This window comes from Prionailurus bengalensis, chromosome C1, assembly GCF_016509475.1.
Source record: "Prionailurus bengalensis isolate Pbe53 chromosome C1, Fcat_Pben_1.1_paternal_pri, whole genome shotgun sequence".
NCBI lineage: Eukaryota > Metazoa > Chordata > Mammalia > Carnivora > Felidae > Prionailurus > Prionailurus bengalensis.
This window is the reverse complement of record NC_057345.1, coordinates 98,527,230-98,671,408: the sequence shown is the minus strand read 5'-3', so window position 1 is coordinate 98,671,408 and position 144,179 is coordinate 98,527,230. Positions and strand designations below refer to the sequence as shown.

At 35.4% G+C, this 144,179-nt stretch overlaps 1 protein-coding gene and 1 pseudogene across 1 annotated transcript; one reads left to right on the top strand and one right to left on the bottom strand.

Annotated features, from left to right (window-relative positions):
* Positions 1-26,320: 26,320 nt before the first annotated feature.
* Positions 26,321-143,967, bottom strand: SYCP1 (synaptonemal complex protein 1). The gene is given in 32 exon segments (XM_043575924.1): positions 26,321-26,763; positions 26,861-26,926; positions 26,928-26,951; positions 34,539-34,682; positions 40,689-40,868; positions 46,936-46,995; positions 68,070-68,144; positions 68,670-68,762; positions 70,254-70,364; positions 71,039-71,155; positions 79,348-79,410; positions 79,573-79,635; positions 85,150-85,231; positions 88,067-88,137; positions 88,936-89,053; positions 90,316-90,419; positions 91,466-91,570; positions 98,067-98,128; positions 104,798-104,865; positions 106,331-106,515; positions 106,986-107,080; positions 114,270-114,378; positions 116,968-117,041; positions 118,003-118,072; positions 119,514-119,572; positions 128,800-128,873; positions 137,859-137,926; positions 138,611-138,775; positions 140,115-140,171; positions 140,357-140,400; positions 140,579-140,663; positions 143,626-143,967. Coding segments are annotated over 32 exon segments (3,015 nt in total). The 5' UTR covers positions 143,812-143,967; the 3' UTR covers positions 26,321-26,625.
* LOC122480984 lies at positions 76,215-76,670 on the top strand (annotated as a pseudogene).
* Positions 143,968-144,179: the final 212 nt, after the last annotated feature.

Genomic DNA, 144,179 nt, shown 5'->3' with positions numbered 1-144,179 from the left:
TGTATGCTGAAAACTATAGAAAGCTAGTGAAAGAAAAGGAAAAACATTCCATGCTCATGGATCAGAAGAACAAATATTGTTAAAATGTCGATACTACCCAAAGGAATCTACACATTCAATGCAATCCCAATCAAAATCGCACCAGCATTCTTCTCAGAGCTGGAAGAAGCAATCCTAAAATTTGTATGGAACCACAAAAGACCCTGAATAGCCAAAGTTTTGTTGAAAAAGGAAACCAAAGCAGGAGGCATCACAATCCAGACTTTAACCTGTACTACAAAGCTGTAATTATCAAGACAGTATGGTAATCGCACAAAAACAGACACATAGACCAATGGAATAGAGAACCAGAAATGGGCCCACAAATGTATGGCCAACTAATCTTTGACAAAGCAGGAAAGAATATCCAATGGAAAAAAGACAGTCTTTTTAGCAAATGGTGCTGGGAGAACTGGACAGCAACACAAAGAATGAAACTGGACCACTTTCTTACACCACACACAAAAATAAATTCAAAATGGATGAAAGACCTAAATGTGAGACAGGGAACCATCAAAATCCTAGAGGAGAAAACAAGCAACAACCTCTTTGACCTCAACTTCTTACTTGACATGTCTCTGAAGGCAAAAGAAATAAAAGCAAAAATGAACTATTGGGGCCTCATCAAGATAAAAAGCTTCTTTCTGCACAAAAGGAAGTAATCTACAAAACTAAAAGGCAACCAATGGAATGGGAGAAGATATTTGTAAATGACATATTGGATAAAGGGTTAATATCCAAAATCTATAAAGAGCTTACCAACTCAACACCTGAAAAACAAATAATTCAGTGAAGAAATGGGCAGAAGACATAAACAGACACTTTTCCAAGGAAGACATCCAGATGGCTAACAGACACATGAAAAGATGCTCAACATGGCTCATCATCAGGGAAATACAAATCAAACCACATCGAGATACCACCTCACACTGGTCAGAGTGGCTAAAGTTAACAACTCAGGAAACAACAGATGTAGGTGAGGATGTGGAGAAAGGGGAACCCTCTTGCACTGTTGGTGGAAATGCAAACTGGTGCAGCTGCCCTGGAAAACAGTATGGAAGTTACTCAAAAAATTAAAAATAGAATTACCCTATGACCCAGCAATTGCACTACTAGGAATTTATCGAAAGGTTACAGGAGTGCTGATTCATAGGGGCACATGTACCCCAATGTTTATAGCAGCACTATCAACAATAGCCAAATTAAGGAAATAGCCCAAATGTCCATCTACTGATGAATAGATAAAGAAGATGTGGTATACATATATATATATACACACATACACACACACACACACACACTCACACACACACACACACACAATGGACTACTACTTGGTGATGAAAGAGAATGAAATCTTGCCATTTGTAACAATGTGGATAAAATTGGAGGGTATTATGCTAAGTGAAATAAGTCAGTCAGAGAAAGACAGATATCATATGTTTTCACTCTTATGTGAAATTTGAGACCATAGGGGAAGGGAAGGAAAGGTAAGTTACAAACAGAGAGTGGGGCAAACAATAAGAGGCTCTTAAATACAGAGAACAAACTGAAGGCTGTTGGGGGTGGAGGCTTGGGGGTGTGTGGGGGGGAAATGAGAGATGGGCATTGAGGAGGGCATTTGTTGGGATGAGCACTGGGTGTTGTATATAAGTGATGAATCATGGGAATCTACTCCCAAAGCCAAGACTACACTATATACACTGTATGTTAGCTAACATGATAATAAATTATTTTTTTAAAGCAATAAAAACTATGGTGAAATCACTGTGGAAAACAACATGGAGGTTCCTCAAAAAATTAAAAACAGATGTACCACGTGATTCAATAATTCCACTACTGGGTTTTTACCCAAAGAAACCAAAAACACTAATTCAAAAAGATATATGCACCCCTATCTTCACTGCAGCATTGTTCACAATAGCCAAGATATGGAAGCAACCCAAGTTTCCATCAATAGATAAATAGATAAAAAGATGTGATATACCAAAAGTCTCTTAACATTAGAATGAGTAATACACTGTGACATGTTTATACAATGGAATGTTATGCAATAGTGAAAAAAGAATGAACTACTGAATCATGCAATTGCATTAATGAATCTCATAGACATAATGTTGAATGAAAAAAGTAAAAAAAAACAAAAAGTATACATGCTATGCCATTCCATTTACATGATGTTCAAGAACTTGTCTGAAAGAAGGCATGAGTGAACCTTGTGGGAGGGGGATATGATAAGGTTCTATATTTTGTCTGAATAGTCATTGATTATTACTCAGACTTTAAAAAGAAAGAGATCTTGGTGTGCCGGGGTGGCTCAGTTGGTTGCGTGCCTGACTTCAGCTCAGGTCATGATCTCACAAGTCGTGGATTCGAGCCCCATGTCGGGCTCTGTGCTGACATCTCAGAGCCTGGAGCTTGCTTCAGATTCTGTGTCTCCCTCTCTCTGCCCCTCCCCTACGCATGTTCTGTCTCTCTCTCTCAAAAATAAACGTCAAAAAAATTATTTAAAAAAAAAGAGATCTTGCCATGTGCAACAACATGGATGGACCTAGAGGGTATTATACTAAGTGAAATAAGTCAGACAGAAAAAGACCATATAGTTTCCATAAATACCATATAATTTCACTTATATGTAGAGTATAAAAGACAAATGAACAACAAACAAAAATCAGAAAAAAGACCCATAAATACAGGGAACAAACTAAACTGATGGTTGCCAGAGGGGAAGGGGTGTGAGGATGGGGAAAATGGGTGAAGAGGAGTAGAAGACACAGATTTCCAATTATGGAATGAATAAGTCACAGGGATAAAAGGTACAACAAAGGGAACATAATCCATGATATCAAAATAGCATTGTATGGTGACAGATCGTAGCTATACTTGTGGTAAGGATTGCACACCTTTAGGCTTGTCAAATCACTATGTTGTACACCTGAAACTAATGTGACATTGTATGTTAATAAATAAATAAGGAAAAAATGTTCATCCTTGGTCTTAGGAATGTGCACATTGAATGCATATTCAATGATGTGCTACTGCATACTTCTTTGAATGTCTAAAATTTTTAAGTTGACCATATCAAGTGTCAGCAAGGATGTGGAGTAACTAAAATTCTCCTACACTGCTGGTAGGAATATAAAATGGTATAGTTTGTCAAACAGGCAATTTCTTAAAAATTTAAATACATACCTATACTATGATCAACCATTCCATTCTTACACAAGAGATATTAAAGGACATGTTCCTACACAAAGACTTGTACATAAACATTCATAATGTCTTTATTTATAAAAGCCAAAACCTAGACACTAATGTCCATCCACAGCTGATAAACAAATTACACACACACACACACACACACACACACACACACACACACACAGGAATATTTTCCAACAGTAAACAGGAATAAACTATTGATACAGTAATAACATGGGATGAACCTCAAAAAGTAATTATGCTTTGTGAAAGAGCCAGATCATATGATTCTGTTTATAAAAAATTCTAGAAAGTACAAACTAATCATAAGAAAGAAAGAACGCATATTACTGAGTGCCTAATATGGGGAAAGGGAAGGAACAGCAGAAGAGAGGGATTACAAAGGGGCAGAAGAAATTTTAGGGGTGATGAAAATGTTTATCTTGATTGTGATGATTTCACGGCATATACATATGTCAAAATGTATCATATTGTGTTCTTTAAATATATGCAATGTTATGGTTTGAATTGTGCACCGTCAAATTCATATGTTGAAGTTCTAACCCCTAGTATCTCTGAACGTGGCCACATTTGGGAAACTGAGGCATTGTAGATGTAATTAGTTAAGATTAGGTCATTCTGGAGTAGGGTAGTCTCCTAGCCCAACGTGATTGGTATCCTTATAAAAAGAGGAAATTTGGACACAGACATGTAGACAGGGAGAATGCCATATGAAGACTGGAGTTATGCTGCCACAAAGCAAAGAACTATCAGAAGCTAGGACACAGGCCTGGAACAGATCTTTCCCGGCACCTTCAGAGGGAGCCTGGCCCTACTAACTTCTTATCTCAGACTTCTAGCCTCTAGAACTGTGACACAAAAATTTCTGTTGTTTAAGCCCCTCGGTTTTGTAGTACTTTATTACAGCAGCCCTAGGAAACTAACGCATACAGTTTATTGTATGTCACCTATACCTCAACAAAGCTGTTTTTAAAATCCAGTAGGTACAAATGATCTGTGGCCACTTCTCTGGCTTCATGTCATACCACTCTCTCACTCTACCTTTCACTTACAATGTTCCTTTGAACATGCTAAACTTGTTCTTGCATCAGGACTTTTCATTTGCTATTGTTCATTATGAAGGGCTCTTTCACTAGATCTCCAAATGGTTTACTCATCATCTCCGTTTAAACTACTTAAAACTATTTTCCTCAGAAAAGACTTCCTTCACCACCAAATCTAATATAGCACTCCGGCTCTGTCATTTGTTAATCCACTATCTCATACTTTTTTCAAAACACTTATAACTTTGATATCATATCATTTGTTTACATGTTTATTCTGTTTCTCCCCTTCTAACTAGGATGTAAGCACTCTAAATAGAGGGAATTATTTGTCTTGGTCATCACTGTATCCTTAGAATTCAAACCAGCCTATTACATACATTAGATGTTCAATAAATATTTACTGAATGCATAAATAAATGGAAATAGATATGCTTTTCCCAGAGTTTATAATTAGATACTCAGGGGGGCGCCTGGGTGCCTCAGTCGGTTAGGTGTCCAGCTTCGGCTCAGGTCATGATCTTGTGGTTTGTGAGTTTGAGCCCTGCATCAGGCTCTGTGCTGACAGCTCAGAACCTGGAGCCTGCTTGGGATTCTGTGTCTCCTTCTCTCTCTGCCCCTCCCCCACTTGTGCTCTGCCTCTGTCTCTCAAAAATAAATAAATGTAAATTTTAAAAAAAACCAAAAATATAATTTGATACTCAGAGAGGCTATTAACTGCTCTGATGTTCTGAAAAAATTTTTTGCCCTGTTTTTTTCCTTTTTAGGTAGGCTTCATGCCCAACATAGGACTTTAATTCACGGCCCTGAGATCAAGAGTCACATGTTCTACCAACTGAGCCAGCCAGGCACCCCAACTGCTCTGATGTTCTGTAGATAGTTATAGGCAATGCCAGGCTAAAATCCAAGTTTCCTGATGTCCTTTTATTGCATTAAAATTTTAACTCATTTTCAAAGAAAAAAAAAGTACCCACAACCTTCAATTAGCTAAACAGAGAAACAGAGGAGTGGCACAGGAATATGAATCAGACATATAGTATTTTCCCCTCCTCAAAGAGAGGGTAATTTTGTAGTTTGCTCTGCTTCCATAAAATTCTAAAATCTTGTACAACAATTATTTTTTAATCAGTTTATCTATCTGAATTCTGAGTTATCTGTAAGCATCACATTAGAACTGTCTGCCATTTGAAACAAAATCTGTTTTTTAACTCCTTTTAATGTTTTTTTTTTCTTAAACAATACAAATAAATGATAGCAAGTAGAGTTGGGCCTAATGTGCATATTGATCATTTTATTATCCTAAAGTTCCCAAGTAGAGGGATAAAATTGATTTAATATGTATAAAAATTATGTCAGTTTGCTTCTCCCATCTGGTAACAGGTTAAAGCCCCTGATATGCCAGATTTATATGAATTTATATAAGCTTTTTCCATCCTTTTCAAAACATTTCTGAAATTAAGGTCATATATTAATGTTAATAGGAATTGCTAGCATCTTCCGTATCAAGTTTTCTTTCCTGTATATCAAAACATATTTCTTGATCCCTTAGTGTACTATCATTCACTCTATTTTTGTTGCTTTGCATAAACTCTTGGTAATTAGATATTATTTCTCTGGCTGAATAATATGAGTAGTATTAACTGTACTCATAATAACATGTGTAGCTACTTCCTAACAGCTAATCAACAATATTAATCAACAGTGTTAATTAATATTAATTTTTGGTTATTAATCTCATCAAAACTTATTTTAACTTTTCTCATCTTTGTTTAGTACACCATTTATCTTAAAAGAAGTTCATAGTATTTTTATATGCAAAAGTCAATAAAAGATTCTGTTAGTGGGACACCTGGGTAGCTCAATCAGGGAGGCATCTGACTCTTGGTTTCGGCTCAGGTCATGATCTCACAGTTCGTTGGTTTGAGCCCACATCGGGTTCTGCACTTGAAGGTGCGGAGCCTGCCTGAAATTCTCTCCCTCTCTCTCTGTCCCTCCCTGCTCATGCTCTCTCCACCCCCCACTCTCTCAACAAAACAAAACAAAAAAAGATTCTGTTAGCAAATTAATCTGTGGTAGCCAAGAAATAATAAACGAACAATGCAGTTAAATTCCTTAACCACATGTATGTATAAAACAAAGTGAAAAGAAGCTACACACAAAAGATCACACATGGTGCAATTCCATTTATTTGAAATGTACAGAATAGGTAAACCCATAAAGTCAGAAAGCACACTGGTGGTTACCAGGAGCTGCAGGGAGTGGGAATGGGGAAATAACAGCAAATGGGTGCGGGCACATCCTTTTGGGGTTATAAAAATGATTTGGAGGGTCACTTGGGGGCTCAGCCTGTTAAGTGTCTGACTCTTGATTTTGGCTCAGGTCATGATCTCTTGGTTTGTGAGTCTGAGACCCATGTTGGGCTCCTCGCTGATAGTGTAGAGCCTGCTTGGCATTCTGTCTCTCCCTCTCCCTCTGACCCTCCCCTGCTCACTTGCACACATGTTCTCCCTCTCTCTCTCATTAAAAATTAAAAGATAAAAAGAAAATGATTTGGAACTAGATAAGGAACTACATTATGGAACATTTGGGACATTGTGAATGTATTAAATACCACAGAACTGTTCACTTTAAAGCATTTAATTTTATTATGTAATTTTCACCTAACTTAAAAAAAAAAAAGTGGGGGCACCTGAGTGGCCTAGTCAGTTAAGCGTCTGACTCTTGGTTTTGGCTCAGGTCATGATCTCACAGTTTGTGAGTTTGAGCCCCACATCGTGCTCTGTGCCATCAGTGTGAGTCTGCTTGAGATTCTCTCTCTCCCTCTCTCTCTCTGCCCCTCCCCTGCTCACTCTCTCTCTCTCTCAAAACTAAATAAAATTCTAAAAATTAAAAAAAAAGACAATTGACAGCTTAAAGAAAAAGTGACAATGTTTTGTGGGATTTATAACATATAAAGAAGTAAACTATACGTCAAGAATAAAACAAAGAACAGGAATGGGAAATAGAAATATATTTCTGTAAGTTTCTTTAACTATATGTGAAGTGCTATAATATTATTTGAAGGTAAACTATAAATTAAAGATGTATATTGCAAATCTTAAAGCAATCACTCAAAATAAAAGTATAGCTAAAAGCCAATTGTGTCGAAAGAATGAGAAGACAGACTGGGAGGAAAATATTGGCAAAAGATATATCAGGTAAAAGATTGCTATCTGAAATATACAAAGAACTCTTAAAAATCAACAGTAGGAAAACTAAGTTTGATTTAAAAGATAACTGAGCAGACGCTGCAACCAAAAAGACACAGCAGATGGCACATAAGCATATGAAAAGGTGCCTCACATCATAGGTCATCAGGGAAATACAGATTAAAATAACAACACAATACCACTACTCATCTAAGAGAATGGTCAAGATCCAGAACAATGACATCACCAAATGCTGGCAAGGATGAGGAGCAAGAGGAACTCTCACTCACTGCTGGTGGGAAGGCAAAATGCTGCAGCCACTTTGGAAGACAGTTTGGCAGTTTCTCACAAAAATTAAACATACTCTTACCTAGCAACCTCACTCTTTGGTATTTACCCAAAAAAGCTGAAAACCCTAGCCACACAAAAACCTATACACAGATGTTAATAGCAGCTTTATTCATAATCATCAAAACTTGAAAGCAACCAAGATATCCTGCAGAAGGTGAAAAATAAACAAATTGTGGCATATCCAGACAACGGAATATTATTTAGTAGTAGAAAAAAACAAACGAACAAACAAACAAACTACCAAGCCATGAAAAAATATGGAGGAACCCTAAATGCATATTACTAAGTGAAAGAAGACAATCTGAAAAGGCAACTTACTGCATTATCCCAACCGTATGACATTCTAGAAAAGGCAAAACTACAGAGACATTAAAAAGATCATTAGTTATTCAACACAGTGTTGGAAGTCATAGCAGTCAGACAGCAAAAACAATAAAAGGCATCCAAATTGGAAAAGAAATAAAACTGTCACTATTTGCAGATGACATGATATTATATATAGAAAACCCTGACGACACCACCAAAATATATTAGAACTAATTTAAAAAGTTAACATGCAGTCATGCAGTATCCTGCAATAAAGTTGTAAGATACAAAATTAATATACATAAGTTATTGCATTTCTATACAGTTATAATGAACTTTTAGAGAAATTAAGAAAGCAATCCAATTTACAATTGCATCAAAAAGAATAAAATACCTAGGAATAAATTTAACCACGGAGGTGAAAGACTCATACACTGAAAACTCTAAGACATTGATAAAAGAAATTAAAGACGAACACAAATAAAAGGAAAAATATTCTGTGCTCATGGATTGGAAAAATTAATGTTGTTAAAGTATCCATACACTACCCAAGGCAATCTACAGATCAAAACATCGAAATAACAATGGCATTTATCACAGAACTAGGATAATCCTAAAATTTTTATAGAACCACCAAAGACCCTAAATAACCAAATCAATCTTGAGAAAGAACAAAGCTACAGGTATCATGCTTCCTGATTTCAAACTATACTATAAAGCTATAGTAAATAAAAACATTATGGTACTGGCACAAGAACAGATAATAAATCAATGGAACAGAATAGAGTCCAGAAATAAATCCATGGTTTTATGGTCAGTTAATATAAAACAGAGGAGGCAAGAGCATACAACGGGCAGAAGACAGTTTCCAGTAAATGATGTTGGGGAAACTGGACTACATGCAAAATAATGAAACTGGACCACTTTTTTATATGATATACAAAAATAAACTCAAAATAGTTTAAAGACTTAAATGTAAGACAGGAAATCATAAAACTCCTAGAAGAAAACATCAGCAGTAAGCTCTTGGACATCAGTCTGAGCAACAATTTTTTTGCATCTTTCTCTTCAGGCAAGAGCAACAAAAGCAAAAATAAACAAATGGGACTATATCAAACTAGATGGCTTTTGCATAGTGAAGGAAACCATCAACCAAATGAAAAGGCAATCTACTGAATGGGAGAAAATATTTGCAAATGATATAACTGAAACAAAATGTGGAAAAACACACAACTCAATATGAAAAAACAAACAATCCAATTGAAAAATGGGCAGAGCATCTGAAAAGACCTTTCACCAAAGAAGATATACAGATGGCCAACAGATACATGAAACGATGTTCAACATCACTAATCATCAGAGAAATGCAAATCAAAACCACAATGAGATATTATCTCATACCTATCATATTGGCTATTATCAAAAAGACAAGAAATAACAACTGTTGGCAAAGATGTAGAGAAAAGAGAACCCTCGTGTGCTGTTGGTGGCAATGCGACATGATGCAGCCACCATAGGAAACAGTATACAGTTTCCTCAAAAAAATTAAAATAGAGGTGGTGAGGGAGCTAAGATGATGGCATAGTAGGAGGACCCTAGGCTCATCTCATAGCTCAAACACAACTAGATAACTATCAAATGATAACTACCATTCTAAATACTCCAGAAATCAACCTGAAGACTGACAGAACAAACTTCACAACTTGAGGGAGAGAAGAGGCCACATTGAGGAAGGTATGAGGTGCAGAGGTGTGGTATGAGGGAGAAACTGACCACAGGTGCTACAGAGGGGAGGGAGCTGTGGTTGTGGTGAAGTGTGAGGGAGACAGGAGAACACAGGGAAATGCACAAGGAGAACACTTTCCCCAAGCCAATGGCTGGGAAAATGAGAGGGGCTGATTTTTGGGAGTTCTTGCAACCAGCCAGGTTTAAAGACCGGTGTTTTAAAGGTGAAGGGGCTTGGCTGGAATAAAGCCCTGAGGGTACTTCCCTACTCCTAGAGAGAGGGCAGGCAAAAAACCTAGGGGCAGACAGGTTTTAGAAACAGGGATCTAAAGAACACCTGGGGCACACAGCTGGGAGATAATTCACTCTTCTTGGAGCAAGTCCCTGAGAGGTAGCATTCACAGAGATGTCTCTCCCCGGGGACAAAGGAGCTGGCTGGCACCATTTCCCTCCCCTTCCCTTCAGCATAAATGCAGAGCCACCTGTGGGAAGTGGTTCAGCCCTGACAGTGGCTGCCTAACCTCCTTACACCAAGACCACATCTGGCACAACTGACCTTCTCAGTGAAGCCCACCTCATTCCCAGCATGGTGAGACCCTCCCCCCAGAAAACCAGGGCAGGCCTCTGTCCATACCACATCCCTAAAGCCTGGAATTTTCAAAGTCCGAAGGGTTAGCTGGGAACTGTTAAGAAGGCACTGCACTGTTCCTGGAGAGAAGGCTGGCAAACAACTCAGGCATAAAGTGTGGAAATAGCCATTTAGGATTGTTTGTTCTAGCTCTGTGAAAAATGATGTTAGTATTTTGATAGGGATTGCAGTAAATGTGTAGATTGCTTTGGGTAGTATAGACATTTTAACAATATTTGTTCTTCCAATCCACGAGCATGGAATGTTTTTCCATTTCTTTGTGTCACTTTCAATTTCTTTCATAAATGTATTACAATCGACAAGATAAAAATCTTCTGCACAGCGAAGGAAACAATCAACAAAACTAAAAGGCAACCTTTGGAATGGGAGAAAATATTTGCAAGTGACATACCTTATAAATGGTTAGTATACAAAATATAGTAAGAATTTATGAAACTCAACACCCCAAAAAACAAATAATCCAGTTAAAAAATGATCAGAAGACATGAATATACATTTTTCCCAAGAAGACATATAAATGGCTACCAGATGCATGAAATGATGCTCAATATTAATAATCATCAGGGAAATACAATGAGCTATCACCTCACATCTGTCAAAATGGCTACCATTAACAACACAGGAAAAAACAAGTTTGGCAAAGATGTTAAGAAAGGAGAACCCTCTTACACTTTTGGTGGGAATGAAAACTGGTGCAGCCACTGTGGAAAACAGTATGGAGTTTCCTTAAAAAGTGAAAAATAGAACTATCCTATGATCCAGTAATTGCACTAATAGGTATTTACCCAAAGGATACAAAAATACTAATTTGAAGGGATACATGCACCCTTATGCTTATAGCTGCATTATCAACAATAGCCAAATTATGGAAAGAGCCCAAATGTCCATCAACTGATGAATGGCTAAAGAAGATGTGGTTTATATATACAATGAATATTACTCAGCCATATAAAAGAATGAAATCTTGTCATTTGTGATGACTTGGATAGACCTACTCTTGGATAGAGTATTATGCTAAGCGAAATAAGTCAGAGAAAGACAAATACCATTTAATTTCATTCATATGTGGAATATGAGCAACAAATAAACAAAGGGGAAAAACCAAGAAAGGAAAACCAAGAAACAGGCTCTTATCTATAGAGAACAAAATGATGGTTATCAGAGGAGAGGCGGGTAAGCGATGAGTTAAATAGGTGATGTGGGTTAAGGAGTGCACTTGTTGTGATGAGCATCTGGTGTAGTATGTAAGTGTTGAATCACTAAATTCTAGACGGAAAACTAATATTACACTGTATTTTAACTAACTGGAATTTAAATAAAAACTTAAAAAAAATAGGGGCGCCTGGGTGGCGCAGTCGGTTAAGCGTCCAACTTCAGCCAGGTCACGATCTCGCGGTCCGGGAGTTCGAGCCCTGCGTCAGGCTCTGGGCTGATGGCTCAGAGCCTGGAGCCTGTTTCCGATTCTGTGTCTCCCTCTCTCTCTGCCCCTCCCCCGTTCATGCTCTGTCTCTCTCTGTCCCAAAAATAAATTTAAAAAAACGTTGAAAAAAAAATATTAAAAAAAAAAAAACTTAAAAAATTAAAACTGTATACCAAAAAAATAAAGTAGAACTACAACTATATTATCCAACAATTCCAGTTCTGAATATTTACCTGAAGAAAATAAAAATACCAATTTGAAGAGATATATGTACCCTTGTGTTCATTGCAGCTGTGTTTACAACAGCGAAGATATAGAAGCAACCTAAGCATCTATCAATAGATGAATGGATAAAAATGTGGTGTGTGTATGTGTGTGTGTACAGATACACACACATGAAGGCTGGAAAATGGCAGCAGAGTAGCAAGACCCTAGGCTCAACTTGTCCCACAAATACAACTAGGTAACTATCAAATCATCTTAAATACTCCAAAAATTGACCTGAAGACAAGCAGAACAAACTCCACAACTGAAGAAGAGGCCATATGAAAGAAGGTAGGAAGTGTAGAGACATGGTTTGGGAGAGAAATGGATTGTGGCCATTGTGGTAGGCCGAGAGCTGTGGTCAGAGAGAAGGGCAAGAGACAAACTGTGTGTACAGGGGAACTCACAGGGAAAATGTATCCCCATAGCAAGTGGCTTGGAAAGTGAGAGGGAACAAATTTCCTGACTTCTGGCAACCAGTGGGGCTTAAAGCCTGGCATGTTTTGTTTTGTTTTAATTATTTGTTCATGTTTATTTATTTTTGAGAGAGAGGGAAAGACAGCATGAGCGAAGGAGAGGCAGAGAGAGACAGAGAGAGAGTGAGACATAGAATCTAAAGCAGGCTCCAGGCTCTGGGCCATCAGCACAAAGCACAATGTGGGGCTTGAACCCACAAACTGCAAGATCATGACCTGAGCCACCAAAGTCAGAAGCTTAACCACTGAGCCACCCAGGCACCTCCAAAGCCTGGGGTTTTGAAGATCAGCAGACTTGGCTGGGATAGAGCCCCGTGCTCTCGGCAAGACAGCAGGAAACAATCTGTAGGTAGGTAGTGTGAAAACAGTGATCTGAAGAGCACCAGGGACATACACTGGGAAGGTTATTTGCTCATTTCAGAGCATATCCCAGAGAGGCAGCGTTCGTGAAGAAACCCTGCTGGGAACAAAGGAACTGCCCCACAGCACTCTGGCAGAACCACCCTTTCCAGTCTCACTTGCCTCAGTCCCAGCTTTGTTGGACCCCTTCCCCAGAAGACCTGCCCAAACCCATGGTCACACTGCATGTCTCCACGTGGGAGTTTTCTGGAGCCTCATTTCCACTGGGGACATGCCTCATTTCACACGCAGACCGGAACATATCTAGTTAAAATGCACCCCATTCAGGCCTGGGATCAAATACTGCCCACAAGATGCAAAGACAGCCTCTGCAGATGACTGGCCTGAAAGTTAAAGTGGCCAAGACAAAACATCAGAGAACACGTAGCACACATTGGGAGCACTCGAAACTGCCAGGACAGTACACCATAGGGCACTATAGGACTGCTTCTTCATAAGGATAGGAGACATAGCTAACTTTCTTAACACGGAGAAACAGACACAGAGAGGCAGACAAAATGAGGAGACAGAGAAATTTATCTCAGATGAAAGAACTGGACAAGGCTATAGCCAGTGATCTAAGTGAAACAGAGATAATAACATGCCTGATGGAGTATTTAAAGTAATTTATTGGGGCACCTGGGTGGCTCAGTCTGTTATGCATCTGACTCTTGATCTCAGTTCAAGTCATGATCTCACAGTTCATGAGTTTGAGCCCTGCGTCAGGCTCTGCACCAGCAGCGCAGAGCCTGCCTGGGATTCTGTCTCTCCCTCTCTCTGCCCCTCCCGCACCCATTCTCTCCCTCCCTCTCTCTCTCTCTCCCTCCTTCTCAAAATAAATAAACTTTAAAAAAATAAAAAATAAAGTGATCATATGAATACTCCCTGGATTTGAGAAAAGAATGGAAGACATGAGGGAGATGCTTAACACAGAGATAAAAAATAACATAGCAGAGATAAAGGGCTCAATAAACAAAATGAGAAACATGTTCCTCCTCCTCCTCCTCCTCCTCCTCCTTCTCCTCCTCCTCCTCCTCCACTCATGTGCTCTTTCTCTCAAAATAAACATTAAAAAAAATAAGTTAGCTTTTTTGAAGGAAAAATATATACACACGTACATACACACAATGAAGTATTACTCAACTAAAAAAGAATGAGATCTTGCCATTTGTGACAACATGGATGAACCTAGAGGATATTATGCTAAGTGAAATAAGCCGAAGAGAGAGGGACAAATATCATGATTTCACTTAAATCTAAAAAGAAAAACAAACAGAAAAAAACAGAAATAGGTTCATAGATACAGAGACAAATCTAGTGGTTGCCAGAAGGGTGAGAGGTATGGAAAATGGGTGAAATAGAATAGGGGATTAAAAGGTACAAACTTCCAGTTATAAAATACATAAGACATGGGGATAAGATATAGAGCATACAGAATATAGTTAATAATATGTAACAACTTTGTGTGGTGACAGATGGTTGCTAGATTTATCATAGTAATCACTTCATAATGTATATAAATATCAAATCTCCATTTTGTACACCTCAAACTAATATAATATTGTATGTCAACTACACTTTAATTTAAAAATATATATCAGTGGTTATCAGGGATTGAGGGAAAGAAGCGATGAATGGGCAGAGAACAGAGAATTTTTAGGACAGTGAAAATATTTTGTATGATACTATAATGGTGGGTATCTGTCATTATACATTTGTGAAAACCCAGAAAATGTACATCAAGAATTAACCTTAATGTAAACTATGGACTTCAGGTAATAATGATGTACTGATAAAGATTCATCAGTTGTAACAAATGTACTACTCTGGTACTGGATATTTATAGAAAGAGTATGCATGTGTGGGGAATGTGTATATGGGAAATCTCCATACTTTCCACTCAGTTTTGCTGTGCACTTAAAATTACTCTAAAAAATAAAATCTAGGGGCTCCTGGGTGGCTCAGTTGGTTAAGCGGCCGACTTCGGCTCAGGTCATGATCTCACGGTCCGTGAGTTAGAGCCCCACGTTGGGCTCTGTGCTGACAGCTCAGAGCCTGGAGCCTGTTTTAGATTCTGTGTCTCCCTCTCTCTGACCCTCTCCCATTCATGCTGTCTCTCTCTGTCTCAAAAATAAATAAACATTAAAAAAAAATTTTTTAAATAAAGTCTATTAATTTTTAAAAAGTCAATGATGAAGATAAAATGAAATCATGACAATACCATAATAAAACAGAGCAGGCGGAAAAAATAAGAACAGAGGGAAAATTGGGGCACCTGGGTGGCTTAGTCGGTTGAGTGTCTTGACTTCGGCTCAGGTCATGATCTCACAGCTTGTAGGTTCAACCCCATCAGGCTCTGTGCTGACAGCTCAGAGCCTGGAGCCTGCTTCAGTTTCTGTGCCTCCCTCTCTCTCTCTGCCCCTCCCCCACGCATGCTCTTTCTCTCTCTCAAAAATAAATATTTAAAAATTTAAATAAAAAAAAAGAATAGAGGGAAAATATAAAGAATAGAAAACAAATGGCAATATGATAAACTTAAACCTAACCACATCGACAATTACATTAAGTGTAAAGGGTTTAAACATTCAAAATTACAAAGCAAAGATGATAAGACTGCATGAAAAAATCAAGACTGATATACTCCATCTCCAAGTAATGCACTTTACATACAGGGACACACATGGGGTGACAATAAAAGGACTGAAAAAGATACATTATGCAAACATTAATTAAAAGAAAGCTGTAGTGGCTATATGCAAGTCAAAGTAAACCTCAGAGCAAGGAATATACTATGAATAAAGAGGGATATTCTACAATGATAAAGTGTCAAATTAGTCAAGACCAGAAAAGCAATCCTAAATGTGTATGCACCTAAAAACAAACTCCAAAATATATGAAATAAAAATTGATAGAATTTAAAAGGAGAAATAATCTGCAATTATAGTTGAAATTTTCAACACGTTTTTCTCAGTAATTGAAATAAATACACAAAATATAAGAAAAAATATAGAAAATTTGAACCCTATAAACAACTTTTCCTAATCGATATATGTAGAATATTCCATCCACCAAGAGCAGAACACACATTCTTTATGCACATGAATACATATGGGATATTCACCAAGATAAGACTATATTCTGGGCCATAATACAAGTATCAAAAAATTTTAAAAGATCATAATGATACTGAGTATAGATTCTGACGAAAGTGAAATTAAATATCAACAGAGGATATTTGGAAAATTCCCAAATAGTTGGAAGTTAAACAACACAATTTCAACATTCAATGGTGCAAAGCAAAAAAGCAAAAAGTTAAAAAGTAAATTAGAAAATATTTAAAACTGAATAGAAATAAAAATGTGTCAAAATTTGTGAGATGTAACTAATGTATAGAGAAAAATGTATAGCCTTAAATGTACATATTAAAATAAGAAAGGTCTAAAATCAAGTTTTTAAGCTTCTATTTGGAAGAAAAGTAAATCCAATGTAAGCAAAATAAAGGAAAAAATTAAAATGAGAATACAATCAAAGAAATAGGAAACAGACAAAAAATCAACAGGAAAAGCACTAAAACCATTTTTTTCTGGAAAAGATCAATAAAATCCATAAACATTTAAGTAGACTGGTCAAGAGAAAAAGACACAAATCACCAAAATCAGGGATTAAAAAAGAGCCCTCACTACAGATCCTAAAGACATTAATATGATACTAAGGGAATATTATGAACAACTTCATTTCAAATACACTCAACCATTTAGGAAAAAAAATATGCATTTTGTGAAAGATAGAAATTATCAAAATTGACTCAAGAAGAAATAGTAAGTAATTAGCCACATATTTATCAAATAAATTTATTCATAATTAAATATATTATTAAAGAAACTCTATTCCCAAATGATTTCCCTGGTGAATTCTATCATGCACTAAAAAAAGAATAATACCAATTTGACATAAACTCCAAAAGTTAGATTGCGGGAATGCTTCTCAACTCATGTTATAAGGCCAGCATTACCTTGATAGCAAACCAAACAAAAATATTACAAAAAAACAAAACTAGATGCCATTCCTCAGAAAAGCTTTAGCAAATTGAATCCAATAATATATAAATAGAATAAAATATAATGACCTTCACATTCCAGGAATGCAAAGTTAGTTTAACATTCAAAACTCAATCTGTACAATTCACCATATTAACAGACTAAAAGTAAAATACCATGTGATCATCTCAAAATATTCAGAAAAAGCCTGAGAAAATTCAACGTTCATTCATGATACAATTTTCAACAAATTAGCAATAGAAAGAACTTCTTTAATCTGATAAAAAGATATCTAACAACGTACTTAAGGTTAAATAAGGTTAAAAAAAAGGCAAGGATGTCAACTCTCATCATATATATACAACATTGTACTGAAGGCACTAGCCTGTGCAATAAGGCAATAAAAAGTTATAGATTGAAGAGGAAGAAGTAAAAATGTCTTTAGCCATAGATGACATAATCATCCACATAGAAAATCCCAAGGAATCTATAAAAGTGTGACTGGAACTAGTGAGTTTATCAAGGTTGTGGGATACAAGTTGATTAGACAAAAATCTCCACCTCCCCAGGCATCATTATCTTCCCCCTGCCACACTGTATCTGGAGGGCCTGGCCATGCCATACTCACACCTCCTTTTGGATCCTAGGCTCTATAGATGGGTACTGCTAGGGGACCATCCTTGGGCCCATCTACCTGCTGTCCCGCTAGCTATCCTGCTTTAGTTCCCATACACCAAACACCATCTTCTGATTCCTCCAAACACATGCAGACCTCAGCAAGGCAGACTTCCTCAGTCAGTGAAGCTAGCAATAGTAGACCAATGCTCCATGCCAATTTGGCTTTTCATAGACTGTGGCCACCTATTACTGGCCAGAGCTGCCCTGAGGTAGCCCCTAATGTGTCCATTCATAGGAACAGTAGCCTCCAAGTTAACTCCAAATTTTTCAAAGAACCTGGGAGAAACAGGTGTGTGGTAACAATAGCTATTGCAGGCACCAGTCTGGCAATATGGATTCTGTTGACATTTCAGGTATTCCTAGGACAGAAAGGAGGCTTCTGAGGCGGGAGAGAGTCCACTTGGCCAATTTGAGCTAGGGAACTTCTAGAACACAGGTCCTTCTTTTTCACTGTCCCTGTTAAATTTTTACCTTCATATGGTGAGTCAAATTCATTAAAATCCACTGAAAGCCTACATGTCATGGGCATGCATAAGATTGATTTTATTAATAAAAATGAGAGGTAATCATGATTAGCACTTGCTTTGTGCTAGATACCTTTCAAAATGCCTATTATTTTTTTCTAGTTATAAGTATCATCATTTTTTTAGACCTAAAACTCAGCCACACAGAGGTTGTTATTCAAAACATGAACAACAGTTGCTAAGATTCCAAATTCAGTAGGCCAAAACAAAAAATAAAAAAACAAAACCCAAAACAAACCAAAACAAAACAAAACAACAAAAAAAACCACAATACTTTTAACTGACACGTGTAACATGCAGACTGGCCCAAAGAATTAGTTTTGACTTAAATAAACATGATAACCCCAACAAACTATATTTGTGATTTAGCTGATAAACAGAATATATAAAAATCTCAGTTATTATTATAAGGACTAGAAAACTTTTAATGTAATATCATATAACATAGCAATAATTTTTAAAAATTAAAAAATAATTTAGAATAATCAATTTGTATTACAGTTTACAACTCTTGATTAGCACTTAATTTAATGTTTATTTTTTGGAGAGAAAAAGCATGAGAGGGGGAGGAACAGAAAGAGAGAGAGACAGAGGATCTGAAGGCAACTCCAGCTGACAGCAGAGAGCCCAATGAGGGGCTTGAACTCACAAACCACAAGATCATGACCTGAGCTGAAGCTGGATACTTAACTGACTGAGCCACCCAGGCTTTTATAAGAGAATAAGCTGTACTCTGTAGAATATATTGTCATAGAATATAGTTTCAACTATTAATTACAAAATGATTTGTACACATGATATATATTTCCATACCAATGATTACATATTTTTACTATCGCTCCTAGACAACACCTATTAAAAATTTTAATATGCATATCTGTAGGCCCATAAATTCCAAAATTAATAATTTACAGAAATAAAAGCACAAACATTAGCATTGTTCATAGTGCAAAAAACTGGAAACAAAGAGAATTCTCCTTATATCAGTTAAGATAGAGTAGGTTATGCCAACAATCATAGACAACCCCAAACTCTCAGTTGCTTAACGCTACAAAGTCTTATATCTTATTCATACTACATGACCATGATGGGCTAATGGGGAAACTTTAATTTATGTAATTTTTACTCACATAGAATGACAGGAGTTTTGTCATCTGTAACATCACAAATTGCTGCAGCAGGAGGAAGAATGTTCTAGAAGGTCTCACACTATTAATCAAATACTCTGGCACAGAAGTAATTAGTGCGTATCAGTTCTATCTAAACTCCCTTGGCCAGAACTTACAATATAGGCTCACCAAGATGCGAAGGGAAATGTAATCTTTATCTTGTGTGCCTAGAAGGAGAGAAGAAGTAGGTATAGGTGATCATAAAAGTCTCTACCATACTCTAATATATAGCTAAATTATGGTACATCCATGAAATATTACTACAGCCATTTAAAAGAATGAATTGCAGGGGCACCTGGGTGGCTCAGTCAGTTAAGTGACTCTTGATTTCAGCTCAGGTCATGCATGATCTCATAGTTGGTGGGATTGAGCCCTGTGTCAGGCTCTATGCTGACAGTATGGAGGCTGCTTGGGATTCTCTCTCTCCCCTACCCCCTTCTCTGCCCTTCCCCAACTTGTGCTCACTCTGTCTCAAAAATAAATAAACTTAAAAAAAATAATAATAAAAGAATGAATTGGAACTACACCATGCTTTAAAGAGATTGTCATGAGATACTGAGTAAAGAAAGACTCTGAAAAGCATATATATAATATTATCCCATTTTTGTAAATTAACCATGACAAGAGAATCCTGTGTGTATGCCTATGTAAAAGTATGTAACTAAATATACTACATTTATTATCTACATCTATCAGTGATTGAAAAAAACAGGAAAGGATTTTTTCCCCCAGGAGAGGGAGATTTGGCAGAGGGCGACCCTGATGTGTGTGGAGAGGTGAAGAAAGGGGGAAGACAAAAGCAAAAGGAAAAAAGAAGGCAGTAAGATTTTATGATTATATTTATGTATTGATGTCAAGTATGTATATGCACAGAAATTCAGTTTTCAAAACTATCTTTTCCTTTTAATTAATGATTACTTTTATAGGCCTCAAATTATTGATCTATTGAAATTAAATTATCTTTTCAGTTCCCTCCAGCTCTAAACTCTATGATTTCATAACTTAATAATGGTAAGTCCTACCTGTCTCCTGTTTGTCATTTCCTATTTCTAACCCAGAGATGACCTACCACTGATTAAAGTAGATGTACTTCTACAGCCTGTGGACTACTAATTATACTGAATTCAGGTTGCCTAAATTATAAATAATTTATTTCTAACCTTTATATCAACCAAAGCAAGTTGTTCTTTGACATCATTAACTTACATTTACATGAAGGAGGGTTTAAAGAGATAAAATTATGGATATTTTTCTTATGCTAGGTATTAGATATAATCTAAAAGTCTGTAACTTAAAATTTTTAGTCTAAGAAATTTTCCCATCTCTCATCTGGACTATTTCCATAGCTGCAATAACGTCACCCTGTTCCAACTGACCTTTAATGAGCTTTCTAAACACAAAAGTCTTTTTCAATTATGGGGATGAATAATAGAGTTGGGAGACCTTATAAACACTTGTTACACTTTTGTAAAACTTAAATTTTAAAATACCGTATTTTAAATAATAAAGTCTTATTTTCCTTGCTTAAACTCTATTCAATTTTCCATATCAAAAAGTCCAAGCTTTGGAATATAACATACTACATGAAGACACCATGGTCTGGTTCTCCTACCTACTTTTCAGCTCATCCTTTATATTGCTGTTTCTCCTGCCTTAGTTTTCCCTTGTCCTTCTTATACACCGGTAGCATTCTTTTTTATGTCCAAAATTCATCTCTTCTAGAAGGTCTTCTCTGAAGCCAAGACATGAAATTATCTTTCACATCTCTGTATCTCTTACGTACTGTTGAATTACTTACATTATAAGTGACTCATTTGTTTACACATTTATATTTGCCACTGGACATCAAGTCATTGATGGCAGAGATTGTATGTCATATAGATAAATCCAATTATTTGCTTTCAAGTATTGCCACTCAGAAGGATTGGACATGGGAGAATACTCCCTTCTTAAATCACTTTGGTCTTTAAGCTTCATGACCCCTTACACTTCACCTGTCTGTCCTTCTTAGTCTTTGCAGCAACTCCTCTATTGCTTGACTTTTAAATGTTCCAGTATCCCAAGGGTATTAACTCTTCTCTGTAACTACACATTGTCCACAGAAAGAGTGCACACAGTCTTATGTTTTAAATGACATGTATATGCCAATGATTACCAAATAATGATCCTTCTGGAGAACTCCAGATTCATTTGTTCAATGATCTATTCGACATCTCCACTTAGATATCAAAGATAGCTCAAATATTACGTAGCCCCCACCCCCAAATATTACATCAAAACAAAACTTCAAGACCCAACTTTGTACCTTCTTTTTCTCTCACTTCATCCTTATTTCAAGCCAATCTGTCAGCAAATCTTTTTGGTGTTTCCCCTTTTGCAGCAACCTTGGAAGCCCGTTGTTAAACATGGCAGAACTAAAAGTTTGAAGTAGCCAGGTTTCCTGAATCACTGCTTGGAGGAATGCTTCTCACTAAATAGGAACATTTATGTTGGAGTTTAGATAAGTGACAAGTTGATGAATGATTAGCCAGAGAAGCTTGTTACCTTAATACACTAGCCTGGTGGCTCAGTTGAGCATCTGACTCTTGATTTTAGCTCAGGTCATGATCTCACAGTTTGTGGGGTTGAGCCCCAGATAGGGCTCTGCACTGACAGCTTGGAGCCTGCTTAGGATTCTCTCTTTGCCCCTCCCCAACTCATGTGCATGCACTCTTCCAAAACAAACATTTTTTTAAAATAAAATGTTTGAAAATATATAGCTTCAAATACAAAATATCACATTATCAAGACCAATAATCCTCTAAAAAACACTTGCTCAGGAGAATAATTATAAAATTTCAATTAAGATATCAGAAAGCTGAGGAGCATCTGAATGGCTCATTGGGTTAAGCGTCCGACTTCCGCTCAGGTCATGATCTCACAGTTGGTTGAGCCCGCATCCAGCTCTGTGCTGACAGCTCAGAGCCTGAAGCCTGTTTCAGATTCTGTGTCTCCCTCTCTCTTTCTGTCCCTTCCCCATTAATACTCTCTCTCTCTCTCAAAAATAAACATTAAAAATTTTTTAAAAAAATACCACAAAGCTGGAAATCCCCAAACCATTTCCAGTTATCAGAGTATAGTCAAAGGCTTACAAATTGAAGGAGGAACACAATTTCTGTAATGTCATAGCATTTTCATTTTTTCTTGGCACACAGAATTCCACACTATGAGGGAATTAGAGTTCTACTACACCAAAATTGTTAGAGACAACTGGAACTATTTTTTATCTACTTGTCAGTTGTTTTGACAGTTTATTTTCACTTCCCTAGTTTATATGAAACTTTTACCTGCTCATCTTTCTCCTCCATACTCATTCTCCATTCTTACTCCACTAGGAAAATTGAAGCTATGAAACCACAACTTCTACAAACTCCTATCCACTTACCAACATCTTGTGTGATACACTCTTCTGTTTCTCTGGTTACTATGGTAGAACTCTCTATTTTCCTACCTAAGGCCCAGCACTTTCATTTTCCACTAGATTCTATTCATCTTGCCTATCATAGAACATTCTACCAAAAAAAAAAAAAAAAACCAGTAAAAAAAGCACTTCCCTCTCTCCTGCATAATCATTTCCCCCCATCCTGAATCCTTCCCTAATTATTAAACATGCTATTAATTCTTAGATCTTTAAAAAAAATCCCTTGATCCACTTCCATTTCTAGTAGCTGCTTCATTTATCTTCTTCCCTTTAAAGTGTAACTTCTTCTGTTTCTTACACTTTTTAAAAAAATGTTATTTTTGAGAGAGAGCACAAGGAGAGGAGGGGCATAGAGAGAGACCAAGGATCCGAAGTGGGCTCTGCGCTGACAGCAGAGAACCTGATGTGCGGTTTGAACTCATAAATCATGAGATCATGACCTGAGCCAAAGTCAGCCGCTTAAACAACTGAGCCACCCAGGCATACTGCTTCTCTTTTTTTTCTTTTTTTTCAATATATGAAGTTTATTGTCAAATTGGTTTCCATACAACACCCAGTGCTCATCCCAAAAGGTGCCCTCCTCAATACCCATCACCCACCCTCCCCTCCCTCCCACCCCCCATCAACCCTCAGTTTGTTCTCAGTTTTTAAGAGTCTCTTATGCTTTGGTTCTCTTCCACTCTAACCTTTTTTTTTTCCCTCCCCGTCCCCCATGGGTTTCTGTTAAGTTTCTCAGGATCCACATATGAGTGAAATCATATGGTATCTGTCTTTCTCTGTATGGCTTATTTCACTTAGCATCACACTTTCCAGTTCCATCCATGTTGCTACAAAGGACCATATTTCATTCTTTCTCATTGCCACGTAGTACTCCATTGTGTATATAAACCACAATTTCTTTATCCATTCATCAGTTGATGGACATTTAGGCTCTTTCCATAATTTGGCTATTGTTGAGAGTGCTGCTATAAACATTGGGGTACAAGTGCCCCTATGCATCAGTACTCCTGTATCCCTTGGGTAAATTCCTAGAAGTGCTATTGCTGGGTCATAGGGTAGGTCTATTTTTAATTTTTTGAGGAACCTCCACACTATTTTCCAGAGTGGCTGCACCAATTTGCATTCCCACCAACAGTGCAAGAGGGTTCCTGTTTCTCCACATCCTCGACAGCATCTATAGTCTCCTGATTTGTTCATTTTGGCCACTCTGACTGGTGTGAGGTGGTATCTGAGTGTGGTTTTGATTTGTATTTCCCTGATGAGGAGCGATGTTGAGCATCTTTTCATGTGCCTGTTGGCCATCTGGATGTCATCTTTAGAGAAGTGTCTATTCATGTTTTCTGCCCATTTCTTCACTGGATTGTTTTTCGGGTGTGGAGTTTGGCAAGCTTTTTATAGATTTTGGATACTAGCCCTTTGTCCGATATGTCATCTGCAAATATCTTCTCCCATTCCATTGGTTGCCTTTTAGTTTTGTTGGTTGTTTCCTTTGCTGTGCAAACGCTTTTTATCTTCATAAGGTCCCAGTAGTTCATTTTTGCTTTTAATTCCCTTGCCTTTGGGGATGTGTCAAGTAAGAAATTGCTACTTCTTACTCTTTATAGAGATGTTATCTCCACTTCCTCTACTCCCATTCTCTTAACTGTCCCTTTCAATCAAATTCCAGTCACCAAAACTGCCATTCTTAAGATCATCCAGGCTCCACATTAACAACACTTAACCAATTTTACTTTACCTCTGAGCAGTATTTAACACAATTTATCACTCCCTCTTTGTTGAAATACTTTCTTGCTTGACTTCACTATCACTCTTGGCTAATCTTTTGATGGTTTCTTATCATCTCTCTAATCTCCTCTTTTCTAGGTACAGTCACACCCATGATTATACATGTTCTCATCCAGTTTGATAGCTTTAAATATGCTGTTAACTCCCACCAAATTTATATCACTACCCTAAACTTGTCTCTAAGCCTATTTACCATCCCCTATTTGGATGTCTAACAGGCATTTCAAACCTGACATGTCCAAAACTACATTGCTCAGGCCGAAAATATTAAATTATCCTTGGTTCTTTTTCTTATCACGTCCCAAATCTAATCTTCACAGCAGATCCAAAAGTTGACCATGTTATTCCTCTACTGCTTTCACCCTTGTTCAAGCCAAATACCATCTCTCATATGCATTATTAAAATAACTTCCTGGGGCACCTGGGTGGCTCAATCAGTTGAGTGTCCAACTCTTGATTTCAGCTCAGGTCATGATCCCAGGGTCATGGGATTGAGCCCCATCTTGGGCTCCATGCTGGGCGTGGAGCCTGCTTAAGATTCTCTCTCTCTCTTGCTCTGGCCTTCTCCCTCACTTGCTCTAAAATAAAAAAAAAAAAAAAGTTCCTGTTTTGTTTTAGCCTTTTGTCTTCTTTTCAAAATCTGTTCTCAATATAGTAGTCAGAAAGGTCCTTATGTTAAAACTTGAGTCACATCATAGCTCTTCTTTGCTAAAAAATACTATTAATTTCACATCTTATTCAGAGCAAAAGCCACAGTTCTTACAGTAGTTACAGCACTACATAAACTGCCCACCCAAACTCCCCATCCTGATAAAGATAGACCTTTTCTCCTTCTACTCTTCCTTTTGCTCATGATTCTCCAGGTACAGTGACCTCTTTGCTGCTTCTCAAATACAGTAGGCACACTTCCACCTCTGGGTCTTTGAACTTCTGTTCCTTGCACCAGGAATGTACTCCCCAGAGAGCCACAGGCTCACTTGTTAGTCATCAGATCTTCAAATGTTATCTCAGTGAGGCCCACTCTACCTAAAAGTCCAACCTTCTTCATACTCCCTAGTACTCTTCTGTTTTATTTCTCCTAGCAATTACCATTAACAATACACTATCTGTTTTGGTCTTTAAATTTTCTGTCTTGTCTATTTCCCTCACTAACATGTAAGCTCTAGAAAAACAGAGGGTTTCTTTTTCTGTTCTGTTCACTGTCATATCTCCAGTATCTAGAACTGTGTTTTGCTCTTAGTGGGCATTCAATAAATATTTGCTTAAAGTAGTAAGTGTTGAATAAATAATGTTATGAAGGCATACTGGTATAGCCTTATTTCCCCCTACAACTAAATAGATACAGCTATTAGTATAGCTCTAAAGTTTAGTATAGCTAAAAGGTATATATAGCCTTTTCCCCCCTACAACTAAATAGATAAAGCTTCTTCAGAATTATGAAACTTCACTAAAATGACCTTAAGATTTTAAAAACAAATATTATCAAAATTATGATAAGCTGTTCAGATGACCTCACAGAATCAATGAAAAGCATTTATTTGCATTTAAAATATTTTAATAGTAAAGAATAAAGAGTAAATCTCAATGTGTTCCTAGCATTTAATGGATAACTTTACAAATTTGAAAACTTAGCTAAAACAGTTTTCATAAATACAAGAAAAGGTAAAAACAAAATACAATCATCTTATTATTTGAATACAATTACAAGATTTCAGGTAACATGTGGTTATTTCAATTTAGGCCAAAATATACAAATTTTAAAAACCAAATTATTTATGCAAAAATAAAGTCTCAATTTCAGAAACTGTTTGGCTCTTCAGAAAATAAACATTTTTAATTAACTATAAATAAGATGTTATTAGGCTCCTTAATCACACTTATTTTCTGAAATTAAGCAAATAGCTTTTCTGCATCCTTTAGTTTTTTTTTCCTATCCATTTTGGCAATTACAGCCCAACGATCTTCCCTCATTTTCCTCATAGCTCCAAACTTCAGTGTAGATCCAGGGGTTGTTAGAGATGAAGGGGTCTGAATATAAAATAAAATAAAATCATAATATATTTAATTTAAAAAGATAAAGTCCAGCTTTTGAAATTTGCTTTCTGAAGTAAAAATGAAAAGATACCTGTTTTGGTGTTCTGACACAAAGATGAGGAGTTGGTGGATTATTAGTCTTGTACAGTTTTTTTCGATGTCTCTTCTTCTGCTACCATGCCCTTAAAGGAAAATACAAAAATATTAATTTGGAGTCTGTCATCACTGATATTTGTTATTAAGATTTTTCCTACATATCACAGAGAGGAGGAGAAAAACGAGGAAGGGAAAAGAGGAAGAAAGGAGGTAAGAGAAGGGAAGAAAGAGGAGAAAGAGGAGAGAAAAAAGAAGAAAAACTGAAGACAATGACAAAATAAACCCTCCATCTGTCAAACAAGGACATAGATTTGGATTCTATTAACTATGTTCCTGAAAGGTTATGTGAAATACAAGATGTGTATGAATAGTACTTATTTTGTTATTTCTATTTCAGTTTCAGAGTCTTTATACTACTACCTTTCCTTCCCCTTCCCCCCAGCCCACTTATTCAAACTCACACTTCGGCTTTAGAATAAGCATTTATAATCCTATAAAGCTATAATGTTATCAATTATCAGTTTATGAGTATTGTAATGTCCCTACACAATAGCTAACACGTATTTAGTACTTTATGTTAGAAACTGTTTTAATCACTTTGTGTATTTTAGCTTTAATCCTCACAACAATTTTATGAAGTAGGTATACTATTATTATCCCCATTTTGAGGGTAAAGAATGAAGACACAGAAATATTAAGTAACTTGCCTAAGATTATACAGCTAGTAAGAGGTGGAGCCAGGATTCAAATCCAGATAGGCTGGTTCCAGAATCCATTCTCTTAATAAATATACTACACAGATTTAGTCAGGCAAGCAATCGGTTTACGTTATCTTTTCCTGCTCCTAATGTCACATTTACAGAAGCTTCATGAATAAAAATATTCAAAGAGATTTTCATGAATTCTAAGATTTCAGCAGAATTCAGTAACTCATAAAAAGCTGCCTTTCATATACACTCAGAACCAGTATGTACCAACTGACCAGCTTAGAAAAGAAAAATTTTTTAAATCATCCTGGAAACTGTTAAAATTTTACTCAGTACATAGCAAACTGATAATTCATTAATGACTGCCCAAATAAAAATAAATTAACCCAATTAAAACAAAACCTTATCTGTCCTTCTAACTCTGTAACGTTCACCTTTTCATGTGCTTGTTGGCCATTTGTATATCCTCTTTGGAGAAATGTCTATTCAAGTCTTTTGTCCATTTTTAAATTGGGCTGTATGGTTTTTGGTGTTGAATTATGGGGGTTCCTTATGTATTCTAGATATTAATCTTTTCAAATATATGATTTGAAATATTTTCTGCCACCCTCTAGCTTGTCCTTTCACTTTAATAGTGTCCTTGGATGCACAAATATTCTTAATTTTGAATTCAAATTGATCTATTTTCTCTTTTCTTGGCTGTTTTTGGTGTCATACCCATTAGGTCCTTGCCAAATTCAATGTCATGAAAATTTTCCCAATATTTTCTTCTAAGAGCTTCATGGTTTTAGCATTAAGTTTAGATCTTTGATACATTTTTACTTAATTTTTATATGTGGTATAAAGTAAGAGTCCAACTTCATTCTTTTGCATCTGGGTATATCCAGTTCTAGCACCATTTGTTGAAAAAAATGTCTTCTCTACCCACTGAATGGTCTTGGCACTCTTGTCAAAAATCAATTGACTATATATGTGAGGATTTATTTCTGGGCTATTTTATTCCACATATATCTTTCCTTATCCTAGTATTAATCTGCTTAAATTACTAGCTTTGTAGAAAATTTGAAAGTTGAGAACTATGAATCCCCCAACATTATCCTTCTTTTTCAAAATTGTTTTAGCTATTTGGGGACCCATGTAGCTCTATATGAATTTTAGTATCAGAGGTAGTTTTGACCTTTTAACAATGTTGTCTTCCTATCCATAAGCAGAATTTTCTCCTATTTCTTTAAGTCTTAATTTCTTCCCACAATGTTTATAGTTTTCATTGTATTTCAGCGTTTTACCTTCTTGGTTAGATTTGTACCTAAATAATAGTAGTAGTAGTAGTAGTAGTGGTGGTGGTGGTAGTAGTAATTTCCTTTTGGATTTTAATCATTGCTGGTGTATACACACATAACTGATGTCATGTGTTCTTCTACCCTTCCATGTTGCTGACTTCATTTATTAGCTCTAGTAGCCTTCTTGTGGAGTCTTTGTGATTTTCAATGGATAGGATCATGACATCTGCACATAGCTGTACCCCATACTCCATCCGTATGCCGGCTTTTTAGCTCCCTCCCTCTCCCTTTGTCTTTTTTGTCTTGGCTATAACTTCCAGAACAATGTTGACTAGCAGTGGTGAAAATGGATATCCTTGTCTCATTCTTAATCTTAGGGGGAAGTTTTCAATCTGTTACCACTGACTATGATGTTAGCTGTGGGTTTTCGTAAGTACTTTTTATCATGCTGAGGAATTTTCCCTTTATTACTAGCTTTGTAAGAGTTTTTAATCATGAAAAAATGTTGGATTTTGTTGAGCGCCTTTTCTATACCGATTGAGATGAATTGTTTTCCCTTTGTTCTATTAATGTGATATATTACATTAATTTTCTTATACTGAACCATCCTTGTATTTCTCAGAAAAACCCTACTTGGTCATGGTGAATAGCCCTTGTAATATGATGTGGAATTTGACTAATATTTTGTTGAGGATTTCTACATATACAATCATAAAAGATAATGGTCTTTAATTTTTTTCTAATAATATCTGTATTTTGCTTTGGTATCAAGGTAATGCTGGCCTCAGGGAATGAGTTAGCCTGAGTTCTCTAATTTTTTTGAACTTGAGAAGGTTATATCCTCAAATGTTTGATACAATCCATCAATGAAACCATCTGGTCCAAGGCTTTTCTTTGTTGAGAGTTTTTTTTATTACTAATTCAAATTCTTTACTTACTGTAGGTAAGTCTGTTGAGATTTTCTATTTCTTCTTGAATCAGTTTAGGTAATTTGTGTTTTGAGGATTTTACCCATTTGTCCATTTCTTCTAGGTTATAAAATTTGTTACCATACAGTCACAGTATTTATCTCTGAATAATTAGTAATAATGTACCCACTTTCATTTGATTCAAGTTATTTACATCTTCTTGTTAGTCTAGCCAAAGATTTGTCAATTTTGTTCAAATAAACAAATTTTGGTTTCATTGATTTTCTCTATTGTTTTCTATTCTCTAATTTATCTCCCCTTGAATATTTATTATATCCTTCTTTCTGCTAGCTTTGGGTTTAGTTTGTTCTTTTTCTAGTTACATAAAGTATAAAGTTAAGTTACTGAACTGAGATCTTTCTTTTTTAGTAGGAATTTGGGAACTATGCCTTTCCTCTGAGTGTGGTTTTTGCTGTATCACATAAGTTTTGATATATTGTGCTTTCATTTTTATTCATATCTAAGTCTTAATTTCCCTCGTGACGACTTTTCTGATTAGAAGTGTGTTAATTTTCACAAATTTGTGAATTTTCTAATTTTCCTACTCTTACTGATTTCTAATTTCATCCCATTGTAGTCAGAGAAGATACTTTGTATGATGGCTATCTTTTAAAATGTATTGAGACTTGTTTTGTAATCTATACGGCTTATCCTGAAGAATATTCCATGTGCACTTGAAAATGATGTGTATTCTGTTGTTGTTGAGTGTTCTGTATAGATCTGTTAAGCCTATTTGCTTTATTGTGTTTTTCCAGTCCTCCATTTCCTTATTTATCTTCTGATTGTTTTATCCTTTATTGAAGGTGGGGTATTGAAGTATCCAACTATTGATGTAGAACTATTAGTCCCTTCAATTTTGTAAAGACTTTCTTCATGTATCTTGAGGATCTGTTATTAGGTATAAATGTTTAAAACTCTCATATCTTCTTGCTGTACTGAAACTCTTATTAATATAAAATGTCATTCTTTGCCTCTTGCACTTTTTTGCTTTAAAACCTATTTTGTTGGATAGAAGTATAGCCAGCCCAGATCTTTTATGGTTACTATTTGCATGGAATATCTTTTTCCACCTTTTGACTTTCAATTTGTGTCTTTGGTTCTAAGATGAGTTTCTTTTAGACAAAACACTAGTTGGATCATTCTTTAAAATTTATTCTGTAAATCTATGTTGATTGGAAAGTGTAATCCATTTAAAGTAATTACAATAAAGAGAGACTAACTTCTGCCTATTTGCTGTTTGTTTTCTATATGCCTTAGAGATTTGTTGTTTCTCTCTCATTTGCTCCATCACTGTCTTCTTTTATGGTTAGGTGATATTTTTTTTGTAGTGAAATGTTTCGATTCCCTTTTCATTTCCTTTTGTGTATATTCTACAGATTTTTTTTGTGTGGTTACCATGGGGATTACATTTAATATCCTATAATGTTATAACAATCTAATTTGAATTTATACCAACTTCACTTCAATAGCCTGCAAAAATCCTGCTCTTATACAGCTCCATGCTCCTTTTCTGTTATTGATGTCATAAATTACATCTTTATACCTTGGGCACCCAGTAATGTAGATTAACAATTTTGATGCAATTTCTTTCAAATCCTGTAGAAAATAAAAGGTGGAGTTACAAACCAAATTACAATGCTAGTTTTTATAAGTTCCTGTGTAAATTATTTGGTAACTCCCTCAGCTTTTGTTTATCTGGGAATGTCTTAATTTCTCCCTCATTTTTGAAGAACAGTTTTTGCAGGTATCAAATTCTCAGTTGATGATTTTGTTCTTTCAGCACTTTGAATATGGAAAACTATTGTCTTCTGGCCTCCAAGTCTTCTCAGTGAGAAATCAGCTGATAATTGTATTGAGAGTACCTTGTTTGTGATGAGTTGATTCTCACTACTTTCAAGATTCTCTTTGTCTTTAGACAGTTTGATTATAATGTGTTTTGACGTGAGTCTGTTTGATTTTATACTACTTAGAATTCAATGAGCTTCTTGGATTTGTAGATTCATTTTCTTTCATCAAAGTTTGAGAAGTTTTCAGCTATTACTTTTTCAAATATTTTTTCCCTTTTTTCTCTCTCTTCTTCTGGGACTCGTACAAAACATATTGATGTTTGATGATGTCCCACAAGTCTCAGGCTGCCTACTCCCTTTTCCTTTTTTCTTTCCTTTCCTCAAACTCAGTAATTTCAATGATCCTATTTCCAAATTAATCAATTCTTCTGCTTACTCAAATCTTTTGAATCTCTCTAATGAACTTTTCATTTTAAGTTATTGTACTTTCAACTCCAGGATTCCTTCTTGGTTCTTTTTATAATTTCTATCTCTTTATTGGTATTCTCATTTTAGTCATACATCATTTTTCTGTCTTTGTCTATGTCTTCGTTTAGCTCTTTCAGCTCTTGTCAATCTTGGCTTCCTCAGGGACATTTTCCGCTGACTTGTTCTGTTCCTTTGTATAGCCCTACTTTCCTTTTCTTTGTATACCTTGTGATTTTTGTTGAAAACTAGACATTGGAATCTTATAATTAGATAGGTCTGCAAATCAGATTCTTCACTTTCCCCAGGGTTTGCTGTAGTGGGTTAGTTTTGTTTTTGTTTTATGTTGTATAAGTTTCTATGCCAGGGATCAGGATGAGATGAAAATTTGAGATCTCAGGTTTTTTCTGAGCCTGTCTTTCCCTTGGCACATGTAGTGGTTTTAAATACCCCATAAATGTGAGTGCTTTTGAGTGTACTAATTCTTAAATGCCTGGTCCTCCAAAGAAGAAAAATGAAAAGAAGAGGAAGGCAAAACAAACAAACAAACAAACAAAACAAAACCCACAGATACAGTTCACTTAAATCCTCTAAGAAGACACAAGCCAGCGAGGGTTGAAAGAACGACAGGAAGTTTCTGTGCCTGCACCTCAGTGGTGAGAAGCAACAATCATGATATGGAACACTGAACCTTGATACTCAGAGAAAAAGTCCTTGTTGCTTACCCTGGCTATGGCCAAGACCTGAGCATAGCTGTCTGCCACAGGCCTATGGATTGGATTATAGGTAGTTACTACCATTCTTAAGGTTGCAAACTTAACTATAATTTACCAAGTTGCAACCCTGGAAATTGCAAGCATTCAAACAGTCTCCAGAGCTCCAAAATAGTTACTTCTGGCAATTTCTGCAAGTACAATTGCTATCTAGGTGGAGAAATAAATTTGTGGTTATGTCCTACTCCACTATCCAAGATCACTTAGACAATCCATTTTTACATCTAACTTTTTATAATAATTTGAATCTTCATCAAAATTTAAACACAACAGTTAAGAAATTTACAAAAATAGTAACTTCAAATGATAATTATAACCAAATAAATAGACATGAAATGTCTTTTTAGACAAGTGGAAATAATTGTGTATACATATAATAGTGTAGTATGTTTATGGTGTTGCAAAGTTGTGATGCTTTTAAAAATGAGATGAGTCATTTTGAATCTCAGATCAGCTAAATTCACATTGCTAGAAAAATAGTAGGGATTCCAACCCTGGAGTGTCTAATCCCAGAGCTCATAGTCTTTCTACTAATTCTCCTTACATTTTTATATATCTGGACTTCAGTTTAAGCTGGAAGTTACTATGTACATGGTCTTACATAGGCTTTGGAGCTAGATGGTCTGTGTTCAAATTTTGGCTCCCTGCCTTACTAGCTATGTGATCTTGGGCAAGTATCTGTGTGACTCAGTTTCCTCTTCTGTAAAATGAGAACAGCAACATTGTCTATACTTCTTAAACAGGAGATTGTTCTAAGAAATAATCTATGTAGTCTTTGAAACATTGCTTGGTTCAGTTTTAATCATTAAAATGCTAATCAACATCTATAAAACAAAGAGGTACTTGAGTAAGGATTCTGTATGTTAACTTCAATAATTAAAGTTTTAAGACTTCAGCTACTCATTTTTCCAGAACAAAGCAGTCCCAAAAAAGCTTGAAGAATCTCAAAAGTTGTAAGTGGCAACAACGAAACAAGTGCTTTTAACTGGAATTTTGTAATTAGGAATCTTTGGTATATTGCTTCATTTTGTCTGATGAGATTTATTTCGTTTTAAATTAAATGAATCTAAGTTTAACTATTCTCACTAAATCAATATTATAACTTCAGAAAACACTGGTATGTGTGGATACACTCATGGTAGGGAGTAATTACTAATACAAACTGCTAGGGGAAATATCTTCCTTAAACAACTCATCTTTAATACATTAACTCTTTAAGAATAATAGTAATGTTAGACCTTGATACAGATTTCAACCAAAAAGTGGTATAAAATGAAGTAACATGTATATTAGCAAAATCAAAAGGGGCCCTAAATAACAAACTTGGCTATAGCAAGATTCATCTAACCTTTCTGAAAGAAAGAAAGAGGAAAAAGAAAAGAAACAAAAAAAGAGAAAATGTGGTTAAAAATTCCTTGTAACACTCTGCTGGAAAACAAGATTGTTAATCATGTGTCAACTATGTTACATCAAGTAATTTAAAATGCCATGTTTACTGAAGTTAGATTATTTGAACCCTCTCTGAAATGCTGCAAAAGCATATAGGGCTCTGTGTTGTAGTAGAGTTCTACTATATTTTAGTATTGCAATGGTAGATGCTATGTGTATATATTATACATATACATCAAAAAGTAATGTATAAAAATAATGAATAATGTAAACAAGTAATAAATACTGATTTGTAGTATTTTACCAAAAGATCAGTAGTTTCTGAACTATCCGAGTTAATATCAAACTCAAAGACCATTTTTCTTTTTTTATTACTTTCTTCGGTAGGTATATTCTTGCTTTCTCTCTGCTGAATTTTTAGTTTCGTTGGTGTCTTCACAGTATATGCCTATCCAAAAAGAAAAACAATACATTTTCCCATCAAAAACCCCGTATTATTAATAAAGGCAAGTTAAGTCTTTAGCAATCAATAACTCTCAATTATTAGTGGAATGTATATAGAGATTTTTGATAAGAATTTAATTCAGGTATTTTTGATGCTAAAACTTACAACTTCCTTCCAAAAATTTTTAATAGAAAACTTTTTCTTTGTCCTTCCCTTCAACTTACTGAAGAAAATAATGGCAGGAGAGAGTGCGGAGAGACACTCTTCAACTTCAGGAGTCAACGATCTTAAGAAGAGGGATTTTTAACTTTTTTAACAATGATTCAGACCAAAAAACAGAATGAGTTTAGCTCTCTCTACAAAAATCCTTACTGATTTATGAGAAAATAGGTATGCTTATATTTTGTTGATTAAGTAAGTCACATTAATCAACGTTTACTATTCCATATTTCCCTGTAAGTTTTACAATTTTTTTTTCAAGTACCTTAAAAAGTTAGGTCAGTGACATCAGCAAAAATGGCACAGTAAGGTACTCCGAAGATTTTCTCTTCCATAAAGCAATAAAATACTAGTAAAATGGTCAAAGTCCACTTTTTCAGAACTCTGGAAATTAATCAAAAGCTTGTCACAAACTGTAGTGTTTATTTAAAAAAAAAATAATTGGCAGAGGGGTGCCTGGGTGGCTCAGTCAGTTAAGCTTCCGACTTCAGCTCAGGTCATAATCTCACAGTTTGTGGGTTCAAGCCCTATATCAGGCTCTGTGCTGGCAGCTTAGAGCCTGGAGCCTGCTTAGGATTCTGTGTCTCCCTCTCTCTCTCTGCCCCTCCCCCACTCATGTTCGCTCGCTCTCTCTCTCAAAACTAAACATTAATTTTTTTAAATTATAAAATAAAATAAAATAAAATAAAATAAAATAATTGGCAGAACCTCCATAAGAACAGCAAGCTTTGCGGTGTCTTAACTTTTCTTCATCCTAGCTCCTATTCTCTATGTTACCCTTAAAAAATAACATCCCACACTCCTGGTCCAGACTGGCAGCCATTAGTCGGAGCAAAACAAAATTGAGAGCTCTTTCAAAGCTTTTATTCCCAAAGAGTTGTCATTATTTGACCTGTCTAGGGGTTCTGTGAAAGACCTCACAAGCTAGTCTGTATTTAACCTGATTCAGAACTCATTCAGTACAAAAGCTTTCTCTTTGGTGTTGAGTAGGACACAGCATTTATCAAGACAATTATAGACAAGTGTTTTCACTTTGCAGTTCCATGAGGCAATGATTTTAACAGGTCAAATGATAAACTAGACAAAAACTTCAAAAATTCTGGCATTCCTGGAAATGTAGAAAGCCACACATGCATAGGACTGTGAATAAGCACAGGAAAGACCTAAGAAGGCCCTAGTTGAGCTTGAAGATTCAGTTATCAATGGTCTGGCTGAGTGCTGAAGGTATACCCTAATAAGTACCTACAGTCCATTGGTAAAAATTGGGAGATTTATTGGTACAGGCTCAGTTGGTTCAAACATTAGCTGAACATTAAGCTAACCAAGTAGAAACTTCAGTGGCACTCAAAGAATACAAACTTTACAGAATTAGTTTAGAAAAGTCACTAAACAAACAACAACTGTAACAAGCAGAAACAACAAACCCTAAGGACAGGGGTGAATCTGATCTCCACAGCTGTCACATTATGTTATTTTTAGTGTTCAGATTTCAAAAAAACATTATGAGACATGCAAAGAAACAAAAAACTATGGCCCATCACAGGGGTTGGGATGGTACAATCAAAAGAAACTATCCCTAAGGAAGACCTGTCATGGATTTCCTAGACAAAGGCTTTAAGTCAGTTATTTTAAATATGTTCAAGGAGCTGAAGAAACCCATATCTAAAGAAATAAAGTATGATGACAATCTCTAACCAAATGGAATTATCAATAAAGATAAAACTTATTTTTTTAAAAAGAACCAAATTGAAAATTGCAGTTGAAAAGTATAAGTGAAATGAAAAGTTCAGTAGAGGGGCTCAATATCATATTAAAGCAGAAAGAATCCATGAACCTGAAGATAGTTCAATTGAAATTATCTGGTCTAAGAAATAGAAAGAAGAAAAATGAACAGGGCCTCAGAGACTTGTGGGACACCATCAAGTATACATAATGGGAGTTCCAAGATAAGAGCAGAGAAAGGGAAGAAGAAACATTTGAAAAAATAATGGCTGAAAACCTCCCAAATTTGGTGAAAACATTAATCTATACACCCAAGAAGCTCAACAAACTCCAAGGAGGATAAACTCAATTAGAACTACACTTAGACATACAATCAAACTGTCAAAAGTCAAAGACAAACTAGAAAAGCAGTAAGAGACAAGTGACTCATTACATACAGTTGATTTCTACCATAAACCATGGAGTTAAAACAGCTGTAGGTTGACTCCAAAGCACTTAAAAAAAAACCTGTTTCCAAATAATTCTATATACACCAAAACCATCCAGTAAAGAAAACTATATAATTATAAAAGATAGTATGCATGTATTTGTTTATAATTCTTTTTTCCTATCTAATCTAAAATATAGACACATAAGCAATAATTATTATACTGTATCAATGGGCTTAAAATGTATAAATATATGATTTGCATGACAATGATATCAAAAGAGAGAGAGAATGAAACTAAGTTTGGGCAAAGTTTTTGTATACCGTTGAAATTACATTGGTATTAATTCAAACTAAATCATTTTAAGATGTTAATACTCAGGTAATCACTAAGAAAATAATTCAAAAAGTATAGTAAAAAACAAGAGGATTAAAATGGTATACTAGAAAATACTTAGGGGCACCTAGGGCTCACTTGGTTAAGTGCCCAACTCTTGGTTTCAGCTCAGGTCACGATCTCACGGTTCGTGAGTTCAAGCTCCACATTGGGGTCCATGCTGACAGCTCAGAGTCTGCTTGGGATTCTCTCTCTCCCTCTTTCTTTGCTCCTCCCCCACTCATGCTCTCTCTCCCTCAAAATAAATTAATTAAATAAATAAATAAATAAATAAACAAACAAACAAACTTTAAAAATTTAAGATCAAGACTAGGGAAGTATGCCAACTAAATGCAAAGTGGTACCCTGGATTGAATCCTGGAAGAGTAAGAAAACATTAATGGAAAAATAAAGTTTAGTTAACAGTAATGTACCAATGTACGTTTCTTAGTTTTGACAAATGTACATGGTAATGTAAAATGTTAACAATGTAGAAAACTGAGTGACTGATATAAAGGAATTCTCTGTACTACCTTTGCAATTTTCCTGTAAATCTAAAATTATGGTAAAAATGTTCTTTTTAAAAAAGTAAAGTCACCACAGCCATGAGAATGGCTAAAATCAAAAAGATAAAAAATACCATGTGGTAGCAAGGATGTGGGGCAACTAGAATTCTCACTCACTGCTAGCTTAGATATAAATTGATGTAATGATTTTTTTTTTAAATGATTGGCAGTGTGGTACAATAAGAAACATACCTTTAGTTTTTGTCCCTGGTTCCTGACAGAGAACTTCTAAAACCCATGTAATTTTCTGAGTGAAAGGAGCATCTTTTGGTACAACATTTGGTCTTTGTTGACAGTAATGTGATAGGAGTCTTTTCCTATTCAGAATGAACTCCTTTCAACTGGACAAGAGTTAATGTTAATGAAATAATTGGCAGTAAAGGGCACCTACATAACTTCAGGATGGTGGCTTATTGCCGGAAAAAAACAAGGTTTGATTAGAAGTTTGTAACCTTTCAGTTCCACCCCCTGACCTCCTGGGAGGGGAGAGAGGTTGGAGATTGAGTTACCAATGGCCCTAATTTAACCAATCATGCTAGGTAGTGAAATCTCCATTAAAAAGAAACCCTAAACGATAGGGTTCTGAGAATGTCCATGTTGGCAAACACACAGAGGTGCTGCTGGAAGGATGGAACTCCTGAAGAGAGCATGGAAGCTCTATACCCCTTCCCCTATACCCTGCCCTACTCATCTTTTCCATTTGGCTGTTCCTGGGTTGTATCCTTTATAATAAACTGGTAATAGTAAGTAAAGGAATTTCCTGAGTTCTGTGAGTCATTCCAGCAAATTAGCAAACCTGAGGAGGGGGTTGTGGGAACCCCCAATTTAGAGCCAACTGGACAGTAGTACAAGTGGCAAACCAGGATTGTGACTGGTGTCTGAAGCGGAAGCAGTCTTATGAGACTGAGCCCTAACCTACTGGGATTTACATTAGCTCCACGTAGTGTGAGAATTTAATCAAGTTGTAGGACACCTAGTTGGTGTCTGCAATCAGAGAACTGGCATGAGGGGGAAAAAACAAAAAACAAAAAACACATGTTTTGTATCACAGTAAAAAACAGCCCAGGCAATATCTATTAAAATGTAACATATTATGCATAATGTTATTACCCAGCAATTTCATTCCTAAAGACATACCCAACCAAAATGCATACATGTCAAATACTAGAATTTTTATAGCAACACTGTTCATAAAAGTCCCATCTGGAAACTACCCAAAAGTCCACTAACAATAAATAAAATATGGTACATCATACAATGGATTACTATACAGGAATAAAAACAGAGAATCTACAACTTAAAGCAACAATATAGATGAGTCCCACAAACATAATGTTAAATGAATAAAGCCAAAACAAAAATAATGATTCTGTTTATAGAAAATGCAAAAACAGATACATCAAATATTAGAGTTGGGACAGTAGTTAGCCTTGGAGGAGAAGCTAGTAAGGGGGGCAAGATCTTCAGAGATGATAGTAATGTTCTGTATTTTATTGTGAATGCTGATTACTAAAAAAGTCATCTTTAGTTTGTAAAGATTCATCCAATTGTTTAATTAAGACCTGGGCATTTTTTTTGCATATATTTCAATAAAAAGTTTTTTTTTAAGTAAGGTTCATTTTATACAAAGATCATTTCATGTGAATAATATAGTTCTAAATACAACAAAATAATTTTATATAAAAGCCTCTCTAAGCCATGTAGTTTACTAATTTTCATAATTTGCATGGTGTGGATAATATGTATAAACAGGATGTGAGAGACTCTTCTTTTTGCTCTGGAACTGTTAACTGGGGCACAAAGCTGTTGAAAAAAGTGCTAGTAACCCATATTCTAAAGAAAGTAACCTATGATTAAAGCCCGGATCCTTCGATCCTTCTTTCGGGCTTATTAAAAAGTGGTTAAACTGGCCATACAAGCACCAAACACCTCCTTTCTTCCCAGTTATCTTAAGGAAACTGAGAAGGAAAGGTACGAAATTTCAACTTAGAAGGATACAAAGAGGTAGAGATATTTTTCCCTTCAAGTTCCAAGCCAAGTGAGGAACTAATATAAAACTAGGGGCACCTTTAAGAAGATACACACTTAATGTATACCTCACTAGATACACACTTAGGGAGAAATTTCATTTGTCTCTGCATCTGGCTGAACAGTTTAGAGTATAAAGAAATTAGAGAGAAATGGATGGTGCGGGGGGAGGGGGACGGGGCCAGAGTAGACATTCTGTACTACCATTTAGCATGGAAAGGCTGAATGAATTCCCCGTGGATTAAGTGGGCATATGGAAGATAGCTAGTAACTCAGCCACCTCCTGGTGGTACCTGATCCACCAAGGATCTTAGCTGACTGCTAAGTAAAGGACTCTTGCAGCAAGATGATGAAGGGTAAATAGCAAAGGAAGCAACTGGGGTGAAAAATGCCAAGTCAGAACCAGATTTCCCACATCAGGGAATGCCATCTGGTGAATGCCAAAAATTTATGGAATCTGCCCAAGGTGTCATTAAGTTGTAGACAGTAATTTAAAAAAAAAAAATTTTTTTTTTAACTTAAAAAAAAAAAAAGGAAACCATTTCATGCTGGTATCACAAAAACTGAATTGGTTTTATATATGTATGTGCAATACCAGATATATGGCATATGATACTAAAACCTTTTTTAACCAAAACATTATGAACTTCTTAGAAATTTTAGCAACCAACCTTTGGCAATGGTGTGGATAAAGTACTTTTGGCAGATGTCCACAAATAGTCTCTTTTGTCTCTGGATTTGCCATTGTCCGCTGATGTGATGTTTCTGGACATATTTTGTGAAGGAGCTACTTTAGAATCAAACTTCCAATAATGAGTTTCAGGTGTTTCCAACAGAGATGTCTGTGTTTTCTATATTGAACAACAAATAGGAATAAAATCATCACTATATGTCATTTAAAGTGCAGCAACTACTAGAGATAACACTGGAATAAACTAGAATTTACCCCCAAACTTATTATTAAATAACTTTCAATAAATTATATTTATCACTTTATTTTCCCATTTAAGATGAAAATGGTATCTGCCCCTCTCTGTCTTCACAGAGCTGCTATAAAAAGAAATAAAACATCTCAACTCTCTAACTGACCAAAAGTTGAGGATTTGCTAAAGAAAAACCTCTATTCCTGGTGGCAAAAAAGCCTTTCTTTGTTGTTCATTACAATAGTCTAAAAGCCAGAGGGCAGTTTATTCTCATTTCTATCCATTCTCTTTTATGCTTTCGTATTTCCTCTCTCTCATCTATAAAAATATCGCGTTTCCTATCCACCAGCCTTACTCCCCACCAAAAAAAAAAAAAAAAAAAAAGAAAAGAAAAGAAAAGAAAGAAAAATAGGTAAGAAAACCTATAAAAGTAAAGAACCAGAAATTTTTTCCAGGAGGAAAAAAAATGGTTTGTTTTTTTTTTTAAGAAAAAAAATTTTTTGAAGAAAAAAATTTTCTTCAATTCTGAAACAAATTGCAAATTTACTTTAAATACTTAGGTTTTATTTCAATTCAATGTCTTCCATTTTTTTTCTACCTTCATATGTATCTTCTCTTTAGCATCTGACCTTTCTAGTAAAAGTTCGCAGTAGCTACTTTATTGGAATTGTGTTAGTTGCTTTGTATTTTATCACTTCTCTTGGTTGCCACTGTCTCCATGCATGGCAATTACTCACAAGAAAAAACGGAGCACATACAAACCACACACAAAGGGCTATTCTCAAAAGTTCAGTGGTTAAGTCTGCCATAATTTAAATTAGGAGGGTATAAGATGCAGGATTAAGAGGTGACCACATGTGCTATAAAAATATTGGGAGTAGGGGAGCCCGGGGGGCTCAGTCAGTTGAGCATCAGACTCTTGATTTCAGCTCAAGTCATGATCCCAGGGTCATGGGATTCAGCCCCGTGTCGAGCTCCCTACTGAGCATGGAGCCTGGTTAAGGTTTGTTCTCTCTCTCTCCGCCCCTGCAAGTTCCTCCTCTCCCCCTTTACAACTTTCACACTCTCACTCTCTAAATTAATTAATTTTAATTTAAAAATTAAAAAATTTGGGGCACCTGGGTGGCTCAGTCGGTTAGGTGTCCAACTTCGGCTCAGGTCATGATCTTGTGGTTTGTGAGTTCAAGCCCTGCATCAGTCTCTGTGCTGACAGCTCAGAGACTGGAGCCTGCTTCAGATTCTGTGTCTTCCTCTCTCTCTCTGCCCCTCCCCCACTCGCACTTTCTCTCTCTCAAAAGTAAATAAAACATTTAAAATTTTTTAATAAAAAATCCCACACTGGGGCGCCTGGGTGGCTCAGTCAGTTGAGCAACTGACTTCGGCTCAGGTCATGATCTCATAGCTCATGAGTTCAAGCCCCGTGTCGGGCTCTGTGCTGACAGCTCAGAGCCTGGAGCTTGCTTCGGATTCTATGTCTCCCTCTCTCTCTGCCCCTAACACACTCGCATTCTGTCTCTGTCTCTCTCAAAAATAAACATTAAAAAAAAATTTTTTTTTTAAATCCCACACTGGACAAATGGATAAGGAGGATGTGGTATACATACACACACACACACACACACACACACACACACACACAGAGGAATGTTATATAACTGTATAAAAAAGGATGAGATTGTGCCATCTGAGACACCATGGATGGACCTAGAAGCTACTATGCCAAATGAAATAAGTCAGACTAAGGAAAACCAAATACCATATTATTTCACTCATATGTGAAATCCAAAAACAACAACAACAGCAACAAAAGAATAAACAAAAAGCAGAATCAGACCTATAAATACACAGAACAAACTGATGGTAGTCAGATGGGAAGAGGATGGGAGAATGGGCAAAATTGGTGACAGGAAGTGAGAGATACAGGCTTCCAGTTAGGAAATGAATAAGTCACAGGAATAAAAAGCTCAGCATAAAGACTACAGTCAATGATATTATCATGGTGATGTAATAGGACAGATGGTAGCTACACTTGTGGTGAACACAGCATAATGTATAAACTTGTTGAATCACTATGTTGTACCTGAACTTATATAACACTGTATGTTGACTATATTTTAAAAAACAGAACAAAACATTAGACTAGGAGTCAAGGAATATACTCTTTTCTCCTCAATCTTTCTCCTCAATTCTCCTAGAATATCTTGCTGGGTATTCTAAGTAAATCTCCAAGTACCTCTTGGCTTAAATCTGTCCATCTATATAAATCAAGGAGCTAAATGAGGTGACGTGTAGGCTTCTGCCCAGTTCTAGTGATCTCACTTCATAATCTTTTTTCCAGCAGGTATAAATTTTGGTAGCTTTTTTTCACACACTTTCATTTTTGTATCCTCCTTCCTAAATATTTATGCATCATAGTTGATAACACAATTTTGATGGAAGTAAATCTTTTTGTCTCTGGACTTATCAGGAGTCATCCTCAGAATTTCCAAAATGTAGCTGTTTTCATAGACAAATTTTTCTCTCTTGAAAGGACTGATAATGACAACTACACCACCTTGTGGCAAGTCTTGGAATTTAACACTTCCTGGGGTAGAAGGGTAGTTTGAAAGAAAATTCACCCCCATTCTAGAATACTGAAATATTCCCCTTCATAATAAGTCATAGAAATGTATATATTCTCCTACCAGTTCATTCTTTTCTGAAGGTTACATTTCTAGTGATGCATATACAGGCATATCTCCTTTCATTACACTTCACTTTACTGTGTTTCAGAGATGCTGTGTGGTTTTTTTGGTGTTTTTTGTTTGTGTGTCAAGCAAGCCTATTGGCAACATTTTTCCTTAACCATTTTGCTCACTTACTGGAACTTTTGTCTCTTTGTGTCACATCCTGGTGATTCTTACAATATGTCAAACTTCTACATTATCGTTATATTTGTTATGGTAATCTGTGATTGGTGATCTTTGATGTTACTGTTGTAATTGTCTGGGGGCACCATGAGTCACACCCTCATAAGATGGCTAACTTAACTGTTAAATGCTGTGCGTGTTCTGATTGCTCCACTGACCACCCATTCCCCATCCTTCTCCCTCTCCTGGAGCCTCCCTATTCGCTGAGACCCAACAAAACTGAAATTAGGCCAATCAGTAATGCTCCAATGGCCTCTATGTGTTCAAGTGAAAAAAAGAGCATGAGCTATAAATGATTGAGCTTAGAGAGAGGAAGGCATGTTGAAAGTTGAGATAGGCCAAAAGCTAGGCCTCTTGCACCAAACAGCTAGGCAGGTTGTAAATGTAAAGAAAAAGTTCTTGAAGGAAATTAAAAGTGCTACTTCCAGTGAGCACACACAAATGAGAAGTAAAACAGCTTTATTACTGATATGGAGAAAGTTTTAGTGGTCTGGATAGAAGATCAAACCAACCACAACATTCCCTTAAATCAAAACCTAATCCAGAGTAAGGCCCTAAATCTCTTCAATTCTATGAAGGCTGAGAGAAGTGAGGAAGCTGCAGAAGAAAAGTTTGAAGCTCGCAGAGGTTGGTTCATGAGGTTTAAGAAGCCATGTCCATAACATAAAAGTGCAAGGTGAAGCAGCAAGTGCTGATACAGAAGCTGCAGGAAATTATCCATGAGACCTAGCTAATTAATTACTGAAGGGGGCTATGCTAAACAAGAGAGTTTCAATGTACGTGAAACAGCCTTATATTGGAAGCAGATACCATCTAGGACTTTCATAGCTAGAGAGGAGAAGTCAATACTTGGCTTCAAAGCTTCAAAGAACTGGCTGACTCCCTTGTTAGGGGCTAATGCAGCTGGTGAATTTAAATTGAAGCCAGTGCTCATTAACCATTCTGAAAATCCTAAGGCCCTTTAAGAATTACACTAATCTACTTGCCTATGTTCTATAAATAGAACAAAGCCTGGATGACAGCACATATGATTACAACCTGGTTTACTGAATATTTTAAGCCTGCTGTTAACACCTACTACTGCTCAGACAAAAAGATTCCTTTCAAAATATTACTGCTCCATGACAATGCACCTGGTTACACAAGAGCTCTGATGGAGATGTACAAGGTTACTGCTCTGATGCCTGCAGCCCATGGATCACGGAGTCATTCTGACTTTCAAGTCTCGTTATTTAAGAAATGCATCTTGCGTTTTTTTTAATGTTTGCTTATTTTTGAGACAGAGAGAGAGAGAGAAAGAGAAAGAGAGAGAGAGAAACAGAATATGAGTAGGGGAGAGCAGGGAGAAAGGGAGACACAGAATCCGAAGCAGGATCCAGGCTCTGAGCTGTGTGCACAAAGCCTGACACAGGGCTCGAACTTATGAACTGTGAGATCATGACATGAGCCAAAGTCAGACACTTAACTGATGGAGCCACCCAAGCACCGCTTAATAAGTGCATTTTGTAAGACTACAGCTGCTATAGATAGTGATTCTACTAATGGATCTAGGAAAAGTAAATTGAAAACCTTCTGGAAAGGATTCACCATTCTAGATTCCGTTAAGAATATCTGTGATTCATAGAAGAGGTCAAATATCAGTATTAACAGGAGTTTGGAAGAATGTATCCCAACCCTCATGGATGACTTTAGGGGTTCAAGACTTCTGTGGCAGAAATAACTTTAGATGTGGTGGAAACAGCAAAAACACTGGAATTAAAAGTGAAGCCTGAAGATGTGATTTAAAGGCTGCAATCTCATGATAAAACTTTAACGAGTGAGGAGTCACTTCATGTGGATCAGCAAAAAAAAAAAAAAAAAAAAAGTGGTTTCTCAAGATGAAATCTACTCTTGATGAACATGTTGTGAAGATTGTTGAAATGAAACAAAGGATTTAAACTATGATGTGAACTTAGTTGATAAATCAGCAGCAGAATTTGAGAAGACTGACTCTGATCTTAAAAGAAGTTCTACTATGGGCAAAATGCTATCAAACAGTATCCCGTGCTACAGAGAAATCATTCGTGAAAAGAAGAGTCAGTGAAGAAAACTTCATCGTTGTCTTATTTTAAGAAATTGTCACATATCCCAACCTTCAGCAACCATCATCCTTGATCAATCAGCAGCCATTAATATCAAGGCAAGACCCCCCACCAGCAAAAAGGATTACTACTCATTAAAGGCTCACATGATGGTTAGCATTTTTAAGTAATATTTTTAAATTAAGGTATGTACACTGTTTTTTAGACATAATGCACACTCAACAGACCACAATATAGTATACATGTAACTTTTATATGCAGTGGGAAACCAAAAAATTCATTTACTGTGGTATTTGCTGCGTTGATCTGGAACTGAACCTGCACTATCTTCAAGGTGTGCCTACATACAGAACATTCACGATTTTCTGCTTTACTTTTTCAATGGAAATATAATTAACATACAGTATTATATTTGTTACATGTATACAATGTAATGATTCAACAATTCTATACATTACTCAGTGCTCATCACTGTATTTTTTAAACACTTATATGGCATTTTCTATGTGCCACGCTCTATTATAAATGCCTTACAAATATTATCTCATTTAATCCTTATAACATTAAAAAATAGATACTATTAATTATCCCTATATCGATGAAGAAACTGAGGCATAAAGTAATTTTCCCAAACTCAGAAATGTTTCATAAACCTAATAGTCATTACATATAAAGATTGTGCTATTTCAATATTGTTGGAATAAGGCATAGCAAATAAAAGCTTATTAAAATTTTTTATTTCTTGTATTATTTCCTCATTTGTAATTTATATATCCAGAACCCCAAATGAAATATATGGCATTTACTAATCTAAATAATGGGCCTATATTACTGGAATTATACATGAATCAAAATAACTCCATAAGAATACATGATATACACTGGTATACTCTAAACACATTCTATATTTAGAAATGAATATTAGATGTTCCTTACATATTTATGATCAAAAAAATTTTTCAGGTAGATGTTAGAAAAACCAGGAGAATTATATAAAACTCTTACCTTGTCTTTTTTTTCTTTGAGAAGAACTGTGTTTTCTTTGGTCTCTTTTTTGAGTTTTTCCTATTAAAAATGAGTACACACAATGCAGTCATTACTGTTATCAAAAATTAATGCTATTATCAAAATCTTTGCTGAGAAGTATCAACAAAGAATGCTAAACTCTAAACATTAGAAAATAATGAAAAAAAGCAAATTAGTTTCTTTCTATAGAGCCCATTATTTAGTTTTGATTATCTTTTTTAAAAATTCTGATCTGTCTAGTATGTATCTGTGGAATCCTGAGTCTTTTAAAACTCTGAATCAACTTTCTCATTGGTAAAATGAAGTAGACGAATTGGATTATAAACTAAGGAATACACACAAGTAATAACTGTGAAGAGCTATAAAGAGATCCAAGTATCATGGGCCTTTAGATGCAGAATTCAATTTTTCTATGTTGAGAGAGGATACATCTCAGTTGGACCTTGGATAATGAACTTTCAACATGAGATAATCAAGGATGAGGGAAAAAAGAGTACAATATACTTAGGAAATAATATATCACTTTTGCTGGAGATTAGGGTATGTGTACTCAGTATAGAAAAAAAGTTACCCCTGGCCTACAGAAAAGAATATGTATTATGCCTTTAATATGACAGCCAACTGGAGAACAGAATTGTTACAGCCCCAGGGGAACTTAAAGGACTAAGAGAAGGGAAAGTTCCAACACACAGAACTTTAAGCAAACTTGCCGTGCCTGCCCATGATGCCTATGCCAATATCAATCCTCACTGAATGCCTCTTGTACATTGTGCTCTCTATCCCAGAGTGTTGCTCCTAACCAAAAAACTCACTTCACCACAAAGAAGCTGGCAGTAAACTAATTTAACAATAGTCACTATTCTTATTATGTATCCTATCAACCACCAATGGTTGATTTTTAGTTATAGTGACAACTGGGGTCTCTACTAAGGGACTAGAATGCTATCTTCTAAAGTACATCCTCTAAACCAGCAAAATTGCACTACCTCTCTGAATATGTATCTTGGCTTCTAGAAGACAGAAGGGCAAAAGCACCTCTTATGACTGCAATGACTCTATTAAAGTCTGGAGACTTTTACTGGTCTGGAGATCTTAGTACAGTCTATTCTAATACAACATGTTTCCAAGGTGGGAATTATTAGCTCATACACAAACATGTATCTTTGGGAGTGTTTAATTGATCTTGAGTTCCTTAAGACCATACCAATGGGCAGTCCACTATGGTCCCTATTCAATCTAAATAACTAAAATATGCCTGTAATACACACTGGCAAACAAAGGACTGACTTCAGCCACAGGAATAGAGAATGACAGGCCTATACCCAGATTTCAGACTTGAACAAATTAAATTTATAAACCTAGAACCCTCTAAATTAAAAGAAAGCCTGGTAACTCTTGTGGAACGATTTTGTAATAGTATCACAAATAAATACTGTATTTTCTAGTATCTTGTGCGCTGAAACACTAAGACTTATGGGTAAGTGGACACTGACTATAAATTAACCCCATTTATTACACCCATAATGTTTACTATTATTTCATTAGATCAAGTGCAGGCGTTTGGGGATCAGGTGAAAATGACATTTAATCCAAGTCTACTTTCACAATGAGCGCATGGAACTATAAACCTAATCTATGGTCGTTTCTTTGGATCCTAAGAATAAAGTTTGATAGATAGTTTAAATTCAGTAAGTGCCATAATCCCCATACTGGTTCTAACCACAGAATGAGGGTTTTAAATTTGGAAGGATCAACTGGAAGACTTTGTTATTTTCCTCCATATCAAGAATGTAAACAAATACAAATCAAATGTCACATCTCACATAGGCAGAGACTAAGGTCCCATTAAACCATGGAAGATATAGAGAAGGTGATTTATCACAGTCCCACAGAGACAAATTTTGGAAAATTAAATTTGACTGTCATCTAATAACAATTTGGTCATACCAATGGGCAAGTAACAGAAGTTAAAATACGGACTGCCATAATGACTGGGATCAAAATTGAGAACTAAGAAAATAGTTTCATATAAAAGATGAACTGAAAAATAAATAAAATGTTAAAAAAATTTTTTTAAAAAAAAGGGGCGCCTGGGTGGCTCAGTCGGTTAAGCAGCCGACTTCGGCTCAGGTCATGATCTTGCAGTCCGTGAGTTCGAGCCCTGCGTCGGGCTCTGTGCTGACAGCTCAGAGCCTGGAGCCTGTTTCAGATTCTGTGTCTCCCTCTCTCTGACCCTCCCCTGTTCATGCTCTGTCTCTGTCTCAAAAATAAATAAAATGTTAAAAAAAAAATTTTAAAGATGAACTGAATTGGCGGGGGTGGGGGGAGCGCCTGGGTGGCCCAGTCAGTTAAGCATCCAACTTGGGCTCAGGTCATGATCTTGCAGTCCGTGAGTTCGAGCCCCACATCAGGCTCTGTGTTGACAGCTCAGAGTCTGGAGCCTGCTTCAGATTCTGTGTCTCCCTCTCTCTCTGCCACTCCCCTGGCTCGTGCTCTGTCTTCCTCTCTCTCTCAAAAATAAATAACCATTAAAAAAATTAAAAAGAAAAGATGAACTGAATCTATGTAAATATAAAGCTCAAATTAAATACCAGAATCATGGTTACAGAACAAATACATGTGTTTATTAATCTTGACAATGTAAATTAATACCAAAATTGTATAAGCAAAGGAAGAAGCAGTAGGAGGAAGTGTTAGATACACTGTTTACAAATACAAAGGTAACCAGTAAAATAACTGAAAATACTACACACACCTGTCAAATTAACAAGATACCCACACACACATTTAGAGAAAAAGAAAAAATAGATATTAATACGTAATGTAAAATAAGAGGACAAAAACATGATATAAAGCATATCAATAAGGGGTTAATATCCAGAAAATATAAGTCAACAACAAAAAACAATTTAAAAATGGGCAAAGGATTTGAACAGACAATTCTCCAAAGAAGATGTGTAAATGGTCAACAGGGGAAGGAAACAATTAAGAACTTCCAAAATAAATTCAATAACATAAACATACAATCACATGCCATAATTTCTGATTCCAGTGAGGCTCAGCATGAGAGCCATTGTAGACCTGTGCTTATTTGATTCTAGTCAATACGGCTCTTAACCTAATCACCACTTGTATATAGTACTGGTGAAAGTGGACACATATAATAATGAGAATAACTGTCACTAGTATACCTGTATTGATAAGAAGTAATCTGAGGGGATAAGTAGGCAGTCCGGGAAAAAAAAAAAGAGGCCTATAAAATGCACAGAGAGTGAAAGTTTCAGGAAAAATGACTAAATTTTTTTCATTTTGGTGTATCTAGTCTGGATAAAGAAAGTACAACAAACATACCCATACAGAATTAATTATCCATGCCAATAAATAGAACATACTAGCAGTAAAGTCAAAAGACAAGTTAAAAAAAAAAAAGAAAGAAAGAAAAGATTCACCTGAAGGAGCAGAAAACACAAAAAGAAGAGATTCACTGAAAAAATAAATGAATTTTGTCCTTTTCCCAGCCTCCCTCTTACCACGCTGTAAGTAGAATATACCAAATCATGATATTCTTATCTTTCTTGCATAAACTGAATGAGGAAATACAGCTTGAAGAGAGACTGGTAAATGGCAAAAGTGAATACACACACTGGAATATTAGCCATGCAAGAGATCTTGCCATTTACAACAACATGAATAGATCTATAGAGTATTAAGTTAAGTGAAATAACTCAGACAAAGACACACATACCATCTGATTTCACTTATGTGGAATCTAAAAAACAAATAAACAAAGCAGAAACAGACCCATAAATACAGAGAACAAATTGATGACTGCCAGAGGGGAAAAGGGTGAAGGGATGGCAAAATGGGTGATTGAGAATAGGAGATACAGGCTTCCAGTTATGGAATGAATAAGTCAAGGGATGAAAGGTACAGCATAGGAAATATAGTCAGTGATATTATAACAGCACTGTATGGTGGCAGATGGTAACTACACTTAGGGTGAGCATAGCATACAATACTAAATGCTTTCAATAGGAAAAGAGAAGATTGATGTCAGCAAAATGGCAAGAGTTTTCTACCATCTACCCCACCAAGACAACAGATTTTAACAAAGATCACTCCATCCATGATACTGAGGTTAACTATAAGACTAAGGGGTGAGGAGGCTTGGGACTATAGCAGCAAAAGTTTAGAATGTATTTAAGGGACACAGATCCTACTAACTACATCATGGACTCTATTGGAAAGCCTGCCCAAGAGCTGCTGAGGATACCTTGCTTGAAGATCTCCTCAACTGGCCAATGGGCATTCTCCCAACGCTCCACACATCTCACCCATACATGTCCTACCCCGCTGCCAACCTATGCATGCACCTATAAGTGTGGCAAGTGTGGGTCTTTATAGATGGCAAGTGATCATGTGCAGAAACCTGGGTCAATGCTGCATCATGCAGACATGATGAAAGTAGTCCTTCAAGCTGAAATGAGAGGATGGTAACTAGTAATATGAAAACATATGAAAATATGAAACACACTGGTAAAGGTCAAATTCAAAATACTCTAATATGTATGAAGGTGGTATGTTAATCACTTAACTATCTCTCATATAAAGGTTAAATAAGCATTAGAAATAGCTAGAGCTATAAAATTAACAAGTCAGGAAACAACAGATGTTGGCAAGGATGCAGAGAAAGGGGAACCTTTTTGCACTGCTGGTGGGAATGCAAACTGGTGCAGCCACTCTGGAAAATAGTAGGGAGGTTCCTCAAAAAATTAAAAATAGAACTACCCTATGACCCAGCAATTGCACTACTAGGTATTTATCCAAAGGATACAGAAGTGCTATTTTGAAGGGGCACATGCACTCCAATGTTTATAGCAGCACTATCAACAACAGCCAAATTATAGAAAGAGCCCAAATGTCCATTGATTGATGAATGGATAAAGAAGATGTGGTACACACACACACACACACACACACACACACAATGGAATATTATTCGGCGATCAAAAAGAATTAAATTTTGCCATTTCCAACACATGGATGGAACTAGAGTATATTCTGCTAAGTGAAATAAGTCAGAGAAAGATAAATATCATGATTTCACTCATAGGTGGAATTTAAGAAACAAAACAGATGAACATAGGGGAAGGGAAGGAAAAATAAAATAAGATAAAAACAGAGAGGGAGGAAAACCATAAGAGACTCTTAAATACAGAGAATAAACTGAGGGTTGCTGGAGGAGTGTTGGGTGGGGGATGGGATAAAGGGGTGATGGGCATTAGGAGGGCACTTGTTAGGATGAGCATTGGGTGTTATATGTAAGTGATGAATCACTAAATTCTACTTCTGAAAACATTACACTATATATTAACTAACTTAAATAAAACTTAAAAATTAAATAAATAAATTTTAAAAATGAGAAAAAAGAAATACAGCTACAATAATTTGTTAATGGACACACATTATTAAAAGATGCAAACTGTAACACTGACTGAAAACACAAAATGTAGAAGGGACTTGTTTGCACTACAAGTTATTATCACCTTAAAATAGACTATTAGAACTATATGAGTGTCTAGGGAGGCCTCATGGTAACCACCAAGGAAAAACTTACAGTAGGAACACAAAAGATAAACAGAAGGGAATCAGAAGGGAATCAAAATATACCAGTAGGTAAGATTATCATTTCACAAAGGAAGATGCAAAAGAAGAAACAAAGGAACTATAAAACAGCCAGACAACAATTGGATGGCATTAGTAAGTCCTTACCTAACATTAATTACTCTAAATATAAATGGACTCAATTCTCCAAGCAAAAGATGGAGAGTGGCTGAATGGAAAAATATGGGTAATGGATGAAAAATGGATAAATAAAGATCCAACAATGTGCTGCCAACTAGACTCAGTTATGCTTTAAGGACACTGGTGAGAGTGAAGGGATAGAGAAATATTCCATGCAAAAAAAAACAAAACAAAACAAAACAGTCTACTTGACAAAATAGACTTTCAGTCAAAAGCTGTAACAAAAGACAATGAAGGTCATTACATAATGATAAAGGGGTCAACTTATCAAGATCATATAACAATTGTCAATACATATGCACACAACAGCAGAGCACCTAAATATATTAAGCAAATACTAACAAACCTGAAGGGAGAAACAGAAAACAATATAATAGTAAGGGACTTCAGTACCTCAATTTTTTTATTGAAATATAATTAACAATGTTAAATTAGTTTCAGATATACAACATATTGATTCAACAATTCTATATATTACTCAGTGATTATCACAATAAGTGTAGTCACTATCTGTCACACTGTTATAATATCATTAGAACACTGTTATAATATCATTGACTATATTCCCTATACTGTAGTTTTCATCTCTATGACTTATTTTATTTTTATTTATTTTTAATGTTTATTTATTTTTGACAGAGAGATAGAGCATGAGTGGGGGAGTGGCAGAGAGAGAGGGAGACACAGAATCCAAAGCAGGCGCCAGGCTCTGAGTTGTCAACACAGAGCCTGATGCGGGGCTTGAACCCACGAGCTGCGAGATCACGACCTGAACCAAAGTCGGACGCTCAACCGACTGAGCCACCCAGGCGCCCCTGACTTATTTATTTTAAATTGAAGTTTGTCCCTCTTAATCTCCTTTACCTATTTTACCCCTCCCCACCACTTTCCCTCTGGCAACCACCAGTTTGTTCTCTGTATTTAAGAACCTGTTCAGGGCCGTCTGGGTGGCTCAGTCAGTTAAGCGTCCGACTCTTGGTTTCAGCTCATGTCATGATCTCACGGTTTCATGAGTTCGAGCCCTGCATCAGGCTCTGTACTGTCAGACTGTCAGTCCCTCTCTCTCTCTGTCCCTCCCCTGCTCACACTGTCTCTGTCTCTCTCAAAATAAATAAACTTAAAAAAAAAGAGAAAGAGAGTCTGTTTATTCAGGGGTGCCTGGGTGGCTCAGCTGGTTAAGCGTCCAACTTCAGCTCAAGTCATGATCTCATGATTCATGAGACTGAGCCCTGCCTGCATTGGGCTCTCTGCTGTCAATGCAAAGTCCACTTTGGATCCTCTGTAACCCCCTCTCTGCCCCTCCCCTGCTTGTCCTTTTCTTTCTCTCTCAACAAATAAAAAATTTTAAAAATAAGTAAAATATGAGTCCATTTATTAATTTGTTTTCTCTTTTAGATCCACATACAAGTGAAATCATATGGTATTTGTCTTTCTGTGTCTGAGTATAATACCCTCTAGATACAGCCATATTGTCACATATGGCAAGATCTCTTTCTTTTTTATTGCCAAACAATATTCCAGTGTGTGTGTGTGTGTCTGTGTGTGTCTGTGTGCGTCTGTGTGTGTGTGTGTCTGTGTGTGTGTATCTCATGTCTTCTTTATCCATTCATCTATCAATAAACACTTGGATCACTCCCACATCTTGGCTAGTGTAAATAATGCTGCAGTAAACATTAGAGTGCATATATCTTTTTGAATTAGTGTTTTTTGAGAAACAAAAAAACCTCCTGATTTTAAGATTTACTACAAAGCTAGAGTAATTGGCAGAATTACTGGATCATATGTTTATTTCTATTTTTAATTTTTTGAGGAATCTCCATACTGCTTCTCGCAGTGGCTACGTCAATTTACATTCTCACCAACAGTGCCTGAGTCTTCCTTATTCTCCATTCTTCCTTATTCTCCTTGTCAACACTTGTAATTTCTTATCTTTTTTTATTCTAGCTATGCTGACAGGTGTGAGGTTGTATCTAATAGTGGTTTTGAACAGTACTCCATTTTCAACAATGGATAGATCATTAAGGAAACATTGGAATATGAACTATGCTTTAGACCAAACAGACCTAACAGACATACACACAACTTTTCATCCAATAAAACATACTGAGACGAATATTCATTCTTCTCAAAACACATGGAACATGTCCATGGTAACTCATATGTTAGGCCATAAAACAAGTCTTAACAAATTTAGGATGACTGAAATCATACCAAGTATGTTTTAGAACCACAAGAGTATGAAATTAGAAATCAGTAACAGGAGAAAAACTGGAAAATTCACAAATAATGTGGAAATCAAACAATATACTCCTGGATAACCAATTAGTCAAAGAAGAAATCCAAAAGGGAATTTAAAAAATATATAAATCAAATGAAAATGGAAACATAACACACTAAAACTTACAGGATGCAAGTAGTTCTAAGAGGAAAAAGTTTATAGCAGTAAACACCTTCAACTAAGAAAAAAGAAAGATCTCAAGTAAACAACCTAAATTTACATCTCTAGAAAATAGAAAAAGAGGAACAAACTGAGTTCAAAGTTTGTAGAAGAATGCAAATAACAAATATCAGAGTATAAAAACATGAAAGAGACAGATGAGGAAGGGGAGAGGATGGGAGGGGGGGAGGAGGACAGAAGGAAAAGGACAATGGCTAAGTCTGATCATTTGAAAAGATAAACCCGACACACCTTTGGCTAGATCATTAAGAAAAAAGAGAGAACTAAGAGTCAAATGAATAAAATCAGAATTAAAAGAGGAGATATTACAACAAACACCACAGAAATACAAAGAATCCTAAGAGACTACGAAAACAATTATATGCCAACAAATTGGATAACCTAGAAGAAATGGGTAAATCCCTAGAAATATAACCTACCAAGACTGAATCATCAAAAAATAGAAAATCTGAATAGACCAATAAGAATCAGTTGTCAAAAGTCTCCCAATAAGAAAAGTCCAAGACAACACCTGATTGCTTTTCTGGGGAATTCATCCAAACATTTAAAGAATAACTGACACCACTCTTTCTCAAAATATTCCTCCCAAAGTGAGGAAGGAACACTTCCAAACTCATTTTACCAGGCCAGCGTTACCCTGTTAACAAAGCTGGGGAAGAGAATTATAAGAAAATTACAGGCCAATATCCCTGATGAACACAAATGCAAAAATCCTCAACAAAATACTAGTGAAGAGAATTCAACAGTACTGAAAGAATCATACATCATGATCAAGTGGGATTTTTCCCTGGGATACAAAGATGGTTCAAATACACAAATCAATAAATGTGATAAACCACATTAACAGAATTGAAGGGTAAAAATAATATGATGATCTCAACAGATGCATAAAAAGCACCTGACAAAACTGAACACTCTTTCATGTAAAAACTCTTAACACATTAGGTAAAGTAGGAATACACCTCAACATAATAAAGGTCATATATGAAAAGCCCACAGCTTACATCATAGTCAATGGAGAAAAGCTGAAAGCCTTTCCTCTAAAATCAAGAAGAAGACAAAGATGCCCACTGTCACCACTCCTATTCACTTATTTCTCTGCCAAAGAAAGCAGACAAGAAAAAAAAAAGGCATCAAATATGGAAAAGAAGAAGTAAAATTATCTCTATTTGCAGATGACATGATTTTATATGGAGAGAATCCTAAAGACTCCACCAAAGAGCTGCTAGAATAAACAAAGTTGCAGGACACAAAATTAATGTACAAAAATCAACAGCATTTCTATACACTAGCAACAAGTTATCTGAAAAAGAAATAAAAAAAATAAATAAAGAAAATGATCCCATCGATAATAGTGTCAAAACTATAGGGTATTTAGGAATAAATTTAATCAAGGAGGTGAAATATTTGTGCATGAAAACTTTTCTTTAAATATAATTTATTGCCAAATTGGTTAACATACAGTGTGTAAAGTGTGCTCTTGATTTTTGGCGTAGAGTCCCGTGGTTCATCACTTACATACAACACCCAGTGCAATGTACATGAAAACTTTAAGGCACTGATGAAAGAAATCAAAGAAGACACAAATAAGTGGAAAGATGTCCCATGTTCATGGGTTGAAAGAGTTAACACTGTTAAAGTGTCCATACTACCCAACACCATTTATAAATTCAATGCATTCTCTATTGTTTCCAATGGCATTTTTTACAGAAGTAGAAAAAACAATTCTAAAATTTACATGGAATCACAAAAGACCCCAAGTAACCAAAACAATCCTGAGAAAAAAGAACAAAGCAGGAGGCATCACACCTCCTGATTTTAAGATCTATTAGAAAGCTAGAGTAATCAAAAAATAAATAAAAATAAAGCTACAATAATGAAAACAGTATGGTAATGGCATAAAAACAGACACATAAACAAATGGAACAGAATCAGGAGTCCAGGAATAAACTCATGCATATATAGTCAACTATTATTTTACAAGGGAGCCAAGAATACTCAATGGAGAAAAGACAATCTCCTCAATAAATGGTGCTGAGAAAACTAAATATTCATAGTAAAAGAATAAAAGACCACTATCCTATATTTACACCACACACAAAAATTAACTAAAAATGGATTAAAGACTTAAATGTAAGACTGGAAACCATGAAACTCCTTGAAGAAAGCAGGGGAAAAGCTCCTTGACAGGATCTTAGCAATGATTTTTTTGGATAGAACACTAAAGCACAAACAACACAATCAAAATAAATAAGTGGGACTATGTCAATCTGCACAGCAAAAGAAATGATGGATCACATGAAAAGATAACCTACAAAATGGGGAAAAAATATATGCAAACTATGTGTCTTATAAGGGGTCAATATCAAAAATATATAAAGAATTCACACAATTCAAGAGCAAAAAAATCCAATAAAAAAATGGGCAAAGGACCAGAATAGACATTTTTCCAAAGAACATATATGAATAGCCAATAGGTACATGAAAAGGTTCTCAACATCAGTAATCATCAGAAAAATGCAAATCAAAACCATATTGAGATACCACCTCATGCTTGTCAGAATAACTATCATCAAAAAGACAAAAGAGGATGTATAGAAAAGAAAACCCTTGAAGGGAGCTAAGACAGGGGAACAGTAGGAGGACCCTAGGCTTGCCTTGTCCCTCAAATACAGGTAGATAAATATCAAATCATTCTGAACACCCAAGAAATCGATCTGAGGACAGAACAAACTGCACAACTAGGAGAGAAGAGTACACATGACATTGGAAGGAAGGAGGTGCGATATGTGATTGGGGGAGAAAAGGATCTCAGGCGCTGCAGGGGAGAGGGTGCCCTGATCACAGAGAGAGGGAGGGAGAGGGAGGGGAAGGGAAAGAGGAAGAGGGAGGGAGGAAGGAGCACAAGGAAAACACTTTCCCAAAGCCACTGATTGAGAAAATGAAAGGGGCTGATTATTATGAGTTCTTACAACAATCAGAGTTCAAAGACTGGAGTTTTAGAGGTCTGTACCATGGCTGGCGTTGAGCCTGGTGGGCATTGCAGTGTTCCTGTGGAGAAGGAGGGCAGAAGGCTGGGAGCAGACAGCGAGATCTGAGGATCTCCTGGGATGCACTGGGAGAGACGGATCCTCCTTCTTGGAGCACAACTGGAAGAGGTGGCATTGCTTCTTGGCAGACAAAAGAGCCAGCAGGCACCATTACACCCTCCCGCTCCTTAGCATAGGTGCAGAGACAACTGCTGAAGACAGCTAACCTGGACATTGGCTTTTTGCTGAGCTTTACTCCAAATTCAAAGTTCCTGCATATTGGTGTGACTGCCCTTCTGGGATAAACCTGCACCAGCCCCATCATGGCAAGACCCTCCCCCAGAGGATCAGCATGGATCTGCTCCATGCCAGGTCTCTAAAGTTTGGAGTTTAAATTTTTTTTTAAGTTCATTTATTTATTTGGAGAGGGGGGGTGGGCAGAGAGAAGGGGAGAGAAAGAAGCCCAAGCAGGATCTGTGCTCTCAGCTCAGAGCCTGACACAGGGCTCAATCCCACAAACTACAAGATCATGATGTGAGCTGAAATCAAGAGTCAGATACTCAACTGACTGAGCCACCCAGGTGCCCCTAATGTTTGGAGGGTTTCTTTTCCTTAACGTGTATTTATTTTTGAGAGAGAGACAGAGCACAAGCAGGGGAGAAACAGAGAGAGAGAGGGACACAGAACCTGAAGCAGATTCCAGGCTCTGAGCTGCTAGCACAGAACCTGATGTGGGGCTTGAACCTACAAACCTCAAGATCATAACCCGAGCTAAAGAGGAATGCTTAACCGACTGAGCCACCCAGGCGCCCCTGGAATTTTTTAATCTTAGCCATCCTGCATTAGATAAAACTCAGGTGTACTGCACTGCCAGAGTGAGCAGATCACCCAAACACAGGCAGGGTGAAGGCAGGGATCTGAGGGACACCTGGGACACATGAGTGGAGATGGTTCGCTCTTCCGTGAGGGCTTCCCAGACAGCAGTGGGAGCAAACTCCACTCTCCAGGGACAAGAGAGAGGGCCGACATCATTTTCCTCCCCTATCCCTTAGTGTAAACTAATTTCAGTTAGCAGGACAGCACCAAAATTGAAGGCCTAAACCACTTATGCCAAGCCCCACCCCCCAGTGTTCTGCAGGTGCTTCTTTACTAGGGTAAGTGTGCCTGAGAACCAGAGCAGCAGGCCCCTCCCCAAGAAGACCAGCACAAACCCCCCCACATGCACCAAGTCTGCTGACCTAATAGAATGCTGCAAAGCTTCAGGTCTAGTGCAAATAACTGATCAAGTCTATTTTAACAAGCAGACAAGAACACACCTAGTTAAAACTCACTACACACTCTGGCCAAGGTCCAAATACTCCCCACTGCAGGCAAGGAGAAACTGCAGAGGACTGACCTAAGGGAAAGAGCAGCCAAAACACAGTGTACACCAGAAACACTTCCTAAAGCACCAGGCCCAGAATATATGACCTCTTCTTAAAGCTATTACTCTCAGAAGCAAGAAACATAACAGGCTTTCCTAACACACACAAAAAATACAAAGACCTAGACAAAATGCCAAGACAGATGAATTCATCCCAATAGAGCAAGAGAAGATCATGGCTAGGGATCTACTGGAAACAGATAAAAGTAATATGACTAATCCAGACTTTAAAACAACAATAATATGGATACTAGCTGGACTTGAGAAAAGCACAGAAGGCACCAGGGAGTCCCTTACTGCAGAGATAAAAGACCTAAAAACTATTTAGGCCAAAATAAATATTATAACCGCAATGCAAAACCAATTGAATGTAACAATCATGACAATGGGAGAAACAGAAGAAAAAATGACTGATATAGAAGATAAAATTATGGAAAATAATGAAGCTGAAAAGAAGAGGGAAAGAAAAATACTGGATCACAAATGTAGACTTGGGGAACTCAGTGACTCCATAAAACATAATAACATTCATACCACAGGAGTCCCAGAAGAAGAGAGGGAAAAAGGGACAAAAGGTTTATTTAAGAAAATGATAGCTGACGACTTCCCTAATCTGGGGATGGAAACAAACATCAAAATCCAGGAGGCACAGAGAATTCCCATCAAAATCAAGGAAAACAGGCCAGCACCAAGACATATCATAGTAATATTTGCAAAATATATACATAAGGAAAAAATACTAAAAGCAGCAATGGAAAAGAGGTCCCTGATTTGCCAGGGAAGACAAATAAGGTTATCAGCAGACCTCCACACAGAAACTTGGTAGGCCAGAAAGGAGTGGCATGATATAGTCAATGTGCTGATGGGAAAAATATACAGCCAAGAACACTCTATCCAACAAAGCTGTCATTCAGAATAGGAGAGACAAAGAGTTTCCCAAACAAAACCTAAAGGAGTTCATGACCACTAAACCAGCCCTGCAAGAAATAGTAAAGGGGACTCTTTCGGAAAGAAAGACCAAAAGCAATAAAGACCAAAAGCAAAATAAAAGAAAAGAATAGAGAAAATCTCCAGACACAATGACTTAACAAATAATACAATGGTACTAAATTCATATCTATCATTAACCACTCTGAGGTAAACAGGCTAAATCCTCCAATCAAAAGACATATAGTATGTCAGAATGGATTAAAAAAAAAAAAGACCCATCTATATGTTGTTCACAAGAGACTTATTTTCTCCTATTTTATTTGAGAGAGAACAAGCAGGTGAGGGGCAGAGGGAAAAAGAATCTTTAAGCAGGCTCCATGCTCAGTGCAGGGCCCAACATGGGATTTGATCTTACAACCCTGGGATCATGACTTGAGCCAAAATCAAGAGTCAGATGCTCAACCGAGCCACCCAAGCACCCTAAGACTCATTTTAGACCTAAAGGCACCTGTATACTAAAAGTGAGAGAATGGAGAACCATTTATCATGCTAATGGATTTCAAAAGAAAGCCAGTGTAGTAATACTTAATTCAGACAAACTAGACTTTAAACCAAAGACTAACAAGAGATGACTAAAGGCATTATATCATAATAAATGGGTCTATCCAACAAGAAGATCTAACAATTGTAAAAATTTATGCCCCTAACTTGAGCACACACAAATATATAAAACTAGTAAATAACATAGAGGAACTCATTGATAATAATACAGTAATATAACACCCACTTACAGCAATGGACAGACCACCTAAACAGAAAATCAGCAAAGAAACAATGGCTTTGAATGACACACTGGATTAGATGGGCTTAAGAGAAATATTCAGAACTTTTCATCCTAGGGTAGCATACATTCTTTTCGAGTGCACATGGGACATTCTCCAAAATAGATCACATACTGGGTTACATATCAGGCTTCAACAAACACAAAAAGACTGAGATCATACCATGCATATTTTCCAACCACAACACTATGAAACTTAAAGTCAACCACAAGAAAAATCTGGAAAGACCACAAGTACATGGAGGTTAAGAATACCCTAGTAAATAATGAATGGGTTAAACAGGAAATTAAAGAAATAAAACAATACACAGAAACAAATGAAAATGAAGATATGACAGCCCAAAATGTTTGGGATGCAGCAAAAGCAGCCATAAGAAGAAAATATATAGCAATACAGGCCTACCTCAAGAAGAAAGAAAAATCTCAAATATACAATCGAACCTTACACCTAAAGGAGCTAGAAAAAGAACAAATGAAACCTAAAGTCAGCAAAAGAAGGGAAGTAATAAAGATTAGAGAAAAATAAATGATATAGAAACAAAAAAATAAAACAGATCAATGAAACTAGGAGCTGGTTCCTAGAAAGAATTAACAAAATTGATAAACCCCTAGCCAGACTTATAAGAGAAAGGACCCAAATAAATAAAATCACAAATGAGAGGAGATCAAAACCAATACCACAGAAATACAAACAACTGTAAGAGAATATTATGAAAAATCACATGCCAACAAATGGGGCAATCTGGAAGAAATGGATAAATTCCTAGAAACATATAAGCTACCAAAACTGAAAAAGGAAGAAATCGAAAACGTGAACAGAGAAAACTAGCGAAGAAATTGAATCAGTAATCAAAACACTCCCAACTAAAGGAAATCCAGGGCCAGATGGCTTTTCAGGCAAAACCTTTAAAGAAGAGTTAATACCTATTCTTTTGAAACGGTTCCAAAAAAATAGAAATGGAAGGGAAACTTTCAAACTCACTCTACAAGGCCATCATTACCTTGATTCTGAAACCAAAGACCCAGCTAAACACAAGAATTACAGACCAATATCCCTGATGAACATGAACACAAAAATTCTCAACAAAATACTAGAGAAAGTCAAATCCAACAATACATTAAAAGAATCATTCACCACAATCAAATGGGATTTATTCCTGGGCTGCAAGGTTGGTTCAATATTCACAAATCAATCAATGTGATACATCATACATAAAAGAAAGGCTAAGAACCATAATGATCTTGTCAATATATGCAGAAAAAAAGGATCTGATAAAGTATCTCATCCATTCTTGATAAAACCCCTCAACAACGTAGGAATAGAGGGGACATATATCAACATCATAAAGGCCATATATTAAAGATTCACAGCTAATATAATCCCCAATGGGGGAAAAACTGAGAACTTTTCCTCTACTGTCAGGAACAAGACAGAGATATCCACTCTTGCCATTATTATTTAACATAGTACTGGAAGTCCTAGCCACAGCGATCATCAACAAAAAGAAATAAAAGGCATCCAAATCAGCAAGGAAGAAGTCAAACTTTCACTATTCGCAGACATGATACTCTATGTAGAAAACCCAAAAGACTCCACCAAAAATTGCTACAACTGATAAATGAAATTAGTAAAGTCAAAGGATACAAAATCAACTTACAGAAACCTGTTGCATTTCTAAACACCAATAATGAGGCAGCAGAAAGAAAAATCAAGGAATCTATGCCATTTACAACTGCACTAAAAACCATACAATACCTAGGAATAAACCTAAGTAAATAAGTAAAAGATCTGTACTCTGAAAACTATAGAACACTGATGAAAGAAACTGAAGATGACACAAAGAAATGGAAAACCATTCCATGCTCACAAATTGGAAGAAAAAATATTGTTAAAATGTCAATACTACCCAAAGCAATCTACATATTTTATGCAATCCCTATCAAAGCATTTTCACAGAGGTAGAACAAACAGTCCTAAAATTTATATGGTAGCACAAATGACCCCAAATAGTCAAAGCAATCTTGAAAAAGAAAAGCAAAGCTAGAGGCATCACAATTCTGGGCTTCAAGCTATATTACAAAGCTGTAATATGCTACTGGCACAAAAACAGACACATAGATCAATGGAACAGAACAGAAAACCCAGAAATAGACCCACAACCATAGGGTCAACTAATCTTCTACAAAGCAGGAAAGACTATCTAATGGAAAAAAAGACAGTCTTTTCAACAAATGGTGTTGAGAAAACTGGACAGTGACATGCAGAAGAATGAAACTGAACCACTTTAATTTTTTTTATGTTTGAGAGAGAGAGCATGTGAGCAGGGAGGGACAGAGAGAGAGGGAGACACAGAATCTAAAGCAGGCTCCAGACTCCAAGCTGTCAGCAAAGAGCCCAACATGGGGCTCGAACCCACGAACTGCAAGATCATGACCTGAACCGAAGTCGGACGCTCAACCAACTGAGCCACCCACACACTCCAAAACTGAACCACTGTTAACACCATACACAAAAATAAACTCAAAATGGATGAAAGACCTAAATGTGAGACAGGAACCATCAAAATCCTATTAGAGAAAACAGTCAACAACCTCTTTGACCTCAGCTGCAGCAATTTCTTACTTGACACATCTCTGAAGCCAAGGGAAATAAAAGCAAAAATCAACTATTGGGACCTCATCAAGATAAAAATCTTCTGCACAGCAAAGGAAACAATCAACAAAACTAAAAGGTAACTGACAGAATGGGACAAGGTATTTGCAAACAGCACAGCTGATAAAGGGTTAGTATCCAAAATCTATAAAGAACTTATCAAACTCAACAGCCAAAAAACCGATAATCCAGTGAAGAAATAGGCAGAAGACATGAACAGACATTTTTCCAAAGATGACATTCAGATGGATAACAGACACAAAAAATATGCTCCGCATCACTCATCATCAGTCAAATACAAATCAAAACCATGATGAGATACCACCCCCATACCTGTCAGAATGGCTAAAATTAACAACACAGGAAATAAAAGACGTTGGTAAGGATGCGGAGAAAGGGGAGCCCTCTTACACTGTTGATGAGAATGAAAACTGGTACAGCCACTATGGAAAACAATATGGAGGTTCTTCAAAAAGTTAAAAATGGAACTACCCTATGACCCAGCAATTGCACTAGGTATTTACCCAAAGAATATAAAAATACGGACTCAAAGGGATATATGCTCCCCAATTTGTTTATAGCAGCATTACCAACAACAGCCAAACTATGGAAAGACCCCAAATATCCACTGACTAATGAATGAATAAAGAAGATGTGGTATAAATACACACACACAAGGAATACTACTCAGCCAGCAAAAAGAATAAAATCTTGCCATCTGCAATGACATGGAGGAAGCTAGAGTGTATCATGCTAAGAAAAATAAGTCAGAGACAAATACTGTCTTATTTCACTCATACATGCAATTTAAGAAATAAAATGGATGCACATATGGGAAGGGGGAAAAGAAAGGAGGGAAACAAACCATAAGAGACTCTTAAGAACAGAGAACAAACTGGGGGTTGATGGAGGGAGATAAATAGGTGATGAGTATTAAGGAGGGCACCCGTTCTGATGAACAGTGGATATTATATGTAAGTAATGAATCACTAAATTCTACTCCTGAAACTAAGATTACACTATATGTTAACTAACTAGAATTTAAATAAAAGCTTGAAACAACAACAAAAACAAGAAGAAAAGAAAACCCTTGTGCCCTGTCGGTGGGACTGTAAATTGGTACAGCCACTATGGAAAACAGTATGGAGCTTCTTCAAAAAAATCAATAATAAAACTACCATATGATCTAGCCATCCCATTTCTGGGAATACATCCAAAGGAAACGAAAACACTATGCTAAAGAGATATCTGTCCCCACATGTTCATTGCAGCAGCATTACTTCCAATAGCTAAGACAAAGAAACAACTTAAGTGTTACCAACAGATGAATGCATAAAGTGTGATACACATACATACACATATATACACACACACTGATATATTATTCAGCCATGAAGAAGAAGGAAATCCTGCCATTTGCAATAACATGAATGGACCTTGGGAGCATTATGCTATATGAATTAAGTCAAAGAAAAACAAATACTTACATGTTTTCATGAGAGTCTAAAATTTTAAAAACTCCGGGCACCTGGGTGGCTCAGTTGGTTAAGCATCTGACTTCTGCTCAGGTCATGATCTCACAGTTTGTGGGTTCAAGTCCCGTGTTGGGCTCTGTACTGACATCTCAGAGCCTGGAGCCTGTTTCAGATTCTGTGTTTCCCTCCCTCTGCCCTCCCCCATCCCGTTGCCCTGCTTGTGCTCTGTCTCTCTCTCAAAAATAAATAAACATTAAAAAAAAATTTTTTTTTTAAACTCATAGAAAAACATCAGATTTGTGGTTACCAGATGCAAGGGGCTTGGGGCTGGGGAATTAGATGAAAATGGTCAAAGGTACAAACTTCAAGTTATAAGATAAATAAGTACTAGGGATGTAATTTACCACACAATGACTATAGTTAACACTGCTATATGGTATACGTGAAAGTTAAGAGAGTAAATCCTAAGAGTTCTCATGAAAAGGGAAAGAACTGGGGCGCCTGGGTGGCACAGTCGGTTAAGTGTCCGACTTCAGCCAGGTCACGATCTCGCGGTCCGTGAGTTCGAGCCCCACGTCAGGCTCTGGGCTGATGGCTCAGAGCCTGGAGCCTGTTTCCGATTCTGTGTCAGGCTCTGGGCTGATGGCTCGGAGCCTGGAGCCTGTTTCCGATTCTGTGTCTCCCTCTCTCTCTGCCCCTCCCCCGTTCATGCTCTGTCTCTCTCTGTCCCAAAAATAAATAAAAAATGTTGAAAAAAAATTTAAAGAAAAGGGAAAGAACATTTTTTTCTTTTTTTTTTTTTGGCATCTATATGAAATGATGGATGTTAAATGTATTACAGTAATCATTTCACAATATATGTAGGTCAAATCATGCTGTGTACCTTAAACTTGGACAGGGCTGCATGCCAAATATATCTCAATAAAACTGGAAAACATTTGGAAAGAAAAGAACCTTAAGAGTAGTTAAAAACAATGAAGAAGACCTCTTCTACTAAAACAGCAGGATAAAGGTAAGTATATGTTACTAATACAGGTGAAGAGAAAACCATTTAGTCATTCCTCTGACAACATTCATTAAAAGCAGAAACTTTTCAGAGCCTCGTGGGTGGCTCAGTGGGTTAAGCGTCTGAGACCTTTGGCTCAGGTCATGATCTTGCGGTTTGTGGGTTTGAGCCCCATGTTGGGCTCTGTGCTGACAGGCCTGCTTCAGAATCTGTGTTTCCCTCTCTCTGTGCCCCTTCCCCTCTTGCACTCTGTCTTTCTGTCAAAATAAACATTAAAAAAATAATAAAAATAATAAAAAAATACATTAAAAATTTTTTCAAAGCACTGTGCTCAAAGAGAAAACAAAAATAAATAAGATATAATCCTTGCCTCTGAAGAGCCTGAAATATAATAGAAGCATAGAGTGACATAACTATTTTTAATATAAGTACAAACTGCTATGAAAATACTTATATACAGTAAGCTCACCTTTGGTAGTTGAAAGATGTGTCAGATTTGCCATAGTGAAGAAAGGAATTAAGTACAAGAAACAAAGTGAACAAATGCACAGGGTCTTGAAACTGAAAGTGCAAGTTACCTAGGCTGCTATTGAGTCATTAAGAGAACAGGTTTTGGAATCATGTAAAATAGACCTAGATTTGAATTCTAAGTCATTTTACTTTTTTATTACGTGATCTTGAATAAATAACCTAAACTCTGTAAAAATGAGGATAATATGTATTGCTTATACCATTGTTGTAAGGATTAGGTAGGATAGTCCTATAGAAAGCAAGAATAAATAAATAGTATCTGCCATTTTAAAATAAGCCCATTATTTTGTCAGGGTGCCTGGGTAGCTCAGTTGAGCGTCCCACTTCGGCTCAGGTCATGATCTCGCACTTCGTGGGTTCAAGCCCCATGTCAGGCTCTGTGCTGACAGCTCAGAGCCTGGAGCCTGCTTCAGATTCTGTGTCTCCCTCTCTCTCCGCCCCTCTCCCACTAACTCATGCATACGCACTCTCTCTCAAAAATAAACATTACAAAAAATTTTTAAGTAAGTCAATTCATTTTGTAAACTGCAAAACACTATACAAATATAAGGCATTATTCTTTCCTAAAACCTGATGAATAGTTTAAAAAACACATCTAAATACATAAGCATTTTATAATATACGAGATAATATTTTCCAAGTACTTCTATCTAAAAGCACTCCTAAAGTATGGCTATATTTATATGTTTAATATTTCAATAAAGGAATATACTAAATATGTCTGAAAAAGAAGCTAATGGGGAAAAACTATATTTTAAAAATATATGTTTATTATATATATATTTAATATAAATATAATTAATATTAATATTTAATTAATATTAAATATATATAATAAATATATATTTTCTAGTATGACATGTTTATAAGAACAATGTTGCAATTATACTTCAGTAAAAAATTAAGAAAACAAAGTCACACCTAAATGGTACAATTAGTTACTTTAATGCCACAAAACCTACCTTTTCTTCTCTTTCTATTTCAAGTTGTTTCTTAACAGACAAAAGCTCATTTTTGAAATTAGATAGTTCAGCTTCCTAAAGAAAAAAATATATGAAATTTTCAAGTACATCCATGTATTTCTCAAAACAATGCTAACAAATGCTTCAGATATATTCGGTTTTTCAGAGAAATAAATTCACTAATAAAATATATACACTTTAAAAGTCTACTGATAGACAGCCTGCTAGCTGAACATGACTAAAGATTTCATTTAGACAAATTTCTTATAGTTTTCTCTGAAGAAATATTAACACCATGTATATTCTCCTCCTCAGCATCTCCTAATATATCCCATTCCTCCTCTCCCCATCTCTATCAGAGCTCCAAATTTATTTGTAACTGGAGTTTATATTTATTCATTTGAAAAAATAGTTCACTCCACCATACCAGAATATAAATTGGAAAACCACTTAACTATCAAACCCATAAGATCTTTTTCAAAATGTAAGATTCTTTGATTCTATAGCTCTAAAATTATGGCTTTACTTAATATATTACTCTTTACCACCAGCCATGCTGATATGAAAATTGGCATTAGTACTATTTGCTCTGTAACTCACCAAAGATGCCTTCATTGATGACTGTTCTTGTTCTTTGCTTTTATAAAGTCCTAATTCTGCGTCTCTTTCTTCAACTATTTTATCATATTGGTGCTATATTAAACAGAGAAAATATTTTAGGTGTATCAGAACACAAATAGGTCATGTTTTATTAATGGTGGTATTCTTAAGCATTTAATATTTGTTAGACAATGTCTAGGAATTCAGTGATATATATCTGAGTTTTTTCCTAACTTTTCAAGTCTTTTTTATTCATATAATGTAATCAATGAAACATAAAAAAACAGTCTTGAAAATAATCTAACACAAGAGCAGCAAAAAATTCTTTTTAATTAGAAATGTTGAATGTCATAATTTAAAAACTAAGGTAGGAATGCCAGGACCTCTTAGAAAAGTAACTGATTCCAGATCTGGGAATACAGGATGAGTCTTGAGCATTTGTCACAATAGAAAGCAAAAAAGCTGTCAGAAATTATTAAGGTCAAAAGGACTGGCCAGTGGGTTTGAAGAGCCTCCCGCTGGCCAAAAGATAAACAATTTGAGCATCAAGGATTATACTGGATTGAGATATATAAAATATACTTAAATCTATGAGTTCACAATATTTTAAAGTTAAGCTCCACGCCCAGCGTGGAACCCAATATGAGACCTGAACTCACGAACCTAAGCTGAGATCGTGAGTAGGATGCCTAACTGACTGAACCACCCAGGCACCCCGAGTTCCCAATATTTTTATGAATTTTGTTAATATTTATTACTTAAATACTTTTAATTCTTGTTGGTTACCTCATAACAATGTTATATTTCACCAACAATTTAAAAAAATTTTTTTTCAACGTTTATTTATTTTTGACAGAGCATGAACGGGGGAGGGGCAGAGAGAGAGGGAGACATAGAATCGGAAACAGGCTCCAGGCTCCGAGCCATCAGCCCAGAGCCTGACGCGGGGCTCGAACTCACGGACAGTGAGATCGTGACCTGGCTGAAGTTGGACGCTTAACCGACTGCGCCACCCAGGCGCCCCTCACCAACAATTTTTAACATGGATAGATAGATAGGTATAGCCTACCTCCTCTCCAAATCTTGAAGGGAATAAAGGTAAATTCCCCTAAAAGAATGACTACTTTTAGAACGTTACTTTTAGAACAAAAAATACAGCATACTCACAAACACAATAAACATGAAGTCTTTCATCTATTTATACCACTGATAAAAATTTGTTTATCCTAATATGTGCTAGCCATATAGATGATATAAATATTTACCAGATACATATCCTGGGGATGTACTTAAATAAATAGAAGGTGGCTATAAGAGACTACTAGGAAAATTCAGAAGAAAAGTGATTACTTCCATACATCACAGATGACAAAGAGAGATTCTACCAAGGAAGTGACACCCGAACTCAGCTTTGTGTAGTTAAGACCCAAACTGTGAGAAATGAGAGATCAAGAATATTCTAGCTGTAATAAGACATTCTTGCATAGCTTTCTGACATATCAGAATGTTATCCTGATTTCATCATTTTATTCATAAATATGGCTCCAATTAATAGTTTTCAATACACAAAAAGGGAAGAGTTACCTTATGTTTTTCCATAAGTGCTACCATTTCAGCTATTTTATGTTGACATCGTTTATCAATTTCTTTCTGTAATTTTACTGCTTCATCAGCTATTACTTTTGCTTTCTCAACCTATCAAATAAAGTGATTCTTAAAATTAATGCACAAAAAACAAATTTAACTTAAATCCAAAGACCATACACACTACTTACATAAAATGCAGAAATCAAACACAAGGATATTAGGAAAGCCAAGCAGAAAATGCATTACTGTTTTGGTTTATTTTAGGGTGTTCTATCAAGTAAGATGACAACATAACACTGTAATGTTATAACCTTTTAATGTTATAATCTTAGTCTTGGCAAAATATACTACTCGGTACTCAAATACTTACAATAACAAAGATATTTTTAAGCTTCATAGAAACTGTCTCATATAAATTTATTAAATATTTTAAAAATCATAATTTAAAAATAAGAATTGCTTTTCTCTTAAAGTGCTAATAAAAATATAGGGTTTTGGGGGGGGTTTTGTTTTTTTTTTTTATTTTTTTTTAACATTCATTTATTTTTGAGACAGAGAGAGACAGAGAATGTACAGGGGAGGGGCAGAGAGAGAGGGAGACACAGAATCTGAAACAGGCTCCAGGCTCTGAGCTGTCAGCACAGAGCCCGACGCGGAGCTTGAACTCACAGACCGTGAGATCATGACCTGAGCCGAAGTCGGACGCTTAACCGACCAAGCCACCCAGGCGCCCCATAAAAATATAGTTTTAAGATAACAAATTTTCAAACAGTTTTTCCTACCTCTTCCAAAAGATTTTCTTCTGATATCGTTTTGTCTTTAATTTCTTTTTGATAGATGTCAGTCATTTCTTTAAATTTTTGTTTGGCAACTTCTAGTTCTAACTCTAATTTATTGACCTTTGAGCAAAGAAAATAACATGAACATTAGTAAATGCTGTGCATTACTTAAAAATATTCTCTATTCATTTTGGGGTTTTGTGAATCTTAAAAGATTACTTATTCATTGCAATTGTGGTTAGATCATTTTCTTACATTTTTTATACGGTGAGATGTGCTTTATTTTTCACAAAATCTATCTTCTACCCCGAAGTATGTATGTAGTCTTAGCAAGTAATGTTTTAAAAGCAACCATATATATTTTTTAATCCATTCCTCAGCAATATTTATTTAGTCTCAGGTTTAGGTTTATTATAGTAAGTACTCCATTTGGATAGAACATCCATGTGACTCAAAGAAAAGTCTGCTCTTTTACCAAAACAAACAGATTTACTGAGGTACAACTGATACACATAAAATAAACTACACATAATGTATACAATTTGATAAATTTAGACATATGCATATACCGTAAAACCACCACGATTCAGATGATAAGACATAATGCATCACCTCCAAAAGTTTCCTGCTATCCCTTTGTTTTTTGCTATTAAGAACATTTTAACGTGAGATCCTCTTAAATGAATAAGTTCACAATACAGTATTGTTGACTGTAGGTACCATGCTGTACCATCTGCTGCTGTACAGCTGATCTTAGAACTAACTTATCCTACATAATGGAAACTTTATACAAATTGAGGAACTCTCCATTTCCCCGTACCCCTTGCCCATTCTAATCTCTGCTTCTGTGAATCTGACTCATGCCTCAAAAAAGTGGAATCATGCAGCATCTGTCCTTTTGTGACTGGCTTTTGTTGCTGAATTGGAAGTGTTCTTTATATTCTGAATACTAGATCATTACCAAGTATATGACTGGCTAATATTCTCTCTATCCTGTGGGTTGCCTTTCACTCTTTTGACACTGCCCTTTGATACATTCAATAAAATTTCTACCAACATCCCAACTATCTTTTTGTCAGAAAATATAGAAGCTGATCCTAAAGTTTATATGGAATTATTAGGGACCCTGAATAGCCAAAACAATCTTGAAAAAGAATGATGTTGGAGGACACATACTCATTAATAATTTATAATAAAACTTACTACAAAGCTACAATAATTAAAACAGTGTGATATTGACATAAGATAACATACAGATCAAGGCAATAGAATTGGGAGTCCAGAAATAAGGCCATACAGCTATGGTCAATTTGTAATTTATTTTCAACAAGAGTAACATGACAATTCAATGGGGAAAGAATACTCTAACAAATGTTGCTGAGACAACTGCTATTCACATGGAAAGAAATAAATCTGGACACTTAACCACATATCATAAAAAAAGAAACCTCAAAACAGATTAAAGATTTAACTGTAATAGCTAAAACTATAAAACTCTTAGAAGAAAACAGGAGCTAACATTCATGGATCTGGCAGTGGATTCCTAGATAGGATACTAAAAGCATAAGCAAATGAGAAAAATAGATTTCATGAAAGACATAGTCTTAAAGAGATTTTCTATAAAGAATTAATATCTCTGATTTCTATTTTTTTCATATATTTTGTACAAAAATGTACTGAGTTGTGTAGACATGATTCAAACACAGAAATTATCAAAAGAAAGAGAAACCTGAATTAGCATATCCACCCTCCAGAGTCACTTATTACTTTAGAGCTGAATTAGAAATGAAGAGTAGGTATATGGCAGGGACAAGAATTGGGGAAGGGAGGTATAAGTAATTTAACAATGAATCAGACCGTATACTGTACTCAAGAATCAACCAACTTTAAGATGGAATAGTATCAATATTGATAAATACTTCTGAGTGCCTCTCTTCATTGGTTTGCCCCTTCTGCCCCTCAAATGTAACAAATATCCTTAATATTCATTTTTCCTTGCTCTTCTTTATAGTTCTGCTGTATATTTATCTACCAATATTTCAGAGTTGTTTTTGAACTTTATGTAAATGTATGTTTATTTTTCTTTCTTGCATTTTTTTATTCATCAGTATATTTCAGATACTTATGTGTGTAAATACACTTCCTTCATTTTCACTGCTAAACGCTGTTCCATTGTATGAGTGTACTGTAGTGCTTGGTGATGAGAAAGAATGAAATCCAGTCATTTGCAACAACATGGACGGAACTGGAAGCCATTGTGCTAAGAAATATGTCAGAGAAAGACAAATACCATGTTTTCACTCATATGTGGAACTTGAGAAGCTTAACAGAAGACCATGGGGAAAGGGAAGGGGAAAAATAGTTTCAAACAGAGAGGGAGGCAAACCCATAAGAGACTCTTAAATACAGAGAACAAACTAAAGATTGATAAGGGGGATGGGAGAGAAGGGAAAATGGGAGATGGGCATTGAGGAGGGCACTTGTTGGATGAGCACTGGGTGTTGTATGTAAGTGATAAATCACAGGAATCTATCCCCAAAACCAAGAACACACTGTATACGTTGTATGTTAGCTACTTGACAATAAATTATATTTTTAAAAAAATGAGTGCAGGGGCGCCTGGGTGGCTCAGTTGGTTGAGTGTCCGACTTCGGCTCAGGTCATGATCTCACGGTCCATGAGTTCAAGACCCGCGTCGGGCTCTGTGCTGACAGCTTGGAACCTAGAGCCTGCTTCGGATTCTGTGTCTCCCTCTCTCTCTGCCCCTCCCCCGCTCACACTCTGTCTCTCTCTCATAAATAAACATTAAAAAAAATTTTTTTTAATAAAAAATAAAAAAAATGAGTGCAGAATTTTGTCAGATGCTTTTTCTGCAATCACTGAAATGATTATATTGTTCTCTTTTATTACTTGATACAGGAAATTACACTGATAGTTTCAAATTTTAAACTACCTTCTCAAGATAAACCTTCACTCGTTCGATGTAAGATAGTTTTCATTACAAGGTTAAATTTACTATTATATTAAGGATTTTATACATATATATTTTTTAATGTTATTTTTGAGGGAGAGAGACAGAGAACAAATGAGAAAGGCAGAGAGAGAGAGAGGGAGACACAGAATCCGAAGCAGGCTCCACGATCCAAACTGTCAACACAGAGCCTGACACGGGGCTCAAACTCATGAGCAGTGAGATCATGACCTGAGTCGAAGTCGGACGCTTAACTAACTGGGCCTCCCAGGCGCCCTTATACCTATATTTTTAAGGGATAGCGAAAAAATAAAAGATATTCTTGTAATGTCTTTGCCAGGATTTGGTATCAAAAAAACTAGTTGGGAATTGTTCCCCTTCTATTTTTAGGAAGAGTTCATAGAAGGCTGATATTATTTTTAAAAATTTTTTGAATATACAGTTTTACATTACTTTCAGGTGTACAACAAAGTCATTCAGCGTCTCTATACATTATGCTATACACTCACCACAACTGTAGCTACCATTTGTCATCACACAATACTATTAACAATAGTATTACTATGTTCCTATGCTGTACCTTTAATTCCCATGACTTACTCATTCCATAACTAGGAAGCTGTATCTCCTACTCCCTAACACCCATTTTGCCCATCCCCCAAGACGGGTATTATTTCTTCCTGAAGCATTTGTTAGAATTCACCAGTGAGATCTTCCAGATCTGGATATTTCTCTAGGAAATTTTTCATGACAAATTCAGTATCGCTGATATATGGTTCTTTAGATTTTCTGTTTCATCTTGTGTCCATTCTATTAAATTAGGTTTTCCAAATTTTCCCATGTCATCTAAGTTTCAAATTTATTGGCATATAATTGTCCATGACATTCCCTTATTATCTTTCCAATATTTATAATATTTATATTAATGTCCTATTTCATTCTTACCTTTAGTGAGTTTTATTATTTTTGTGATCAATCCTGCTAAGGGATTATCAATTTTAGTAATATTTTCAAAGAATCAACTTTTGACTTCATTGATTTTTTTCATTTTTTTTTCTCTTTGTCTCTCTTCTGTTTCTTTGATCTCTCTTTACTATTTCCTTTTGTCTACTTTCTTTCGGTTTAATTTGCTCACCTTTTCTCAGTTTCTGAATAAAAACGTGAGTCATTTCTTTTCTAAAACAAACATTGTTTATAAATTTCCTTCCAAAACCTGCCAAATGCATGCCACAAATTTTGACATGCTGTATTTCTATCATTATTCAGTTTAAAATCATTTCTAACTTTTCTTGTAATTTCTTCTTTGGCCTATGACTTATTAGTGTGATATTTAATTTCTAAATATTCAGACTTCTCTAGGTATCTTAAGGTTACTTATTTCTAACTTAATTCTATTGTAGTTAGAGAATATACTTTGTAAAACTTCAATCTTTTTAAACATATGGAGACTTGTTTTATAGCCCAGCATATGGTCTTTCTTGGTAAACATTCTATGTGTCTACAAAATAATTCACAGCTTAACTACAGTGTTCTATAAATGCAAATTAAGTCAAGGTAGTAAATGGTGTTGTTCAGAATTTCTACATTCTTACCAATTTTTTACTAGTTGTATCAATTGCTAAAAGAGGTGTATTATAATTCATTTTAGTTTAAGTTTTTGCTTCATGTATTTTGAAGCTCTGTTATAAAATACAAACATACTCATGATTGTTACATCTTCCTGATACATTAATGCCTTTATCACTGTGAAATGCCCCTCTGGATCTCTGATAATACTTTTATCTTAATCTATTTTGTGTGTTATTAAAACAATCACTCCAGTTTTCCTATTCTTACTGTTTTGCATGGTATACAATGTATCTTTTTCAACTTTATTTTCAACTTCCTTGTATCTTTACATTAAATAAAGTATGTCTCTTATAGGTAGCATATAGTTTGGTCTCAATTTTTTATCCAGACTAACAATCTCTTCCTTTCTTTTTATTATTTAGTTCATTGATATTTAAGGTAATTATTGATATGCTTGATTCAGATGTATCATTTTGCTCTTTGCCTTCATGTCATCTCTTTTTTTGTTCTGCTCCTCTTTTGGATTTATCAAAATTTTTTAGTATTCCACTTTTTTGGCTTTTGGCTGGGAGGAGATGAAGGTGCAACTGTCTTTGGTGGTCCCAAATCCAGATTCATCCAACATCAACTGCTGTCACCATGCCAATAAAGTTTGATCCCAATGAGATGAAAGTTGTATACCTGATGGGCAATGGTAGAGAAGTTGGTGCCACATCTGTCCTAGCCCCGAAGATCAGCCCCCTACGTCTGTCTCCAAAAAAGGTTTGTGATGATATCACCAAGGCAACTGGTGATTGGAAGGGTCTGAGGATTACAGTGAAACTGACCATTCAGAACAGACAGGCCCAGATTGAAGTAGTACCTTCTGCCTCTGACCTGATTATCAAAGCCATCAAGAAACCGCCAAGAGACAGAAAGCAGCAGAAAAATATTAAGCACAGTGGAAATACCACTTTTGATGAGATTGGCAACAAAGTCAGACAGATGTGGCACCGATCTTTGCTAGAGAACTCTCTGGAACCATTAAAGAGATCTTGGGGGCTGACTGCCCAATCTGCGGGCTGCAATGTTGATGGCTGACACTCTCATGACATCAATAGTGAGCAGTGGGGCTAAGCTGGTGAAGAACTGTAAATGAAAATATTTCAATAAAGGATCATTTGACAACCAATGGAAAAATTTTTTTCTTCATTCCATTTTTCTATTGGCTTTTCACTGTTTCTTTCCATTATTTTACAGTGACTGCTCTAGAGAGAATATGTATCACTAACTTATAGTCTACACAAGGACTTAATAGTGTACTACTTCATGTATCATGTAAAAATCCTACAACAAAATAGTTGTATTTACCTTCCTGCCCTTTGAGCCATGGTTGTCATATATCTTATGCACTGTACATAGAATTTTTTTATAGAAGCCGAATACACATCTTAAAAATTAAAAAAGAGAAAAATATATAGCCTTTTGTATTCATTTAGATATTTACTGTTTCTAGTACTTTTCATTCCTTCCATTGATTCAAGTTTTCATCTGATGTCATTTTCCTTCAGACAGAAAAAAATTCCTTCAGCAGGTCTTTAACGATTAGTGTAACTCTCAATGTCCTTATTTTTGCTGCATACAGAATTCTGGCTTGATGGTTTATTTCTGGCACCACTTTACAGATGTCATTCCTTTGTCATCCAGCCTTCACTGTCCTAATGCAAGGTCAGCCCTTATTTGTGTCATTGTTCCCCATATGCAATATGATGTTCTTCTCTGGCTGCTTTTAAGTTTCTATTTTGGGTTTTAGCACTTTGACTAAGATACACCTGCCTAGGTATCATTTTCTGTTTATCTTCCTCTGGATTTGATAAAAGCCACAGATCTACAAGTTTCTGTTTTTTATTAAATGTGGGAAATTTTTCAGAAATCCTTCAAATAACCTTCTTTTGACCTATTCTCTCTCTACCCTCTTCTTAGGGTCTCCAACTACACACTTAAAACCACTTGATATTGTCCCGCAGGCCACTGAAGTACCATTCCTTTTTTTATTTTCTTCTCCATCTTTCTTCTGTGCTTCTCTGATCATTTCTATTGATCCAGCTTCAAGTTCACTGACACTCTCTTCATCCATTTTCAATCTACTACTAGGACACTTGAAGTTTAAGATATTTTACTTTTCAGTTTTAGAATCTCCATGTGATTCTTTTTTAAAGTTTCCATTTATTCATGGAGATTCCCCATTTGTTATTTCATTATAATCATACTCTCCATCTTTGAACACAATTAAAATAGCTACATAAATGATCTTATCTGCTAATTCCATCATCTGGGTCATCTTAGAGTGATTTCCTATTGACTTATTTTTATACTGCTAATGGTTATCTGTGTCATCTTCAGTTTAGGGCTACTATAAGTAATGCTGCTATGAAGATTTTGTACATTTGTCTTGATTCTACCTACAGAAGGCTGATTTATAGGATATATGTATCAGTTACTTTTCTACATAATTCCAGCAGTTTGAGACTTCTTTTCATTTTTAACACAATGTTTATATATTTTTAATCTCAAATAGTATTACAGGAAGGTGTAATATTTTTGCTTTCCTAGAAAAGGGCCATGTCTCAAACACCGGGAACCATTGTTTTCCATTCAAGACTCGAAAACTATTTGAGTACTGTCAGTTGTTGTTCAAAGACTTGGGCATATGATAACAAATTAGAGCTCTGACATCATGAGCTGACATTCCCTAAGTTTAATTTGTTTCTGCAAAATCAATGGTTCGCAAACTTCTTGGGCAGCCAGATAATATGTAGAGCTTCTATAAAATGTAGATTCCATGCAAATTGGTGCAGCCACTCTGGAAAACAGTGTGGAAGTTCCTCAGAAAATTAAAAATAGACCTACCCTATGACCCAGAAATAGCACTTCTAGGAATTTACCAAAGGGATACAGGAGTACTTATGCATAGGGGCACTTGTACCCCAATGTTTATAGCAGCACTCTCAACAATAGTCAAATTATGGAAAGAGCCTAAATGTCCATCAACTGATGAATGGATAAAGAAATTGTGGTTTATATACACAATGGAGTACTACGTGGCAATGAGAAAGAACGAAATATGGCCCTTTGTAGCAACATGGATGGAACTGGAGAGTATGATGCTAAGTGAAATAAGCCATACAGAGAAAGACAGATACCATATGTTTTCACTCTTATGTGGATCCTGAGAAACTTAACAGAAACCCATGGAGGAGGGGAAGGAGAAAAAAAAAAAAAAAAGAGGTTAGAGTGGGAGAGAGCCAAAGCATAAGAGACTGTTAAAAACTGAGAACAAACTGAGGGTTGATGGGGGGTGGGAGGGAGGGGGGGGTGAGTGATGGGTATTGAGGAGGGCACCTTTTGGGATGAGCACTGGGTGTTGTATGGAAACCAATTTGACAATAAATTTCATATACTAAAAAAAAATAAAAAAATAAAGTTAAATTAAAAAAATAAAATAAAATAAAATGTAGATTCCAAGGCTCCACCCCAAAATCTACTCAATCTCAATTGTGGAGGTATGGGTAAGGAATATGAATACACACATATACCACACACGTTCATGTATTTTAAACTGCTTATATTATTTTAATTCAGCTAAATCACAGACAAGTACTCTATTACAACTAAAAGGATTCCTGTAATCTCAAAAGATAATTTCTGAAAATAACTGCTACAATATGAAAAGTTTAAAATTCCTAAGTTCTCATCTACTTACTAGTATTTTAAAAACAAAGAGTCCAAATACCTTTATCTCATAAATATTCAGTTGCTTGCTTTCTGCTGTACCCTTTTTTTTTAAGGCCTTATTCTGTAAAAAATTAAAAATACAGAATTACATTCAGTGATTCAATTTTGCACTGCCACTGACTTAGACTGAAATTACCAAAGGAAAGAAAAGCATTATTCTCTAAAAGTATAGTGAAAAAAATAGTTTTCCTTTAATAGTTTGATTTTGAGAATCAGTACATACCTCTTGTTGGAGTTCTTCAATACACTTGCTTTTATTTTCAACTTGTTTCCTTAAATTGTTACACTACAAATTATGAGAAATTATAATTATTTTATTCAATATTCCAGTCAAAATAAGTAATTTTAAACAAAAATATTGCATAAGGTAAAAAAGAGGTCATTTCAAAAATCATGTGGTTAAGTAATTCCATTAATGTCAAAAATTATGTGATCAAGTATAAATTGTAATGAAGAAAATGTGCCTCTTGGTAAATTCTATACAGAAGGCTGTATTATATTAATTGGATTTTCAAAAGCTACAGCCAGAGATAAGATTAACTGTAATTTGTTCCCCATTATTACTCATTATTCCCCATTTCATTATTCCCCATTTCTCATTTCTGAGTCTCTTTTACTTGTTATATTTGGGGAAGGGAAATAATGTGATACTCTATGTTCTAGCTACATTCTAATTCCTCTTATCTAAACCACTTTTTTTTTTTTTTATCTCACTTTAAGAGACTATTTCACTTGAGTACACAGGCATGATTGGACCAGGAGGCATTAGGGTAAGAAATATTTGGAGCACCATAAAAGTAGCACAGATTTCTAACCAGTCCTAAGACATTACAACTTTGTAAATTGTCCTAATTTCCATCAAAATAGAAACTCCAAAGGGGCGGGGGGAACTAACCTCTCTTAGCACAAACTATTCTGTTAAATATTTTTACTGCAAAACCCACGTGCAGTCATAGTTAGCTATTATTCTAAAGCTGAGTAATACACTGCACTGTTGTTTAAAGTAACTTATTTATCTCATTTTTAATATCCCCCACCCCCAAACCGTCTACTTCACGGAAGAAAAGTTAAAGAAAAGTGATTTTCACAGCAATTTTACTGGTATAAACATATTAGCGGGTACAACTATTTGTGTATATAATTTTTCCTTACTTCCAATTTTGACAGAAAAGCCAGCTAGATACTCTGAACAACCTTCCTGATAATTTAAAAGTAAATGGCTACAAAACAGGTAATCTGCTTACTTGAAATTATAATTTAAAGTGATAATAGTAGGTTTGGGGGTAGCACCAAAACCAGCTAAGGATGTATGTTGAAACTACCTAGGGTAGGGGAGATAGATAAAACTTAGAGCTCACTAAAGGTAAAGAATTCAATAACACAACCCCGCATAAAGCCATAAACTCAAAAGACTACCTACCCTATGAAAATGTAAACAAGAAATAAATCTGCCACACAGAAGGGTACTGTAAGAAAACTTGTCTGTCTTGATGCTAACACTTAAGTGAAAGGTATCAAAATCTTCCCTGAAATTTGTAGACATGAGGTGGCCTTATATGAGTTTATAGGCTGAATTCATGCTATCTCTATTATTTGGAAAAACTTAAAAATGGAGAATTTAATTTAAAATGGTTCCTGGTGAATAATGCTCCCAAGAAAATATTTTGGGGAAGATCCCAACTTCAATACAAACCTCAAAGAAATCCCATAGATGAAATTCCAAAGAATCATTAAAAAACACAAAAGAATCAGCAGAAAGAACAAAAAGCAGAATCAGACCTGAAAAGACTTCAAATACTGGTATTCCTAAAAAAAACCCTTCTTTATTATTGGCATTACTACCATCCAAAAATTATATACCTTACTAAAATGATAGTGGCATCAAAACTATCAACTTTGAAGTCATTTTGACTGCCCCATCTCACTCTCCCTTCTTTCTGAATAAGCTAATGAAAATTAAAATAACAAGTTTTCATTCCTTTTAAGTTTAAATAATCTCCAAATTTAGGGCTAATGAAGATAAATATATTTGGTAGGATGTCCAAAAATTCTTGAAAAGTATTTAAACTATCACAGTTTTTGAAATCACAGTTCAATTTTAAATAAAATAATTCATGTGCATAGAAACAAAGAATTTTATTCACCAGAATTCTGGGTAGAAGAAAACAGTGTTGCTTATTAGAGGTCAGAACTTCAGAGAGTGAACTATACTTTTCCAGAGGACTACTCAACTATAAGGAAGGTCAAGTTTAGGACAAGTGTGTGGTGAGGGATAGAGAAAGGAAGAGTGAATTGGGATGGACAGCCAGGCAGTAAAAACACTTCATAACTTCACATAAAAAGATGAGAAAATTTTCTGTAGCTCCCTTGATTATAAGAATGAGAGCAAAGTCTAACAATAATGTTTAAAAGCATCTTGCTGCTCTAAAGATATCTGCAACAAATACAGCTGCTGAGAGTGTGAAATCTGGGGAAAGGGAAGAGATAACTAAAGAGGAGTTTAATGAAACTTTGCTGTTTGAAGCACTGTACAAAACTCCTGAACTAATGGCCTCTTCAAAGAAACCTGCAGTAAAAATCCAAACTTATTCCTTAAAGCCTTCAGTGGAGAATTGAGATCTCTTTCTACAAGACAGTGTAAAGATTCCTAAAGAATCTAGTCATACATATATTGTTACAAAGTCTCTTTTCTCAAAAACATTTTTTGCGATTTGGTAATACCTTGTTCTCTAATATCTTCATTTGTTTATCTTTTTTTAAAACTTCACATTCAATGCTGCGAGCCTAAAAAACATTATATGACATCAGATTAAAAATGCTAACAGAATTTTCTTCTATGAGAATCTTATCGAAATGGAATTATAAAACTTAGTCTTATATTTCTACAAAAATATCCATTCTCCCAGTTTATTTCAGTATTCTTTTTTTTTTTAAAAAAAGAAACTGTCTTTAATGTTCATCATTCTTATCTTGGCCCAATAATCACTTCATATTTTATTAACTTCCCAGTTTACCCTGAAATTTAAAAAAAAAGTTTATTTATTTATTTTGAGGGAGAGAGAGTGCATGTGTGTGCGTATGCACACATACAAGTGGGAAAGGGGCAGACAGAGAGGGAGAAAGAATCCCAAGCAGGCTCTGCTCCATCAGCACCAACGCAAGCCTCAATCTCACAAACAATGAATGAGATCATGACCCGAGCGGAAATCGAGAGTCAGACACTTAACCAACTGAGCCACCCAGGTACCCGCTACCCTGGATTTTTAACAGTTGTCTTGTATACAAATGTTTATAATTTTTTAAATATGTCTTTCACAAACATTTGTTAGATCTGAACCTTGTAACAACCCAATGATAAAGACAGGTCAGGTATTATCATCTCCATTTTAGAGATGAGAAAATAGGCTCAGATAAAGCATGCATGAAACAATATAAATGTCTAAATTAAGGTAGCAGATTGGGGGGAAAAGTGTAATGAATATCAATGCCAGGCAAATATCTGAGAACTACTTACAAACTGGATTCTTTCTGAGAAGCTGTTTCAATAGGTAAATAGAAATCCAACCATGGAAAACGCTTAAATATGCTAACAACTTGTTTTGCATTTGGGTTTTTTCCCTTAACTCATCACTAATATCTTGTACATTGATAACATAAATTTAAATTCTTGGTAGAGAATTTTTATTTTAAACACTAAATTCATGTTTTACCACATCACAAACAAAAGGACTGAGGTCTTGAGCAGCCTCCGATGCAAATTTTAAAGCAGTAAATTACATAGCAAGTCTTTAGGATAAGATTAAATTGTTTTTTTCTGGTTGAACATAGTAAATATGAAACTGAAAGTAAAAAATATGTTTTTGGAAGAAAAAAATATGGGAGAGTCTAAAGAATGGTAGAAGTCCAGCACTACCACTACTACTTCTTATTCATGACATTCAGAGTCTCAATTTCTTTTTTTTTTTTTTTTAAGTTTATTTATTGGGGGGAGGGGGCAGGGAGAGATGAACAGACAAAGAGGCAGACAATCCCAAGCAGGCTCTGTGCTGCCAGCCAGAGCCTGATGCAGGGCTCAGTCTCACAAACTGTGAGATCATGACCTGAGCCGAAGTCAAGAATCAGACGCATAACCAGACTGAGCCACCCAGGTGCTCCCAGAGGCTTGATTTCTTAATTCATAAAAAGAGGACAAAAGTAAGTTCCAGTTAACTAAGATCACATATATAGAGAACTAGAATGTTCCTGGTACACTGTAAGCCCTTCAAAATATTAGCTCATCTCATCCTTAGTTGAGATGGTCTGACAACTTTCTAAAAGTAAACATGACATTCCTCAGGTCAAAACTCTTCAATAACCTCAAATTCCTAAATATAGTTTATGAGACTTTACATAATCTGCCCTCATCTCTCCCAACTTTCATTTCCCTATCCTCATCTCTCCACTCTCATCTTTCCCTACTCTCTACACTATTACCACAATCTTGAACTCTACCTTTCAACCAAGATGAACTTTTCATAATTGCTTAAATACAAAAGACTCTCTCATGGTCTGTATACAGTGTGTGTATACTTGTAAATTATAACACTCTTTTCCCTGATATATTTATGTCCACCTCTCTGACTTCCACTAATTCCTATTAATCTAAGGTTTCAAATTGAATGTCACTTCTTCCAGGAAACGTATCCTGATTAGATGCCCCGTACAGGCTCCAACAGCATCTATATAGAGGACCTATGTTTTGGTCTGGCCACCATTCTTTCCTGAGAAAACTCTGTTAGTGTAAATTCCATGATAATCCTGCTAAATCCATGTTGTTTGATCGAAGCTAATCTGTCTCCAGGAGTAGGTGGGTAAGTACCTCAGGCTTTGCCAAATTACTCTACCCCTTACCCACAATAATTAATTCAGGAATAAGTAAGTAAACTAAACTAGGCCAAAGTCCTTTCCAAGATTTTTTTCCCAGAGCTTTCAGGACACTTTTTTAAAGCCTTCCAACTGACTCCAGCACCTTTCATATCTCCTCATTCCATTCTTAAAGATTAAAAATATCACTTCCCTAATAACAAATCTTAATAGGGGGCACCTGGGTGACTCAGTCAGCTAAGCATCTGACTCCGGCTCAGGTCACGATCTAGTGATTCATGAGTTTGAGCCCCACCTTGGGCTCTGTGCTGACAGCTCAGAGCCTGGAGCCTGCTTCAGATTCTGTGCCCCCCACCCCCCACTCTCACTCTCTGCCCCCTCCCCCCATGCTCTCACTTGCTCTCTCTCTCAAAAATATATAAGCATTAAAAAACAAAACAAAACACTTTAATTGGATCACACATTATCCACCAGAACAAATGAAGTCCAAGCTTGATACCCAGAACAGTGCCTAGAACATGGTGGAATCACATACTTCGTACTATTCCACTTTTGTGATATTCTTCCCGGAAAACCTTCTTCCTATGTCTATATATTGACATCATACCCACCAAAGCACAACACAAACTTACCAATTTTATCGGTATGTTATTTACTGACAAATTTTTTCTTGAGCCTCTTTAGCCTAAAAATGTATATCAACATTAAATGTTGAGGATTTATGAAAGAAATTTAGAATTATAGCACTATTTCTTTTACTCATAAATCCTATAAGCAAAATAACTCAGCTTTGCCTGTATTTTTAAGGTCAGCAGCCTACAATAGTCCCTATATCACTATTTATACACTAGAATATTTCACTTTATTTTTTTTTACACACGTGGTGATTTTATGATTTGAAATTCCATTCTACAATTTATTATTAAATATAACATACATTTTCTTCGCTCTTGTCCAATTTACATTTAACTTCATCTCCTTTCTGCTTTAGTTCTTCTCGCACAGATTCCAGTTCATTCCTTAAAGGAAATGGAAGAGTGATATAGTAATAAACTTTATATTTTTTGTTCTATTCATTTTCTGGGATTTCTAAAATGCTTGACTATATTTTTTTGTTGGTTTAGATTTTCATTTTGTTTGGTAATTATTCATGCATTAATGTCAACATATATACCTCCTCTCCTACATTTAAATGAATTTATACATTTAACTTGAAACTATCTAGATCCTTTTTCCACTAAAAAAACCTCTAGAAAGAAGTACTTCTGATTTAAATCAAGATTGCACTTTACTCTGCCTTAGTCTTAAATTAGTCATCATAGTCAAGACATAGTTATTATTTTATACAAATAAATTAGGGACATAAATACAAGCGATTTTTAATGAACTACTACATGACAGATATTTACATAGACAAATATCCTTACATAGAGACAGAGAGAGACTATCTCTGGAAACACACATAAGAAACAGTGATACCTCTGGGGAGGGACACTAGACAGCAGAAAGACAAAGGAAAGACAGTTTTCTTTCCTTATGTGCCCCCCCTTTGTCGCTTTGAATTTTGTACCATATGCATTTATTATCCTTTCAAAATTTTGTAAATTAAAAATTTGTTGCACATGAAAGCAATGGTCTTTTGGATCCTTGAAGCTATTTCTTTTTTTTCTTTTTTTTTAATTTTATTTTAGAGAGAGCACATGAGCAGGAGAGAGGGACAGAGGGAGAGGGACAGGGAGAGGGAGAGAGAGAATGCCAAGCAGGCTCCATGCTCAGTGTGGAGCCTGATGCGGGGTTTGATCCCACGACCTTGGGATCATGACCTGAGCTGAAATCAAGAGTCCGATGCTCAACCAACTGGCCACCCGGGCACCCCTTCTTGAAGCTATTTCTATTTATAGAAATATATAAATATTATTCAATCATATGAAATAATTGGCCTTGTAAAAACTGAATTCAGGCTATTTACTCTTTAACTGAGTATAAAATTTTTAATTGGCATATTCTTACTTCTATAGGAGTGTATATATATATGTGTATATATATATATGTATATATATATATAGTATATAGAGTTGTGATATATGTTATATTGTATATATAATTATATAATATATATAATACAATATATAATTATATAACATATATAATTATTATATATAACTCTTCAAAGTGTATATATACATATATATTCAGAGTTATTTATGTCCGTAGAGTAGGTAGATGTACAAAAAGATATTTTCTAAGTAATTTTAATTCTCCTAAATAAAAGATAGCCTTTCCTAAAATATGTCTTCATTTTTTTATCTCCAAAATGTACAGTGCTTTAATCACAGAGATTCAATCTAGAAATAACAGCTACTTTCTCTGAAGGAGAAAATTGAGCAACAACAAAAGCAATCATTAGAAGTGTAATAAAAGATGACTTTCCAAACCTAGAAAATAGTGACAGTCTTGTGGCCAGACACTATATGTAGTACTTTATTCACATTACCTCATATAATCCTCAATCCTATATATTAACCAAAATGAGAAGCCAAAGCTTAATACTTCAGGATATAAGTACAGACAAGGATCTCCAAGTATTTAGAAACCATCTAAATTAACTAATGGATTAAAAGGAAACTTAAAATACAGGAACAGGTTGTTTAGAAAATAAACATAAAAACACTATATATCAAAACCTAAGTCATAGATCCATAGCTGTGTTAAGAAGTAAACTGCTATCTTCAAATGTTTTTATTATTTGAAAAAGAGAAAGAAAACTAAGTATCAATATATCAATTTGAAAAAGAACTAAAGAAAAGATTAATATGTGATTTGAAGCAGGCAAAACATTTCTAAGTAGAAAAGCAATGGAAAAATTACCAAAAAAAGACAACTAGATTTAATTCAAATTAAAAAAATTTACGCACAACAAAAAATTACCCAAAATGCAAGGAAAACCACAAGTTGGGGGAAATATGTACTGTAATATATTGTAAATATATGTAAATATATTATTTAAAGCTTAAGTAAATCAGTAAGTAAACAAGACCTCAAAAGTATTAACAGGCAACAGATATAAGCAATTTTAGAAATAAGAAATTCTAGCAAGCAAACACAAAAAATTCCAAAACTTACCCCCCAAAAAAGAAAATTACAAGTCCTAATAGCAATGAGTTGTTTTTATCTATTATATGATCAAATAAATTAATAATAATACCCAAAACAAATTAAAAGATTGTTGGAGCCAGCATTTTCATACAATAGTGACTGTACTGAATGGTTTACAACTAGTATAACCTATTAGAAACCATTTGACTATCAACAGTTATTGAAATCGTTATTCCTATGACTCAGTAAATTCTCCTTGAAATGTATCCTATCAAATTCAAAATAAGGGAAAAAATCTGTATGCTCCAAGATGTTTACTACAATACTATTTATGATAGTGGAAAACTGGAAAATGTCATCTCTAAAACCAACAAGGATTAAAATAAATTGTTATATCCACTTGACTGGTTTACAGGCATTAAAAATAGACGATTGTGAAAACACCTAGAAACATGGACGTTTTAAAATAACATTAATTTTTTTTAATTTCGCTTCTAAATTTTCTTGCATATAATTACTTTCTTCAATATTAAATATAAGAAAGTTCGTGATGCTTTAAAATTCCTGTCTAACCTATTTCAACACTAGAACAAAAGACATTGTTATGATTTTGTTTTTAAGCAGAACTCCAAAGCAATCATTCTAATTTTTTACTTTATACCATATCCAACATTAAGTGTAATATAAATTAAGCATAACAAATAGAAAAATACTAAAATCTTTTGCCAGACAAAAAAAAGCCAACTCATTAGTCTTGCCTTAATTGTGTTTCAGTTTTTTCCATATTTTCTATTTGTTTCAACATCCGTTCTTCTTTCTTTTTGCTATTCTAAAGAAATAATAAATGTTGTTTATGTTAATAATTCTGTTTCAACAAAAATAAAATTGAAACTAATATTTAAAACCTTTATCTGTCACCATGAAATTCAGTAAGTTATATATAAAACAAGACAGTGAGCTATTTAACTTGCATAGTTACATACTATTTTTCCAGCCTTATTTTAATTATTCCCCTAGTAATCTCTATACAGCAGCTAAAAAGCAAGTCTTACTTATTGTCTCCCAGTGATACTTTAAGGCCTTCTATCCTTGTTCATATTATTGTGACTTCAAGGAATGCTTTTCCATTCACTATTACCTACTGACCTTATAATCAGTCATCTTTTAAGACCAAAATCAATGCTATGTTCTCTCTGAAGCCTTCTCTTCCTCCAAGGAAGAAGATAACACTTTGTCCCCAAAACAACACATATAACATAGTATTTTAAGTTATTTGAGCATTTAGTTCTTCTCTTGAGTCATAAGATCTTAATGAGGAAAGAAGGTATTTTACATCGTTGTATCCTCCACATTGTCATATGATTTACCTGATAAATACTTGTTGAATAAATATTCATAAAAATCCTAACGCTTAAAATTACATTAACTTTATCAATGGGTAGTTCTACAGTCTGTTGCCCATTATCACCATCTAAATCAATATGCATATTTTTCTTCTGAAACAGAGGATCAGCTCTAAGATAATCAGATTTGTAAAGGGTAAAGAATCTTGGAAAGTCATCTATTCGAGCCCCCTATATTTACAGGTTAGAAAACTAAGTCACTGGTACTTTCTTTTACAACTCACATCAGTATCTTCTTGCTGTTTCTTGAGTTCTAGGGCCATTTCACTTGTTTCTTGTGCTAATTTTTTGTTCTCCAGTGAAAGCCTGTTGCAGCTTGCATTTAGTTCAGTAGTCTTAAGCCTGTTTTTTAAAAACATATCAGACCTAAATATTTACCTATTAAATTATATGATGTAGAATTTAATTCAAGATAATCTTAGGGGAAAGGGAGAAAGGGCTGGGAATATAAATAAAATTGGCCATTAATTAATAATTTCTGAAGTGCAGTGATAGCTATGTGCTGCTTCATTACATTATTCCCTCTACTTTACACGTTTGAAATTTTCAACACTAAGTTAAGATGCCACAGATTTCCTTGCATATTCCCTACACCTCATCTCCCCATACTTTTCCACAAATTTTGAAGGGTGTCTTACTTTCTCATATAATTTTTTTTCTCTAGTAGACGGTCTCAAAACGATTCCAAACTTCTGGTGATTTGATTATAGTAGTACATGAGGCAAGAGCTATTTTTAACAAAATATTTTCATTAAAATAAGTAAAATGAGGTTTAATTTTTGTGCACAACACTTAAACTGCTCTTATAAGATCTCAAATACTCCACACTGGAAGAGAGATTACCACTGCTATTAGTGCAGTCAGGATCAATTTTAAATCAAAGAAGGGGGAACTGTGTGGTTCTATGGAATGATTTCAGTAGCAAGCACCTATTATCTTCTCCTACTTAACCAATACTGGAAATTCATCAAAGAGTAGATTAGAAAATGAAAGGTTGAAAAAGCAAACATAGCTTTGAAAGGTTGAAATAGGAAACATTAAACTAACGTATAAATAACCAGTCCATTTACTAAAAGGAATTTTGGTTAATAAGTTTTACCCAGAATTCAATGACGTGTATGTATTTTGTCACTTCACCAAAACAAATCTATGAAATAATTTAACAAGCAACCAAAATAAATGGGTAGAATTGCAAATAATTATTTTTATGAGGAACTAAGTATCGCCAAGAAAAGTAATATATTGATATTCTAAAGAAGTTCTCAACTTTGTGATATACTCTTTTTATGTCAATTATATATATATGTGTATGTATATATGTATATGTATTTATCTGTATATATATATTAACAATGGTGTGTGTATATATATATGTGTGTGTATATATGTATATGTGTATATGTATATACATACATATATATATACACACACACACCATTGTTAATTTCATCAGCAGTAAAATTAATAAATATTTTGATCTCTAATTAGGAATAAATACAACTTTAACCCCATTCAAATAAACATTGAATATAATTTACTAATTTATTAACTACCAGAAAGCTTAAAAATGAAATATGTAAGTTATTTATAGATAGAAAACTTACTTCTCATTTTCAAGTTCAGTTTTCAGCTCTTTAACCTGTCTGGAATAATGTTGCTCACTTGTCACAATGGCAGTTAACTGTACTTCCAAATCATGCACCTTTCTCTGGAAAATAAATGTGTATAATCACAGCAAACATTTTTACAATATTCTTATTTTAAAAGTATGGCCAATCTGTAATCAACTCATATATTAGGCAAAAATTTGGTAAGAAAATGTCACATTTTAAAATTTAATAGACTTAATGCCAAAAGCATTATAATTTTAGAATAATGAATAATGACAAATGTAATACAAGTAAATTCCATCTTGATATTCTAAAGCTCAACCAGTAAAATTATATTTACAAATTATAAAATATTTTCATCAGTTTTACTCAACCAGGTAATTAATCTCCATTAAAATGTTATATTATCAAGAAAAAATATAATAATTAATGAAGTCAGGTAGTATCTTAAAAACTAAGCTGTTCTTACTATTTTAAACTATTGTATAGTTACAACGTAATACTGTTATGGATTGAAAAAATACCTTTATAAAATAAAAAACATATTCCAAAATTGTAACATAAGCACTATAAAAATTATTGTAAACTAAGAACTTAACAAAAGTTAAATTTTAAATGTTTAAATTAAGAATATTGAAGACATCGGGGCGCCTGGGTGGCGCAGTCAGTTAAGCGTCAGACTTCAGCCAGGTCACCATCTCGCGGTCCGTGAGTTCGAGCCCCGTGTCAGGCTCTGGGCTGATGGCTCGGAGCCTGGAGCCTGTTTCCGATTCTGTGTCTCCCTCTCTCTCTGCCCCTCCCCTGTTCATGCTCTGTCTCTCTCTGTCCCAAAAATAAATAAACGTTGAAAAAAAAAAAAAGAATACTGAAGATATCAAAAATGTGATTGTTATAAACCATAGCATGATGCATACTCCTGATATCTTAAATGCTGACCTCGCTCTCCCACATTAGAATATGAAGATTTTCTAGATGTGTTTCACATTAATCATTAGTACATTAAATGTAGCAGGAACACTTCCTTTGAAAGGAATTTTATGAAGAAATCTTTCACAAAGCTAATAGCTATACCATTATCTATTCTGTAAATCTGTACTCTACTAACAAAATGTTGCAGGACAAAATGTATCTTTTCTAAACAAACCTCTCTGGTGTGAAGAAGACCAGTCAGTTCTTGCTGTGTTCCTTTTAATTCTTCAGCAATCTTCTCAAATTGTTTCTTTTCATCTAAAAGCTTTTGGTTTTCTACCTATTTAAGAACACCATAAATCATGACAACCAAAGCACAAACGTATGCAAAATGATCAAACTACCTAACTAGAGTGAAGAGACTTACGAGTTTCTCTTTGGCTAAAATTTTTTAAAAAGAGAAAACAAGTAATTAATAAGTTAATTCCAAAACTAAATATGGTAACAAAGGATTGAATAAACAGAGCCCTAAAATTTTTTATTTAAAAAAAATCAGACAGGTCATTGAATTCAAACTTTATCTTATGCATAATTCACTCCAATTTATTAGCATTTATTAGTCACTCACTATCCTACCAATCCTGTTTGTCTTTATATTGCACTAAAACGTGCTTCCCTATAATTTCCATGCAATTGTCATTGTTCTGCCTTTCTTAGTCGCATAGAAGTCTAATTCCTTTTTTACATGATAGCTGACAAATATTTGAAGAGAATTATCAACACTCCCTAACTTTTCTTTTTCTCTTAACCATTCTAAAATCTCTAATTCTTATTATCATTCTTCCTATGAAATGGTTTTAAATTACTTCATTCCCCGAGGATTCCTTTGTCAATATACAATTTTAAATAAGGTATCAAGAATTAAATTCAATGTTGAAATATGGCCCTTTGTAGCAACGTGGATGGAACTGGAGAGTGTTATGCTAAGTGAAGTAAGCCATACAGAGAAAGACAGATACCATATAGTTTCACTCGTATGTGGATCCTGAGAAACTTAACAGAAACCCATGGGGGAGGGGAAGAAAAAAAAAAAAAAGAGGCTAGAGTGGGAGAGAGCCAAAGCATAAGAGACTCTTAAAAACTGAGAACAAACTGAGGGTTGATGGGGGGGTGGGAGGGAGGGGGGGTGGGTGATGGGTATTGAAGAGGGCATCTTTTGGGATGAGCACTGGGTGTTGTATGGAAACCAATTTGACAATAAATTTCATATATTGAAAAAAAAAAAGAATTAAATTCAATGTTCTAGACAATCAAGGATCAACAAACTACAGCCCACAGGCCAAATCCAGTCCCTACTTGTTTTTAATAAAGCTTTACTGTAATAATACAGCCAACATATTTATGTATTGTATATTCCCATTTTGCCTTGTAACAACGAAGCTGTATAGATGCAAGAGAGACCAACCACATGGCCCACAAAGCCTAAAAATTTGCTACTGGCCCTTTAAAGAAGAATTCTGTCAATCTTTGCTTTAGATGGGTCCCATACAATAGAACTTTCTGCAATAACAGGAACATGCGGTAGCTACTGATCACTTCAAATGTGGCTACTGGAGCTGAGGAACTGACTTGTTTTTTTTAATTTGGTCTATTTTAATTAATTTAAATTTAAGTGCCACATTTGGCCTCTAGTTACCATACTGGATGGCACAGCTCTAGAAAGTGAGCAAGACTAAGTATAAAACAAACATTAACTCTTTACTCACAGGTGCTTAATTACTATCAACTCCTCCTGTTATCCAACATAGATTTAAGTCAATTTTCATGTTGTTTACTTAAGCATGAGATCACAACGGTGGATCTATTTAAAATTTTGATACAGCTATAACATGATCGCATCTGTGATTTAAAAAGCTAACTCTAGCAATAGTGCATAGGAAGACCCAATTATATACAGACTACATATATACATATACACAAGTGTTTACAAATAAAAGACTAATCCAGTTTGAAAGATATACCTTGCAAACCATAAACATTCTTCAAGACAAAAAGATACTGTCAGAGATAAAGAAAGATATTAATAATGATCAAAGGTCTATTTGTCAGGAAGACAGAATAGTTCTATATGAATGTGAGACTTATAACAGAAATTCAAAGTACGTGAAGCAAACATTGACATAATTATAGAGAAATAGACAATTACTAAATCAAAATAGGAGATGTTAACACCCCTCAGTAATAATAGAACAGGACAAAAAAAAATCGACAACACTGAAGATTTTCACAACACCATCAATCAAATGAATCTAACTAACATTTAAAGAACACATATAGAACCTAACAACAGCAGAATACACATTCTTTTCAAGTACACATGGAACATTTACTAAGACAGATTATATCCTTTATAAATTTAAATAATAAAGTATATTCTTGAACCATAATGGAGTTAGACTAGAAATAAGTAAAAGAGGAAAATCTCCAAATACATGGAAATTAAATAACAGACTTCTAAATAACCCCAGGGTCAAAGAGGAAATCGAGAAATTAGAAAATATTTTAACCTAAATAAAAATGAAAATACAAGATATCAAAATTTGTGGGATGCAGTTAAGGAAGTGATTAAAGTAAATTTATAGCATTAAATGTTTAAATGGAAAAGAAAGGTCTCAAAACAACAATCTAGGTTTTCATCTTAAGAACCTAGAAAAAAAACAAAATAAACCCAAGCAAGTAGAAGAAAGGAAACAGTAAAGATAAGAGCCAAAACTGATGAAACTGAAAATGGAAAAACAGTAGAGAAAAATCAACAAAACACAAAGCTGGTTATTTTGAAAAGGTCAGTAAAATCAATAAACTTCTATCAAGACTGACAAGACAGAAGACACCAATCACCAATATTAGTAATCAAAGAGTATAGACTATAGACTCCATAGATATTAAAAAAAAATAACAGAATGCTACAAACAACTCTATGCACAGAAAGTTGACAACTTCAATGAAATGGACTAATTCCTTAGAAACCACAAACTACCAAATCACCTAAGATAAAACAGGTCACCTTAACAGTTCTGTAATAATGAAAAACATTAGATTCATAGTTTAAAATCTTGCCAAAAAAGAATCTCTAAATCCAGATGATTTCACCAGAGAATTCTACCAAATGTTTAAAGAAGAAATAACACTAGTTGTATACAATCTCTTCCAGAAAACAGAAATGAAAGAAATGCTTCCCAACTCATTTTATGAGGCCAGTATTAGCCTGATTCCAAAACCAGATAAAGACCACTGAAGAAAACTATAGACTTCCCAAGAACACAAAACCAAAAATCCTCAACAAAATATTCATAAATTCAACAATTTAGAAAAAGGATAATATACCACACCAACTGGGATTTATCCCAGAAATGCAAGCCTGGTTCAATATTTGAAAATCAATGTATGACATTGATTAGAATATTAATATTCTGAATAAGAAAAACATGATCATATCAGTAAACACAGAAAAAGCACTTGACAAAATTCAACACAGATTCATAAGAAAAAAGCTTAAACTAGGAACAGAAGGGCACTTCCACCAAAAAAAAAAAAACCAAAAAACTAGAATTAAACATCGTATTTAATGGTGAAACACTGAATATTTTCCCTTAAGATCACATCAAAGATGTACATGGTCACCACTCCTTTTCAACATCATACTGGGAAGTCTGAGCCAGTGCAGTTAGACAAGAAAAAAAGAAATATAACTGTCCTTATTTGCAGACAAAATAACTGTCTACATAGAAAATTATAAGGAATGTGCAAAAAACTCCAAGAACTAGTCAGTCATTTTGAAAAGGGGTACCTGGGTGGCTCAGTGGATTGAAACATCTGACTCAGGGTTTCCGCTCAGGTCATGACCTCACCAGCCATGAGATTGAGCCCCACATCGGGCTCAGCACTGACAGCATCTCTCCCTCTCTATCTGCTCCCTCCCTCTCTCTCAAAATAAACAAACATTAAAAAAATAAAAAATAAAAAAAATAAATGATTTTGGCAAGACTTTAGGATACAAGGCCAATGCATAAAGCAACTGTATCCCCACCTGCTGGTAATGTACAACTGGAAAAATACAGGTTTTTTGAGAAAAGTACTTTTAAATACTACTTAAAACACTTTCCAGAAAGGAAATATTTAGGTATAAATACAACATGTACAGATCTGTATGTTGAAAACTAAAAAATGCTAAAGAATGAAGGAAGATCTATACAAATGGACAGATACCATATTCATATATTAGAAGACCCAACATAAGTAATAACAGCAATTCAACCTAACTTGATTTCACACAATCACAATCATAATCACAATTACAATTACAATCACAATTACAATCATAATTCTGGTAGGATTTCCTTAGATAATAGACAAGCTGAAAATCTAGATGATAAAGGAACTAGGATAGCTAAAACAATTTTGAAAAAGAATATTAAAGCCAGAGGAACCATACTACCCAAACCTAAGACTAACTACTAAGCTACAGTAATCAAAACACTAATATGTCAGTGAATTGATAACAAATAGATCAAGAAAACAGAAATAATCCAGAAACAGATCCACACAAATATGGCCAATTGATTTTTTATAAAAGTGCAAAAGCAATTCAAGGGGAAAAAAGAATCTTTTCAACAAATGCTAGTATCATCCTGGATCAACCTAAGTATTTAAATCTTAAATATCTCTCAAAACCATCCACTTTTTCTCACCACTACTTCCCAGCCTAAGCTACAATCATCTCTCCTCTAGCTACTATGATTGTCTAATTAACTGTTCTATCTTAATCTGTTCTCAATTCTGCAAGCCAAATGAGCTTTTCAAAATGCAAACCAAGTCACTCCCTACTGAAATTCTTTAGAGTTTCCCATACCTCTTGGGATAATACAAAATTATCCTGATAAGATTTAAAAGGCCATGAACTGCCAAGCTCCTACTACCTAACTTTCTGGACTCATTTTGTACCATTCTCTTCTTTTCACTCAAGGTTGTGCTCACCATACTCCTTCCTATTAAAGAAACTTTGCACATAAATATTTCCTCTACCTGATAAGCTCTTCCTTCTCTGAATTTCAGTTCAATATTTATTTTTTTAAAAAAAGACTTTCCTGACCTAACTAGTTCAAATTCCTTAATTATAGGCCTCATAGAACTGAAAAGTAATCCTTTATTGCCTTTGTCACCATTGTAATATTACCTTTGAATGTATTTAAATGCTTATATTTAAATGTGATTATTTCATGACTGTAGATCCATGAAAGCTGCATATGCATCCATTTGCTCCCAACTGTACCCCCAGAGTATAGCATAATAGAAACTCAACAAATGTTTGTTAAAAGGGCAAATGTATTATTTTATTTATCCCTTACAACTACCCCATTAGCTATGTGCATTTCAGAGATGGAGATCTGAGGCATCAAGAGTTTAGTTAAATTGCTCTTAGTCCCCTCAGTTAAGAAGCAAAGAGCTAGATTACCAATCAAAACATAATTTTAAGGACCAAGATATTGTGTTCTATTGCTGTCCAAATATAACAAAACCCTAAACCAGTTCTTGTCTGCATAGGAGTGAATCTTCACAGTAAAAATAATGCTTTAGTATTCATTCATTCAACAAATATTCATAAAGTGTCGGTCACTGTACTAAGCACTAGGTTTACAAGAAAAACAGGGCATGGATTCTTAGCCCTTAGCCCTTATGGGAGCATACATTCATTCCACTATTTATTAACTGAAGACCTACTGTATACCACCTACTGTGCTAAGTAAGGGGGAATCAAAAGGGTGAATAAAGCTTTAAATAATTTTACCAAAAATAAAATAATTCTATTTGTGATAAGTGCTATACAGGAAAAGTACAGGGTGGCTATGGGAACAGGCCATACAGAGACCTAAACTAGATAAGAGAGGTTTCCTAAACAACTGATATTCAAGCTGAAACTTAAAGTATAAGTCTGCATTATCAAATCTGAAAGCAATGTAAACACACTATTCACAAGAGTTTGAGTTAAAGCAATTCAGTGGAGAAAAGATAAGCATTTGGAAATAATGCTTCCCAAGAGATGGAAGAATCAGGAGTTGCAAAGTCAGGTAGAGACACAATAGGTTAAACCCACCATCAAATATCTATAATCATAAACAATACTCTATAGCAAGGGTTGGCAAACTACAGCCTGCTAGACAAAATCAGCCCACAATCTCTTTCTGTAGGCCCTTGACCTAAGAATAATTTTTACATTTTATTTAAAAATAAAAGAGAGGAGGAGGAGAAGGGGGTGTGAAAATAGGAGGAGAGGAGAATTAACATTCTGTATATAGCTTATAAAGCCTAAAATATTTACTATCCAGTTCTTTAAATAAAAGTTTGCCACCCATGCTCCACACATTATAATCAATTAAAACATAATGAAGCCTACCCTAACAAATTCATTAAACGTGATTCTATCTGAACACTTAACATAGCTACTGAATATATAACATACATATCTTCCTTAAAAGTATAGCTTTATGGTTCAAAGGTATCAAAGGCATACCAAATTTACAACCAGCTATATCGTATGCATTGCTCTTACTTAAATGTACTGTCAACACATGTTCAAATAACATAAACACTTTAGCCAAGACAGATGTATAAAACTTGGTACAGGTAAGAATGTGGTTTACTAAAACACAAGTGTATTTTTTTATATTTAGCTGAAAACACTAATATAAAATATCTGTAGTGTATGAGACTAGGTCAACAGATTCATATTATTTTGAAAAATAACTGCTCTATATTAATAAGAGAAACTATATACTTACCAAGATTTTCTTCAATTCTTCAAGTTCTACTTCTTTGTTATTTTTAAGCTTAGTCATCTCTTCTAAAATAAGCAAAAGAATAAAAGGTGTGAAAAGCCAGATTAGAAGAACAGGAAAGGAGAGATGAGAAATAAGAATACCACAGTTTGAAAGGGAAGAAAACCGAGATGGTTTAGTGCAACTAAAGAAAGCACCATAAAAGGACAGGTTTCATTCTTTCTCATTGCCAAGTAGTATTCCATTGTATATATAAACCACAACTTCTTTATCCATTCATCAGTTGATGGACATTTAGGTTCTTCCCATAGTTTGGCTATTATGGCCTTTTGTAGTAACATGGATGAAACTGGAGAGTGTTATGCTAAGTGAAATATGTTACACAGAGAAAGACAGATCCCATATGTTTTCACTCTTATGTGGATCCTGAGAAACTTAACAGAAGACCATGGGGGAGGGGGAGGGGGAAAAAAGTTATAGAGGTAGGGAGGCAAACCATAAGAGACTCTTAAAAACTGAGAATAAACTGAGTGAGGGTTGATGACGGGTAGGAGGGAGCGGAAAGTGGGTGATGGGCGTTGAGGAGGGAATCTGTTGGGATGAGCACTGGGTGCTGTATGGAAACCAATTTGATAATAAATTTCATATTAAAAAATAAATAAGTAAATGCCTTAGGTAAAAAAATAAAATAAAAAAGAAAGAAAGCACCATAAAGCATAGAGGAAGTCCAAATGGAACTACGCAAAAATAATGGATATGTATTAATAGCAATGTTTGTATCAAGTTAATTCCACAACCAAATGAGCCCGGAGTTCATTAGTCAAAATAAGCAATACACACACACACACACACACACACACACACACACACACACACACACACACACATTCCAAATATATTTGGAATGAGGTCACTCAGCATGTACCTTTACCTTTAATTCATCACTGTCTAAATACCTGGCCTCTTAATCTTCACTCTCAACTAAAAAGGACAAGTGATCCACTTTTCTCAAGCTAATTCTGACCATTGTACTCTGGACTTCAACATTCCTACCTCCTCTGAGACTTTAGTTGCTTATATAACCAATATATATACTGACTCTCTGTAAAGGAATCTTTCATTTCCCCCATCCCATCGAAACATCTATTTGAATACAAAACAATATCTGACTGACCTTTCTGCCTCTTCTTACTACTGTCCAATTTCTTTGGTTTGCAAACAAATTCCTGTTTGTTATCTACACATTTCTTTCTTAGTCCTATGCAAAACTAATGCCTATCTCATGACATTACATTAATTACATCTCTTACATTATTTTAAATTATTTATAAGTATTTATAAATATAAATACTTTAATAAATATTTATAAATAATTCATAATTTATATTATTTATAATTACGTTATCTATAATTACATTATTAAAACTATGATCCTCAATAACCATTCTGTGGTACAATTCTCAGTCCTCTTTATTGTGGAGCTTTCTGGCATTTAATGCTATCAACTACTCTCTATTTTTCTTTGATTTTCAAGACCTTGTGTTATTTGCATTTCCTGTTTTCTCTGCTGACACGCTTCTTTTTTTTTTTTCCTACCCTAAATAATAACACTCTACACAAGGCTTTTATGTCTATCTGCTATTAATTCAGTATTAGACTAATAAATTTATAAAACTTTTCCAGGCCAAACCACCTTTATCCTTCTTTCTTAAATTCTTCAACTGCCTACAAAGTTCCCAAATGATGCCTAGCTGTCAGCTACAATTTTATTGTATTTGAAACGTTGTCTTTCTTCACTGTTAATTAAGGGTTTTTAATAAATGGAGATATAAGAGATTTACTGGAAATTTCCAAGACTCTGTACATTAAAAATAAACAGGGATACCTGGGTGGCTCAGTTGGGTAAGTGTCTGACCTCTGCTTGGGTCATGATCACATGGTTCGTGAGTTTGAGCCCTGCGTCAAGCTCTGAGTGGACAGCTCAGAGCCTGGAACCTGCTTTGGATTCTGTGTCTCCTTCTCTCTCTGCTCCTCCCCCGCCTGCACACACACTCTCTCTCAAAAATAAATATTTTTAAAAAATAATAAAAAACAAAAGTGAAAAATAAAAAATATTGTAATAATTGCCCACAATTTTTAAGGAAAAATCAAACAAATAGGAAATGCCAGCATGGAGTCAAAAGAAACACCTGTCACAAGCAAAGCTTATTTAACCACAATTTTCATTTTAGGTAAAAAGAGTTTTTCAAACTCAAGGATTAATTAAAAATAGTTGACTAAGCATATCTTCACATTCTCTCATCCCCACTCCCATAAAATTTTTTAAAGATATATATATATATATAAAAAATATAAATCATATATAAAAATATATGATGAGGGAGTGCAGGACAAGCTGAGGGCAAAACACAGGCTAATGGCACCACCCACCCGCAGGTGGGATATGTGTGATATTCCTCAGACAGTCCTGGCTACCCAAGAAAAGGAAAGGGATTTAAGTGTTTGCCATGATGATGTGGAAAACGAAGACAAATGAAAAATTAAATTGCCTAACTGTCTACAGCCCACTGACAAGTCCTTGGAACAGGCAGAGTGACCTCTGCTAGGGACAAAAGGAAATCTTGGCTTATCCTGACCCCCCAGGAATCTGTAAGTCTACTTCAACATATAAAAATTCCTTTGGAAACTTCCTTTATCTCAACTCCCCTAAGATATATGCTGGCAATTATACTCCAAGCTTATGGCCCCCTGATATACATATGAAGGGTCTCATGATAGGTTTTACTGAACGGTAATAAATGGTGTTTTCCTAACACAGCTAGCCCCTCAAAGTCCTGGAAACCTTGCTTCCAAAATACCTTAGAGAGTTACTCTATCCCTAATCCCCTCCCAACCTGAGGGTATATAATCAGTTACCTGTCACAACCCCAGCACAGCTCTTCCTGCCCACGGGTCCTGTCCCTGTGCTTTAATAAAATCACTTTTTACACCAAAGATGTCTTCAAGAATTCTTCCTTGGCCGTCTGCTCTGGACCCCACCATCACCCCAAAACCTCATCCTATATATATATTTACAACAATAACAAAACCAGACAGACTACCATAAGCAAACCAAAATACTGAAGAATCCTAGAAGGAGGAGGGGTCACCTACATTAATTCATTGAAGACTATGTGCAACAACTAGACCAGGTGACTGTACCTCCTACCACAGAGTCCACCTCAGGTTAAATCAAAGATCCTAGGAATTGGAGCCCATGGGGTAAGGCAGTGCCCCCAAACAGCTCATGATCTCTACAAACAATCCCCTAAATCCAAAAGATTAGCTACCGAGCCCACCCTTCTTCCCTACAGTACCTCCCATCTCCCCCCAACATAATCAGAAAAATCACATCATAACATATATGGGAGAAAAAAGATTCTCAAATATTTAGATGAGTAAATAATCAAAAATCACCAATTAGTGAAGAAAAGCAAAACCATAAATGTTAGGCACCAAATTCAGAGAAGAACTAAAATAAAACTCAAGAAGGAATTAATAGAGCAAACAGAAGCAGAAATCTTGCTAAGTATAGTATGTTCCAACAGGATACAATATCCATGAAATTAATCACCTAGAGCTCTCAGAAACTTAAAATTTGGTAACTAAGACTTTAAAAACAGCAAAGTAGGGGTGCCTGGTGATTCAGTCATTTGAGTATCCAACTCTTTATTTCAACTCTAGTCATGATCCCAGGGTCGTGGGATCTAGCCCCATGTCGGGCTCTGCACTAAGCATGGAGCCTGCTTAAAGATTCTCTCTCTGGGGCACCGGAATGGCTCATTTGGTTGGACATCCGACTTTGGCTCAGGTCATGATCTCATGGTTCATGGGTTCAAGTCCTGCATGGGGCTCTGTGCTGATAGCTTGGAGCCTGGTTTGGATTCTGTGTCTCTTTCTCTCTCTCTGCCACTCACCTGCTTGTGCGTGCACTCTCTCTCTCTGTCTCTGTCTCTCAACAAATGAATAAACATTTTTTTAAAAAATTAAAAAAAAAAAAAGATTCTCTCTCTCTCCCTCTGCCTCTCCCCACCCAGCTCATGCATGTGCTCTCTACCAAAAACAAAAAAAGGCAAATTAAACATATCTAAAGACTGAATTATTAGGGGGAAGCCAAAAAACTTTTTTCCCAAAATCCCCCTCAAAATAAACTAAAAAGTAAAGAGTTTAAGAGAGAAATTTTAAAATACAAAGATTGGGGCGCCTGGGTGGCTCAGTTGGTAAAGCGTCTGACTTCGGCTCAGGCCATGATCTCATGGCTTGTTAAGTTCAAGCCCCGTTTGGGGCTCTGTGCTGACAGCTCAGAGCCTGGAACCTGCTTCTGATTCTATGTCTCTCTCTCTCTGCCCCTTCCCTACTCGTGCTCTCCCTCTCTCTCTCTCTCTCTCTCTCTAAGAATAAAAAACATTAAAAAAAATTTTTTAAATACAAATATAAAAGATTCAGAATTTCTAAAATCCACCTATCAAAATTTAGAGAGAGAGAACAATGACACTAGAAAAGAAGAATTAAGAGAACTTTTCAGAGCTGAAGACAGTGTCCTCAGACTCAAGAGCTCACCAAATGCTAGCAAAAGTGGGATATGATTCCACTTTTAAAAGATAGTCTCTCATGCCTGTACCACTCAAACGGCTTCTAATATGATTTCTCCTCTTTGTCCTTTTCCTATCATCATTCCCCACCCACCACCAAATTTATCTGCCATACAAAAGTCGCAGTGATCCTCTAAAAATGTAAACCACAGGCACCTGGGTGGCTTAGTCGGTTAAGCGTCTGACTTTGGCTCAGGTCATGATCTCATGATTCATGAGTTTGAGCCCTGGTAGGGCTCTGCACTGACAGCATGGAGCCTGCTTGGGATTCTCTCTCTCTCTCTCTCTCTCTCTCTCTCTCTCTCTCTCTGGCCCCTTCCCCACTTGTGCACCCTCTAAATAAATATTTTTTAAAAAGACAAAGATTTGCAAGACAGAGTTAAATTAGTTAGATCTTACAAGCTAGATAGATATTAAAAGTTAGAAACAACAGCACTGGATAACCAATTAGAAGTGAAAAGTAAGGGAGAAAGAACAGTACAGAATATCATCCAAGATTTTGATTCTGAGAACTATACTATTAACCAAAGAAGGAAATAAGCTAATGCTCAGTACTTATGTCATTGTTAATGCTGCTCTCCTACAAGTAATGCTTTACACATTCCATCATTCTCTACAACTACCCAAAGCCTCTTTATACCTTAAAGTCTACTTTTAAAATCTACCTCTTCTAGAGAATCATTTCCAATTCTGCAGTCCACATTGATACCTTTGGTTTCCTCTTGTCATCAGCATTAACACATCTCCATCAGCAACAAGTCTGTGAGCATTCACCCCAAATATATAAATACGTATAAAACACAAATACATACTTATGTATCGTGTAAAATTTTAAAGTATAAATATGTGTACTATACTAGTCATTATGAAATATATGCAAAGCATAAAATAAATAGAAATAGAAACTCTAATATTCCCTTCTCTTAATAGAATTCTTGCTCATCCCCTCATTTTGGAAACATTGCTCTAATGATTTTATGTGTTCAACCTTTCTCTCATTAAATTAGAGAGTTCTCTATTATGAGAAAAATCACCTTATGCATTTGATTTGTTAATCTGACAATAACAGCCACTTAACTTCAATATCGGACTGAACTGTTACAAATAAATATCCACTAAAGATATTTTAAGGACTAAACTTATTCCTTAGTCTACCACATTCAATTGAATAATTCTAAGAAAGTAGGTATGTGCAGTGATTTAAAATACTACATTATGTTTTGAATGAAGATTTAAAAATTAGATGAAAAATGCATTTACAGTCATTGTAATATAAAATAATACCAAAGGAATTATTTACCACTGAAAAGTACAATTTTGGATGCTCAAAGATTGGTCTAGTCTATAGTGGGAGATTAAGCATTGCCAAAGGAAAGGCATAAATAAGTTTCGAAGTTCAACCAAACATCCTAACAGGGCAAAATTTCTTACAATTATTTTAATTACACAATTTTTCAAACCTAATAATAAAGTTTACAGAATGTTGTGTAGAGTCTAGAAAACACCTGCAAATTCCTGAGTTAATTTATAAAAATAATTCTTTTCACCAAAATTGGAAAAATGTTTTTATATCTTTATAATTCTCCACATCTGTACATATGAAGATTTGTAAATATGAAATACAGGAGTTAAATTAGGATTAGCTAATTAAAGGGTTATAAATTCACAACTACAGAACTTCTTTCTCTTTTGGCCATGAAATCTATTGAGTATTAACAATACTATGTGACAAAACAGGATAGCATTCTCCTATAGATAGTTCATAATCCAACATGACTAATCAGTAAAATGTCAAAATTCAATTAAAATATAACAGACCTTTTCCATTAAGAATTATGAAGGCCTCTAAATCCTAAAATAAGAAAAATAAACTAGAAACATCTCTTAAGCTCCTTCCACTTCTAGACATCTATGAATTGCATAATGGCACAGAATAGTCTTTCTTAAGGTTTAAATTTTCTGTCTTTGAAAATCAAATTAAAAGTTACAAAATAATTATTATTGATAAATGACAAAGGAGAAACTGTATCATAATCTGAAATAGCATTTATATCTGTATAATAGACTAATATTATCACGTACATGTTATTCTCTAAATCTTACCGAGTTCACTTGATTTCTGCTGAAGCTTCATGGTAAGTATTTTCAATTGATCTTCACTTTTTTCCAATCTTGTAAAATATTAATTTACATGTAAAACATTCTTTTAATCACAATTCACCTAGTAACTAAAACTGGTGCAATTTAACAATATATCTTTCACAGATTCACCCAATTAAACAATTTTTGAGTACCTACCATGCCATATAGTATAACATTTCAAAATAAGGTATCACTATTATTAATCCATAGTTGTATGTTAATTATATCTGCATAAAACCTTAAAGCTTATGGTCACAATTTATCTCTTAGCTATTGATGATAATCAAATTAATGCATCCTAGAACTTTAAAAGAGACTGAATATGTAACTACTGTTACATTGAATTCTGCCTTAGAAACAATGTAAATGTGAGAATTGGTCAATCCACTTAACTCTTCTAGCTTTCTGCTTCCTCATCTATAAAACTGAGGTAATTGGGGGCCCCTGGGTGGCTCAGTCAGTTAAGCATCCGACTTCAGCTCAGGTCATATCTCACTGCTGGTGGGTTTGAGCCCTGCATCGGGTTCTGTGCTGACAGCTTGGAGCCTGGAGCCTGCTTCAGATTCTGTGTCTACCTCTTTCTCTCCCCTCCCCAGTTCTCTCTCTCTTTCCCTCTCTCTCTCTCTCTCTCTCTCTCTCTCCCTCTCAAAAATAAATACTTAAAAAAAATTTTTTTAACTGAAATAATTGGAACAGATGATACTTAAGCTAACTTACAATTTCAAAATTTGAAAATCATCTGTAAGATCAACAAAGAATATATAAGATGAGCTGAAGTAGAAAAACTAGCTTTTCTTCCACCACCATACATAAGCAGTAGAGAAGAAATACTACTAGGTTCAGGTCATGAATTCACAGAAAAGCGTGTGTCTGTCTTTCATCCTACTAGATTTACTAAACCCTAATGCTAATGGGACAAAAATAACAACTTAGGCCTCATAACACAGCTTTAAAAATACACATATAGTGAAAACAGAGTAAGTTTTTAATTCAAGCTTTAGACAAACTGTTATTTAGATGAAATTCAAATGAATATCTTACATATAATATTCATTAATTCATTAATTTAATAAAAAAATGTTTTGAGTACCTACCCTATACCAGGCTAGTACTAATTTTATACATCAGAGAGGTTACAGACCCAAGTAAAACAAACCCACAACCTGGGAAGTTATTTCTATGAAGCTAATAATGATCCACAGTTTAATTAAATATGTCCTATCACTGCATCAGCACTTATGAGCTTGTTTATATAGCTGGACTCTGTGGCCAAGTATGCATGGGAACTATCCTAAAGAATACCTGCTATCTTTTCCCAGGACACCTGCCTACCTAATACAAACTTTTAAAATGTATTCCCATTTTATAAATTAAAAAAGAGACTTACTTGGTTACAGATACTATAGGAATTAGAAGTCACTTGACAATTAATAGAAAATACAGTGAATATTGGAAATAAGTTGTTTTTATCAGCTAAATAAAAAATAGCTTTACCTTTGCTGTTCTGTTGTCAGTAATTCTTTCAAGCTGCAGACAGAAGTTTTAAGTTCAGTAACCACAAAGGAATGAGCAGCTTTAGCTTTATTAAATTCTTCCATCTGAGTTTCTTTTTCTCCAGTGAGCTGATATATTTTTTTTGTTGCTACCTGTAAATCTTCCTCTAAAGCCTTCTGAGTAATCTAAATGAAATAAAATACAAAACAAAAGCTATAATCCAAGGGCCTTAAGAAAAAAACTGAACTCATCTGCCTTTGCCGCCTCTCCTCCCTCCTTATTATTCTATCACCCTCCTCCATTACCCCACCCTGGCCAATTTCAATGCCCATTCAGTATTCCTACTTCAATTTACCATTCTCCCAAAGCCAACCTATAGTCCCAACCTCCCAATGGAGTCTTCTTAGCCCACAGTGTTCTTTCCATTTTTAGAACTACTGTAACAATTTTAGCCTGAATCACTCTGTTGGTATTTAGCAGAGTCTTCTATCTTATAGTTTTGATGCGTTTTTACCCAATGTTTCTAATTAAACTATAAGCATTTTGTAGACTGGGATGAAGTTCCGGGTCCTTGTACACAGTATTAGCATTTTATAAGTATTTACTGACTCATAGTGTGAGGCTTATCACACACGAATCAGTTTTTAAATCATACCACACTTCTTTGCAAAGACATTTTAGTATCTTCTAGTTCTGATGTCAAATGATCCTGCTTCTCATTTGATTCTTTTAAGTTTTCATTCTGTAATTCTAAAAAAGAGAGTTGTGGATTGGTAGTACTTAATAAAAAAAAATACATACCAAGAAAACCAATTACTTGTTCAACTACTTTTCTTTCCTCCATGAGATACTCCAAAATGAAGGAAAATTATGCAAATATAGATGCACTGATATTGGCCATCATCTACTTTTACTGACTTTTCAAGACTATTAACTCCCAAGTACTCACCAGTAAACATGAGGATGTTTGATGCTACATTTTAATAACAGCTAAACAAAGGAAACAATCTAAATATTCAATAAGATATAAATTAAATTATGATAGTACATACACACAATGGCATACCATGTAACCACTATAAAAGATAATGGACTTCACTTATTCCAAATTGGAATACATATTCACAGAATATGTATTAAATAAAAAGGGCAGAATAAAAAGGGTAAGTTTAAATGGTATTTATAGACATAATGCATATGAAAGGAAACAATACAAAAATATTGCAAGTTATTTACCTCTTAATGGTGAAATTATTCAATACTTTATTTTTATCATTGCACATCTTGATTTTTAGAGTTTTCTAAAATATTACATTTATATATTGAAATATTATGAAAAAAGGCTTTTGACTCTATAGCTAATATTTATTAAATACTAAATGTTACGTACTAGTCTATGTGCTTTATATGTGTGCATTCTACTTTTAAACCTCATGGAAAAAATAGGGTGAAAAAAGAAGTTCATGCTCTTCCATGGATTCAAATTATTCTATGTCCTCTTACTAGCTACCTAAACTTAGGCATGATAATAAAGTAGTCTGTCACTACTTTTCTCAACTGGAGAAAGAGAATAATCATAGTTATTCATATCTTGAAGGATTAAACAAAATAATGCAACTTAAAATGTTTAACCACAGTGTCTAGCATATATAATCAATTAGTGTTAACGATTAGTATGATAATGATGGTGTAAACTAGAAACTGGGCCTTAAAAATTCATGGTATTTACAATGCAAGCAGACAAATAATCAATGATAACTGCTGATGGGCACTCACTCAGAAATTCTGGAAATATACAGACGGGGAACCTAAGCCAAAAAGGATCAATGAAAGTTAGAGGTAAGGGGAGACAGACATAAAGAGGGAAAGTTCAAGGAAGGCTTCCAGAAAGTGACAGATCAGTTCAAACATTTGAAAGCCACTAAGAATTAATAAGAGTAGTGGGAGCTAGGAGAGAAAGAAATATCACAGACAGGTCAAAGAGCATGTACAAAGACAAAAATGAAAGAGACGAGATGACACATCTAAATGTCTAAATGAAATGCATTTCAGTAGCATGAAACATAAAGTAAGAGGGAAGAATCATAGCAATTATGGTTAGAAAAATAAGGACAAGATAACAGGATTTATATGACTTGTTCAGAGGTAGTTCAGAAGTCATAAAGACTATGAAAAATGATGAAAGATGCTAGACCACAGAATGTTTCAAGTTCATATTTTTTTAAAGTTCCACTCTGAAAATCTGTGTAGAAATGAAAAGGTTAGTGGTCCACCTCTGAAAACAAAATGGGAAAAATAGATCTGGAGAGAGGAAATGATTACCAAAGACTACGGTGTCTGCTATGGTACTATTTATTACAGTCTGGTAATAAATGTCTCCTCTGAGAAATCATAATCACAAACTAGTACTTCAGCATGTATGAGAACTGAATGTATGCTGCTTGAAATGTCCTAAAAAGCTCCAAGCCGAAACTTAATTTGAAATGTCCTTAAGTTCACCCAGGATTCCAGAACTGCTAATGCAAATTTTCTCTGTAGAAATTTACTTCCAATCCAAGTCTTAAAGAAGTTCCACAGATGAAGTTACATGACCTCAAAATCACAAGAGAAAACAAAGCACCATGAGCAGAGTCAGCATAATAAATGAAAGGCGTACTTGGATCTGCAAAAATTTCAGATGTTAGAATTACTGGCTGTGGATTAAAAAAAAAAAAAAGTATTATAACATTCTTTAAAAACTAAAAAAAGGAAGATATCTATAAACTAAATAAGACTTCTAGAAAAGACTTTTTAATTTTTTTTTAACGTTTATTTATTTTTGAAACAGAGACAGAGCATGAACGGGGGAGGGTCAGAGAGAGAGAGGGAGACACAGAATCTGAAACAGGCTCCAGGCTCTGAGCTGTCAGCACAGAGCCCAACGCAGGGCTTGAACTCACGAACCGCAAGATCATGACCTGAGCCAAAATCGGATGCTTAACCGACTGAGCCACCCAGGCAGCCCTAGAAATGACATTTATAAAACTGAAACTGAAAATTCCATTGGGGTAATGAGTAAGGTATGTCATTCAAACATTCCTCTAAAAAGGAATAAAAACCCAGGATCAAATATTAAGAATATTAAAATCATTAAGCTCCTGACAAAATCGTAAGAAATTACCAGGACCAAGTGAAGGAGAAAACAGAAACTTGGAGAAGTAAGATAAGCACAGAAACCCTCTTTTGCCCTGAAAGCATTTGCAGATCCTGGCAAAGTTAGACTTTTGATTTGAAATGAGGTGATGAAAAAATGAGGTCAGGAAAAGAAACATGAAAACCCAAAAAGACTATATAAGACAAAGAATCCAAGAACTGAGGCGCCTGGTGGCTCAGTCAATTCAGTGTCCCACTTCGGCTCAGGTCATGATCTTGCACTTCATGGGTTCAAGCCCCATGTCAGGCTCTGTGCTGACATCTCAGAGCCTGGAGCCTACTTCAGATTCTGGGTCTCCCTCTCTCTCTCCACCCCTCCCCAGCTTTCCTCGCTCTCCTCTCGCTCTCTCAAAAATAAACAGACATTTAAAAAGGAAAGGAATCCAAGAACTAAACCTCTATACAATAAGCTGAGACACTGTTTATGTAAAGGAAGCCAAAGGAAACCAATCCTCAAGCAGATTTGCAGCCCAGGTTCCCATGACCTGAGTGGTCCAAGGAACCCGAAGCCTTGAAACTGAAGCTCGGAGCCTGGAGCCTGCTTTGGATTCTGTGTCTCGTTCTCTCTCTGCCCCTCTCCCACTTGTGCTCTGTCTCATTCTGTCTCTCAAAAATAAATAATAAATGTAAAAGAAAAAAAAGAAAATTTGAATAGACCCATAACCACTAAAGAAATTAAATCTTACTCAAAAACCTCCCAACAAACAAGACTCCGGGGCCAGACAGCTTTCCAGGGGAATTCTACCAAACATTTAAATAAGAGTTAATACCTATTCTTTTGAAACTGTTCCAAAAAATACAAATGGCAGAAAAACTTCCAAACTCATTCTATAAGACCAGCCACTATCTTGATTCCAAAACTAGATAAAGACCCCCACTAAAAAGGAGAACCACAGCCCAATTTCCCTGATGAACATGGATGCAAAAATTCCCAACAAGATACCAGCAAACCAAATCCAACATTACATTAAAAGAATTATTCACCATCATCAAGTGGGATTTATTCCTGGGATACAGGACTGGTTCAACATCTACAAATCAACCAACATGATACATCACATTAATAAAAAATAAAAAGAACTACATGATCCTCTAAAGAGAGAAAAACCATTTGACAGTATACAGCATCCTTTCTTGATAAAAACCCTCAAGAAAGCAGGGACAAAAAGGAACATACCTCAACATCACAAATGCCATATAGGGAAGACCCACAGCTAATATCATCCTCAATGGGGAAAAACTGAGAGCTTTCCCTCTAAGGTCAAGAACATGACAGAGATGTCCACTCTCACCACTGTTGTTCAAGATGGTGTTGGAAGTCCCGGTCTCAACATTCAGATAACAAAAAGAAATAAAAGGCATTCAAATCCACATGGAAGAAGTCAACTTTTCACTATTCACAGATGACATGATACTCGATATGAAAAACCCAGAAGACTCCACCAAAAAACTGGTATAACTGATACATGAAATCAGCAAAGTCACAGGATATTAAATCAACATACAGAAATCTGTGGAATTTCTATACACCAATAATGAAGCAGCAGCAAGAGTAATCAAGGAATTGATCCCATTTACAACTGCACTGAAAACTATAAAATACCGAGGAATAAACTTAACCAAAGAGATAAAAGATCTATATGCTGAAAACTACAGAAGACACAAGAAATGAAAAAACATTCCATGCTCATGGATTGGAAGAACAAATATTGTTAAAATGTCAATACTACAGAAAGCAATCTATGTAGTCAATGCAATCCCTATCAAAATAACACCATCATTCTTCACAGAGCCAGAACAAAGAATTCTAAAATTTGTATGGAACCAGAAAAAAACCTGAATAGCCAAAGTAATGTTAAAAAAGAAAACCAAAGCTGGAGGCATCACAATTCTGGACTTCAAGCTGTATTACAAAGCTGTAATCATCAAGACAGTATGATATTGGCACAAAAACAGACACATGAATCAATGGAACAGAATAGAGAACCCAGAAATAGACCCACAAATGTATGGTCAACTAATCTTTGACAAAGCAGGAAAGAATATCCAGTGGAAAAAAGGGAGTCCCTTCAGCATATGATGTTGGGAAAACTGGACAGTGACATGCAGAATGAACCTGGACCACTGTCTTACACAAAAATAAACTCAAAATGGATGGAAGACCTAAATGTAAGACAGAAAATCATCAAAATCCTAGAGGAGAGGGTGCCTGGCTGGCTCGGTTGGTAGAGCATACGACTCTTGATCTCGGGGTTGTGAGTTCAAGCCCCCAAATTGGGCATAGAGCCTACTTAAAAAACAAACAAACCAAACAACAACAAAAAATCCTAGAGGAGAAAACAGGCAATCTTTTTGACCACGGCCACAGCAACTTATTCTAGACATGTCTCCGGAGGCAAGGGAAACAAAAGCAAAAATAACTATTATATTTCATCAAGATAAAAAGTTTCTGCACAGTGAAGGAAACAATCAACAAAACTAAAAGGCAACCAATGGAATGGAAAAAGATATTTGCAATGACATACTGGATAATTGGTTAGTATCCAAAATCTATAAAGAACTTACCAAACTCAATACCCAAAAAACAAATAACCCAGTGAAGAAATGGGCAGAAGACGTGAACTTTTCCAAAGAGGACATCCAGATGGCTAACAGACACATGAAAAGATGCTCAATATCACTCATCATCAGGGAAATACAAATCAAAACCACAATGAGATACCACCTCACACTGGTCAGAATGGCTAATATTAACAACTCAGGAAACAACAGATGTAGAATTACCCTACAACCCAGCAATTGCACTACTAGGTATTTATCTGAAGGATACAAAAATGCTGATTAAAAGGGGCACATACATCCCAATGTTTATAGTAGCTCTATCAACAATAGCTACATTATGGAAAGATCCCAAATGTCCATTGACTGACGAATGGATAAAGAAGATGTGGTATATATAAACAAAGGAAAATTACTCAGCGATCAAAAAAAATGAAATCTTGCCATTTGCAACAACACGGATGGAACTAAAGTGTACTATGCTAACCGAAATGAGCCAGTCAGAGAAAGATAAATATCGTGTGATTTCACTCATATGTGGAATTTAAGAAACAAAAGAAATGAACATAGGGAAAGGGAAGGAAAAATAAGATCAAAACAGAGAGAGAGACAAACCATAAGAGACTCTTAAAGTACAGAGAACAAACTGAAGGTTGCTGAAGGGGTATTGGATGGGGTGGGGGGATGGAGTAAAGGGGGAATGGGCATTAAGGAGGGCACTTGCTGGGGTGAGCACTGGGTATTACATGCAAGTGATGAATCACTAAATTCTACTTATGAAATCATTATTACACTATATGTTAACTTGGATTTAAATAAAATTTTAAAAATAATTTAAATATTTTAAAAATAAATTAAAAAGAAAAGCAAATTAGACACAGAAGGTGGGATTAGGTAACAGGTCAATAGAAGATCTCCCAACTGAAACAAAGAGAAAAAATAAAAGATATACCACATATGGGACACAATGAAAAGTAACTTAAATGAATACATTTCAGTGCTTATGAGTCTGCAGAATCACAGAGAATTAGTTACTCAGTACCAGGAAATTGTTTCCAGTTTAAATGATAAGATTAAACATTCATTCATCCTAACAACTCTTTAGCTATTATGTACACAGCAATATGCTAGGCATTGAATTACACAGATACTTAATGAAAGACACCCATAGTCACAGATGAGTAATGGTTAAGCCATTCTTAAGAATAAGGAGTTCACTGGAATTTAGGCAAAATATTTGGAGTGGAGGTAAGAGGCTCATTTGTGGTAGAGGAAGTAGCCAAAATCATGATGGAGAGGTAAGAAGAACAAAAAACGTATGGGAAGTTAAACTATTTCATACCTGGAGTATACCGATTTAGTAATGACAGTAATGTAAAATGAGTGGGCATCGTTTCACCCAAACTATGTAATCATTTGCCATGTGAAAAAAAGAATTTTTTTTTAAGAGAGAAGTGACAAATATCACAAGATCTATATGATGCTCTGAAAGGTATACAGTATTTCACAAAGTGTATTATGCCTTTCAAGTGCCCTGCTACCTAAACAAGTTTGAAAAATATTCAATAAGGTGGTCTAAACATAACATGACATTCAAGAACCTTCACAATCTGATCCAAACATTCTTTTCCAGTCATGTACCTGAGTTCTCTAAGATATAAACACACAAATCAGTGTTTCAAATATACCCTAACTCTGACACTTCTATGACTTGCACAAGGCATTTCTTCTGCCTACATTCTCCCCTCCAATTCAGTAGAGAAACTTTAATCATCAAAGGTATATTTAGTTTAACAAGCAATTTTCCCTAATACCTTTCCCAATACCTCTAGAGTGTTCCCAGGGTATTCATTCATTCATGAAATATTTATTGAGTATGCTGTGTGCCAAACACTGTTCTAGGCACTTGGAATGCATCAGTAAACAAAAGAAAGAAAATCCCTGTTTTCTTGAAGCATTCTGTTGAAATTCTGAAGAAAGGGACAGTATGGAAAAGTGAAAAGAGCATATGTACACTGAAAAATCTCCCTAAGTGACTCTATTACACCCTCCTCCAAAGATCCAATCCAGGTTGAGAATTACAGCACTAGAAAGCATTACGACAAAACTGTAATGAAAGCCAAAATTTTAAATATAACAAGAGTAATACACAAGACACATTGTTATATTTTCTTATGTAAATTCTTACTTGTCTTTTCCTCTAATCGATTAACTTTATCTCTGGATTCCTCCAGCAGAAATACCAAATTTTTCATTTCATTTTCTTTCTCAGTATTTTGGAGCAATAGTAGTGATACCTAAAATGAAATATTTAAATGATACAATATAAATATGAAAAATTAAATATAATACCTTAGCATTTACCATTACCTACGATTATTTATGTGTTTATATGCTTTTCAACTGGTTGTGCCTGGCATTTAGTACATATTTGCATAATAAACATTTACTAAGTGAATGAACAAACTAATATGATCTACCCAATGATCTACTCGATATTATAATATGCATTTAAAGTTAGTACTTAGAATACACAGATAATGAAATAGATATATAATGAAATCTATTGGCTCATTTATTCCATAAATATTATGGAGCACCTACTTCATTCCACAAACCATAATAAGCATTGAGTATACAGAGATAAGGAAACTTACCTTAAAGAAACTCAGAGCCTTACACCAGGAGACAACTATACTTGAATATTATTAGTAACAGGACAAAATGTTATATGAATCAGTGCGCACACACACACACACACACACACACACACAGACCTAAATCAGTCTTAGAGGATGTAAACAAAAATTAATCCTTCTCAGAGTACTGAATTGAGTCTTGATAGACAAATAGAAATTAATCAAACACAGAAATTAACATTCTAACTCATACAAGAACACAAAGGATCAAGAGATCATGTTTTATTTAAAGAGCTGACAATATTCAGATGGCTAGAGTATAGAGTCCATGTGAAGAAAAAGGTAAAAGATAAACTTATAAAGACAAGCTGAAGACTCGCAGATTCAAGATGGCAGAAAGACCTCTCTGCCCTGTATTCAATTCCAAATCACCCAAGAAATAACCAGGAGAACAAAGACAGATTCCATTTCCCATGAAACTATGAGACTTCTATGACCCAAACCACGATATGTAACGAAGGAAAGCAGTTAAAAGGAATGGAAAATGATGTAGTATAGAAAAGCAAGGTCAAACCTAAGAGCCTACACAGGGAAGATACTATTGAGAAGCAAAACAATTCAATCCCAAAGGACTCCAGAATGTTTCAAGAATTAGAGGCAACAGACACTGTGGAAGGTAGGTATGAAAAAGACTAAGTATAAGGAGGCTATTTGGAAGTCTGTATAAAGAGTATGAAAACCTCCCCAGGTCCACTTAATCCTCCTTTTTCGGACTCTCCTCCTTGATAGCCAATGTAGTCAGAGAACTAACCTGACTAAAGATGCAGACGTAGTCATATTGAAAAAGAGAATCTCGGGGCACCTGGGTGGCGCAGTCGGTTAAGCGGCTGACTTCAGCCAGGTCACGATCTCACGGTCCGTGAGTTTGAGCCCCGCGTCAGGCTCTGGGCTGATGGCTCGGAGCCTGGAGCCTGTTTCCGATTCTGTGTCTCCCTCTCTCTCTGCCCCTCCCCCGTTCATGCTCTGTCTCTCTCTGTCCCAAAAATAAATAAAAACGTTGAGAAAAAAAAAAAAATTTTTAAAAAAGAAAAAGAGAATCTCTAAACCTAGGTTTTCTAATCACAGGGAGGGTTGTAATGAAAGGTCAGCCTGTGGAATAGTAAAACTCATCCTGTCCTTCCTACTCTGCCAGCCTCAATCCAAAATGCCATCAGTCAAGTCTGTATCACCAAGCAGGAATTTGGAGAATTAAAAAAAAAAAAAAAGGTATTATAAATAATGACATTTAGGAGTCCATAGCAAAACACTAGTTGGCCATGCCACCATTTCACAGGGAACCCCACCAATCTATAAGCCCTGCCCATGCACCCAGAACTCCAACAAGCTTTTTAGCACTTCCTTCTTTTTTTGTGTTCTTTATAATACTCACAATTTTAACTTTTAAAAAGGCCGTCTCTCAGAAATCTGGTTTAAAAGTTCAGTTACAATATGGAAAATTATTAAGTCTTTCAAAAGATCTAAGCCTTAACACATAAATTTAACCAGAATTTAAAAATACAAGTATCTTCTTTGTACTTTCAATTAACTTTTGTTATTATTGTTTAAGTAGATATCCTTGTTATCTATCATTACAAGATATCTTATAAAAAAAAAAAAAACCTCTGAAAAAATAGGGGGAGACAGAAAGAAGGGGATTCCTTTCTATAAAACATTTTCCATTGGTAAGCATGACTTGAAACTGATTAAGTTGGCATAATAATTGACATTCTTGTGAATGTCAAAGAACACAGACATTATTTTCACATTTTCCACTATGTGACATTAATAGAAAGAAGCAAAAGAGTATTTTAGTTCCCCCTCCTTGGTGTCATTAATAACAAATACATTTCAAAATAAACTGCAAAATAGGAGTTGAGTGGTCAACGATCATCATCTTTACATTTGATAAAATTTTTATCTAAACAAAAGTTCTCATAAAATATTTTTGCAGCAATGTTACCCACTAATATAAATATTGTAGAAAATTCACTGAGTTTTTAAAAAAGGGTTGCCATTCAGGGCATGCATGTTTGAATCAATGGAAATTAATTCTGCTAGGTAAATGGCTAAGTATTTGGAAATGTATATTTAAAATCTCTCACAGAAATTTATCATGCAGTCTGCAATACAGATTTCTTTTGAAATTTTAAGTATTTTATGAATTATCAAATACAAAGAATACAAAGAGTTGATTTTTTTAAAAAATACCTGCTTTTCCTTGTCACGTACTTCCTTCTTATATTCCTCTTCAAGGTGTTGGAATTTTTCATGATCTTCCTTTACTTTAAAAATAAAGCCGATATACTTTAATATCTTAACACAATTACACAATAAAATTTAAAGTTTCTGAGACTTTATTTCACCTCCTTATTTATCTAGATACTAAACCTCAAAGTTCTATCAAGTTAAAACTGCTATTTTCTTGCTGTTTAATAAAATATTGAATTTAAATAATATCAAAATATAACAAGAAAATTCTATAATTTTTATAACAGCAAATATTTAAAAGCTTATACTTTATAACATTTTTTTAAATAACGGATTTTAAATATATACAGATTTTAAATAACAGATTTTAAATATATACAGAGTTGACCCTTGAACAACAAACATTAGGGACACTGACCGCTACACAGTTGAAAATCCACGTATACTTTTGACTCCCCAAAAACTGAACTACTAATAGCCTACTGGTGACCAGAAGCCTTACCCATAACATGTTTTGTATGTCATACGTATTACAGACTGTATTCTTACACTAAAGTAAGCTAGAGAAAATGTTAAGAAATTCATAAGAGAAAGTACATTTATAGTACTATGCTGTATTTACTGAAAAAAATCCACAGAAGTGGACCTGCACAGTTCAAATTTGTGTTGTTCAAGGGTCAACTTGTTATTTTATCATGAAACTTTACCAAGAAATGTAAAAATAAGACCAAATCACCCTTCTAAAAAATTAGTACAAACCATAGTAAGTTTGATTTCAGGGAAAATGTAGCTTTGAAGCCAAAAGACTATTTTTAACATATATCAATTCCCTGCCACATTCCACAAGATTTTGAGGGGTTTACAAAACCCTGAGTACGAAATTTAAAAGACCTGAGGAATCAAGCTGAAGCTAGGAAAACATTAAAGGAATCTAATTTTTTATTATATTTACATATTTTTATATATTTTTGTTTTATTTATTTATATTTTTTATAAACATCAGTAGAGTAATATAAAATTAAATAGGATCCATACATTTAAAATGCATTTCCAATCTGGAATTCTCAGCTTGCCCACGAAGTTCCTCAAAAGCTATTATCATTTTCTGAAATATAAAATTTAACTTTTAAGAATCATACTTACATTTTTTAAATAGGTTCTTCAAACTATGAAAATATTAATAAATTTGTCTCATGATCACTAGATATAAAACCACTCAACTTTGAATAATGAAATTCCCATAACTTGTAATAATTAAATAGCTTACTAAAAATGTATTAATAGTGCCTACTAAATTAGCTTCCCAGATGCTTAAATGCACTGGAGACATGTTACATACTACCAAACAGCAGCAAAATGATTTTTGGTATTCTAGTCATTTACTTAATAGCCCATATCAAAGTCTATAATTTTACATATTTTTTTGTTTACTTAATTTCTGTCTTCCCCCCACTAAAGTGTAACCTCTGTGAGGTCTCCCTCCTATTAGAGTCCAAATTAACACTTACGTCATCTAGCAGTGTTAAGTTCATTCAGGATTCAACAAATCCTGATTTGCAGATTTGTACGAATTCATTTACTTGTTCAATAAATAGTTACTGAGTATCTACCATGTGCCAGCCACTGTTTTAGGCACTTAGGATATAGGACAAGGTTCTGATAGGGAACTAATTTATATTCCAGGGTAATGGAAAATACTTACATATACATCTATATCAAATAAATGTCATGTGGCTTTCAGCAAAGTTAAACAAGGTGAGGAGATAGAGAAAAACTGAAAGGAAAGGTATTTTAGATAAAGTAGTAAGGGGGATAATTAAAAAGGAGAATGAAGCTTAAGAGTTCTCATAAAATCTTGGACATAAAAGTTCTAGACAAAGTCAAAGAACCAAGATCATAAAGAGGTTACAAGTTTGAGAAACATAAGAAAGAATGACTATACCTGAAAAAGCAAAGTGGAAAACAAGAGGGATAAGAAAGGTAAGCAGGAACCAGACACATTAGTAATACTTTGTATTTTTTTTTTCAAATTAATGGTTATGTAACATAATGTGACAGTCTCTGACACAGAGTTAATACATATTTGATAAATTAAGTTAAATAGTGTCACTAACATGTAAATTCAAAAGCCACTGAATAACAAAACATTAACACACCTAGTACAGAATCTTAATCTTATTGGATATAATCCTATGTCAACAAATAATAATCCTTTTATCAAGAAGAGTTACATATATCTTTGTAGCTATCACTCAATTTGCTTAGAAATGTCTCTATTTAGCAGTGTCTATGTGGCTCAGTCAGTTAAGCGTCCAACTTCAGCTCAGGGCATGATCTCATGGTTCATGGGTTTGAGTCCTACACATCAGGCTCTGCACTAAAGGCTCGGAGCCTGGAGTCTGGTTCAGATTTTGTGTCTCCCTCTCTCTCTCTCTCTGCCCCTTCCCTGCTTGTGTGTGCTCGCTCTCTGCCTCTCTCTCTCTCAAAAATAAACGCTTTTTTTAAATGCCTCTGTTTAGAACATTTAACTTTTCACTACGACTTACCTCAATGTTATTATTTAGATCCACATATACTTGCCTAGTTTCTTCCCGTTCATATTCATCTATTAATATAAAATAATTCAGAATTAAATTTTAAAATGATTATAATGCCAATAATACTCCAAATGCCTCAAGAAAACATTAAAATATTTAAAATTCTGTTAGTGAAATGTATTAGTATATCCTGAGTCTCTGAAAATAGTATCAAACGTACAGAATTGTTGATCACTATGTTGTACATCTGAAACTAACATAACGTCGTATGTCAACTATACTTCAAGTAACAAGTTTTTTTAAATAAGCTACTTCATAGTAGTCTCACAGCAAGGCACAGCAAGGCATAGTAAGGCATGATTTTATTTCAACCTCAAAAGTTCTAATTTTCTTTTACCGAATTACTACCCATGAATTTATTCAAACTTTGTAAAATATATTTACAGTTTTAGCCTTTAAAATGAGTAGGGATTTAAAAATTATTCTATTAAGTACTTTCTCCTGTGTATATTTATGATTCATAGAGTCCACATGAAAACCAAAGCCTACGATCTCTTGCTCTACTTCAGAGGAGGCAGAAAGGAAGATAAACTTGCTCTTCATGTCTTGAGGTTTAAGAATAGGTGTGGCTCCAGAGAGAAATCCCCTATAAATCCTCTACAACCTTTTTATTTTTCTGGGTGTTTTTTTTTTTTTTTTTTTTTTTTTTACCTGAGCAATGATTCCCTCTAGCTATACTGAGGGGAATGAAGGTAGAAGGCAGTACCTTAATTACAAAGCAGTAACAGACAACGTGGCTGTTCCTTTATCATCCCCCCAAATGAGACCAGCATTACATTAAAGCATGTTAAATTTAAAGATGGTAGGGGCGCCTGGGTGGCTCAGTTGGTTAAGCGTCCAACTTCAGCTCAAGTCATGATCTCACAGTCTGTGAGTTTGAGCCCCGCATCAGGCTCTGTGCTGACAGCTCAGAGCCTGGAGCCTGTTTCAGATTCTGTGTCTCCCTCTCTCTCTGACCCTCCCCCATTCATGCTCTGTCTCTCTCGGTCTCAAAAATGAATAAACGTTAAAAAAAAAAAATGTAAAGAGGGTATTAGTCCCAGATTCTCAGTAACCACCTGAAAACAAGAGAATAGCAGCTGTCAATGGGAACCCAAATAACCAAAAAGAGGGTACATGAACTATCTTTAGAAGAATGCAGGTGTCCTAAACCCCTAAAAAATAATGGAGAAAGCTCTGGACTTACAGCATATGAAACAGGAACTGAACCAATTTTATCTGAATATTAAAGGGCTGGAAATAAAGGGCTGGAAAATTTAAGGAAATAGAGGCAGAATATATCAGCATTTGAACAGAAAGATAGTTCATACTTCTCACTCCATCTATTCTGTTTTATATTCACTACTTACACACTTAGTAACACATCTCTATTCCTCAGAAATGATTCGTGCCAAAGAACTGCATTCTACTGCCAACACCTCCAATTTTCCCATTACCAATACCATTAGTACTTCCAAGATACCATCCAGCCATTCTTCCAATAGAAAAGTACTGGAAATTAAATAAAACTACAGAAAAGAACATAAACAGGTATAGATATACTTTACAGTTGTCAGAAGCAAGACCCTATAGGTAGTACAAAGTAGGGACTCTGGTAGCTGTTGAGTGTTCCAATGTGGTAATGTAGTATTGTAAAAATATAACCCTACATTTTCTGTTTTTCTTCTTGATATTTATCTATCCATTGATCTATCTCCCCACCCCCCATTTCACTCCCTTCTCTTTACTACCCTCCTTCCCTCTCCCTTCACACTCTACCCCTCCTCCCCCCCCCCCACACACACACACATGCTTTGCCCCAGTTTGGGCAACTAGATCTTTCAGCATTTACTGCCTTAAAGAAGAAATGATTCAGGGGTGTCTGGGTGGCTCAGTCGGTTAAGCATCCAACTTCGGCTCAGGTCATGATCTCATGGCTCATGAGTTCGTGCCCCGCATCACGCTCTGTGCTGACAGCTCAGAGCCTGGAAGCTGCTCCAGATTCTATGTCTCCCTCTCTCTCTGCCCCTCTCCCACTCACACTCTCTCTCTATCAAAAATAAACATTTAAAAAATAATTTAGAAAAGAAGAGATGATTCAAACAAAAGCAAAGAAAAACTCTTTGGGTTTCAAAACACCAGATTGGGGATTAAGGGAAGGATTCAGGACATAAACACTAGGTTTTTTTAAATATATGAGTCAGAACAAAGATTCTCATCCTCTACGTCAAAGAAAAATTTACTAATTTGTGGGAAAAAGCCTTTAGAAGGGGAAGCTAAGAGAGCTTGGTAGGTTCTGGCAGACACTTAAGAAAAGGTTCTGGAGCCCTCTACACTCACCAGACTAAGCCTCGGTGTTGAGGACCACAAAACCCCCAGCGAGTGTGGGCCAACCAAGAGCAGAGTGAGACTATACTTTTTTCTTCAGTAGGGCTCTAGAAAGATGACAAAACCTAAGAAGAAATGCCTGTGAAGTATATCTAGGCAGATAGGGCTTTACACAGCTTCCATTACCCTTGTTGCAACACCCGATACAACTGAGCATGGTGGGACAAAGCACAGAGAACCAGCAGATATGAATGGGCCCTGAGGACAGAAATGAGGGAGGACTCAGCAGCAACCTATGTGGACCAGTTACCGAATACCAGTCGAAACGAGAAAAGTCTCCATGGATAACAAATGTCCTTCTCTACCACATGGTACAATATGGGAACTTCCAAATTTAGATTCAACCCCAGGGGGAGGGGGAAAGTTCCCAAATTAACTAAGATTATGTTTCTTCTATGTTAGCAGCATCAAGGCTTTAAGATATTAAAAATTAAGATTTTTTTATATTTTAAGATATCAAAGTGTTATGCATGTTTCAGTTTATTGATTACAATTATGCAGAATCATAGTTTCTACATTTATCAGAGCATCAGAAAACCAGCCAGAAGGGGCAGAGTCACACAAGGTGAAAACTTTACAAACTGCAGTTTGTATGTATGTATATTTACATACAACTGTAAATATAAAAAGAGGATTCAGCCACTAAACCAGAGGAGGTAAATCCAGACTAAAGTCAGTTTATCACCTAGTTTATTTAGTCTGGATAGTTCTTGCTTTTTTCAATGGCATATATGGTGAGAAAACCCACATGAGGCCTACAAAAAAATACTGTCAAACAAAGGAAAGGTAACAACATGAGAGATGTTAAAAGGAATAACCTATCTCTGAAAACAAAGTCTATCTAGAGAACCCAGATGAAGATTTCAGAAAACTATCCAGTATCCTCAACAGAACCAAGAAAATATGGTCAATGAAAGAGGAAGATACAGTGATAAAAGACAGAACAGGCCACAAGAGAAATGCAAGAAATGGGATAAATCAAATAGAAAAATAAATGAGGAGGAAAGGGGCAATGAACTGGATGACACTACAAGAGAATTACAGGTTAGAGGCAGAACAGTACAGAATTGATATTTCAAAAGTCAAACTGGAAATATAAGAAACAAACAGGATGAGGGGGAAAATATTAAAACAATTAGAGAAAAGAAGAACTGAAGGCCAACAAACAAGTATTGCCCAAACAAAAATCAGACAGTGCCCATAGATATCATAAAGCTTTCATGAGCTAAAAAAAAGACCGGTACAGATGGAAATGGTTGTACTGACAAAACTGTGAATTATAATGATCAAACACACACACACACACACACACACACACACACACACACACACATACACATGATATCTAGGTATAGATCTAGGGAACTGTGATTACCCCCATTTCACAGATGAGGAAATTGTGAGACAGAAAATTATGTTATTTTCCAGGATCCCAAAGCTAGTGAGTAGTGGGACATGATTAAAACACAGGTGTGCCTGGGGGCACCTGGGTGGCTCCGGTTGAGCGTCTGACTTCAGCTTAGGCCATGATCTCATGGTTTGTGGGTTTGAGTCCAGCATCAGGCTCTGTGCTGACAGCCTGGAGCCTGCTTCAGATTCTGTGTCTCCTTCTCTCTCTGCCCCTCCCCCACTTGTGCTCTGTCTCTGTCTCTCAAAAATAAATAAATGTAAAAAAAAATTTTTTTTTTTTAAACATAGGTGTGCCAGGGGCGCCTGGGTGGCGCAGTCGGTTAAGCATCTGACTTCAGCCAGGTCACGATCTCGCGGTCCGTGAGTTCGAGCCCCGCGTCAGGCTCTGGGCTGATGGCTCGGAGCCTGGAGCCTGCTTCCGATTCTGTGTCTCCCTCTCTCTCTGCCCCTCCCCCGTTCATGCTCTGTCTCTGTCCCAAAAATAAATTAAAAAACGTTGAAAAAAAATTTTTTTTAAAAACTAAAAAAAAAATTAAAAAAATAAACATAGGTGTGCCTGATTAAATCTAGTTTGGATAAATGCAAAGAATGCTATCTGGATCCAAAAATGTAAATGTACATGCAAAGAATAAAGCAAAAAAGAAAATGTAAAGGTTTTAATTAATAGTGAACTCACTAAGCCTATAATGCATTGTGACTATCAAATAAACTGACCTTAGAGTTCATTAAAGACACCTACAATTAGACAATAAATAGTCCCTTACACAGGTTAAGTTAGAAAACTAGATTACCTCAGACAGATCTGGACTCTGTAACAAAGATGTTCAACAGATCAACCAAAATGCCAAAAGCACTTAAGAATCTTCAAATGTCTAGGCTAACGACAAGATTCAAAAAGGACAAGAAGCCAGCTTTAAAGATCTAAAGAGATAGCACATAAAAAATGACTTAGACTTTTTCCACATGCCCTAAGGAGAGCTACAATAAGAAGACAGAAACTATGTCAAGATTTCAGCTCAACATAAAAATAAAGAGCTGTCCTTAAATGACAATCTTGGGGTTAGTGAGTTTCCATCACTGAATATATTCAAACATAAAAAAGACTACCACTTGGTTAGACATGCTATAAAGGAAAGTAGATCAATGGAAATGTAAGTAGACTACAAAAGCTTCAAAGTCTTTCCCAACACTAAAACACTAACTACTTTAGGTTAGGACTTAAGGCTACAAAAAAAAAAAAAAAAAAAAAAAAGCTAACGCAGTATTTCGAATGGCAGGCTAAATAATTCAATATCATTCAGTGTGCAACAGCCATTTAAAGGGTTTTTTTTTTAAGGTGCATCTAAGAACAGATTTGTTCTTTTTTTATTAATCTATCGCCTACTATCTTGAAAGACATTGTCTAAAGAACGGACTATACTGAATTAAGATATGATCCCTTGCCCTTAAGCTTGCAGTGAGATGTCTAGCATATAGTAGTAGACACTCAAATATTTGTTGAGGGAATTCATAAATACAGTACATGGTAAAGGTATACAAAGAAGAGGAGCATCTAAATCAGACTACAAAATTGGGGAATATTTCCCAAGAGTAGTAACATTTATTCTGAGTTTTGAAGGACAAATACGAGCTAAGGAGATGAAGGAAATAGGATCAGTCAATAAAAAAAAATACATTCAAAAGCTCAGAAGCATAATCTGTTTAGGGAGTAACAAGCGGTTCTCCATGAGCCTCTATATATGGGAAAGTGGCAAACACCATGCTATCCACCAAAAAACATATGGAAAGCCATTTAATGAATTAGACAGTAACATGATTTGGTCTATATTTTAGGAAAGCATCAAGGACTCTGTTTTCTGGTAATAGCTAAGTAATTCAGACCAACTCTCCTACTGCAGACAGTTAAAAATCTGGAGGATCTTTTAATTCTTAAAGGAATCAAAGATCTAAAAACATAATGATGAAAACATAATCAGGCCAAGAATAGATTGAGGGTTATAATTCAAAAACACCAAACCAACTTCCAGTGCCAGTCAAGATGAAGTAATTCCACTATAGCTTTTCTCTCCCATTGCTTACAGCTAAGATCCCTGAATGAAATACATAAAGCAACTACTTTAGGACTCTGAAAAGTAAGCAAAGGCAGATATATTGGAGACAAAAAGTAAAATCTTAAAGAAATGACTCATGTGAAGGTGAGTTTCCTGTTTAGGTTTTTTCCTATCTTCCCTCCTAACAGTAGCCAAAGTGTAAGGCCCCAGCAGAACTGTAACAGGAAACATGAGCAGCAAGAGGAAATCCTGATTTTTTTCTTTTTTTTTCCCCTCACAGCCCTGTCCCCAAAATGGCCCTAGTAGTGGAATAGTAGCAGCCATGGCAGCAAGGACATACAAAACCCCAAAAGAAATTCCACATTTACAGCCAACGGGCAGGGAAAATGGGCCCAAGGCTGAGCATGGGGGAGAAATCTTAAAGACAGCTCCAAAAGAGGATTACCTAAATTATGAGTCCCATGGGAAAATTGAGAGAATATACATGTACAAGACAGACCCAAAACAAATACAGCAAGGGCTTTGAAAACTAAACTCCAATATAAACCACTACCCACATCCCAGACCTAATCTTGAGTGGAGCATACAAGAAACAGAGCCAGAGCAGTATACCAAAGGCTTTGAAAACTGAACTGATACTGGAACCCAGCACACAAAAGGCAAGATAGAACTTGTGATCTGATCTGGAGTTGACAAACTGCTAAAAAATAAACAAACAAACATACATTGTCCTGGGGATTTTAAAAGGACCCAGATTCTCACAACATATAATTTCAAAATGTCCAGGATATAATCAAAACTTTTCAACATTCAAAGAACCAGGAAAATGTGACACCATTCTAGGTCCCAAGCAAATAATCATGGATAATGAAATACACAATGAGATAAACAAGAAGTAGAATGTAGAGGACGACACACCAGAATAGACCCCTTTAATAAACTTTATTAAAACCTTAATAAAATAATGTTTAATTTATTATGTTCATGGAGATAAAAAAAAGCTGAACTTAAAAATTTCAGCAAGGAACACTAGTGGTGAACATCGCATATTAAATCACAATGTTACACACCTGAAACTAATGTAACATTGTCCATCAACTTTATGTTAAAGAAAAATTTCAGCAACAAACCTGAAAGTCTAGAAAGTGACACTACAGATATTTTTAAGACCAGATAATATATACAAAACCAGAAAATGCAATAACAAAAATTGAAACTTCGACTAATGAATTAAAAAACAAACTAGAACAAGCTAAAAAGAGAATTAGTGTACTAGAAGAGAGATTAGAAGAAATGTTCCCGAATGGCACACAAGAAAAAAGATGAAAAACATATACAAGGCAGAAATACGAAAGGTAACAGCACAGTGGCCTCACTGACTTGAAAAGATTAAACAGGCTTTCATCTAAGGGACTTTGCACTTACTATTTCCCAAAATAACTACATGGCTCACCCCCCCCACACACACACACACTTACTAGGGTCCCTAAAATACTTCCCCAATCACCCTATCCCAAAACACTCTCTCCTTAAGTAGTTACCATCACCCAACATATAATTTGTTTATGGTCTGTGTCCCTCCACTAGGATGTATCCTCCTTAAAAGCAGAAACTGTTCATTGCTGTTTTCCTCAGCATTCAGAATATTTCATGACCCAAAGTAGACACTTTAAAAGCTGGTGAATGAATAAATGAGACAGAAAAATCCAATAGCAAAAGGAAAGACTTCAGGAAGAATCTAGATGGAGTTTACATTAATAAGTGTAAAGACTTTGTATAGGAAAAAACGATCTACACATCATATCAAGATACATTCATCGGTTCATTTAAGAAATCACCTAAAAATCTTTTTAAAGATTCTTCAAACCTCTCCCACCATCTATCTCTGACTTAGAGAACATAAAACTAAACAGAGAAAAAAAAAAACCTAGCAGCCTTGTCTCTATGGCCCAGGTTACTTTCTACAAAGCAGTCAACACACCATCCCTCTACACCCATCAGTGTATACTTTTCACCATTTTTTATACATAGATGGGAAAGCTAATATTGAAAGTTGAATAAACAGGATGCAGTGGAGGAGATGGTAGTGGTACACTACATTCTGGAAAATATATATAGTTCTAAAAGCAAAGTACTATGTGCAGGGACAAAGAATTAAAAACACTAGCAATAGTGCATACTGGAAAGAGAAAGAAAGAAAGAAAGAAAGAAAGAAAGAAAGAAAGAAAGAAAGAAAGAAAAGAGGACAAGGAAGAGGAGAGGGGGAAGGGAAAGGAAGAGGAGGAGGAGGAAAAGAAGAAAAAGAAAAAAGAAGAGGGAGGAGGAGGGGTGGAGCACTTTGCACTGTTACAAGCAATTTATATTTATTAACAAATTTAATTCTCAAAACAACACTAAGAGGCACTTTATTAACCAATAAACAGTGGATCAGAGATTATATAACTTATCCAAGGTCAAGTAGACAGCAACCTAACCCTTAAGCCCAGGCTCTTAAGCAATAAGCTGTGTGACACTAAAATTTTAGCTATCCTGAAAAAGCAGATAGACAGTATATCCTAATAGATTCTTGGCAGAAACAAAGTAGAGCTAGTGTGAAAATAATGACAAAGATGAAAGTATTATTTTTGAAAATAAAATTTGTTTTTCATCAAAATGAAAAAAAATTCCTACAAGTAAAATCAAAATATGCATACAATGAAAAGGTGTACTTTCATATATATACCACAACCTTATTTGAATATTTTAAAAGCATGTTTCTTTAGGAGAAACTTGAGAATTCTATTTAGATAGGAAATAAATATTGCACTACTCTTAAGTACTATGCCTTCAGCATAGCCCTCCACCAGTAGTTTCTATTATAAACATGGTTATGCATCAAAATTCAATATGCTGGTTGTTCCAGACAGAAAGGTTAGTCTCAAGATCACATTTTAACTGAAATAAGAACTACAAATGTCAGATATATAGCTTTTGAAATAAATTATCTTTCAAAAAAACTTCGAGCTTTAAAAGCTCAAAGAACTGAGAATCAAATTACTACTTATGCAAAGAAATGGTATGAGGCACATGTAACTTGTTCAAATCAAAGTTGGCTCCAAAAAGTGAAAAAACAATTTCTTCCCTTCTCCATTAAAATAATAATATGTTGTCGGGGCGCCTGGGTGGCTCAGTTGGTTGAGCATCCGACTTCAGCTCAGGTCATGATCTCACGGTTTGTGAGTTTGGGCCCCACATCGGGCTTGGGCTAGGTGCTGACAGCTCAGAGCCTGGAGCCTGCTTCTGACTCTGTGTCTTCCTCTCTCTCTGCTCCTCCCCCATTCTGTCTCTCTCTCAAAAATAAACATTAAAAAAAAATTTTTTTTAAATAACAAATTGAGAAAATCACATAAAACAAGAAAAATATTTACATTTCTTTGTCTTTTCTGCAGATCTGGCACAGGTTTCTTTGAGTAAATTGCATAAATGCCTTGTAGCATTATTCCTGAAAGAAAGCAAAGAGTCTGTGTAAGTGCAATCTGATCTCAAAGCAAAATCATATATAAAAGTTATGAAACATTATTTTTATAATTTTTGAAGAAAGTCTTATAATACTTTAATATATATATCCCATCCCTCATAAATGACTATATGAAAAAAAAATGGGTTGACTACACTATTAGCAAAGATGATTTAGTAACTGCTTCCCTTTAAAGTAAAAAGGATAGTTCCTTAACAAGTTTCTATCCAAGTAGCTATCAATAACCCTTCAGTAAACAGTTCTAGATTTGCAGAAGAAAAAATATGAGAAAAGAGGGTAGGGCTTTTCATTTACTAATTACCCCACATATACTCTAGCTGTCTTACCTTCAAAACAGTAAACAGGTAATTTTCTGACTAGCCTTTCATTACATGAATAAGACGACCTCTGATCATCTCAATAGATGAAGAAAAAGCATTTAATAAAATTCAATATCCATTTGTGATAAAAACTCTCAACAAAGTTGGGTATAAAGAGAATGTACCTCAACATAATAACGGCCATATATGACAAGTACACAGCTTGCATCATATTCAACAGTAAAAAGCCAAAAGCTTTTCCTCTAAGATCAGAACGAGACAAGAATACCCCCTCTTACCATTTTTATTCAGCATAGTATTAGAAGAACTAGTCAGAGCAATGAGGCAAGAAAATAAATAAAGGTATCAAAAAAAAAAAAGGCATCCAAATTGGAAAGGAAAAAGAAACTCTTAACATGATATATAGAGAAAACTCTAAAGACCCCACCAAAAAACTGTTAGAACTAAAAAACCAGTTCATTGAAGTGTGTAGGATATAAAATCAATATACACAAAAATCAGCTGCATTTGTGTACACTGATAATGAACTATCTGAAGGAGAAATTAAGAAAACAACCCCATTTACAGTTGCATCAAAAAGAATAAAATACCTAGGATTAAATTTAACCAAGGAAATTAAAGACTTGTGTACTGAAAACTATAATACGTTAAGAAATTGAAGACACAAATAAATGGAAAGATATCCCATGCTCATAGATTAGAAGAATATTGTTAAAATGTCCACATTACCTAAATGGGTCCTAATACCAATTCCAATGTGGAGGGGCAGCGGTTCAATTCTTGGGACCAACAAGCAATTCTTGGGACACCAGTTGAGTGTACCACAATTCAATTCAATCTGACACTACCTACCTGGAGATAGCCTCAGATTCTAAGGGTTCGGTCCTACAAAAACTGCTGTTCCCCCAGCCCCACTTGAGATTCTACAAGTTAAGGGTTCGGTCCTACAAAACTGCTGTTCCCCCAGCCCTACTTGACCAGTTGCAAGCCCAAGTTATTACCTACACTTCTGTCCAACTGGCTATAAATAAAAAATTCCCATGACTCACTCCTTAGTTTTCAGACACCAGTAACAAGCTCAGATTGTTACCTGTACTTCTGACAAACTGCCTATAAATCTGAGGTTCCTTAGGTTCAATTAATTTGCTAGAGCAGCTCACTGAACACTGAGAAACAATTCACTTGCCATGTTACTAGTTTATTATAAAAGAATATAAGTCAGAAATAGATAAAAGAGATGCATAGGGACAGGCATGGGGAAAGGGTGGGGAACTTCCATGCTCTCTCTCTGAGCTCACCACTCTCTTCAAATCTCTTTACCAAGCTCGAAGTTTTCCTGAACCCTGTCCTCTTGGGTTTTCATGGAGGCTAAGTTACATAATCACGATTGATTAAATCATTTGTTAATGATGACAGATTCGACTTCCAGACCCTCTTCCCCTTACCAAGGTGGGGGGGTAGGGGTGGAGAGGGACTGTAAGTTCCAACCCTCTAATCACATGGTGGGTTCTCCTGGCAGCCAACCTCATCCTTAAGTAGGTTCCAAAAGTCATCTCATTAACATAATAAGAGATACTTTTGTCACTCTTAGCACTTAGGAAATTCCAAGGGTTTTGGAAGCTATGAGCCAGGAATGGTGGATGAAAACCAAATATATATACATACATATATATATATATATATATATATATATATATACACATATGTGTGTGTGTGTGTGTGTGTGTATGTATGTATGTGTGTGTATATATATTTATATGAGAAATACAGATTTGGTCATCTGAATGACCAAATATATTTTTCTTATAAATATCACACTACCCAAAACAATTCACAGAATCAATGCAATCCCAACCAAATTTTCAATGGCATTTTTCAGATACAGAACCTAAAATTTGTATGATATCACCAAAGAGCCAAAGCAAACTTGAGAAAGAAGAGCTAGAGGAATCACACTTCCTGATTTCAAACTGTATGACAAAACTAGAGTAATCAAAACAGTCTGGGAGGAGGGGGGAACTGGTTAAATAGGTGACGGGGATTAAGGAGTACACTTGTTGGGATGAGCACCAAGTACTGCATGGAAGTGTTGAATCACTGTATTGTACACCTGAAACTAATATTACATTGTATGTTAACTAACTGGAATTTAAAAAGTTTTTCAAAAGTATGGTATTAGCATAAAAACAGACACATAAATCAACAAAACAAACAAACCCATGCATATATGGTCAGTGAGTTCATTACCAAGGAGCCAAGAATATACAATGGGGAAAGGAGAGTCCCTTCAATAAATGGTGTTGAGAAGGGGCACCTTGGTGGCTGGCTCCATCAGTTAAGCATCCAACTTGGGCTCAGGTCATGATCTCACAGTTCGTGAGTTTGAGCCCTGTGTTGGGCTCCGTGCTGCAGCTCAGAGCCTGGAGCCTGCTTCTGATTCCGCGTTTTTCTCTCTCTCTCTGCTTCTCCCCTGCTCGTGCTCTCTCCCTGTCTCCCAAAAATAAATAAACATTAAAAATTGTTTGAAATAAATAAATGCCACTGGGAAAATGGAACCACTATCTTAAAGCATACACAAAATCAACTCAAAATGGATTAAAGACTTGAACATAAGACCTGAAACCATAAAACTCCTAGAAGAAAACATAGGTGGTAAGTTCCTTGACATCAATCTTAGAAATGATTTTTTTGGGGGCGCCTGGGTGGCGCAGTCGGTTAAGCGTCCGACTTCAGCCAGGTCACGATCTCACGGTCCGTGAGTTTGAGCCCCGCGTCAGGCTCTGGGCTGATGGCTCAGAGCCTGGAGCCTGTTTCCGATTCTGTGTCTCCCTCTCTCTCTGCCCCTCCCCCGTTCATGCTCTGTCTCTCTCTGTCCCCAAAATAAATAAACGTTGAAAAAAAATTTAAAAAAAAAAAAGAAATGATTTTTTTGGATTTGACACAAGCAAAGGCAACAAAAGCAAAAATAAACAAGTGGGACCACATCAAATTTAAAAGCTTCTGGGGGTGTCTGGGTGGCTCAGTTGGTTAAGCACCGACTTTAGCTCAGGTCATGATCTCAAGGTTTGTAGGTTTGAGCCCAACATCCAGCTCTGTGCTGACAGCTCAGAGCCTGGAGACTGCTTCGGATTCTGTGTCTCCCTCTCTTTCTGCCCCTCCCCTGCTCGCATTCCATGTCTCTCAAAAATAAATAAACGTTAAAAGTAATTATTTAAAAAAAGCCATGACAACTGAATCAATACATGATCAGTATTTAAAAAATAATAATAAAAAAACAAAAATAAGTAAGTGCTTCTGCACAGCCAAGGAAACTACCAACAAAATGAAAAGACAACCTACTAAATGGGAGAATATATTTGCTGTCATTTTGCTATACATATATTCAATAATTATGTTTCATACCTAAAATTAATGTCATAGATAAATTATACCAATAAATTTTTTTAGAAAGTTCAATACAATGTAGTCTTATATATTCCAAATCTCATTACATGTTAATGAAAATTTTTAAAAAAGAAAGAAGAGGGAAAAAAGACCTCTAGATAACATGAAGTAATCATATATTCGACAGTTAGATATAATTTTCCACCTTATAAATTTTCCATAGAAATGAACTGTTACAAATTAATCATTAATAATTATTTTTGGGGTGTTTTTATATTTATTTTTGAGAGAGCACAAGCAGGGGAGAGGCAGAGAGAAGGGAACAGAGGATCCAAAGTGGGCTCTGTGCTGACAGCAGCACAAACCACAAACCATGACATCATGACCTGAGCTGAAGTCGGACTCTGAACCGACGAGCCACCCAGGTGCCTCTCATTAATAATGATTTTTAGCGGCACCTGGGTGGCTCAGTCACTAAGTGTGGATCTCAATTTCAGCTCAGGTCATGATCTCACTGTCCATGAGTTCAAGTCCTGCACTGGGCTCTGTGTTCAGAGCACAGAGCCTGCTTGGGATTCTGTCTCCCTCTCTCTCTGCCCCTCTCTCACTTGCATGGGCATGCTCTCTCTCTGAAAAATAAATAAAAATAAACTTTTGAGTTTTTAAATCTACATATTAGTTTAGTAAAAAGCAAAAGATTATTACATAGACCATATCCTTTGACATTTTCAATAATCTAATAAATGAAAAAGCTAAGAAATCACTGAAATCAAGTGTGGTTTTTTGTCTGCTTTTTCAAAATGTTTTTACTTATTTTAATTCAGGAGTAGTCAACATACAGTGTTATATTAGTTTCAGGTTTATAATACAGTGATTCAACAATTCCGGAAATTACTCAGTGCTCATGATAAATGTACTCTTAATACACTTTACCTATTTCACCCACCTCCCACCCACCTCACCTCTGGTAACCATCTGTTTGTTCTCTGTTTTTGGTTTGCCTTTTTTTCCTTTGTTCATTTGTTTCTTAAATTCCACAGGAGTGAAGGCTGGAGGTATCACAATTCCAGATTTCAACTGCTACTACAAATATAGTGATCAAAACTGTGGTAATGGCACAAAAAGAGACACACAGGTTAAGGGAACAGAATATAAAACCCAGAAATAAACCCACAATTATGTGGTCAACTAATCTTCAACAAAGGAGGCAAGAATATGTAATGGGAAAAAAGTCTCTTCAACAAATGGTAATGGAAAAAGTGGACAGCTACATGCAAAAGAATGAAACTGGACCACTTTCTTATACTATCCACAAAAACAAATTCAAAATGGATTTTTGAAAGGCCTAAATGTGAGACCTAAAATCATAAAACTCTTTCCAATTTGGATGCCTTTTATTTCTTTTTGTTGATTGCCCTAGAAGAGAGCACAGGCATATCAGCCATAAAACATCTTTCTAGATGTGTCTTCTGAGACAAGGGAAACAAAAGCAAAAATAAACTATTGGGACATCAAAATAAAAAGCTTTTGCACAGCAAAGGAAACAATCAACAAAACTAAAAAACAACCTACTGAAGGGGAGAAGATATTTGCAAATGACATATCTGATAGAGGGTTAGTATCCAAAATATACAAAGAACTTATAAAACTCAACACACACAAAAAACCTGGTAACCCAATTTAAAAATGGGCAGAAGACATAAACAGTTCTCCAAAGACGACATACAGATGGCCAACAGACACCTGAAAAGATGCTCAATGTCACTAATCAACAGGGAAATGCAAATCAAAATCATGCCACCTGTCAGAATGGCTAAAATCAAAAACACAAGAAACAACAAGTGCTGGTGAAAATGTGGAGAAAAAAGAACCTTATGCACTGTGGGAATGCAAACTATTGCAGCCACTGTGGAAAACAGTATGGAGGTTGCTCAAAAAATTAAAAACAGAATTACCATATGATCCAGTAATAGCACTACTGGGTATTTACCCAAAGAACACAAAAACACTAATTTGAAGGGATATACACAGTCCTATATTTATTGCAACTTTAAAATAGCCAAAATATGGAAGCAGCCCAAGTGGCCACTGATAGATGAATGGATAAAGAAGATGTGGTGTATGCACATACACACACACACACACACACACACACACACACACAAATGGAACATTCTATCACTCAGTCATAAGAGAATGAAATTTTGCCATTTTCAACAACATGGATGGATCTAGAGAGTATAACGCTAAGAAAAATAAGCCAGTCAGAGAAAAGGTGGGTTTGTTTTATTTTTAAAGCCTGTGACTGTTCTCTAGTACAGAGCAGTAGCTCCCAAAGTATGATCCTTGGACCAGTAGCATCCACATCCCTTGTTAGAAAGGCAAATTCTGAAGCCCTACTCCACTGAATCAGAAATTCGGGGGGGGGGGGGGGGGAAGGAAACAGTATATTCTTTAACAAGCTCTGCAGATAATTTAGATGCTTGCTAAAATTTGAGAACCACTGGTCTAGAGAGGGTCTTTTTTGTTAGAGGTTTTGTAAAAATCAGAACAAGTGACCATAAACCTAATTTTTCAATTACAGTTTGAAAAAACAACTTCAGCCTCTTCCTGCTAATCTATGGTGAGAGGTAAAGGACAAAAGTGTCTTTAGCAATACGCTCCCCAAACCACAAAGACCCTTTGAGCAGCACAGCTTGGTATAAAACTAGCCATACATCCATATACAAGCAATCATCCAATCAAATATTTCAAGTCTACTCTGTATTCACAATGGCTCAATTTTAGAATTCTGAAAACCCTTCACTGGCTTCAAAACGACCATCTGCAGCAATTTTCAATCTTTTTTTTTTTTCTAGAACCAAAATTCTCTTACAAAATGAAATCTTAACTGGATACACAAGATTTTAAATTATACTTAAAAAATAAAACTATTCTTGTTGAAGGGAGCCATAGCTATAGCCAATCAGCCTTTCTTCAGCCCACTCTTCTTCAGCCCTACCCTCCCACCCCACTTCAAGATAAAATCAAAACTCTAGCTTGTCACAAAATGCCAGAGTCGCAACCTCTAATTCTCCTCCTGGTTAATTCCTATTCGTCCTTTGGACATCCTCATCTATAGAAAGCCTTCTCTTCTCTGATAACTATCACTATCACATGCATGCCACAGGGCTTGATAAGGGTTTAATTCATCAAATTATCTAAACAAATCCCAGATAGGAGTCTGACAAATGCTGCTTTTTTTTTTAAATTTTTTTTTCAACGTTTTTATTTATTTTTTTGGGACAGAGAGAGACAGAGCATGAACGGGGGAGGGGCATAGAGAGAGGGAGACACAGAATCGGAAACAGGCTCCAGGCTCCGAGCCATCAGCCCAGAGCCTGACGCGGGGCTCGAACTCACGGACCACGAGATCGTGACCTGGCTGAAGTCGGACGCTTAACCGACTGCGCCACCCAGGCGCCCCCAAATGCTGCTTTTTAAAGTAATTTCTGAATTATGTGATTGTGGATGCTTCAGGTTTGACTGCTGAAATTTGAAAATTGAGACACTAATATATGGAAATAAAATCACATATAAGGTCCTGCACTCCACTCAAAAAAAAAAATCCCTCCCAAATTATCTAAACTATCTCAAAAGTCTTTTCCTGCTCAAAACTGTCAATAAATTAAAGTGTCCATTCCCACTTAAACTTCTACTACAGGCCAGGCATATGGTTTTGAAATACCCAAAGTCTCTTTCAAATCTATATCCCTTTTAGAAAGTCATGACCAGTGAATAGGCTGGTCCTGAGCAACTTTATATTAAGTCTGTCATCCAATAATCAAGTCACTGGACCTTAAGCGCAACTTTGTTTCTCACCAACATTTTGACAAAGCTCTTACCTAAACGTCAAGGTTCTTTCAGATGACAAATGACAATTCAGCATTTGAGGGCAAAACTGACACACAACTCAAACAAGTGCTTAAAATAGAAGGACATCCCATCCAAAATAAACTACCCCTCACCTCAAAAAAATGGTGTAACTCCTATGTCACGCTACACTACGTTACATTATACTATGCAATTAAACAGTCACAGTATTAACAAAAATACACATGTTCATTAATGGAGGTAACAGCAAACTTAAGAAAGCTCACAAGTTATCAAATACTGGTATTAGGGTGACAGTAAGATACTGTAGGAACTCAGTCACATACCCTACGAAAGTGACCGTAAGTACAAAATACACAATAGGCACACAATGTCAGAAACTTCCTCTTCACTCTCTCTTCTCCCTAATAGCCAAACCTCAAGTAGGCAGAGAAAAAATTAAAGTATAATATTTCAATTTGATCTGGGAAGTCATAGGTTACCTTTTTTAAAGTTTGTTTATTTATTTAAGTAATCTCTAACCCCAATATTGGGCTCGAACTCATGACCTTGAGATCAAGAGTCACATGCTCTTCCAACTGAGCCAGCCAGGCACCTCCACAGGTTGTCTTTCACTTGGGCTAAAACAATTTGTCATTAAGAGCCCTTTTCACTTATCAGCAACTTCACTGACAAGGTGATAGGTCTTCTAAAACCATATTTAGCAAGCAAGTAGGAATAAGAAAGTTTTGCACTCTTTGTGGACCCATACATTACATTCTAACTATTCAATATCTATTTAGCAGATGAATTAAATAATTATATGTTTCTATTAAATTGTATATGATATAATCTGAATGAGGATGAGGTAAGAGTGTATAAAATAAGGCTTAGCTACTGCCTAGAACAAAGAAAAGGAAAAGTTAAAGATGACTCTAAAATTTAAAGCTAATGTTCATGAAACAATCATTAGGCCACAGACAAAAACAGGAACTTGAGAGTGAGAATTAGCTTGGAACTAAATTGAGCACTATTTATACTATTTACTATACTATTATACTATTTACACTATAAATACTGTACCTAAAATACTACAACAGAAAGGTAGACAATATACATAGGCAGTTGTAGATTCAAAATTATCAGATACCTTTTTGACACCCAATTAATGGTTTTTTCTACCTGACATTTTAGAAAGTGAAAAATTATTAGTCAGTGACCACTGTTTGCCAAACATAAGAATGTAGAATAACTATGTCTTCCTTCTCCCACAGTACTCAGGTAAAATTCTGTATATAATACATAATAGAAAGTGTTCAATACATTTCTGGAAATTATTTTAATAAATCTGGAATAAAATTTAGAGAGAACGATTCATTAAACGATTACTTACTCTTTTATTAAATCTTTATTTTCTTGAATTCCTTCTTCTAATTTCAAACTTACTTTTTCATTTTCAAACTAATTTACAAAACAGAAGAACAGTGCATCACATTTTGCTTAGGAAAATAAACATGAGTATAATTATTAAGCAGCATTTCTTTGCTAACAACTAAGAAGTGTAAAAAACTTTTTTGCACACAAAAAAGTTTTTTTGTCACAACTTATGGATTTTCCCATAAGAATACAGTCTCACTTTCACAGATCTAAAATCAAGTTTGCTGAATCATCTCCAGAAAGTATCCAACAATATTTTAATGCAATATTATCTTCCCTAAACATTTTTAAATGATGTCTTATTTTTGTCCTAACCCAATGGTGCATTTTCTCAACCTTTTTCTTTCACTAAGCCACAAAACTGAAGCTCAATAGTTTCAAATACAGTTTTAACCACCAATATCATATTCCAATTAATAAGACATTTATTTCAAACAGAACATCAGTAATAGGAATTAAAAAATTAAAAGTCTATAATTAGAATCATTAAATCAATCTTTATCTAAAGTAATTTATTATTTCCCTAATCATTTGCATTAAGCTCTGTACAACTTGTCTTCTGTGTTCATCCTAAAGTTGAAATGCAGTATCGCTGAAACTTAAAAAAAAGTACTGTCCTTAAAATCCACACCACAGAAAAACTCTATTTTAAATACTATTATGACAAAATCTACTACACTACATTTTCAATTCCAAATCTCATTATACCTGTAGTTCTTGAATGGCTTTCCGCTGTGCTTCAATTATCTTTCTATTTTCTTGCAACTTATTTTCTTTCTGCTTCAATTCAAATTCTATATTCACTTTCCACTTCTTGATCTTTTCAGCCTCCTTATACAGTTTTGAATACAGTCTGCTCATTGGCTCTGAATTCTATTAAAACAAATAGATTTTCAAAGATTGGTTACACTAAAATTATGAACAATTAATAAACTACAGCTGCCTACTGAAAATATCCAAGACTAATAGTACCTTACTAGTTGACAATAAATCTCTCCTCAAATTATGCCCTAATATCATACTGAAAGCTACATTAATTCTTTAAAATACTAAGGCAGTATTAGCTACTTTACTAAAGTTACTGGTCACTTGATTAAGTTATACCCACTGAGTATAATCATATACCTTCAAAATGTACCTAAGTCAGAAGTTGGAAATATTTTAATCAGTGAGAGAGTATCGCTGATTAAAAGCTAGAGTAAATCCCTCTACATGATATCTATAAATTTTTACCATGGTCTTAAAACATTTTGGTTATACAGTTTGAAGATTACCTAAAGGACAAGAATTTTAAAATATAATGACAAAAAATATAGTTAACAAAAGATCTAGCTTTCATTTATTCGCAGTTTCTTTTTTTTTTTATTCTCAGGTTCTATTTAGATTTTATTTGGATTTCCTTCATTATCCACTTCAACATTATAAGGTAATGCCAGAGTTTGTATTTTTTAAATCATATTTATTTCTGTTTTCTGATTAGCTCTGTTATCAAAATATATGAATATTAAATTCTGTGATGCTATAATCACAGCAACAAACATATAGCATTTTATCAGGCCATAGTTTCCCTCTGTTGGTTTTTTGTTTTGTTTTTTTTTTAAAGTAGACCCACACCCAATGTGGGGCTTGAACTAAGGACCCTGAGTTTAAGAGTCACATGCTCTGGGGCCTCCTGGGTGACTCAGTCAGTTAAGCACCAGACTCAGATAATGATCTCACATTTCACGGGATCAAGCCCCTTATCAGGCTCTGTGCTGTCAGCTTAGGATTCTCTCCCTCTCTCTCTGTCCCTCCTCTGCTTGTGGTCTCTCTCAAAATAAATGAGCCTTTAAAAAAAAAACTCCTTAGACAGCAAACCAGCCAAACAATCATACCTATTAGTTTTATTTGTAAAATAGTGACTTGATTCTCAGCCTTTTCATAAGCTGAGCCTATGAAATTGTAGCCACAGCCCCTCTTCTATTCTTGCTATATTTTAAAATTAAATTTCTCCTAAAGGATGGTTGCTTGTATAACCCAGGAAAATACAGAAGCCTAGTGTTTCAATAATTTTAAAAGAAAAACAAAGAGGGGAAAAAGATTTTGAAGGGTATAACTTAAAACATTAGCCAAATTTTAATCCTTTAGAAGCTTCAAAAGAAAAATATAAACAAATAACAATAAATGATACTCCAATTACAATAAATTGAATATGGATAGGAAAACTTCTGACCTCAAAATCAGAGTCTTTTAGTCCTTCCTGGTAGTGACAACTGTCAGAGTTATCAACCTAAAAAAAACGAATAAATGTTTCCTGTAAGAAAATATTTCTGATGAGAGTTTCCAAATAGTAGCAATTAAATACTGAAGGCTAGTAATCCAACAAATAAAGAATTTTTTTTCCTTTTTTCAAACAAGCAACTCAAGACCTAAACATGTCATATGTTATAGTATTGTACGTTATACTTAACTGACCTGTTCAAGCATGGGCAAAACCTTAACTTTTTGTAAAGCAGGATCTGCAAGACAGAAGACAACTGATATTAAGTATGCCAACACCTTATTTTTTAGGTCAAGTATTATATCTAGCTTTAATGTCAAGGCTATCAATATAATACTTACATTTTCAATATCTAACAATGTATATATAAAAAATGCTTATACGTATAGTGATGTATTGCTGTTCCAGTTTCTTACCTGAATCAACGTTTTCCCCATTTTTGGAGAGATTAGTCATTGCAAATGGAAAGCCAAAATCATCTTCAATACATTTGTTGAAACTCTAGAAACACAAAGAAGTTCTTAAACATACTGTTCCATATCACTCTGGTAACTAGGAGTGAATATGTAGTTTTATATGGAACATACATCTGCTTGAAAAAGTGACTTTATTTGTAAATCCTTTCATGTATATACAGTATTTAAAATATCAAGTGGTTTTGCTATATAAGAAAGCAAAAATTTTTTGACTTAGAAGATAAAGCTAAACTATAAATTTCACAATAACATTTTGGAAGTATTCAGTAAAATCTTATTTTATTTTTAAAAGTTTATTTATTTTTATTTATTTTTGAGAGAGAGAGAAAAAAAAGCATGAGTGGGGGGAGGGACGGGGGGGGAGGAGAAAATCCCAAGCAGGCTCCACATTGTCAGTGCTGGGCTCTAACCCATGAACCATGAGACCATGACTTAAGCCGAAGTTGGGCACTTAACCAACTGAGCCACCCAGGCACCCCAAAAGTAACAGTAATTTTAATTACTAGCTTAATATATTAGTCTTCTTCAATTTCATTATCTTTCCCTTGAGAGAATTGAGAGTTGTCTTCACTGAATAGCATTTTAATGTTATCCTCTTAGCTATACAGACATAGAAATTTTTCTACAGCATATAAAATTAAAATATTTTAGCATTTTATATATTTAGTATATAAATATTATGTATTATTGGTCATAATTATATTATTATTATATTATTACATGTTATATATATTATATATAGATTATATATTATTATAAATATTGGAGATATTTATATCTCCAATATAAAGTTCCACAGAGAAATTTTTAAAATAATTTAGTAGTAAGAGCTGTTTTGCCTGAGAAACTTGGTATGATTCCCCCTTTCTGGTAAGAACTCTACTACAGAAATGAATTTCTCTTTTTATCCTGTCAAGCAGGAAGCTCAAAGCCAAATTTTAAGCTTAGTCAGACACTAATTTTTACCAGTATATTGACATATTTGTCCAAATTTTCTTATTTTTTTGATCCTAATAGTCTCTGAATATACTTTTATATCTTGCTACTTCAATGTACATGTCTTATAAGTTGCCTCCAAGAGAGAGGATTCAAATTAGGACCCATTATGTACCCAGAGTTCTATGGCAACAGTGATTATTTTTTTTAATGAACAATGCTCGCAAACATTAAGTATGCTCATTATTCATTCAAAGCAATACTATTCAAAATTCTTGGGTACTAAAAATCCTGGAAGACAACACAGGCAGGAGTTTCTCTGACACTGACCATATCCACATTTTTCTAGGCAAGTCTCCTGAGACAAGGGAAACAAAGGCAGAAATAAGCTATTAGGACTACAACAAAATAAAAAGCTTCTTTGTGCACAGTGAGGAAACAATCAACAAAACTAAAAAATAGCCTACTGAATGGGAGAAGATATTTGCAAATGACATATCCAATAAAGGGTTAGTATCCAAAATATATATACTAGTAAAAAACCCAAATAATCCAATTTAAAAAATGGGAAGAAGACATGAAACAAACAGGTCTCCAAAGAAGAGATCCAGATGGCTAAAAGACACATGAAAAGATGCTCAACATCACTCATCATCACGGAAATGTTAGTCAAAATCACAGTATCACCTCACACCTGTCAGAATGGCAAAAACCATAAACACATGAAACAAGTGTTGGTGAGGACGTGGAGAAAAAGGAACACTTGTGCACTGCTGGTGGGAATGCAAATTGGTGCATCCTCTGTGGAAAACAGTATGGAGGTTCCTCAGAAAATAAAAATAGAACTACCCTATGACCCAGTAATTCCACCACTGGGTATTTACCCAAAGAATATGAAAACACTAATTTGAAAAGATGCATGCACCCCTATGTGTCCTGCAGCATGATTTACAATAGCCGAGCCATGGAAGCAGCCCGAGTGTCTACTGATAGATGAGTGGATAAAGAAGATGTGTTATAGGTGCCTGGGTGGCTCACTCGGTTGGGTGTCCAACTTTGGCTCAGGCCACGATCTCACAGCTTGTGGGTTCGAGTCCCACGTCGGGGTCTGCGCTGACAGCTCAGAGCCTGGGGTCTGCTTCAGGTTCTGTGTCTCCCTCTCTCTGCCCCTACCCGGCTTGCGCTGTCTGTCTCTCTCGAAAATAAACATCAAAAAAAAAATTAAGGATGTGCTATAGATATACAACGGAATAGTACTGATTTATAAAAAAAAGAATGAAAGCTTGCCATTTGCAACGACAAGCACAGAGTTGGGAGAGTATAGTGGTAAGCGAAATAAGTCGGTCAGAAAAAGACAAATACCCTATGATTTCATTCCTATGTGGAATTTTAGACACAAAACAAAGGAGGCTACAGGGAAAAAAGAGACAAACCAAGAAGGCGACTCATAACCATAGAGAACAAGCCTGAGGGAAGGTGGTGGAGAGAGGGGTGAAATAGGTGAAGGGGATTAAGAGTACCCTTATCTTCATGGGCACTGAATAATGTACAGAATTGCTGAATCACTGTATTGTACACCTGAAACTAATATAACACTGTATATCAAGTAAATGGGATTTAAATTTTTAAATAAATCTGTTTACAAATTCTTGGGCTAAAATAAAATCAAAAATAGGGCGCCTGGGTGGCTCTGCCCATTGAGCGACTTCGGCTCAGGTCATGACCTCAGGGTTCCTGGGTTCAGGTCCCGCATGGGGCTCCGCGCTGACCGCTGGGAGCCTGGAACCTGGAGCCTGCTTCGGATTCTGAGTCTCCCTTTCTCTCTGCCCCTCCCCCATTAGTGCTCTCTGTATCTTAAAAATAAAAAATAAACATTAAAAAAGATTAAAAAAATAAATTAAAAATAAAAATTCTTGGGCAAATCAGGCCACACTTACTGAAAAACAAATTATACAATGTACAAATAAAATTATACAATATTACCAGTTAGAAAGTACACCGTGCCTCTTTACCTGAAGAATATTCAAATCAAGATTCATACGCAAATTTACCTTGAAGAAATTAGAATCTCCTCCCAAATTCTGAGGTTTCACTGCAGATACTTGACTGCTACTTAATCTTGGTGGTACGAACAATTTAAAAGGCTTTTGCTTTTCCATTTTCTCTCTTCCAGTTGTAATAATCTGTTGCCCCAGCGGGCGGGGTGGAGGGAGGGAAAGCGTTTTACATGGTTTCATTAATACCCTCTTTATTTCAAAAGGCGACGTTTGCACAATAAATGCTGTGTCAAGGAGCAGGTGTACCCTTTGCCACAATGTGAGTCTGCAGCGTCACATCACTGGGCAAAGTAAAAGCACCCCGCAGTTGTTCCCTTCCACCCCCCCACCGCCAATGGCCACGCTGGCCCCGTAGATAAGCCAGAAACTCCCACCCCAGAAAAGAAAGCTCTGCCCCCACCGGCCCTGGTAAATTGCATCACCCAGCCGCGAGAACTACCTTAGGTTCTTAGAGGGCTACAGCTACCAACGAGGGGCCGGGGAGGGGTGGGGGGGGGGGGGGGGGGACGGGCGGCCAGAATCAAAATATCGCCCAGCTCCGGGTTCGG